The sequence below is a fragment of the Lasiodiplodia theobromae genome, assembly GCF_012971845.1.
Source record: "Lasiodiplodia theobromae strain AM2As chromosome Unknown scaffold_43, whole genome shotgun sequence".
NCBI classification, from domain to species: Eukaryota; Fungi; Ascomycota; class Dothideomycetes; order Botryosphaeriales; family Botryosphaeriaceae; genus Lasiodiplodia; species Lasiodiplodia theobromae.
The window spans coordinates 643-137,014 of record NW_023336523.1 but is presented as its reverse complement, the minus strand read 5'-3'; the positions used below and the strand labels follow the sequence as shown (position 1 = coordinate 137,014).

The following is a 136,372-nucleotide window of genomic DNA, read 5'->3' as shown; positions in this document are numbered from 1 at the left end:
TGTACCCATTGTCCATATCCAGCAACACCCGTGAATACTCGGTCTAAAGGGCGGTAGAGGCGTCTTACTGTGCGACAGAGGTGACGTCAGGAAGCCCGATCACCTTCTTGAACGCCTTCCGCTTCGGGGTCAGCCCTTTTGGAGCCTCTTTGCCAAGTTGGTGGAGCATGTAGGTTAGCTGTGCAGCGGCAAGCTCGTCGATCTCAGCCAAAGTGCGCGGGAAGTCGGGTATGGCCTTGTATGTCTGGAGCGAGTGCAGTGCGGCGATTTTGGTGTAGGGTGGCGCAGTAGCGAGCTTGCTGTTCAGGGAGCGGGCTCTGTTGTTGAGGCATCTGAGCGTGCGGGTTAGTAAGAAGATGTGAAGCGGATTGCGGCGGACCTACACGACAATCCGGTGGGCGGAACTCTCGCGGGCCTTGTTGGTTGGAATGAATGGTGGCGAACGGACGAAGCCGGCATCCGTCTCCTCGCGGATCATGCGAGCCCTGATGGAAAAGCGTTCGAGTCCATCCAAATGGTGCTGGAGACGGACAATAGCGGCTGGACCGCGCGCGCCGTGAAAGATTTGGCAGGGTATGTTTGGGATCCTAAAATTGCAGCTTTGGAAGAATCTGCGTCGGTCAGGCCTGGGTGGACCGGCGTTGTCACGCGTGCCTATCGTCATGTTGGTGGTGAGGTTGCGCAAGGAAGATCGGGCGTGGAGTTGGGGTGATGTTATGCCTGGAGCAGAAGGGGAAGAGCGGACGCGCTAGTCCTAAAGTGGCTAGATGGGTGTTGATGGCACCTGCCCGTGTTGTACTCACTCTTCGTCCTTCTCGATTCTGAAGCGCATGCGTCACCCTCGTAGGTTGCCTGCACCGCTCGGTCGTACGATGGGGTACGCATTTCGAGGTCCAAATCAGGAAACATGCGAAAGCAGACACCAAGCACCAACATGGTCGGCTAGCGAGATATTCCATCATCATACACGGCTCCGGGGAGCAGATGCGGGAAACCAGCGCGGGAACTGAAGCTACCGACACGCAGCAGATCGGCTAAGACCTTCTGGCTGCGTCAGCACTGGAACATGTCGCGAAAATAACCTTGAAGGCGTAGAAGTCCAGCTGCGGGGACGCCGCGCACATTGCATATTGCCACAAGCAACAACATAGTGTAAATAAGAGTCCGACCATGACACACATAGCACCACCGCTCCGCCGCGTCGCGCCATTGCTTGACCGCCGGGAGAAGCTCCGTGTGCCGATTTGGTCGAATGAAACACACTACACGGACATCAATGTTGGAGGAAACCATCGATAATATATGCTTTAGACCTAGTCACGAAGAGAAGGAATTCCTTGACCCTATGTTTCATCTCCGCGTGCGACCTGTGTGATCCACTGCGTGCTCCTCACTTTTCAAGCTGCGCGCAAATCAGCATCTCACTTGAGAACAGAAAGACAATGAGAGCGTGCCCTCAAGTATCCGCATTAAGCTCTCAGTCGACATCGGTGACCTTCCCGGAAGTTTCCCGCTTCCGCCCCAACGTTCTGAGAGGAGTAATCTCGAGGTGGCGGAGCAATTCATCTAAGTGAGAAGCGCACGAGGTGTTGATCGCCTTCAAGCCTTTCAGAAAGTTCAAAATCATTTTGTAAGGTTCAAATGAATGTAATCCTTAACGCCGATTGCCAACATAGTGATTGTTTGCCAGTTTAGCTGTTTTCCAGTTTGTCACCGCGGTTGCCGAAGCTGTGTTTGTTCGTGAGAAGTCAAAGAAAACGTGTATGAGAGCACCTTACCGGACCTTCTGTTTGCGTACCCGTTCTCCTATGGTGTTCGTGATCTTGGTGATGAACTCCTGAGTGAAGGGAAGTTGAGAGCCTACGATTTCGATCGTAGCTTCGATGACATCTTTGTCTTGCTTGGCGTGATCGATAGCGATGGTGAGGTCAGTGGCAGCTTAGGCGATGAAGGAAGCATTTTCGATGAGCTCGGTGCAGGCCTGGGCGATAAGTGCGCTGCCTTCCTCGAAGCAGCTTGCAATGTCGGTAGTGGCATCAACCATGGCAGTGATATCCGGGAGCTTATCGTGCTGGTCTTCGACTTCGGTGGAACGCTCGTTAGCGCCATGTGGAAGATCGATCTCCATTTCAACGGTGAGAGAGTGAGGAGTCGCGAGTTATCGGAGCTACGGCGGTGTCTTGGGTGAGGATTCAGACTTGAGGAGTTGATTTAGTTCCATAGTTGCTTTCCAAAGCTTCAACTAACAACCTGCTCGAGAATTCACTGAGCTTAAGAACTCCACCTGTTCTGAAACGGCCTAGAGCCTCTCTCCCTGGAAAGCTGGAGGAAATAATCGGACGTACTCAAAAAAGTATGTTACACTACATTCACCCCCACAGCAGAGCATCCGCTACACGCATTTAAGAGTGCCCTGATATTGTGTGACATCCTGCTTTTTGGTATGCATGCCATCGACATGCCTTTCTGCGAAAATGTCTTCCAAAACTTGCTTCCTGTCCGCTCCATTTCTTGGCATTCATAAGTTGTGTGTGCTGATATATTTCCTCACGCGACCGTTGGGCTCAATTCCCACATCTTTTTGTCTTGTTGAAGTCTGGGGATGGTGGTGGTTGCGGAGGGGGCCTGACAACTTTTTTTCGCCGCACGGCGTTCCTTTGACCCATACATACAGAGTGGTAGAGTAGGTTTCGTGAGAACCGTCTCACTTCACTGTCAACGTGCCTCACACCCGGCATTCAATCGTTCACCGTCACTTCGGAGTTGGAGCGACCGACGCAGAAGAAAAAGATTAATTGACATAAAGATGTGGAAATAGACGGCGAAAATGATTTACCGAAGCACGATGAGCATCCTAAGAGGGAGCTCGACACACTGCTCAAAGAGCGGACTCATTAGAATAATAACCACCACCTCTACTAGCACCAGTGAGACTACTAGTAAGTGTCAAGGCTGATATAAGTAGATAAGGCTATACGGAGGTACTACGCTACCTCACAGCCTATGCCTATGCTGGAGTAGACTTTCAACCAATGGTTCCTACTCCTGATCTACGATAGATAGGGTACATATATTCTATCATACTATGACCCTGCATTCCTTGTTTTCCCTTTCCCATTTCTTCCAACACAGGCCGTCTTGGGTGGTATGATTGTTCATGCCTCGTGGTAGCTGCTCAGATTGAATATCCAACTGTGAATGGTACAATGCGATTCCTATGAAAATTAAAATCTTATAACTGCTTATCTCTCACTACTATGGCACCCATATCTTTAAATAAAGCATTCATTGCTGACCTTCCAACACTACATAGGCACCTGGCGGCATTTTTCCCACATCTCGTGCCAGCGCACCGCACTCTGTCTGCTTTGATGAAGTGACATATCGGGCAAATGATTGTCAGCCCACAGGCAACGCGGGTCTCTGATTCGGCCAAGTAACTGGGTCAAGCGTGAAGTGACTGCAAAGATCGGCGGGAATGCTAATGGTCTACTTCGTTTCTACGCACAGAAGTCAGATGCGACAGAAAGTGGAGAAGCGGGCGCCATACCGTATGCAGCATCTGGAAGAGTCAGCTTTGGAATATACTTGTCAGAGTCGAGGGTGAGAGGCTTCAGTCGGGTTTTGGGTGGTGCATCGGCGCCGCTGCTTGTGTCATGCTGACCGACGAGGTCTTTCTGGCTCTGCTGAAGTAGAGATAGGTTTTGCATGACTTCCTTCTCTGTGGGCTTTGTGGAACAGTAGTTGCAAGAAGATTTTGGAAAAGACGAACTCATGATCGCTGGCTTGCTCGGACTTGTAGCCTTGCGGTTTATATGGAGAAAGAATTAGTCCTGCGTTTGTTTAAGTCATGACAGCTTTAAAAGCACGATCATCGATAAGAGTTCTGTGGATTGACAGCGTGGTGGTGGATGGAAGAGAACGTCTGTCTGTAGGCTTGTCGAGCGAGCGCATAAGCTTGGCAGCACAGACCTGGAAACGCGGAATCTTTGGCAGTTGTGTGACTCTTAGATTATCCTGAAGCTGGCCAAGTGTGTGTTCTCTGTGCGGGGTCTCCCATGCAGCCAGCCGGATCCGTTGTGGTGCACGTCATTTTGAGAGGTGACACCGCTTCTGCGGGAGAGTAGAAGCTGCATATGCAACAATACGCGCAATTTTCCAATCAGAGGTGCTTTTATTTCAGCCAGGGCTGAAGGGGCAAATGATGGGAAGAGGCGGTGTATCAATCAAGTCACGCAGTGCTTTGCCGCGCAAATCTGTGGCAAATATGCTGAAGCTGAGTAGTATCTTAGAGGAATTATTGTGCGAAGCCTTTCCAGGAAAGGTAAGGACTGGGCTGGATTGCGTCACAAGCTACTAAAAGATCAACTTTGCAGTCAGAGGCAATTAGATAGCCGTTTATTCCAGTTGTGATCCATAAGCTACTGCGCAGCCCCTCAACTCTCAGCCATGCATGCAAATTGCCTCTTGACGATCAGATAAGTCACAAACCTATATCGCCGCCATTGATTGGTAAAATGGAAGAAATACCTGTTTTTACAACCGCGATCTATTGCTTCTAGCGTCTGAGAAACATCACCTTTACGAATCCAGTCCCCATGAAACCGGAAATAAGCTGCTGTGGAAACACAACCTTTACGTCTACTACACTTAGAGCCGATCAATGCCCTTAAAATTTCACCGGGATGATACAAGGGGTACAGCAGACGGGGCGATTTTATGCAGAGCATGGAAGAGGCGGTCATAATGGCAGGAAAGCTGCTGTCATTAGCGGAATGGATGGAAAAGATAAGGATAGCGTAGTATGGTTATGCTTAGTGGAACGTACTCAAGGCGAAAGTTACAATGCTCGCAGTCGTCGCAGTCCTTCCGGAGTGTGCCGTTTATCAGGCTGGTGCAATGGCAAATCGGGTAGACGGCACAACTCTCCGCAGTGCCTATTATTAAGATTGAGTACTCAATATTGACCACTGCGTGAGGTCAAATATGCAGGCACTGTGGCAAATATGGGGAGGGCGACTTCTTGTACAGAGGGGTGCTGCAGCCGATAGCTGGCGCGAAGAATAGCAGGACTCTAGAACATAGCGTAACTATGCCCCAGCTGTGCCTTGGAAAAATTAACAGATGTGAGTAGTTGAAGCTATCGTCCGGACGGGAATGTCGAATTAAAAAGTCTACATACACGTCCGGACGATAGCTTCAGCTACCCGTGACATGAGCAAAAAGCAAATTCACGCTAGCCATCGGCCGCGAGAGGGGGCTGTAGAGGATTATGCCGGCGGCGCAGTTTTGCATCACGCGTTTCAACGAGGCATGCTAACAACCCGGCCCAACCATGGCCAGCTTGCTTATTCCCGGAGAAAATTGCCCTGAAAATGGCTGGTCATACATTTCCAGCTTTATGCATGACTGCCGGCTTTTACGTGCAACGGCGGCTGACGAAGAAAGCGCGCATATCGATGTGTGTGTTGAAAAAGTCTCTAAGACGAGGGACTGTCAACGAGCACGCATGTGGGACAGCACATGTTACTGATGCTGCACAAGGTACAATAGGCCAGAGGGCTGCGCTAGTAGATAGACGATGCTGGTGGAGACAGCGTAGGTGAGGAGCTGAAATGTCTCGAGGCAGCTGGGGAAAGGCTTGAGTGACTTGCTAACTAGTGAGCGGCATCGCCAGCTTCCTGGATGGCTTTCACTACGTCAGAATACCGGTCCTGATTTCAATGCTCCCGAAATCATCGCCTGCTCCCTCAAAACGAACTCCAGCGCAATTGCCACCTGTTTCTGCGGCGCACCAGAATAGTTCCTCAAATTTAGCCTCCCGCCCTGCACCGTGATATGTCTATGACCGCAATCATGATGAATCTATGATATGATCAACGATTTATGCGCTGGAATTGATCATTCCATCTAGAAGGGTCCCGTAGTTTGAAAACAATGTTTGCTCAGATATTCCCTGCTGCAACAACAATACACTCGGGATTTTTCCGCGCGACAAATGGAGCTGACACACATATAATGCTAAATATTCTAACACACTATCTTAAAGTGCCATTTTCCGAATCGTGTGGGATAATTGGTAGAGCATCGCGAACGAGTTGGTCTCCGTAGGGGGGTTTGCCACCGCTGACACGACCTTCTCATTTGGAAGTGCACTGTTGTAGTTTTCAAGTGGAGAATATCACGGCGTCTTACAAGCACATGCAATTTGACAAGCGACCAATCAAGCGGCTTGCACCGCTGCAACATGGAAAACTTAGCGTCTTGATTGCAAGTGCTTTGCTAAGCAGAATCAAGACTAAAGTCCTGACAGGCAAAATATATATCGCCAGCAAAAGCACTCAGAACGTTGCATATAGTCGTTGCGTGTCATTATACAACAACCTTTTCTTCAGGCCATTTGACATCCATAGAAGGGACAAATGGGTGAGGAAACTTAATGAAGAACGTAGGAAAGGTATGTGGCAAGGTGTGCTCTTGGGAGATGGATTTGAGAATCATCAAGAGACCTCATCATTCTCTTGGGTCGGTGATAATTTTGTAGCTCCTGAGAACTAACCAATCCAGCCTGCCATCAAGGCAAGGGAAACAATCACGACCGGAGTAAGTGCGGGAAGTCCACCCGCTAACTGTGTTAAGCATCTAAGATCACGCGGCGGATCATTCTGCGCCGTATTTAATCCCGTGGACCCGGCGGTTCTGACCACGACCTCTTCATCCTCATCACCCTCCACCGCCACATCCGACGCGATACGCCTTCTATTTTCGTGTTTGCGCCAACATCCAAATCCCGCCAACCTACACACGAGACTGGTCGCCATGCCGTCCAAGAAGAAAACAGTTCCGAAATTGCAGGCCGCCGACAGCTTCCTTGCTGAGAAAGCCCAGCTCGAGAAGGACCTAGCCAAGCTGGAGGAGGAGATCCGTGCCGACGAAGAAGAACTGCGAAAGGGCAAGGAATACTTGAAGGCGCTGATCATGGAGTACTACCAGCGCTTCGGTATGCAGGCAGTCCTGTAAGTTCTCCACTTATGGTGTCCTCACGCGTTGAACCGTTTATCATTTCCACTAACACGCATGCAGCCGCCTGGACCCCGAACTCTACCTTGACATTTTCCAGCCTGCCTTTGGCACGTTTGGTGATCCTGTGACGGTCGTCCACCTGGTTCAGAACAACAACAACCGAAGCCACTCCATCTACAACCTTCTTCGAGACGCAATGAAGGGCAACCCCAATCCCTAGAGGGAAGGAAGCACACAACTGGTACAAAGTGGCTTGACTATAAAGCCAATGGTTGTGGAAGTTTCAGCAGGGCTATTGTAGTGTGATATACTCACCTGCTCACATAGGCCGATATTCAAGAATTGGCTCTCCCAACTTCGACCTGCTGTTGTTACTCTTGGTCCGTTTGTCCACTGCCCGTGCTAGTTGGAGCTATCCCACAAAGACAATAACGTTCTTCCACCATCATAATGCAAGAGGTTTTGCATGGGAAACATGAACAACACGAGCGTAGTGATAGACATATGCAAGCAGTCATTCCGCTATCTTAGCACCTAATTCTTATCTACATCGACCGACATACTAACCACACTTCCTTTACCTCACTTGAAATTGTTCAGCCAGCCTTTACCGAAGCTATATTATCGTCATTCAAAGACAAAGTTTTACTCTCCGATGTGCAGATTGCGCCTCCTGGGTGCTCTCAGATCACACCAAGCTACCCTTACCATCATAACCACCGAAAAATTAATATTCCACTCCGCTAGTTCTCCTCAGCACTGTCCGGTTGTCATTAGGGTCTTGTATTCACCTTCCTCGACCCAACGAGCCAGCCATGTTTTTCTTACGGCAATTTTCCATCACACCTCCCAACTTTCCTCCACCTTTCAACTAGCATTATCAGCTCCTCTATTGCACGCTCCTCTTATTTTGTACACTATAGAAAGCCACCACCTGGAGCGAGATTCGCCAACACCCCATCAGCTCCTCCAAGGAGCTCAACATCTTCGATGGTCTAGTGGTGATGATTTCCGCTTGTCAAAGCATCTGCTCTAGCAAGCGCGGGAGACCGGGGTTCGATTCCCCGTCGGAGAGACTCTTCTTTTGCTCCGCTGTCGTCTGTATAGACTGCTCGGGCGTGGTGTTGATGATTTTTTTTTTGGAGGCGTTTTGGTCAGGGCGCTGGACGGTCCGGGCGTGGACCGTGCGTTGAGCCCACAAACCCACACGCTTCTCTGCTTTTTTGACCGTAAGGTACAGCCGAGAAAGAGGCTGGTCCTATTGATGCGGTTGGATAGTGGTCAGGTGTGAGTGAGGGTTGGGAGGCGGCGAATGAGTGGCGGGCGGGTTTCAGCGAAATCTCTATCACCCAGGAAGTTTTGGAGCCTGGCATATGCCCACAGTCTAGAGACCGAGACAGGTAGGTGAGAATGAAATTGGCATTCACCAGGTCACTGCATTGTTTCGGTCTGGTGATCACCGTCAGCGGCGGAAGAACCCATTTAATTAGCGTGCAAAATTTCTCCGCGATAGAAAGTGACAAGCAAGTCACAGGATTTAGCAGTCAGAAATCTGTGTCAACATCCTGTACGGATAAGGTGACACCAAATCAGATGTGCGATCAGAGCGTTGTTCATAAACTCAATCACTCATGAGTACATTGATCTTGTTTCTTTGCTGATGGCGTTCACATGAAATAGAACCCTAAGATTATTTTGAGTAATTGGGAATCTTCAAAACGCATTGTTAAGTCTCTGCAGTCTACCAAGTGTTAAGAGAAACCTCGACTTATGCCGGTGCCAAAGCAAATACACTGCGTATGAAGGGGCTGTCGGTAGTCTTTATGTTTTGCTCGCTACAAAAAGGGTGTTGCAGTATGCCACGGGAGAAGAGCGGAGTACATAGATCTTCTTCGAATATTCTACTATAAACTAAGTTCCGGTAACACAATATGCGCACATCGCGTCTAAATTGGCAACATGGCAGCATGAGGTATGGTAAGAAATTTCACTGAGTAAATGATCCAGGTGACAGAGGTCTTTTACAAATTTCTTTTGAAGTTACTCGTTCTATTCTGTCGCATAAGACGATTGTAATGGATGAGACTACTGTATCTGCCGTTTCTTTTTTACCAGTTTTCATCAAAATAGCTTCGGTATTTTGTTTTTCACTCCTTAACTTACAGCTTAGTCGACGCTTCGAATTGAGCAAAGAAAGAAAAGCTACTTCCACTACTATAGCCGCTAAAGCTATTGTACCGGGGGAGGTTGGTCGGGAGGAAGGATTACCGAGGGCGTTCCGGGCCGGATAGTACCGGTCCGACGGAGCATCACAGAAGATGCATGTATTTAAGTCGGGAGGGTTAGTTTATTAGTCGGTATGCAATCTTTTCCACTCTTTCAACCATAGTAACCCGCGGAAGGAGGGCTGCTAGAGTAGTCCCTCAATAGGAACAAGAAATTCCTGAGCAGGAAGACTACGGAGTATAACAGGGAGCTTGTGTAGTATCACCACAGCTACACTATAACGCCCTCTACAATGTGCTGGTCTGAAGGTCTCCGAAGGATGGCATGTTTAGCCACGGATTTCCATCTACCAAACACTGCGGCCAGATGACTATTCATGTTCCTGATATAAACCCAGCTGCGTCGGAGACCACGACACACCACAGCTGCTTTAAAGCCGTTTCATCTTCTTTATAATGGGAGATCCTGCTCCATATTGACCTGGTTCCTCGTTAAAAACTGGGTCGATGTGGGGATTTTCGTGGTACGCTTAAGATCGATCTTTAATTCTCCAAGCGCGCCTAGAGAAAGCTTCTGTGAAAAAGAATAAGAACATGTATGGGTAGTTGGAGCTATAATCCGGATGTAAATGTAGAATTAATAATTATACATCCGCGTCCGGACGATAGCTTCAGTTACCCATGATATGAGCAAAAACAAAATTACGCTGGTCTTCGGCTGTGATATCCCTCTGTATGCATGAGTCGGTGGTATCGGGCACCGAAGGAACGCCGTGCGGCGAAAAAAAAGTTCTCAGGCCCCCTCCGCAGCCACCACCATCCCCAGACTTCAACAAAACAAAAAGATGTGGGAATTGAGCCCAACGCGGGGGTCGAACCCGCAGCCTTGAGATAGCACTCTAGAGAGTGTTTAAGAGTCTCACGCTCTACCGATTGAGCTAGCCGGGCAGCTGAATCAAGAAGTGAAGATGTTCTTGAGCTGATTGATGACACTTGAAATTTCTGACCCCATTATATAGTGTATACTCTTTCAAAGTACCCCAATACCACTAGAAGCCACTCTCAAAGACCCTAGAGCATTTTCAAGAGGATCTGGGGTATGTGGGTAGAACAGGAGAATTTTTCGTCGGCCAATTTCCCCTTCGGGAAAAGCTCGGAAATTGTCGGATCTGCAGAAAGACAACGAATGGATGGGCTCTACACTAGTAAAGTCAAGATGTAGCACTGATCTCTCTGTTTTCTATTTTACGACAGAGTTGTCATTGTCACTTACTCTTGATGATGCCAATCTCTCTCTCAGGCTCCTGCTAACTTCAAAAGTAGATATTTTAATATGCAGTTACCAGGCCTGTTGCGGAACTCAATGTGTTTGAACTCATGGATTAACCCTCTGAGGGTTGTTGAGGAGAAGACTATTTACATGGATCCGAAACACACGCTTTACCCCATTTGTACAATATTCCACATTGGTCTATTTACTGAACGCTTTCGACTTCAAACACAATGTTCTTCTTCTAACCTCTTCCGTATGCGTGATATATTGGGCTACGCCATACTCTCCATATCCGGGCATAGAATCGACACCGTGTAGCGCAATGTTCTGCAAAGGAAGTCTATCGGCCTGGCAAGAGGGATCCCATCCCAATTTCTGCTTTTTCCTTCTTCCCCTTCTTCCCCCGCCCTGTTCTGGAAACATGTCATTCCGGCGGAGCTGGAGCTTTTGTCCGGATACAAATGTCCAAATGTTTAATGAACATTTGTGTCCGGAAATTAGCTTCAACTACGTAGAAATGCATCAATTAAGCGTTGAGTTCCCATCAGGAAACAGTACGCAATACAAGTTGCTCAACATCGGTCAACAAAGGGAAATTAAGACCGAGAGCCGGAGATGATCTTGGTTATTTTGACGGGATTCTCCTCCATACATTTTGTGCTACTCTACCAGCCTCAGAAATGTTCGAGGTAGAATGATCATAATCTATCTCTCTCGTAAACTCGTTCCCTTCACTCATGTATGGCTTCCCGGCATTTCGGAACCTCACATCGTTTGAAGCAACGCTCGCTGATTTCACGGAGGGTGACTCGTTTCGGTGGAGGAACTGGTAGCTCATGGTACCATGGGAACTTCCACACGGAACAGGATGTTCATTACGGCACGGAGCAACGCCCTTATCCTTCGTCCTTCGAGCTCTTGGTTTTCGCAACATGTTCTGTGAAAAGAAGTTGACGAGGCTTACACTGAGCCTGTATGGTCACTAGGGCTTGAACCATCTTATCCTGCTTTGGACACCACCTCAAGGAATATCAGGCCCACTCTCCTTTCGTGATGTTAATATGGACATGCATATAACGGATATGGCTTTCTCCAAAATCACAGAGCTCGACATCATGGTCGGCGAGAATTTCTGTGGCTTGGGATCAGTTCTCAGTGCAGCGAAACGTTTAGTTCATCTCAGGATCTGCTCTTCATGCTCTAGGATCAACATTCTAAATCAGATCCCAATGACCATGCAATGGCCAAAGCTTGAGAGATTGGAATTTGTCGGGATCAAATGTCAAGAGAGTACGATGATCCAGAGATTTCAAACTCTCGCACCACGCCTGAAGGTGACGGGATCTCCTTTATAAAATGCAAATTACCTTGAAAAGAGGACTCATGGATGGATGGCGAGCGTGAAATGAAGGTCTTTGAGTTTGCGCGCATGGAACAAATGGGGAAAATACCAAATTTACATTTTCGTCCACACGATAGCTTTAACTATCCACGATGTAAGACATTTGTTCCTTTTCCTTTTTTTTTATGATACGCAGCATCCGTCGGTAGTTGAAGCACAACCGTTGTCATCCTCGCCTATCTAAAACAATACCTTAAACACGCTTGAGACAGCTTGTAAATTATTTGGTGGCTTCCGACTGAAGCGCGATGCGGTGGGGCTACGTCGGCGGTCTACTTAATTTCTGTGTTTGTTAACACCTACAATGACACCTGAGGTTAGTATTTTGGTACAGGATGGTATTATGAAACTAAGAAATTCAGTCGCACTTGAACCAGTAGCGTGATTTCTCTGGTGAGACAAGTCTGGAAATGCGAAGTGATTGGTGCTTCGCACAATGGTTGGCCGTCTGATAAGTCCGCAGGCTGGTGACGGTGACGTAAGATGAGAGTTTGAGACCGCAATGGAGCGTGCACCTTGGCATTTCTGGTGCACGGACAGGGTCTCGATATCTTCCGCTTCCCTGGGTCTTCTCAGCCGAAACCACTTCAATGCTTCTTCGTCGTCCTCATCATGTCCCCACCTCAACCCCTCGCCACAATCATGGCTGAACCACAGATTCACGTACGCGCCCGGAACCGTGATTCAGAGCAAGCGACTGGCATAGAAACCATCTCTACGAATCCGCTGCACGAGGCGAACTTCCGTCATCCTGCCTTTCCCGCCTCGACGAACCGCCTCATCACTTTGCCGGCGCTCGATCATCCCGATGGCGGCATCCACCACGGCACTGCTCACACCGCGTGCGCAATCATTGCTGGCAACCGATTTGATGGCTATTTCGCTACCTCCCCTGACGGCCCGCCAATTGTCTCCTCGCCGGACACGATCCTGACTGGCTCCGACTATTTCTTTTGCGTTCCTGGTCCTGATGACCACGACGGCTCCCAGCCATACAATTACCCGGTTGTGCAGAACTTTCGTGAATGGTGCTTCCCGCATCACAAGGTTCCGCTCACTTGGTTAGCCTGCTGCGCCCCAAAAGTCGACTACGAACCCACCACCCCATCCGACTTCTCCGACACGGCCTACCTCCGCAACGGCAGCTGCCCTATGAGCGGATCCACCGATGATTGCAGAATCGCCCATGTGTGTCTTCTAAGCATGTATTGGGATTGGTTCCCGTCGAACAAAATGGAACAATACAGCTTCAACAACGACCCTGACCTTGAGTACCACAACACCGAGGATCCAGCCAACCTGCTGCATCTCCGTGCTGACCTCCGTACGAGCTTTCAAGATCGGAGCTTCGCATTCGTCCCCAAGGCCGGCCGGATGGTCGTCCAGCTACTTACTCCAGATGAAGAGCTCGTGTCTCAGTACCACAACGTTCCGCTTTTGGAGCCACACGGAGTGGCTCCGCAGTATCTCCTGGCGCGCTTCGCACAATGCATTCTACCTGCCGTTTCGGACTTCTTGTGTATGGGCGTGCCTAGGCGCGTTCTGGAGAACAACATAGGCTTGGGGCCATTTCGATCGTGGACTCACACTCTAAGCTCAGAAGGATCAACGAGGACCCGGTTATGGTATGAGTGGTGTGACATGCGGATGGAAGACATTGATGACGACGACTACGAAGAGGACGAGGACGAAGACGGTGACTGAGAGGGGGAAGGCGATAGGTAGTGGTGTGTCATCATCGCCTGATAGTCGATTCTTGACATCGCTTCCTAGACAACGATGGGCTAGCACTTGTATCCGAGATCATGTCTGAATTTGAACTATATAGAAAGAGAAACAAACGATGGGCTCTGCACTAGTAAAAGAGGTTATATTGACAAGGACAGGGTTTGTAGACACTCGATTAACCTATGAAAGGTCACATGGCCACCACGTCCTTGATCAGGCAGGTCTGGTGATATGAGTTCATTGCAGTTTTATCTATCTCTCTCGTAAACTTGTTCCCTTCACGTTCATCTATGGCTGCAAGGCGACGATGAGCTCACACATCCCTGAAATACAGGCCCTGATCCTCCCTTGCCTTACGCTCCCCGTCTTCTATGAAGACCTGTGCATCCTCCAGATGATCCAAAAGGCCCCTTCCCTGCGCCTTATAGTCCAGAGCCTGTTCCCGCCAATACGTGGCATCGTCTGCCCTACGCTTTGTCTCATATTCTTTATCTTCGATCAGGATCTGAGCATCTTCCAACTGGCCCAAAACATCCCTTCCCTGTGCTTCGTAGTCACTAGCCTGGCCCTTCCAGTACTTGACATCCTCATCGGTCGCCAGCATGCGACGCTTGGTCTCGATCTCGCGGGCACGCAAGGCGGCAATCTCAGCATCCCTGTTGGCAAGGTCGCTCCTCAGTCCAGCTGCTTCGCCGTTCCTGATGCGCTCAGCGGCAAGCTGGGCATTGGCAGTAGAGAGCTCTTCCGCAAGGTCGTTGGTCCTCAGGCGGGAGGCGTGGAGTTCGTTGTCCCGACGGCGGTTATTGTTGGCGCTCAAAGCGGCGATCTCCGCATCGAGCTCTTGCATCTGGCGGGATCGGCTGGAGGCGCGCTGGCTGCGTAGCGCGTCCATCTCACGGTCCATGGCCTCGATCCTGGATTGCTTGTAGGACGAGTAGGCCGACGTGGCGCTGGCGGTGCGGTGGTGGTAGCTCGGCGAGGAACTGGTGGGAGGAGGACGGTGGTACTGGTCGCGGCTTCTGTTAAAGTCGATCCGCTGCCTCTCATGGGTGGAGCATAGGTCGGCACCGCTCGGGCGGGAGTTGGAGCATCGGAGTCCCTCTCTGCTGATGGCTCGACACTGGCGTGCGGGACCGTTGCCCATGTTCATGTCAATTGAGAGTCTGAAGTGGGACATGGTGGATGATTGGGAACTTCTGAGTTGGTAATCTTCTAGAGGAGGTTGGCCACTGTATGCTTGCTGTGACACCGAAGTGGTTGGTGGATGTAAAGGGAAGAAAGCCATATCAGCTGAAATAGCTCCACAGATATAGGGCCCATATTCAGTGAATGACGATGTAGAGCTTCGTGTTACAACTTTCGTCCCCAAAACTAACACCTCTGGTGTTATCACCCATCACTATTCGTGTGATTGAGAATCCATAATAGGATTCCATAATCCCCGCTTTCGCTTTGAATATATATAGTAAAGAACACGCAGAATAATCCGTAAGCTATCTGTGGGTAGCGTAGAATATATACGCGCCTTTAGCTAACAAACAGCAAACAACAATTGAAGAGAGGCGAATACCGTGGAATCCACCAGATACTCTGCCAATAAAAGATCTAGTCCATGATAAATGATGTCATTCGAATCCCATCACACCCAGGATAAGCTCGGCACAACTGAGTAGAAGAGAATTATATGTGCCTAATGGATCCCAAACCGCTCTTACCGGGGCCCTTCCTCCCGTTGCGCCCTCTTTGGTCACCTCTTCTGAGTTTATGGCTTTCATAACATTGATCGCCGGCAGAATCCATCAATAAATTTATCATTACGATCAATCCACCGTAAGGAAGCCCCTATACGCGCACAGAAAAGTGATAGGACGCCACAGAAAGGGCCAAAATAAACCGGGGATTAATGTCCTCGACGTTACCTCCACCCGGACTTGAATTTATGTTGTGATCTTATGGAATTATTTGACTGCTATTTTGGAATTTCATTCATCGGTGATTGGGTACAAATCTCCTATGATGGATCTTGAATTCCGCGCTCTAATACAAGTATACACGGATCTTGTATCGTGAGCATTAATGATGCATAATGCTAAACGTTATCGGACATTCAAATCTTCGAACATGGGAAATGCACATTAGACACGACAATCCTCGCTGGACCGCCAATGTCCAACTTGCAGCTTGACACTCGACCGATAACACGTTCAAAGGCTGCAGAGGTTTGTATGAATCTCAACTTCCATTTCATGACCATCTTCTATTAACTACATTGAAGTCGCCCTTCGCGACCTGTACAATCGAATCCAGTTGTCCAAAGCTCTCAAGTTAACCTGTTCGATGAGCCGCGCATCGCTATGTGAAGAGCGCAACGCTGTTTTGGTGCTTCGATGGAAGAATCGTGTCAGGCTATGGGTGACTCAAGGAGCCCGAGCCTCCAGCAGCAGGAATGGTAGAAGTAGAACAATCAGCACAAGCCACCAGCCCAAAGAGATGGGGTCGTATGACCAGGCATCTGCGCTACTAACAGCTCCACTCTCGTTCTGACTGCGAACACTCAGATCGCCCCTCTCTTCCTTGTCGCACTCCATGTCGGCTCGGCCGTCATCCTCATCATCCATCTTGCCAGTCCAGTCATCCGCTGATGCAGCCGTCTGAATGTGGTCTGAAGCACCCATGGCTGTGATTGTGGACACCATCTCCGCCAACCTGCGCTCGGCATCCTCCGCTCTGCGATTCGCGGCATCTAGGTGGCCTTCGAGGATGCTGATCGTGCTACGCGTTGTGTCGAGCTCGGCGTCGATCTCTGTCGCTTGGCACTGGGCCTTTTGGGCCCTATCCTCTGCATTATCCAGTTGACCTTCGAGTGTGGTGATCCTATCGTGTACGGCATGACGATCGCTGGCCATCTTCTCAAGAGCGTTGTCCAGCTGCACTCGCAGGCTATCCTTCTCGGCTTCCGAAGCAAGAGCTTTCTCGCGCGCTGCTGTGAGGCTTCCGGTCTGGCGATGATATCCCTCCGTCCAGGTGCGAATCTCCTTCTGCATCCTGTCCTGCGTAGCCTTAGCTGCGGAAATCTCTGCGTCGCGACCTGCCAGTGTATCTCTCAGCTTGTGCATCGTGTTCTCGTGTTCGTGGATCGTGGACGCTTGCACCGCCGCCTGGTTGCGCATTGCGATTGCCTGAAGCTGGTACTCCCGGGCGCTGGAGGCATTGATGGCGTTCTGTGCCCGTACATCAATGATTTCTCGCTGCTGGTCCCCGATGATCACGTCCCTCTCGACCTGCTGCCAGAGCAAAGTCGTTACCTGCGCATCAAGGACCCCGATACGCTCCGAATCCGCGCCGAGGGGAAGATAGGCTCCGTGGCCGGCTGTAGTGGGGTGAATAATCGGCTCGTTTGCCGGCTGGTGTAAGCCGCAATATCCGCTAGGGCTGATACTTGGGACCCTGCATTGGGTTCCATCTGGGAAGAAGGCCCGGCACTGGCGTGGAGGCCAAACCATTCTTGGAGGCATTCTTCGCTTGGTTGAGGAAAATTCTTCTGAGTATGTGACTGGTCGCTCGTGAAAGGTTGTTGTGGAGGCAACGAAGAAGAACAGAAATTAGGGTCGGTTATGTAGAGCATGATTCAGTCACTGTCCACGCACAATACGCCGCCAAGGCTGGAACGTCCAGGTGTTATTGGGAAAGATGTGTTATGAACACATCAGTAGCATATCCCAATGATCAACTCCAACTGATCTCCGTCTGAAAGCTGTCTTTAAATCCATTTCGCACAGCGCCTTTTCAAAGTGCTGCCTGTTCAACGCAGCTACCTATCACTCTTTGAGATATCCCATCAAGGCTTCCAACAGCTGTTTTCCACTCGTTTTCGGGTACACTGCCGAAGATGTCAAACCCACACTGAGCGGTTCTAAGGCACTCAACCGAATGAGGCTTCAATGGCAGAACTATATACTCCAGGTCAATCTGCATCACTATCACTTCTCTCAGAAACACATCCACTGCGCCGATATCGTTGGGTGGGAAACGTCAAACGCTTTCATTTGTGACTGTAACGAACGCCAGGACACTCTCACACAGTGCACGCTTAATCACCACGTCCACCAATTAGTGCCAGAAGAGCCTACTAGTGCTGACCAAGCCATACTGTATGTCGACATAATCTTTGACCACTGAGGTCCGAAGCATGCTGTGGCGGGGATGACTAGAGATGCATGGATGATGTGAACGGTCACTACTTTGGGACTAGTCTCTCCATAATGCTAGTAGCGCTAGTAACAGTGCCGAGAGGTATTACGGCTCAAACTACGGTGGGAGTGACCATGCCTGACTACGATTTCTAATAATATCAACAGCAGAAAAAGAAAAGACGTGACGATTATGGATATTTGCAAAACTGATACCATGGCTGCCTCGTGTTTTGATTAATCTGCAACCATGCGATATCTCTTTGTTATATTCATGTCTCAGGCGTGGATATTGTTGTGTGTGATGCGGGTGTTGCCATGCCATGCAACACGGCTGCCTGCGACAACAATTTGCTTGTCTCGCCGAACTGAATCACAACGCTCCGGCGTTTGTTCTCCATTTACTACTTATATCTATGCTTGCCAACTTCCTTTGCACATTCTGCGTTCCTACATTGGCCTCGGCATGAACAGGTCTTGAGCGGTCTAGACATTTTGACGACTTTGGCTGGCACGATCTCCGCATGGGCAACTTGCACGGCAAAGCCCCTCTGTCTTACCCTCGTTCCTCTATCACCGACATCTCTCTCTGATATCATTCCTTCTAGACCTTCGCCAATCGCACTAGAGCACAACTTCCAGCCATCTTTCCTATGACGTCCAATACCATCTCCCCTGCCTCCCGCTGTAGTTCTCCTGCGAGGAACTCTAATGATGAAATATACGATGAAGCTCAAGCGGAAGCTCCAATCTATGCTTCTCCAATCGAGGCCCACCCGTTTGGCCACCACAGGGCTGTCCGTTTCATCTCTCAAAAGCCCTACAACCTTGAACCCTCCTACCTACTCCCTGATTTGCACTCCTCTTCGACTTCGACCTTTTCCCCGCCAGGGGTAGCTTTAAATAGCTACGGAGACGGCAGGAGAAATGACTACACCACTAATAGCATATCTATACAACACGCTTTCAGCCCTAGGGACACAAACACCGAAGAAAATCATGCCGGTATGAGGTTCCGCTTGGGCGAGCGCAGGGTCGGCGGCCAGGCACCTACGCCAGCGGCACTGGTCCCTCCTTTCCAGATGGATAATCACGGGCGGGCTCCCCAGGCAACGAGCGGGTGCAACATGCGGGTTGGCATCACACACAGCCGTCGGCGCTCTGAGCCTGAACCTACGAGAGACTGGTGGAAGGCAGCTGGAGAAAAATGGCTCACTGACGAGGGTATACACCATGACACCGCTGGGACAAAGGCGTACGATGACTCGCCACAGCTCCGCCGTCGCGGGAGGCATACTGATTTGCATATGCGCTACGATTTGTGTGGGGGAGGGGCGCGCCGCCATAGTGTCGCAGAGTGGGTCCAAAGGTACGATCAGCGCACTTGCAAAGACTCGTGGGTCATAATTGATGGGTCTTTCGTACAGTGTCCAGCAAATTCAGGCCGAAGTTCCGCTGCACAATACTCCTGACGACGGGTACGAGATTCCTCTCAACAGCTCCATCCGGATCCCCTTCAATTACAAAGATGAACCGCTCACTTCCACGCCCCATGCGAACGTCAACACTAGTGCACGTGGAAACCGCGCTTTGGTCACTATAGAGCAATTTTGCAAAGAGCCGACCGATGGCAAGCGGTATATGGACACTTCAATGGAGGATATCGATTCCGCAGTAACATCCTTACGCAGGCAGCTATGCGAGCACGATGAGGAGATACGTCAGTTGCGTAGAGAGATCGCACACATGCGGGACCAGCACAAGTTGCAAATTGCCCGCTTGCAAGGGCAGACGCAGGGACAAACTCAGACGATAGCCCACCTGCAAGGGCAGTCGAACCAGATCACTGCGTCTGTCATGCGTAATCAAGCTATATGAGCTGGTTCTGAGACAGGCAATGATGATAGCTGGATGGCTATGGAGAGTATCGTGGAAGCTGACCAAGAACCTTGAAACGGCCAATATCATTGTAAACAATGTCAGTGTTACATATTGCGACCCACAGACTAGGCACCGGCCTTTGTTTGTGGGCCCCGCTTGATTCCTAGCAACGAAAGTCCCGGCTGACATCCCACATAGTAGTACCTATCCCCCACCGCTACGGGTCAGCAAGCATCACTAGTTGCTGGAGCGGACAGTAATTTTCATCTACTGAAATTGCGTCAGAAACTGTATATACTGCAGATTGTTCAGGTTTACCCTGGCATTGTCTGCATACAACTTATAACAAAACGGCAAAACAACTATATTCATTCTACACTCTAACACCCAGGAGGAGGTTTTCGAAGATCAGTGTTGATATACAATGTCAGTTTGAGAGTCTTCATTAACTGCTGTTCGAAAGACTATGGAGGGCAGAAAAAGATTCGCAAACCGAGACCTACGACTCTCTTAAGCCCCCAACAACCAAGATGAGCAACACGATTCGAGCCTATGCCCACCGTTCGGAGTTCATCAAGGACATCCTGAGGCGCGCTGGAGACACTGTCGAGGCGGACAAGCTTGAGGACCTTGGAGGAGCACACGACTGGACACCAGCGTTGCCCCGCGGGTTAGATGTGCCATCGGAGCATAAGAACTGCCCAATCTGCAATGAGAATATCGAGCCGACAGACTTGGTGGCACGCATGTGTCCCGAATCGAACGACAAGCATTTCTTCCATTGGAATTGCATGATGGAATGGCTGGGCACCTGGTGTGACCGACGCATGGAGTTCCAACGTACATGCCCTTGCTGTCGCACCGAGATGTTCACGTTGTCTGAACCGAGCAGGATAAGCCAGGAGGAGAGAAGGTTGCGATGGAGGGTGGACGACCGCATGGACGTCTTGAACTCTTTTTATCGCATCCATACCTCATACCGGTCTGCGGAATGGCCCTTCAACATCCCAGTCATCGATGTGCCGGGTGTCACCCTCCGCTACCATCGTCAGAGATATCACACTCTGAGGGAATACTGGCTTGCGATCGCCATGGGCTTGATTGGTAGCAGGAGCAAGGTCATGAAGCTTCGGACCATGATCTTCATGTACGACGATGCGATGCACCTTGATCGAATTCTCGCCCGCGTCGAAGCCCTCATGGACTTCATGACTGGTGACAATCTCGAGGCTTACCCGGTCGCTGAGCACCCCATGGCCTAAGTGGCTGCCACTTCGAGAGACTCCATAGAGCAGATATTGATCAAAGAGAATAAGATGCCTTCAAATACAATTATACTTGTTATACGTGAACAAAAGTCATAAGACAGACGGTGCACCAATCAGATAAGTCCTATCCATTGCAACAAACCTTGAGATTTACGCTTCAACGACATATCTTTCGTTCTAATGGATGGTGAAAGTCTCATGGAGGATGTTAAGTACGTACTGCTTACCATGAAACGAGCAATATTTGCAAAGTTGAAGGCCCTGCTGACAGACCTTAGAGTCAATCTGCTGAAGGATAGCCTCATGTACGGCAGTGAGCTGCTACACGAGCATGGTCGCCCGGCATCAACCGTCGCAGGAAGAGATCGCAATATTACACTACAAAGGGCGGTTTTGAACTCAGGTGGTAACGACTCACAGAAGCTGTACACATTGTCGATCAAAGATCCAACTATAGAACTCCCTAGAGTTCATCTCGGCAGCTCTCGGCCGTTTGCAGACTTTAGTTTGGCATTAGATGCGCACAGGAAGGCGACAAGCTTCAGCTTCAATGATTGTTGCTTGGACACGGAGCTCTTCGGGAGGACTAGGGACCCCTCGATGTGTCTGGCACACATTGTGGTCGCACTTATCCAGTGTCATGCCATGACTGATGGTGAGGCTTTGACTTTCAGCGGAAGTCGGCAAATACTTGGTTGAAAAGAAATATCTGGCATTGTTCCGAAAGTCTGTGTTATGAAGAACACAATACATCTTGTGATAAGACCATATTGTGGCTGTGAACAAACAGAGCTCTAGTTGAGACTACATGCTGCGTTGTAGTAAGACAAGGTCAGCAGCTACTGTGCAAGTGCGGACTCTATCATAAATAACGGAATGCTCACAATACTAGTCCTTTGACATGGACAAGCCCAGGTGTTCATTGTTTAGAAGTTGCGCCGAATCCGGATGCTTGGCTCTCCCCGGCCAACGCAACGAACTTCTTTGATCGCGTTTGAATTTAATGCAACATAGAATGGACGAACTGCAGCCTAAGATCCTAAATCGAATAATGCCAGAATTTTATTAAAGCTCAATGAACGTCATGGCATCGCGAAATACCCTGACGCCGGACAACCCTGTGGAATTTCTGCACGACATACAACGGCGGAGGGCAGGAAGGACCCGCAAAGGCAGATTGGCGAGCTCTTACACTTGGCACTCGGACAACATAAGCAACGGAGCAACAGCTCTGTGTCCCGAACTCACCTGGCCACGATCCGACGACGATCTCGCGATTCCGCATGAGTCTTCATATAAGCGTAGTCGGCACTACTCACACTTATACAGTCCCCATGGTGAGCTCAACACATCCTGAATTTCAAAACAGTTGATAGTGACAGCGACTAGGGAGAATGTACAATATCGATCATGCAGCCAAGAAGAGAAAGCGGGAAAAGCGAGACCGCAACGATACTTTTGAGGGTCTCGAGATCATTTCCACTGTGCTCTGGCGAGCTCTGAGATGGGCAATTGCCATATGTTTCTGTCTTTATATCTCGTCGACCCTCCTCATTGATGATGCCCCACAGAGAGACACTCGGATCTGCGGCTCAAACGTCTTGACTACTCCTCTGCAGCTTTTAGGATATTGCCTGCCTGGGCAGAGTCATGAGGAAAAGGTCCACATCATACAGTCCCAACCCAGTGATAGTAAGCACCCAATCACGACACTGAGTTCCGATCTTACGATCTCGAGAGGCCCCCCGTCACCCAAAACCTCCGGTCAGTCTCAATCGTCTACCTCTCTCACCTCTTCGCCACTAGGCAAATTTCGCAACTACCTTGCCTATCTTCACGATCAAGCAGCCGATGCGAATGACCAGAGGGACTCCGTCCATGACAGTAAAACGGGCATTAGCGAAGTCTCCACTTTGGTCAGGAAGAGTAACTTGACAGACGAGGAAGGCATCATCTACCTGTCTATTCAAACAATTGATGACATTGTCAATCCTATAAGCGAGTAAGGCCTGATGATCCAGTATGAAACATGGAAACTGAGCTAACCTGTTCTTTCTTCTCTTTTAGCTTGCTCCAGAAATCGTTTGACATTGTACAGAAAATGGTCGACAGCGTCAATTTGTCCAACAAGCCAGCCCTCCAAAAATGGGCTTCCATGCGGCAGAACACAACGGAGAAGGGAATCTCGCCGGATAACTCTTTCACCTCTGCAGAACGGGAAGTAGCCATGGACGAAATTCGCCTCTTTATCAAGAAAATTTTGTTAGAAACGCCTCATCTGATTGCTTTCTTGGAAAGTATGGAAAAGGACCTCGGTGTGCTACAGAAGCAGTGTGAAGTTATCACAGAGCTGAATATGAAGGAGGGTCACGATAATGGGCAGCACAGCATGGCGCTTCCAGCGATGGTCAAGATGTTACCCCAGGTGGTGGGCAGATGGGTTCTCCCGTCGCGGGTGCTTCTCCTGATGCAACTCGCACAGTTGCTGGAAAAAGTCGAAAAGTTCCAAACATCGGCCACGGATATCACGATCAGATCTTTACGAGCAACGCGAGATATAGATACCGCTATCAGGGAGGCTGAGAAGCAGTACGGGCGCTTCGGGCTGAAGGATATTGAGGCTCTTGACGAGGCTGTTATTGTTCTCACCCAGTTCAATAAGTCAGCATGACAGATCCAGGAAGCTCAAGGAGGTTCAGACCTGTGATAGTACACCAAATATCTCTACCGTAGTGGAAATATTTGCCTTTTTCTGATCAGCATGTTCGATCTTTCCAGTGCCCGCTAAAATCGGCAAGGTGAAGCTTATGCTAAGAACTATGTCATGTGAGACTACTCATAATCGACTCACTAAGCGGATTGGGTCAAGTCAAGATCCAAAATGCGCCCCGGCGACAGGAACGCGACGCCTCCGTCTAAGCAACGCAACCTTCCCCAATCCCAGAATCATAGGTTCTAAGAATCTCCGCAAACGTTCTCCCATTATTCCATCACATTTTGTATCATCGTCGTCATGTCCGGCTTTGTCCCAAGATCTCTTTGTCTCGCAGATTCCAGATATCCGAGCAGACATCCCAAAATGTGCCTGCACTTCAAAGCGCAGCGGCGGATCTGATCTTCCCTATGGCCCCTGTGTGAGCGCACTGATGTGAAGGGTCTCGGGTGTCAGAAATGCGACAACACCACTCACACACTCGCGCCCTGCAGCTCGGCCACCGCGTTGCCGAGCTTCTCGCAGTATTCGTGGTGCTCGGCGGGACTGTAGGTGGAATGGCAGTTGGTGACGATGTCTCCGAGCGCGTCTTGGATTCTTAGGGTTATTAGGAATATGCTGTTACACCCAGAGAGGTCAAAATCGCCCAGAGCTTACAGGTCCGGACATTTGTCCCGTAGACCCAGTGCGCATTGTTAAATGACGATAGAAGCCAGTTGATCTTGTAGCACAAAGATTAAGCGAGATTCCGACTTGAGCGATCACATCCTCGTAAATAGCATGGCACAACTCGAAGCGGACTGTGCGCGGGCGACAGGGGGGCAGTCTCCGCACTGCTTTCCGAGATCTGGCCCTCGTAAAGGTGCTCGGGTATTGGAAAGGGAATTCACGATGTCCACTAACGCAAGATAGAAATTGTGCATGTAAATACGACAGGATGGAGCACGTTTCCTTGGCAATATTGGCGGATTTTGCATGGGTGGCGAGTAAGCGGCAGGCGCGCGAGCTGTTGCAGTCGCGAACCTCCCCAGGATGACGAAGCTTGTCAGACTAGGCGATAATTCTGTTATGGGTGGCGATGGATGGGGACAAATCAGCAAGGCTGGAGTAAGTAATAAGTGAGCATCAGCGGGGCTTCAAAAACGATAGCGGGCAGACTGATGGGCGGGGCGGCGAAACAACTGGCCTGTCTCAGGGCAAACATCTGGTTGGGCGCAGGGGCATCGGATACATGCCCTCATCGGCAACTGTGTTGCCACAGCTGCGACATCCCTGCTCTGTTTACGATCGTCGCAGCCATGCGGAGAATTTTGTTTATTGCATCCGGTCAACAGCAGAGAATAGTTATTCCCGGCGAAATGTGACAGAGTCGAAGTGATCGCGATAATCTCGGGCTGAGTGAGGCAGCTTGATAAGCACGCTGTTCCCGCTCCGTCCCGCTGTCTAGCCCGCCCGCTCGCCAGCCACACACGTGACTGTGTGATCTGGAGCAATGATCCGCATCTTACTACTTCTGCGAGGCCAGCGAAGGCGAATGCGAGGAGTAGGAAGACGCCCAGGCCTTTTTCCATTCTATCTCACAGCTGAGGACTATGACATGACGTAGAAAAAAGGCGCGCGCAGTGGAGCCCACCAGCCGGGCCGGGCCGTACCTAGCGACCGGTCGACACGAGGAGCGTCTCCACCTACTTCCTCCCCACCTCACCGGCGAGCACCATGATTTCATTCGACCTCAACTCCATCGGCATCTCCGCGCCATGCCTCTACCGGTGACGCCCAGGCCGTCTCACCGGTGGCCTCTCCCGGCCGCGACGTGACCGCTCAGCTGCAGCTTCCCGTCGGCTACATGCCTGCCGCCACCACCCGCGTGCCGGCAGGGTGCAAAAAAACCTTTTCCCACAGCCCCCCCATCCATCCTTTTCTTTTCCCAGTCCGATGGACCGTCAGGCCCCCATCGAGCCTCCGCGGAGCCTCCGCATTCCAAATCCAGCCCGCGAAACCACAGCAGCCCAGCGCCGCTACGAGCAAGCACAGCACCACCTCCACGCCGACCTACCCCGGTCGAATTTTGGGCCTCAGTCCTCCCAACCCGCCGCGGTGCGCCGGCCCTTGGTCCCAGTACGTCTCACTTTTTTCCTCCCACCCTGCCCCCGGTATCTCCGTTGAGCCGCATGTAACCGAACGGAACAAAAAAGAAAAGCATGATCCCGTCATGATCGCCGGCAGGGTTGTGGGATGATACACTATACTATACTTTTCCGCTCTTCTCTCGCTAACTGCATGGCAGCCTATCCCGACCCCCGGGTCCGCCCCCGATCATCCAGCGGAAGTGTCTCCGCCGAACACCATGACGACAACAACCTTCCGCTTGGACGGTTTCACGGGCATGTTCCTCCTGCGGCTTATGCAAGAGAAGCCCGGCGGCCCCGGTCCGCCTGACCACCTGCGCGGCGAACTCGCCGGCGAGGCCATCGAGGCGAAGGTCTTGATGCCGCACGTCGGGTCGGACCGGGCGGCTGTGACGGTGGAACACGGCGGAAACATCACTACTTCTACTCCCCAGCCGGCAAGGACGGAGAAGCGGAGACGGGACGATGAAAGAGGGAAGGCGCCATCTGCTGCTGGACGGAAGATGGTGCGCTTTGCGTGAGAGAGAGCGGCGATTGCGAAACGCCGCTGATGTCATTGCTGATTCCCCCCATGCGCCGGATGTCTCATTGCGTAACATGTCTGGTGGTGCCGGCGCTTGAGAAAGGGGGGAGGGCTTGGGACAGAGCTACGGGAAGGAGGCTCGTAGTAGCAGCAGCAGCTGAATGCGGAAAGTCGCTAGCGTTGTCATCTTCTGCGTGTCCTGTACCACAGATGGTTGGCGGCTGTCTGACCAGCCTTGCAGCGTTCCTTGCGCAGATGCAAGACCGTTGCAGCGTCGGTTCCTACTTTCCGACGTGCTAGAGTTATTTCCTCCGAGAGGCGGCTGCCCCAAAAAACACCTCGGGGCAGACCACTTCCACCAAATACGCTATCGGCACTCCCTCTTGCCATCCTGCGCGTATGTTTTATCAATTCCTATTTCCGTGGAAGCACTATTTGTGACAGGTCACAGGGCCCCAGAAACAAGGGATAGATATTCCTTGTATTTCTCTTTCCCCCCCTTTCATCTGCGACTTACATCCGACTAGGCCAAAACGCCGTGTCAATGCGCGATCTGCTGCAGGAACATTGGACACAGCCTTTCATTCTCGTCTCGCATATCTCCCCCAACCACAGTGCCGGGAGCCTTGCTGCAACCGATCGAGATAGCGCGTATCCATTGGTCCCTCGGGAGATGCAGCAAACGTTACACCAAACTACAATACATGATGGTTCATCTGAGATACGTGTCCGTAACATGATTTCCTAGAAGGTTTTCGGAGGCATTTGTCAATTGAAGAAGAAGAAGAAGAAGAAGCAAAATCCAGTCATGAGGAACGGCATATGCGTGGCGGGGAAAGAATAAGTCATGCCAGCAGTAGATTTCGTTCTTGAGGGTCGACTGGTTTCCTTGCCTGGATTTTGATTGGCTTTCTCCCTTCGAGATATAAAGTTTGAGAGAACCTGACGTGGTAATCTCCTCGCCATCCGTGTTTCGTTGTAGCGAACACTAAGGCTTTTCAGAGCTGCTGATAAGCCGGTGCCCGGTGGCATATACCCCTTGGAAAGTGGACCCGGTCGCACGGCTCCAGTTTCCCCAAAAAGGCTGGATCGATAATGTCGGATTGTGGGCTGCTGGTGTATTTGTGAAAGCTCCATCAGCCGCCATACCTAGACAGGTACCGAGCGACGACACCCAACTTACAAAGTTGCTTTTGTATTTAGCAAGCATGCTGATTCAATATCGCTAAGGGGAAGTAGGAGAGAACGGATCGAAAGTAACATGATAACATAAGGAAAAGTGACTATTGATGCCTTATACCGATATTTTTGGGCAAAGCAGACTGATATATATGTTTCGCGAACTGACCGTGTCGACGGACAGCAGGACTGCTATTGGTGGGAGATAAGCTGAACTCAATCGATAGGATGATGTCACTATCTATTGGAAAGTACGTGGGTCAAAAATGTTACCCGTCCCTGCATAGCCTTTGAAGCAGTACAAAAAGGATACACACCATCACAAGTATCAGCATGCCAAAAATTTTGCTAATGCAAAACCCACGATTTATTTCTTTTCTTGGTCCATACTAGCCCTCTCTGCTTAAAACATCAACCCCATAGAAGGAAGGGAACATCACTATCACCGAACTATATTTGCCGCGATAAGGGACTTGCGGTCCCGATCTCCTTCCACAATACGACGTCTGTCCCAGTTTTAGCCGTATCGGGTGCTAGGTTATGGTGTTTTCAAGTGGATGTAGCATTCACAATATGATCTCGAAAAGCGAAAAGTCAAAGGTGGTTATCTGTTGTTCCCTTTCCCTTCATCGCCTTCTGCCCGACTGACATCAAATTTCATTAAAGTGCCTCGCCGATGCGCGATCTGCTGCAGGACCATTGGACGCGGCCTTTCGTTTCCCCCCTATGCATCCCTAACGAACCACACTGCCGGGAACCCCGTCGCTTCCAATGCAGATAACGCCTTTCTATTGATCCTGTGTGTGCTGAGCCAAACGCTGTACGACCTGCAGGCGTTCGTGCTTCTTGCTCTACGACATCTATCGGGTGAACTACACTTACCGCGTTTTGTAGAAAACTTTCTGTTTTTCATATTTTTATTCATCGCAGTATGGACTAACCAAGCTACCTATAGCACTTTAGCCGTAGTTATCCACTCTGGTGCAAATTCAAATACACACAATCATTCGTAAGTTTCCAGTTACGTAACATAGAGCAAACATATTGGCTACTACACAAATGACTATACGCCTACGTGAAGATCAAATTGACAACTTTGTACACTTCAACCAATCGGACGATACCAAACTGCAAAGGACAGAAAAAGATCAAACCCATTCTTCTCTCGCTCCACGCTGAATTTGATCAGATTCGCAGATCATCCATCTTCGTATGAGCCAGGTGAGCAAACGTATTTGTCAACGCCTTCCCCTCCGGTATCAGTCGGCCTTCGATGTCACTAACACAGCTGGAGCTGTGTCTTGTATTGCCCCAGCAGTGTATCTCATTTATCCAATTGATGTAATCCATAATTCCAGTCCTCGTGTCAAGATCGCCTGAGTGGACTCGTCGCATGCTACACCCAGACCAAGCGCTGGTAGAATAACGAGATACACCGATTTGGTTGTGTGGCCGCATGCACCACACTTCGTATTTGACGCCAGCGAGCAGAAGCCCATAATGCCTCACGTCTGAAAATCTTTCTCTGCTGAGAGGTGTTCCGGCCATCCGTAGAGACCTCGCCCTGAGCGTCCAGCGATTATACAGGGCTGTGGAAGCGGCAGCTGCAATCTGTTGTCGACCCTTGCTACTGCCTTTATTGTCCCTCTTGACCTCAATTGTGAGATATGGGCACAGTGAGCGGCGAAAGCGTACTGATGCGAGTGACGTTAACTTTCCACTAATCTCCGGACGGAAGCCACCAGTCCATATCCAGTAAGAACAATCGGGCTGCACGTTGAAGTTGAACGAAAGGTCCACCGGCATATCTTTGTGAACAACTGGAGGCATTTCCCAGACGCCACCATCTTGTGGCCGGAAGCTCTCTTCTCGCATTCGAACAGGAAGCCATCGTGGCGGGCTGCTTGGTTTAGGCTGTAACTCCCTCCGAGGCTCGCTCTTAAGCAGATACTTGACGGCATCATCTACCCACTCGGGCTCACAAAGGGCTTTTGGGACCGACTGATGCATCTCAGAGTAGTTGTTGTGAATCGCCTGTATGACATCTGATGTAGGACTGATCCAGACCGTCGATGAGTGTAACCCTTTGAAGTCTGTGTAATGCTTCTGGACGTCTGACCCTTGTGGTGGCTCTATGCTTTTGAAGTGGTCAAAAGCCGATTCTGTCTTGGACTCGTCCATATCGATGTGGATTCCCCTGGGGTTTAAGACATAACTGATGAAATTCCTCGTCCCGAGTGCTGTTCGCCTGGGGCCTTGCAGTGCGTCGTTTGCAGAGGTAAAATTTACTATCTGCGAGAAGAGTGTTCTGATGTCTTCCGAGGGTGGCATAGCTTGAATAGCCATGTTTCCAGGTTGTATTGGCTCAGTTGGCTCCGTCTGTAGTTCTATTTGTCGTAGTGATTCCGATTTTTCAGAGGTTCCAACATATGTCCCTGCGTTTGGGGGCTCATCTGATGTCCAGGCCTTGAACAACGGATTTTTGAGTGTTTCTGGGGCGTTTGAACCATCGTGATGTCCTTCGCGGCTTGTTCCCTTCTCCTCAGTCTTCTCAATGGTGCCCTTCTTTCCCAATAATGATTTCGGAGGGAGTTCCTTCATTGAACGTTCTTCAACCTCTTCTACATCTTCTTCGACACCTTCTTTGGCGTGCCTTCCAGGGGCACATTCAACACCGCCTCTGCAACTCTCTCTTACATTCCTATCCTCATCTCTGATTTCGTCATCTTCGTCAGTGGTTTCCAAGTCGTCTTCAGCAGCCCCTTTGATCTCTTCTCCAGTCTCTTGCACGACTACTTTTAGACACTGCTCGGCTTCTTCCTCAACTTTTTTGTCGGCTTCTCCATCGACGTCTTCCCCGACTATTTCGTCCACATCCACTTTAGATTCTTCTACTTCTCCGTCGACACTTTCCTTGAGTTCTTGGACATTTTCCTCTAGTTGTTCCAGACCTTCATCAACCTCGTGTTCTTCCATATATTCATCGGCATGTTCCTCGTCTTTTTCCAAATCTCCTTCCATATGCTCTTCGATGTCTTCTAAACCTTTGTCAACTTCTTCATCCACATCATCTCTGACTTCTTCGTCAACATCTTTCTCGACCTCTTTAGCTTCGTCTGCAACATTCCATTCAATCTGATCGGCTTTCTCCAGGTTTCCAACTTCTTGAACATCTTTCTCATGGTCTGTCGTCACTTTAGCCGTGTAGGAATCATCTACCCCATCTTTTGCGTCATCACTCTCTTCGACACTCTCCCCAATTTCTCCAACAATGTTGATCTCCTTGCGCGCTTTTACGCCATTTTCAACTTCTTCAACGTCTCGAAGATGTCGAGCTCTTTTGTCAGTCTGCGCAACGTCCCCAGCATCACCTTTCTTTCCCTGCTGGTCTGAATTTTCTTGGGGATCTTCAGTGTCACAGCCCGTACCACGGTCATCCTTTCTCGGGTACATTCCTAGAAAGTATGTCGTGACCGTTGGCGTTCTTCCTGAATGATGGCTGATGTGCTGGCTTGGTTTTTGATTGTCTACTCTCTTACCAAACAGAAAGTTCCAAAGCATTTGACATGGCAGTCTCTTCGCACTTCGCATTTCTTTGTAGCGAGCAATGAATCTGCGGATGACAGCATGAAAACCGGTTTCTGATGGCTTACGCTCCCCGGATAGTTGTATGGGCCGTCTGACGCTTTTTCTGTGAGCAGGAACAGATCGATATTGTCGGCTTCCGGGCCACTGGTTCACCAGGCGATAAACTATCAGCTGTTGTTCCTTGATCAATTCTTAGGTGTCAACGCCGGAACTTACAAGACTTCTGTTGTATCTCGCAAACATGTTGAGGCAGTGACCTTAGTAAGCTCCGGGAAGAGGGTAGGTAGAGCGGGACAGCAAGAGATGCGATACAGTAGTGAATATTCTCGCGAAAGTAATCCCAGAGGGTAACAAATTCATGTTGTCTTATATGCATGGTTTGAAAGAAATGATAGGGCTATTTTTGAGGTTAGATAGGGTTGATAGCGGCGGGCCACTGGAGATTGGAATGTGCGCGAACAAGAAAGAAAAATGTTAGCCATCCGCGCCTCGCGCTGGATTGCAGTACACAATCAGTGTTGATTCAGTTGTATTACAGTAGCACATGATCTAGTCGACGGAGACTTGTAATACCTCCTTACTCAGAAGCAATCGATTCATATCATGAATAACCCATCACATGTCCTACTCAACGCTTTACGTCATAATATCCAATAATTCTAGAACAATCATCCTAAAAGAGCCTTATGGCGGGTGTTTCCTCTCTCGAAATTCTGGACACAATCGGCGGTATTAATGCAAGGGCTATCACCTCTCATATGCTAAGATAGCGGCGTTTTTTGGGCCGATAGCTAACGGTAACAAAGGTCAATACTGAGTAAGTTGGAATTTTGAAATGTGGCTGAGGTTAAGCTGGACGTATGAGTGGTAGCGGGGAGGTTGGGGTGCTTGTCCCCTCGGCCTACAGAGCTGCATGTACCCACCTGCCACCAGGATCTCCACATACTTTTCAAATGTCTGTAGTACCAGATTACCGCCCCGAAGTCTTCCAAAGCTAAAAGAATTCTTTGGCGTGCGAATGACGCTGCTGTACATACATATCGTAGAACCAAATTTTTCTTTTACCGGCTTATGATCACGATAGTGCAAATATGACCTTGAGATGATCGCCGATTGCCCCGAATCACAGCAAGGTCATCCGATCCAAGTATGCATGAGAATTTCAAGGGGATCTGAAATGACCACCACGAGTATCATTCCATACATCCTTACGAGTAACTCACGATATCTGCATACATTCCTACTGTTCCTTCATAGTTTTGTAATGATAATCTTTGCTCTTCACCGATAACATGCCCAGCCTCTCCATAAAATGCGCTAGAAGAGGCTATCCCATGGCACACTCCCGTAAAAAGTTGGAGGCGTATTTAAAGCAATCCATCCGCCATCCACTGATGAAAACTACATGTTATACAATACTTCCAGAAATCAACATCACCTGGCTTAATTCATTGAATTCAAGTAAACCGAAGCAGCATTCAACCGACGAAGTAATGTGGAAAACACCTACCAAATCTCCGTATCTGGCATTGGGAGACAAGCTGGCTGACGCAAGATGGAAATTTATTGCGCAAGGTAGCAATAATTGTCAGTGGCCACTGTCTCAGCGCAGATATTTCACGAATGATTGCTCCAGACAAGCAACGGAAGAATTAGAACAAGGACTACTTTACCCTCCCTCTTTACCTGTATTCATAGCCGACAATCCCGCTGAAGCGGTCGACAACCACGATCGCATATCGGGCCAGCAAGCGTCTCCTCTCATAGTGTATGCAGACGGGAGCAGAATCAGGAAGAGGCTTGGCGCAGCCGCGATTATGCCTGCTCTGGGCAAATACTCGCAGGCTTACCTCGACACAGACCCTGGACTGAAAGTACGAGCAGCTGAGCTTATGGGCATCTGGATGGCAATCGATATGGCTCTCGAAACCAAGGCCCCAGAAGTTGTCGTCTTCAGCGATTGTCAGATGGCACTCCGCTCCATTCGTAAACAGAAACATGAAACAGGCTGCTACATCACGGATACATTCAGAAAGGCTATGCACGAAGTTCATCGGGTTGGACTGGGAGTTCAGTTACACTGGATTCCGGCTCACAAAGGAATCGCCGGTAACGAAAGCGCCCACTGGCTTGCGCATGAAGCAGCAAAGTCTGGAGTGTAAGCTGTCAGAAGTCTTCGGGATAGCAAAAGATAACAATATACAGTGTATGCCGCCCGAGATAGACACCAAGTACTCTGTAACGCTTCGCGCACCAGATACGATTCCTTAAGCTCCCGTTTCAAGGCTTCGGCAAAGCAACCTCTATTTCACCAATAATTCGTCTCTTGCGATTCAGCCAGCTATCATACTTAGCAATTCACTGGGACTCCTATTGCAGTTGAACTGCATCTTTTCACGATGGCAGCGCATACATAGCTGTGTCTGGCAACATCAGTCCGATGATTCAACGTAGCAGGCAGGAAGTGAGCAGAGTGGGATTGCACTCGGGAGAAACAAAGACGATGACAAAGATAGGACAAAGAAGGGATGTTTCGACGCATTTGGAAAGGGTGAAATGTCATTACTGTCTTCATTGTTCGCTTTTACCTCTCTTTTGTTCCTTGAGCCAAGGCGGCGGAATCAATTAAAAGTGGAATAGACCCAAACTCATGACATGACACAGCTTTGAAATCCATTGTTTTCATATAAATCAATGCGTAGAGATGTGTCGCTCTGTACATGACGGAGAGTCCGGCCTTGTTCCATTTTCACAGAGCGCAAAAAATCATTGAACAAGATTAACGCCCGCACGGCTTACCCTGCGATAGCGAGACTTTCAGAACAGGACAACGGAATCACTGAATGCACAAACCCAATAAATGGAAGCCAGCTTTGACGATTTGGTCGAGTCGGTTCGAAGCCTAGCAGAACGAGTGGAGGATATTTCCGAGACATGCGAGAACATCTTTGGCCGCAAGCAAGACTTCATTGAAGAATACAGGCGCCGAAACGAGCACTTACAAAAAGCTCATGCACAAAGCGAGGAAACCATCAGCACCCAGGCGGGAGAGATTACTGAACTCGCCAAAGCCCTTGAGTACGTGTTGATGACGGACAACTTGGAACAAGAAGATATTAAGGGACCAGGGGTGGAAATCATGCTACTGAGAAGGGCCCACGCACTGGAAAGCGAGGTCAAAAAACTGAGAACACAACTCCGCGGCATGGGAGCCCAACGGTACCATGCTGAAGCGCAAGCCGCAGCAATCGAGGCACAAAACACTACCAAGCTCTCCTTTCTGAGACCTCCCTCTGAATCTTCGGGCAGAACGGATTCCAGCCGCAGCATTTACCCTGATACCGGTGATGATGACGACGGAGGACGGCCAGAATCGGCGAAGCCGGAGGAGGAGGATCCGAGTGTACAGGATAGAATTGCCGACTACATCGAGGAGGGCGTCAATCGGGCATTAGAGAGCCTGGAGTCGATGGAGGGATCGGAGGAATTTGAAGATGACGACACGGACGACAGAAATGACAGTGTCGGGTCTACCTTTTGAATGTGATCTCTTTGCCCTTTACTTTTTATCATTCGAATACACGTACCAGTGGAATTTTTGGAAGGTTGTGTGATCATGGTATATACTAGTATGGGTAGTTGAAGCTATCGTTTGGATGTATATGTAGAGTTTTTAATCCGACATTCTCTTCCGGATGATAGCTTCAACTACCCATGTGCTGTTTAATACTGGTGCTTTAATTTAGCAAGGGTCGAGAAGCTACGAGAGAAAAGGCATTGAAGCAGAGCAAACGTATGCAACGCGACGATAAATGGACAAATATGGGGAGCTGGAGCGATCGTCCGGACGCAAGTGTCATAATTCTGTTCATACAAATGCGTCCGGATGATCGCTCCAGCTCCCCACAGGTGTTCGACTTACCTCATTCTTGGCAATTCAAGTTCATGTACTTCACTGATTGGCTATGTACTCTGGGAACTGTGCCGAAAGACTGACTGCATCGTCCCAAGCTAAGGTGGGATCCAGGACGGAGATGGCAGATCGACTTTCTTACGAGAGTTTTTCTGGGGTGCATGTCAAGCTTGTAAAATGTCAGAGTACATGTCACAGATGCAGCCATCGGTATATCACTAAAGTCGCAGTGACGAAGCATGACTATCAAGACAGATGCTATTTCATTGAAGTGACTGGCTTTTAATCGTGACTGGTGAACCGAGAAATTCCAAGCAGTATAGAAACAAGTGACGACGCCGATGACCGTGAAAACTCAATTGCTACGCAAGTATTATAGACATTATTTGTTACAATGAGAGTGGAAATGATGGCTGTATGGTGAAAAGGTAAAGAAGGCGGTTGCCTGAAGCAACTTTTTTCAACAAGCAAAGAACAACAATAATGAAACACAGAACCAATGCCTGCTAAGTGACAGTACCAAAGGGAAAAAGGAAAAACAAGAAAAGAGAAAGATTGAGTGGGCAGCGACCGGTATCCCCTTACACTGCTCTCACAGGCAGTTGACTCATCTGGCTTCCATAGCTCGAAGACCTCGATCCATGCATGACGACATGGTTACTCACCTTCCTCAACGCACTCGCCCTCTTCGCCCTACCAGCAACCGCACCATCAAACAGGCCGACACCACCCTCCTTCGCGCCATCATACCCCACCGCCGTCAACGAAAACGTCTCAGGCGCCTTCCACCCAGCGCCCGTCTTCGCATCCACCTTCATCGACCACTTCTCGACGGGCGCCATCTTCCTCTCACCCCAAGCGCGCTGGCCGCCATACTTCTGCGACAACTCCCCAAACAGCTCGCGGAAGCGGCCCGCATCCACACCAGCGCCGTTCCACCCACCAGCAGCAGCGATGCAGCGCTGGGCGCCCTCCAACTGCGCCAGGGCCGCCTTGGCACTCTCATCCGCGCTGCCGCTCACACCATCCTCCCCATCCTCCTTCGCACCAACACCATTCGCCAACCTCGTCAACGCATGCTCATGCAGCTGCACGGCCTCCGAATGCCTACCACGCGTGGTATACAAACTCGACAACAACATCGTAAACTGCAGCGTCGCGACGTCCAACGGCCCATACACGCGATGAAGGTTGTACCTGATATCCTCGGCGAGGTGAATCGCATCGTCGACCCGTCCCTGCGCGGCCCTCGTCTCCGTCAACCTCAACCCAATCGCGAGCACCAACTGCGTCGACCACGTGCGATGCACCGTCCTGTCGTGCCACAGCGCAGCCAACACGTGCTCGAGCACCTCGTAGCTGCGCTGCTCGTCGCCGAGCACGACGACGATCTCGTTGAGCTCGGTCACCGCCATGTCGGTCAGCGAGATGCCGAGCGCGGCGCAGGCTTCGAGCGCGTGGCGCAGCAGCGCGCGGCTGAGATCCAGGCAGCGCGCGTACAGCGCCGCGTCGGCTTGCTTGCAGCTGTTTTTCTCGGTGCCGCGGCCCGCCAGGTACAGGCAGAGGCGCGCGACGGCGTGCACGACGGCGCCCGAGGCGAAGCCGCCGACCAGGGCGACGTAGCGCTGGACCAGGGCGGCGAGGGCGAGGGCGTTGGCGTAGCGCGCGGCGTTGGCGTATTCGCGGACCGTGTTGACGGCGTGCTCGATGATGGTGATGGAGATTTGGGTCGAGTTGGATTCCTCGGAGTCTTCGTCGGTGTCGGCCATGTTGGAGAGGAAGATGGAGAAGAAGGCTTCGAGGGTGGTGCGGTGCGTCTGCTTGTCGACGACGGTCGTCGTCGACTCGACCGACATGTGCTCGGCGAACTTGGCGAACAGCTCCTCCTCGACGCGCTTGGCCTCTTCCGTGCGCTCCGACTCGAGCAGGAAGGTGCGCAGCCGCACGCCGCGGGCGAGGATGGTGGTGATGTGCATCGACGTCGATGTCTTGGTTGACGACGACAGCGCCTCGAAGTAGGCCGAGTACAAGAAGATCTCGGAGCGGATGTCGGCCATGGCGGCGCTGAACGACTTGCGCCCGACGGCCGTCTCCTCGAAGGCGGCCAGGAAGACGGCCAGGCTGCTCTCGGAGCGCTTCGTCTCGCGCAGCTGCTGGAAGATGGAGGCGCGCAGCTCCTTGGAGACCGACGCCGCCTCGGCCTTGAAGCCGTGCGCGACGTACGTCTGCGCCAGGCTGCGCGCCGCCTCGAACACGCGCTCCGAGCTGCGCTCGCTCTTGAAGATCTCGAGGACCGACGAGCGCAGGGTCGAGACGGCCTTGGAGGTGCTCTCGGAAGTGTTCTGCCGCTTGTAGCTTCTGACCAGCTCGCGGGTTGCCGTCAGGCTCTCCGACGAGGAGGCGCCGTACTCGGCGCGCGTCGAGGCCAGCTGCTCTTCGTGGAGGGACACGGCGCGCGAGGACGACGTCTCCTTGGACGAGTATATATGGGCGAGCTTGTTGCGGGCGACGGACGAGACGGTGGTCGTCGTCGTCGTCGTCCTGGAGGTGGTAGAGGTGGTCTGGCTGGTGGACTGCGAGCTGTTCGACCTGGTCGTCGTCATGCTGGTCTTGCTGCTCTGCTTGAGCGCCTCTTCGTACAGACGAATCGCCTCCTCGCGGTGAGTCTCGCTGCGCTCGCACAGCTCGGCCAGCTGCAGCGTGGCGCGCACGGTGCGCTCGTGCTTCTCGCCGTACAGCGTCTTGCACGTGGCCGTGTACTCGACGGCGACCTGCCGCAGCGCCTCGTACTCCTCCTTCTTGCCGGTCGACAGCTTCTCGAGCACGAAGCGGTAGCGCTCGTACACAACCTCGACCCACTCGCGCAGATCGAAGTCCTTGGCGTGCGTGGTGACGGTGAGCCACAGGGCGGCGTAGACGCTGCGGGCCTCGCCCCACGCGTGGTCCTGCTCGTACAGCTCGCACAGCGTGAGGCTGGGCTCGACGCCCTTGCGCAGGATGCAGCCCTCCTCGTGCTTGAAGGCGAGGTGGATGTGGCGGAAGGCCTCGACGGCGTCCTTGCGGCGGCCGAGCTTGCGGGCCAGCGTGCCGTACTCGATGAACATTTCGATGGTGGTAGAATGCGCCTTGCCGAGGCGTTGGTGCAGGTGCAGGCACAGGTCGTGGTAGTAGGTGACGGCGGCGTCGAAGCGGTAGATGCGCTTGTGGTACTCGATGACGGCGCGGGCCTTGCGCACCACCCACTCGTGGTGGCTGCTGTTCTTGGACGAGCGAAGCAGCAGCGTGCGGAAGACGTTGCGGTAGATGGTCTCGGACCGCTCGATCTGCAGCTGCTGGAAGCAGCACTCGGCCAGGCTCATGGCCACCTCGATCATCTCCTCGGAATGCTCCTGCACGCTGGACTCGCGCGTCTCGATCGAGGCCCACGTCTTGCTGAGGATCTGCGAGTAGGTCGTGGCCGCCTCGTGGTACTGCTCCTTCTTGTAGTAGCTGGACGACAGCGCCATGCCCGTCTTGATGACCGACGACGACATGGACTTGTTGGATGACGACATGGTCAGCGACGACTGGAACACCTCGCGCAGCGTCGACTCGTCCTCGGTCGTCAGCGTCGAGAAGTTGGACGTCGACATGGTCGTCGTCTCCGTCTTGGTCGTGATCTCCTCGCTGACCGTCTCGGCGAGCTCCGTGGCCACCTCTTCCGACATGGACGAGGACTCGGTGGAGGACGACGACTTGGTCTGCTCCCACAGCCGCGAGTAGATGGAGCGGGCCATGCTGAACGACTTCAGGGACTTGAACTCCTGGGCGATGGCCTTGACGCGCTTGAACACGGACGAGCTCTCCTGGCGCGACTCCTCGGTGGTGTTCACGACCTCCGAGTACACACCGCGCATGACGGCCTCGGCCTCCTCGGTGCGCTGGTGGCGCCGCAGGAAGCGCGAGTACTCGACAGCGATGTCGACCTTGGTCTCGATGGACGTCGACGACGACTTGCTGCTGGTCATGACGCTCTTCCAGTAGCTGACCAGCACCTCCTCGGCCTTCGCCACCTCCTTGCGCTCCTCGTACATGGACACCAGGTTCATCGTCGACTTCACGCGCCTCTCGTCGTTCACCGACAACGTCTTGCAAACATAAGCATGGTAGTCCCTGACAATCTCGAGCACCGTGTCATGGCGATTGGTCGCCTTCAGATGCTGCACGAGCGTGTTGTACACGGCCGTCGTCTCCTCATGGAAGTAGCCGTAGCGCTCGATGCTGACGTTGTACAGATCGCGGTACAACGACACGGCTCTGTCCGTCTCAGAAATCGACACGTAGAGCTCGGCCAGCGTCTTGGTGTAGCGGATGGTGCGCTCGTGCGACACGCCGCCGGTGCGCTTGTGCGTCGCGATCAGATACTGCAGCATTTCCTCCTTCCGCGTCACCACCTCGGTGCGCTTCTTGACCGTCAACGTGTCAGTAGCCATGACGAAGGCGTGGGCGCACTCGAGCGCCACGGTCGTGTCCGACGACGAGATGGTCCGGCTGATCTGCCACGCCTCGTACGCGAGCGACGTGACCTCGGTGCGCCGCGTCTGCGTGTAGTGCTGGATCAGGAAGACCATGCTCTGCAGCGTCGCCGTGGCGTGCATGCCGAGGATGGCCTTGCGCATCTCGAACGCGACACGCTGGTTCGTCTCGCGCTCGACGCTGACGGTGCCCCAGCCGAAGCACGCGCCCTCGAGCACAGCGAGCAGCGTCGAGCTGGGCCAGCACTTGCGGAGGCGGACATCGATCTCCGTGGTCTTCTGCTCAGTGCTGTAGAAGCGTGAGACGCGGAAGTGGTCGACCCAGTACCGCGTCGCGTACTCGAGCAGCGCGTGGCTGTCGAAGTACGTGCGCGCCTCGTAGGGGCGGGCCGGGCGCCAGGCGACGTCCGTGTCCTCGTGGACGTAGTGCTTGACGTACGCTAGCAGCCGGAGCGTCAGCGACGACTGCGCCTTCTTGACGTCGAACTTGAACTTGTCCGTCTGGAACTCGACCAGGTGCGGCCGGAAGCTGGGGTGCTTGAGGCAGACGTGGCCCTCAACAATATCAACGAGCGGGCCCACGGCGTGCCGGATGGTCTCGGTGACGTCGTCGTAGCGCACGCTGATGGTGTGGTTCTTCGTGTCGATTTCCAGCAGCTGCTTGATCTCCGTGACGGCCAGCGGCCGGTGCGCGGCGAGGATCCAGGAGAGGATGGCACGCGTCTCGGCGTCGGCCAGCTGCAGCTCGTTGACGTGGTGGTCGACGAAGTGCTCGATGCTCTTCGGTGCGCGCGCGAGCCACTGCATGAAGCCCGAGGGCGTGCGCTCGTGCTTGAGGCATTGGAAGGCGCAGTCGGCCCAGAGGAAGGAGCCGTGCGATTTTTCGGCAATCTTCTGCGCAATCTCCTTCTTGTCGGTGATGTTCATGCCTGACATGCGGTCGTTCTCGTCCATGCGGGACTCGATGAGCAGCTGGATGTCGTGGAGGATGTTCTTTTCACTGATGGAGAGGTGCTGTGTCTTCGATGGCGCGGGCTTCTGGAGAGGTCGGCTGAGGACGATGACCTTGGAATGCCTGTCCGCAGCGGCAACAAAGTGGAGATGATCCAAGACGGCGTGCTGGTCGCCTGTGATTTGATCAAGGCCATCGACGACAATCATCAGCTTGGAGTGCGAAGCCACGTGGGCAAGACCCTCCCAGAGGACCTTCTCAACTGCTGCAGCAGGGCTGCCATTGGATGCCATGTCCATTGCTCGCCGAGCGCTGGAAATGAGAACTTCATCGCCAATATTCCTGTTGAGCGTCTGCATGAAGAGGTCCTTCACGAGGCTGAGTGCGGAAGTGGTCTCGGGGATGTCAGTCCAGACGCGATAGAAGACGACATCGTACTGATCCGACTCCATTGAGCCGCGCAGAGACTCGACAATCCAGTCGGAAAGCATCGTCTTTCCGCAGCCGCTGGGTCCGGTGATCAGCAGCATCTTGTTGTTCCTGATCACGAAGTCGTTCAGGTGGTAGTTGAACCATTCACAAGTGAATTCTGCCCTCTCGCTGCCGAGAGAATGCCTGCCCATCATGAGCTTCTGGACAGATCTATCGGCAGGCTCAAGGAAGCTGCGAATGTCGTGGAAGTTGTCCGTCTCCGCTGATCGTTGTCAGTAATCACGAGATACATGCGGGGATTGATCAAGTACCTTCCGAGATGCTCTTCATGTGGACAGACCACAAAGCATCAGCCACGTGATCCCGATGCTGGTAATACGCGTTGATGTAGACATTAAATTGATCATTGAAATCTTCCATGTCAATCCGCTGGTCGCCTGTCAAGTACGTGAGCAGTCAAGGTAAGCAAATGGCGAGTGACAAATTACCTTGGCTCTTGCCGACGTAGTGCATGCTGATGGCGCAAGTCAGCTCCATGAGGTCAGAATACGCGTGGGCCAGCCCACGGCGAATCTCGGAAGTGGCAGTCAAGAGCAGTTCTTGACGAAGCAACAGCGTGATCGACATCCCCAGACGGTTGAGGACGCTGAAGACCTTGGTGAGGACCTTGATGTGCCGAGGTCCCATCTCCAACAGCGCCAGAACACTGTTCCAGATCATCCTGGACGCGTCTTCGCTGTGGAGCATGAACGTGTGCACGATGTGATGGAAGCCGTAGACGTAGGTACAGAATCCTTCGGCCCAGCGGAGGACTTTGTCCCACTTGCTGCCGCTGTGCGGCATGAATCGCAAGCGTTGGTCAGCAACGGCATCGAGGAAATCTTCGAAGCTGCTGATGTTGTCGAGGAACATGTCTGAGGATCCTCCAAACCGTACCTGATGTGGCAAAGTTAGCATTGCTCCGACCTGTGGATGGGCGTGGCAATACCCTCATTGATTGAGTCATCCGAATAGTCCTCTCCCGGAGGATGCTCGTCTTCGTCGTACTTGAAGTAGGGGAATGAAGGACTGGACTGGAAGATCCATATCCATTGGAGCGGCCAATGCCATTGTATCCATTGGTGCCATTGGATTCATGGTAGCCATTGCTACTGGTGAAGCTGTCTCGCTTCTCGGCAGTCTGTATTTTGGAGGTGGAAGCAGAGCTCGACCGGGTCGACTGTACTTCCGGTGCGGCCATGTCGACGTTCGTGGGAGGAAGAGACGTGGTAGAGGGGAGCGATTGGTTTGAGGTGACTGCGGTTGCTTTTGTGGAGCTTCTGAGTATAAATTGAGTGTTTGGTTCGGTTTCACGTGTTGACAGATAACTTACGCAACGGTCTCCTTCGGTTCCACAGTCCGTGGTTGGAGCGGAGGTTCAGGGTGCAAGCTACGGGTAGGGTCGGAGGAGCAGCAAGAGGCTGATTTCTTAAACCACTTCTTTATCTTACCCATGCCCTCGTTGAAGCTGGAAGGAAGGGCAATTAAGTATGGCGAGTAGCGGCAAACCACATTTTTCAGCTCCCGGCGCTGGCATGTCATTCAGCACGGCCACTGCATGCAACCGACGAGAAGGGAAAATGGATCGATGGCCATCGCGAGAAACGGCGCATCCGTGGGAATGCCCGATGGCGGATGTTACGCGACAGCCACTGGCCAGGGTGTGAAGGGATGCTGCAGCTACGCGACGTGCCTGGTCAAAAGCAGGGGCTTGGCTGAAGCCCGCAACTTCTTCGCTCAGATGTGGATAGCGCGCTTCTGCTATAGTGGGGTCTCAGCAAATGACGCACTTGCACTACGTATTGCGGCGAAACCGATTCCAGCAACGCTTATCTCCGACTCGTCGCTGCAGGGGCTAGTGTGACCCGTGCTAATTGTCGATCATAGGTACCATTGCCTATATGCGGAAGTCATGTTTGCATGCAAACAACTTATCTAAGCAAATTTGGTACGCTACGCCTCGCTACCCCGCATCTCCACCAGCCACTCCAAGTCCCTGGTGATAACACAGTTCTCGGAGTCAAGATGATTCCAACTGTGAATGTGATCAGACGGGCCGCCGCTGGCACGGCTATGTTGAAGCTACGACACACGATGAAGTAGTCACGCCTTGTTGAGATTTCCCCATCGCTTGATCGGAACCAGACTGTCGGAGTGGATTCCGCCTCCGCCACCCCTTGCTGACATTTAGGAGCAGGCCATCCGTTCTCAACACGTTGTAATTGGGGAACGCAGGGGGATTTACGGACCCATGTCCGATTCTCATCTCGACAGGTACTGCACCCTTTCTTTTCTTCGGGGCGCGCGATGGATCGTGTTGATTGCCGTGCATGCGTGAGGTTTTAATGCTCAGGTGTGTGGTAGGGACCACCCATTGTAGCATGCAGATTCCCTGCGATTGGCTGCAGCTCATTTTTTCAGGGTCGCCGTTCTGGTGGTACACGAGCGCCACCTAAAACGCGTGGAACGTCGATCAGATGCGTAACTCACACCACCCGGCGCTTCCGGGACGGGCTAACAGGGTCCTGAGCATTTGGGAGAGCGCATGCTTCGTTCACTGGACCCTTCATTTACCTCGGCTGGTGCTTTGTCCTACACCGGGTTGGCATTAGGCATGCGGTGATTCGCGGTGGAATTCTAAGTTCTTCTTCAGGCTGTCAAACCTCATCACGTCCGCGATAGGTAGTCTTTCAAATCTCTCTCTAGCCATTGATTGCTGCCCAACCACCATTGACAGGTAAGAGTCAAAAGAGCCACCCGTTCCAAGTGGTGCTACTTCCTATAGGAGATACGTCGTGTAACGCCAATACATCACCTCGCACGAGAACGTTTACCGTCAGCGCCGTGGCTCTCTCGACACGTCATCTACTGGTCAGTAGGCAATTTGACTCTTACCCCAGTGTACGATTGATTGCATGCATACCTGAATGTGGGGACTGTGCACAACATACTGCCGGATTCCGGTAGCTAGTCTCATCGTAGTCGCCCACATGGCACGCATGCAAGGTTTCTTTAGGGACCGGTGAAAGATCTTCCTGGACAAATTCATTCCAACTAACGCGCACGAGGCAGTCGATGATGCTCTCCATCTCTGTAAACACCCTGGACCCCCTCCGCAGCCGCAGCTGAAAGATCTTGCGTTGAAGTTCCTTTTTCGGCCACCACAATTTGGATGATCCCATTTGGGTCACGGTTCAGCCAGCCTCAAGACGGGAGACTCGCCACGCTTTCCCACCGTAGCACCGGGCCCTAACCGCGCGCTCCACAACCCGCCGTACCACCTGTATCAATGCGGCGGCACCCAGCCACCTCCAGCGGTTTTCTGGTAACACTGCCTGCCGGGGCCCGAGCCATTTTAAAGTTTGCGACAGCTTGCCTTGGTCGAATCGTCTCCAACTCATTGGCCGTGCCCCCGCTTTCCCCACGCTGCAACGGCATGCTTATCGATGTAGTGTTGCACTCGAAAACTCACCGGTAGAATTATGTAGCCCTCCTGTTTCTTGCTGGTGCGAGTTGAGAGAATCCCGCGGCGGAGGGAGAGCGCTTCGACAGGGAACATCAAACTCACACCCGAATGCCATTCCGGGACCGGAAGCAGCCCCTCGCACGCCTCCCATGGTCCAGACGGAAATGACAGGGACGGGTGGGGCAGTGATTCTCGGAACCCAAAGTACCTGAGCGAACACGATGGAGCCTCAGCCGAAACTAGTACGGATCGTAGCCGGCGCTAGTGTGAAGCTACGTGCCGTGATCAGCACTAATTGTCAGCCACCACATAAGCATAAGTGTGTTGCTACAGGGATGCCTACAACAGACGGCTTCGACGACGCCAAGACACCCGCCCAGCCTTGACCACAACCCATCACTCCCGCACTCCAAATCCTTCCGCCAGTGTTCGCATTTTTGGCCAACTTTGCGATTGGCTGCGGTTCTGTGTAGACAGATCACGTATCCGGTCTTCCCGCGTCGCTTCGCTTCGCAAAGGCTGGCTGGCTCAGCTGAGCCACCAGGACGCCGATGGGATGGGAATACGAATCAATTGATCAGTTCAGCTCGACCACCTGGCAAATCCGTCTATGGCGCCATGCAGCTAGCCACTTTCGGAAGGCAAGGCATTTTACCCCATCTTTTGTCAACTTTCTGAGAATATCTGAACGGCCGGACACGTGCTGAGTGGTCTTGCCCCCCTCAGTTTCAATAATCCCAGCCCTAATTTTAGTCGAAAAGCGGAAACCCACCCTCTACCGGCTAAACCCAACCACCCACCACAACCTACTTGCAGAGATCTAGATTTTGGCTTCGTTGAAGGTCTACGGCGCTGAAAAAAAAATATTGATTTTAATGAAGGGGTAGGTTTAGCTAGCAAAGGTTGGGCTTCGGCTTTTCCACTAAAATTGAGGTCAAAGTCTAGCAATTACCGTATAAAAGATTGATCCTCAGTTAAAGTCATTTGACATTCAGGAACGAGAGCTTTGAGTCATGTCTCAGCACCACGCGGATTTACCTCATGCACGTCATACCACTCCGCAGGGTCAATGTCAATGCCGAACCTGCACCTCTCTCCGCTCCCCCCATTCGTCATTGCCGCTGCTCCACCATCACATGCTGAATTTATCGTCTTCCAATAGGCCCAATCGCTTGAGCTCTTTTTCAGTGCGCCGCTGAGAGCCGGGAGCAATGACCTTCTCATCCAACATTGACGATCCGGCCAATAAGCTCGCCACTGCTGCGATATTATGAGGATTCGTCGGCAACACGTGCCTCGTACTACCAAGCGTGAAGGTGGCTGATGTGCTGAGTCCCATTACTGCCAGCAACGCCTGCAAAGCGCACGTGTATCCACCATTCTGATTTAGCCAAAGTTTGTTTCGTAAGCGAGCTGCCCCGCTCAAAACACTTGCGTTCTTTGTGAGGTGGTTCCAGATCATGAGTTATTTGCGTACGGCGCAAGCAGCTCCTACTGATGTTAGGAATTTCAACGGTTGTGGCAAGCCTATGTGATGATTCGTTGAGTCATGGGGTGAACGTGCGGGCCTCCGACAGATTGGCTCAATAAGCGCGTCAACGGTTTCCAGATACGGCTTGCAGCGCATGACAAGTGGCTTCCAGGTGCTGTTCATCTGGCAACAATTTCTGGCAACGACGAAGCATTCTGGGCAATGATCGATGTCTCAGTCTCTGTCATAATTGCTACAAAATTGACACAAAGGCAAACAACACTGATATTGAAATGGGTCTGGACTCCGACAGAAAGCAGGGCTGACTATTACCCGAGGGTGCCAAGGAAAAGGATGAGTATCAGAGAGCCTTGTGATGGTAACACCAAAGCCACCACTAACCGCTGGCCTGAGACCGGTCTGCTCAAGGAGGCTTGCAGACGCAAGGCTGTACTGTGGCGAAGTTGTTGACATGTTGTAATTTTAGATATCCCAAGGAATTGGTTTTGCTCAGCCATGTTGGCGCGTGGCTTTGTGGCTGGTAAGGACGAGTCTAGCCAGCAGGGTATGTTACACAAATACGGTTGTGGACCGCCATCTAAAAGAACTGGCATCTTAAGACTGTCGTGATGGGAGATTATACCTGCAGTAATTTTCACAAGAAAATTCAGCTTTCAATAAATTCTTTGCGATGATCACTCAGAAGATAGACCATGCTGCGTGATAGCACAAGCAGGGGCACGGTCTGGCCCCCGCCCGGCGGCTCAGCCAGCCTTCCCCCGCCTTAGCTGCATATTGAGGCTGAAAGACGGCACAGCATATGGCCAATAAGCCATACCTACCGATAGGGCCTAATGCAGGGCTGCATTTGAGAAAACTCTCAACTAAAACGGTGGATGCCATCCATACTCAGGGGCTCTGGCAGGACACGCGACTACAGATAGCAGAAGTAGTCTCCCTTCACAACATGTCTTTTATGCACCTTTTTCTGGCCTGGAGATATGGAAGGAGCGCAGGTTCTGTGTCATCCTTCTTTCATAGCAGAGAGGCCGTTGGAAAACGTTGAATACAATGCGGTTTAGCCCGATGTTCATCCGTTGTGAGTATCTGCTTTGCTTGGCTTTAGCGTAGCATAAAAATCCATCAGTATTGGGTGATGTTCAAGGTCCGAGTGCATTCCAACTTAATCATGAGAAACGCCCGAAGCGCCAAAATCGTGAAAGTATAGAGCTATTCAACGCGAAGCAGTTCGTGAAGCCTTACATATTCCATCATGCCTTCGTCACAGCGAAAACAGGAGTCTGGATCATTCCCGTTTCAGCAAAATACTGCTCCCAATGCTTGACAAGCCGCTCCACCACCTCTGGCTCCGCTCCGCTCCTGTCATGCAACTCTCCCGGATCCGCCTCGACGTCGTACAGCTCCCAGTCATCTTTACCTCTCGGCGCATTCATCCAGATAGCCTTCCACTTGCCCTCGCGAATCGCCCGCTGCCCGAACAGCTCCCACCCATGCACATGCACGTCCTCGCCATGCACCGACGTGCCCTGCAGGTCGCCTGAGTTGAGGTGCTGCACCCACGACTTGCCACGCGGCGGGTGCACCTTGCGTCCGCGGAAGGTGTCGCCCGGGTGTTTCACGCCGGCGAGGTCGAGGATGGTTGGCAGGATGTCCATGACCGTCGTGAAGGAGTGCGAGATCTTGCCTTCTTGGTCTGCGGCACCAGCGGCGAACTTCGGATAGCGGATCAGGCAGGGGCAGTTGATGCCGCCTTCGGTGATCCAACACTTGAAGCCACGCGCTGGCGCTGTTGCGGCGCATGCCCACCGCGGCCCTACACGTCTCCGTGTTAGCATTGCAGGCTGATTTGTGGGATGGGGTGGTTTGACTTACCGTACCAGACGAAAGACGTCTTGTCGCCGATGTTTTCGTAGCTATTGTTGTAGTACCGGTCAATCACTCCGGCCATGGTTCGCGGACCACCCATGAGCTTCCTTCCGTTAGCGAATTTTTCAAAACTTTAGAATTTGATTACATACCGGTAGAGCCTCGAGGGCAACGCCTTCCGCGCCGTTGTCAGACATGAAGAGAACGAAAGTGTTGTCAAGCTCTCCAGTTGATTCCAAGTAATCAACGACACGCCCGACGTGCTCATCAATGAGTTGAACCATGGCGGCAAAGGTCTCCATCTTTCTTGCAGACTCTTTCCTCTCTTGGTCAGTCAGCTCAGTCCATGGCTTGCCAATGTTGCCAGACGGCGGTGCTGGCTCCACGCCTGGGCGGACAAGTCCGAGAGAGATCAGGCGTTCAAGCCGCTGCTTAGCGAGCTCGTCGGGACCATTGTCATACATTCCAGCTGCATACATTGTAAGCTATGAGATACTTGGAAGGTAGTCAACGAGAAGACTTACCGTACTGATCAATCACCTCCTTAGGGGCTTGTAGAGGCCAGTGCGGCGCTGTGAAAGGCAGGTAAGCGAAGAATGACTGGTCCTTCTCGTCAGGAGTGCGTTTCTCGAAGAAGTCGAGCAGCCTATCCGTGAAGTACTTGGTGGAGTAAAAGTCGGACGGCAGGTCCTTTTGTCTGTCGATGAACTTGTCGCCGTCCATCCAGTGCTCATCGGTGTTGAGGCAGGGGATCTTGATTTCATTGGCGTCGAGCTGAGGCTCGTAGCCGTAGTGGTTACCCGAACCCGGCAGGAAGCTGAAGCTTTTCTTGAAGCCACGAGAGCAGGGTGCAAGTTCCTTCGTCAAGCCCAAGTGCCTGCAATACGGGTCAGTTGTAGCCCTATTTTCATTATCAATGTGTAGTCAAAGCACCCACCATTTTCCCGACATGATGGTCAAGTATCCAGCATCTTCCAGAAGTTCTGAAAGCGCTGCAACACGCCAGTTCAAGTAGCCCTCGTACCCAGGCACTCCTTTGAAGACGTCAGGAAATGCTGCCATGTGCTCCATCATCTGTCCAAGCCCGGCAATGTGGTTGTCCGTCCCGGAGAACAGCATCGACCTGGTTGGCGAACAGGCAGAAGCAGTGTGAAAGTTGCTCAGGCGGATGCCATCTTTTGCCAGCTTCTCGAGAGTTGGCGTTTTGATCTCTCCGCCGAATGGTGAGATGTCACTGTACCCGAGGTCATCGGCAACAATGACCAGAAAATTTGGCCTTTTCGTAGAGCTTGATGGAGCCATGGTCAGGATTCCTGTGTAAAATTGAGTAGAAGAGCACTGGTGCCAGATCTGGAGATTGCGACGCTTGGCCACGCAATAAGTACCGCAGTCGCATCGGATGAGATAAGTTCTGTCCGACGTTGAGAGCCGGTGAAGAGCCGGTAAAGAGCCGTTACGGAGGGAGTGATGGTCGGTCGAGCTGCGTCACGCGAACACCCTTGTCAATCACGCAATGGACCTAATTCGCTACCTACATTTTCTACTCCATAAAATCTACATCACGCATACGAGTTTTGCGACGACACCCGATACACGAAGCATTCTTCTTCCGAACATAAGCCTTCGTGAGAGGAAATGTGCCGGACAGAATGCGGGGAAGCGATCTTGAAAGCCGATGATAGCGGGGTAGTTTCGATACCCGGGGTTCAAGCGACGTGGCTTTCCCGCGCAAGGCAGTCCCACTCTAATTCTGTGCATCAACACGCGGAGCACTACTCTTGTATGTGGCAGAACATCGGCCATCTGTGTGAAACACTGACTTGAGCGGACCAGTGATAGGATGACTTTTCATGACCCACATGGGTGAAGGAAACCAATCCGACCCTGCTCTGTGGAAGATAACCGTGGGAGAGTGTGCTTCGGGCAAGGCGCCTACGCCGTGGCTTTGCTTCGCTCGGCTGGTGGTTACGGTGGGGATCAATCTCGACACACTGAGGACGTGACCAACCCCTCACCCAAATCAAATTGCAAATCGCACATAAAGAGGACGTTCGCTGTCTCAAGCTGCTGAATCCTCGTGGTCATCACTTATCTACGCTTTTATCGGGCTTTAGGTGCAACCATGGGCGACACAAACTCTGTCAAAGCGCAGCTTTGGGGCAGAATGAAGGAGTTCACTCCATTGGTGGCTTTTGGAACTTTGTTGGTCTCTCTTATCATCGTCCTTTGATGCTCTTCTGACTTATGTGGGTAGCTATACGAGTATCGCCATGTTCAACTACGGATACGATGTGAGTTCAGCCCAACGTTGATATACTCAACCCCAGCTTACCAAGATCAGGTTGGTGTTTTCAGTGGTCTTCAAGCCATGGAACGTATGTTTTCTTCACCCGATCGTACCTACCAATCTCACCGACAAGACAGCATTCGAGAAGAGGTTCGGTACCTGCACTCCACAGGGGAAATGTGCACTGCCGTCCTACTTGTCCTCCATCATGAACTCAACACCATTCCTCGGAAAGCTCATCGTAAGTATGATTTGCATGCTGCGAATATTGTTTGACGGACATGGGCTTGAGAGGCTGACACGAGGAAGGGATGCTGGTTGGGCGTGCCAATCGCAGAGAGGCTAGGCAGGAAGAAGGCCATGCTAATCATTGCACTCGTGTCTCTTGTGTAAGTACTACAACCTCTCAGTATCGCAGTTACATGACTGACAGAAAGATAGCGCAGTGTCTCTGCAGATTTCAGCCACAACTGCCGCCCAGTTTACTGTTGGCCGCATCCTGGCATTTGGCATGACGGGTATCTGTGTCATCTCGATCCCAGCATACATGGCTGAGATTGCGCCGCCTAGCCTTCGTGGCCTAATCTCCTCGCAATTGCAGATTCAAATCGTCTTCTCGCAACTAGTTGCGAGTGGCATCAACTACGGCACAGCAAACATACCAAACAACAATAGCTGGCGCATTCCAGTCCGTAGGTTACACTGTTCCCATTGCAAAATGGATCATGCTGATATTTAGTAGTAATCCAATTCGTCATGCCTGTCTTTCTGCTTACCTTGCTCCCTATCTTAGTAGAATCACCACGTTGGTCAGTCCCCCCAATGAAGTCAAAGCAGCAAGATTCTGACAGTAACAGGCTCATTTCTCGAGGGCGACAGGAGGACGCTATGCAAGCACTCCAGAAGCTACGAAAGAAGGATACATCAGTCGAGTCCCTTCAACTCGAGATAGACATGCTCTCCAGCTTCAAGGAGAACGAAGAGAAAGGATCTTGGCGAGAGGTCTTCCAGGGCACAAACAGGGTAAGTTCAGACCCTCGAGTCCCCAAACACCTCTCCGAGCCCCCACCGTACTAACACGTCCATCCCAGCGCCGCACCTTCATCGTCACCATCGCCATGATCGGCCAACAAATAACCGGCCAGTCCTTCGCCTCCCAATACAGCACCATCTTCTACACCCAACAAGGCTTCACCAACGCCTTCGCCCTCTCCCTCATCTCCACCGCCGTCTCCTTCGCCGGCGTCCTCATCAGCGGCTTCTTCGTCGACGGCCTCGGACGACGACCCCTTCTGATCGGCGGTGGCCTCTCGCAAGCCTTCTGGCTCTTCCTGCTCGGCGGCATGGGCACAATCGCCGATCCCACCCAGGCGCAGAAGCACACGCTCGTCGCGTCGCTGATGCTCTTTGGCGTGTCGTACGGGCTGTCGTGGGCGTCGCTGTCATACGTAATCCTTGCCGAGGCTGCCTCCCGCCGCGTCGTCGAGAAGACCAACATGCTGGCCATCTCGCTGTCCGTCGTGACGGCATTTGTCGTATCGTTCACCGTCCCGTATCTGGTCAATGACGGTTATGCGGGGTTGGGTGCGAGGGTCGGATTTGTGTATGGAGCTTTGGCACTGCTGATGGCGGCGTTGGCGTGGCTGTTTGTGCCGGAGATGAAGGGGCTGGAGCTTGAGCAGTTGGATCGGCTGTTTGAGGCACGCACGCCGACCAGGTCTTTTGGGAAGGTGGAGTTGGAGCGGCTGGGCGGTGAGCAGGACAAAGTTGGAGCGGAGCAGCTGTAGTGATGCTATCTCGTCCTCTCATTTCTTTTCTTTTCTGTTCTGTTTTCAGCTGGTTCAGAAATATCTTTGGGACGAAGACTTCCTAGAATGACATGCAAGAGCCTCTATGGCGGTTGTTTGTTGGGTGTAAGGAAATATGATTCTCTCAACGATGACCCACAGTTATACCCTTTAACCAATTGAGAGAAAAGTCACACTTGTTTGCCACTGGTTTGTTTACCATTTCTACAGCACTTTTATCTATGCATAATCCACAGAAAATTCCGTTAATAATGATCCCGCAGTTGTAAAAGAGATAAGTGTAGAATGCAAGAACATGCTCAATTCGGAGCTCAGCGATCTCGGTGTTATTGTTCAGGCGCTACGTGCTGGAGATAAAGGCTCCTTTTCCCAGTGCACCATGTAGTGTGCTGCAGAATTCATAGCTATTTAGACATATTGGGCATGGTGAATAGTTTTTGGAAAGATTCGAGTAGGGCTTCAACTCAATCAAAGTTTAATATCTCCAGTCCCAGATGTTTTTGTTCCACTGGCCGTTCAGCTATGCGGCCTGCACTTTGGTACCCAGAACGTGCATCACTAGTCTGATCTGGAACATGTATTAAGCAAGTGCATTTAATTTTGAGAAAAAATAAGTCTCGGTGGAATACGATTGCCAATTCAAATCTCCAGAACTTCTGACAATGCACATTCAGCGCTTCTCATTGACAGGACTAGAACTTCACTATGCGTCGGACACCCTCCTCTTTATCGGCTTCACATTCAACGCTTCAACTGTCTAGCACTCCCAGACTCCTCTAATTTTCAATTGTCGCGCAGTGCCGCAGCGACATAGCATGCACCTCTTCGTCGTCTGCATCATTGGTCCTGAGAGCAGTCATACACATGCGTGCAGATGATGCTGGCAGTAATCTCTCCACACATCCTCGACCGTAAATTTTGCGCCGCCAGCCGCATGCAAAGCCCGGAGATATCCTGCCACAAGCCTTCGTTCATGCACACGACGGTCCTCAATCGTCAACGCCTTCACGAGAAAATACGCCACATCGTGCGTGATGGACCCATCATTAGGGCATTGGAAGCCAAAAAAACTCCGGCTCACCCGCACGCGTGACAAATTTATTCCCGATATACGGATCTCCGTGCATCATGCAGCGCAAGCGGTGTCCGCGGCGCGCCAAAGCGTCTCGAACGCCTTCACCGCGCTCGCAGTCCACGACCTGCCACATCGAGAACTGCTCGGGCAGCCACATGAAGTGGACCGGGCGTGCGCGCCCCACGTGCGACTGGGACATCTTCCAGCTCCAGATAAAAATGATTTTTGGAAGAAATCGCGTTTACCGTTACATCGTCCATGACAAGAATAGCCAGTGGATAATCATGTTACAGGAAGAAGAATTAGTCAGATTGAGAATATAGATTTCAGGACCCTTTATGAAACGCGGCTGGAAATTGTCTTGTAACTGTCGCGGCGGAAGACGGCGATTCGCCTAACCGGCACACCGCTTATTGGACTCGATTCATGACTGAGTAACTAAGCCGTTTACTGCATGGCTTTCCGCACGGAAGCAATAAGTAGTGTTTCTTACATGAGTCGGCGCTGACCCACAAGCGGGAAATGATCCGGCACGACTGAGCCGACGGGGGAAGTGCACACAATACCATTCGTCGGACTTGCAAAACTTGGATACTGCACTGCAGACAACTGTGACACTATTTAATCGGAATCTCCGATCGTTACTCATAGCCCGAGGAGAAATGCACTAACCGTCTTCAAAATGAGGAATCTCGGCCAGTCTCCGCTCTGTAGGGCTCAATGATAGGTTACACGATTATCTAAGAGGTCTCAAGTATTTCAAGGAAACTAAGATTGGAGCTTAGGATACGTATAGTTAAGAGATTATTTTTGAAGACAGTCAAGAGCAGACGATCTTATGATATAATATCACAACAAATGGCTTGGACGAGCCGCATCGGTCCCAGATGGAGGAATCTGCGTCCCTCACTCGCAGACTGCCAGTGTTGGTAGTTGTGACAGGCATTGCGTTAGGGGTATATTGAATGCTCTGTTGTTGGTGGCTTAATAAAGCGGTCTCCTTATTCTAGATCGTCTTCGCGGGTACCCTCCAGTAGCTAATACGACTACTAGAGAAGCTATTAAGTTCTTAAGAGCTATCTGTTCCTAATTGCAAGGCCTTCTATGCCTTTAGCTTGTCGAGAGGTCAGAGAATTGAGCAAATAAGGCCAGATGGTATGGTAGTAAGGCATTCAAACAGATATGCGATTTCTCGGCTGATCCGATCAATGCTTGTGAATCAAACGTTGGGAGGGTAAACGATCGGGCGGTACGCTGGCATGCGCCGGGCCGGGCCGAAAACCGGGGGGTTATTTCAGGAAGTACTGTGTAAGAAATAGATAGGCAGCGGAACGTGCCAATTAGGCTTTAAGCTTGTGTGCACGGGACCCGGCTTTAGAACACGTTCGAGCCCTTCCGGGCCAGATAATCAAGACATCTCCGTAGTGTTCCGGCGTACCCGGGCCAAAAATTTAGGGGGTAATTACCAAACCCAACCATCGTCGGCCAAACCCAACTATGACCGGCCAAACCCAACTTTCCACCAAAATCCACCATCTTTCAGCTGTACTAAAAACTTCAATGTTATTAAAATCTAAGTTTTTTTCCTCGTTCCTGCAGCAATAGCTAAACCTATAGATATCTATTATAATGAAAAATTGATATTTTATAAGAGAATGCAGACCCATACGGACTAAGAGTTAGGTCTAGCCAGCGATAGTTGAGTTTGGTAACTACCTATTCCAAAAATCAAGTCAAACGCTTTCGCACATGGCAAAGAGACAAAGCGAGTGACAACTGAAAGTACTGACTGCTTTATTTTCTGTTCGTCGAGAGGAATCTTTTCCGCAGAAATTTGAATGCATTCCAAGTTTGACATCCACTTCCAGTAGGAACGATAGTTGTGGTAGCCCAAGGGTGTCAACGAGCCCGATCTCCTACGGGGAACGACTTTGGTGTTCAAGTGTGCAAGATTTCGGCGTGTTTGAGAAGAGAATCTGTCATCAGGTCATTCTAGAGCGGCGGCCTGACCCTGCATTAGGGTAAAAGCCATTGCGAGCTCTGAAAGATACAACTTAAGGCAGTATTACAAGATCAACTCGTGGCCGCATTCGAGTCATTAGAGCTTGAAATTGATCCGTGCATACGGACAGTAACTAAGCGAACGAATAGAACCCCACATCGCCGAGTGTTTACGAACTCAGAAAACTTTAAGCTATACAAGATGCAAGTCATGAATGTTTCAAGCGAGGCTTTGGCGGCTCGGCCAAACGGTTTCCGGGATCCATGGTCCCGCGCCCCGGGCATTCTGCTATTTCGATTGGTAGGGACTAAATCGGCGGGTTAACCTTCAGTCATGGCACAACCAGAACCAAGAAGTCTTCGGCATCCCTTTCCGTTAGGGTGTAACGATGATCACGCATTCAATCTTGGCATTGATCTGGAAGATCTCAGGCAAAATGCCCCTGCATGAGGTGCCCTGCATTTCGAATTTATACTTAAGTCCCAGCTGTGGCCGTTTTGAAAGAGCAACTGTCTACATTCATTCTTTGAAACATGCGTCACTCGTTCATAATTCCTAGCCTTCTCGGCTCAGCGCTTGCTTTGACGGCACCGCCGGAAGGAGCCATCACTGTAGGCGGCTCTGATGGCCAATTCCAGACCATCCAGGAGGCTGTCGACTCCCTGGCCAACTCGACCTCCCCGCAAGACATCTTCGTCTGGTCCGGCGTCTACGAGGAACAGGTCTTCGTGTCCAAGCACGCTGGGCCGATCAATATCTATGGCTACTCGGAGAACGACAGCTCCTACGAGGCCAACACCGTGACCATCACCTCGGGCCTCAGCCAAGCCTTCAACCTGAGCAACGACCTGACGGCAACGCTGCGTGCGCACTCGCCTAACTTCAACGTCTACAACCTCAACATTGCCAACACGTACGGCGAGGGCAGCCAGGCCGTGGCAGTCTCCGCACAGGCCACAAACCAGGGCTACTACGGCTGCAAGCTCACCGGCTACCAAGACACACTGCTGGCGCACGTCGGCAAACACTATTTCGCCAACACTTACATCGAGGGTAAGTCTACCCATCCATCCATCCATCCATCCATAGCATCTGAAACTTTTCCCACCTTCCGAATGTGAACCCCCGCTGACACAGAACATCTAGGCGCCACCGACTTCATCTTCGGCATGCGCTCCGGCGCCTGGTTCGAGAACTGCGCGCTGCGCGTCCCCGAACCCATCGGCGGCACGGGCTGGGTTACGGCAAGCGGGCGGCAGCTGGCCGACGACGGGTGGTACGTGATCAACGGGGGCAGCGTGGCGGGCGTTGAGGGTGCCAACGTGACCGCCGGCGTGTACTATCTGGGGCGGCCGTGGCGCAGCTTCGCGCGCGTCGTCTTCCAGGGCGTCTACCTCAGTGAGGTCATCAACCCGGCCGGCTGGGCCATCTGGTCGAAGAGCCAGAACAACACCGAGAACGTCACGTTTGCCGAGTATGGGAATACGGGACCTGGCGCGTGGAATGATGCAACCAGGGCGGAGTTTTCGGAGCAGCTGAGTGCGCCGGTGAAGATTGAGGAGGTTTTGGGGGCAAACTACACGCTTTGGGTGGATCCGAAGTTCTTGTAAATGAGACGGGAGGGCTGGTGAGATAATTTTCACTGAAGATACATGCGGATATCTTGGTCTTGGACAAGATCTGGCACCACGATTGCTATAGAGAGATAGGATATTTTCTCTATACCTCATAGAATCTCTTATCACTGTTAATATATCATATGAAGCACGCCCTACATCAAAGCCAACAGACTTTATTAAAGCACCCGGCCAGGTGTTGTACCGGTCATCGATTGCGGGAAAAATATTGTAGGAATCATCATCTGCATCACGAATGAGCTTCTGAATGTAGTACTTAGGCATGGGTCAGACCTTTTCGTATGTGTACTGAGCGCACTAAGTAATCCTAGAATTTAAAATTGCTGCCGAACTGATGGCCTTTGTGACGCTTGTCGGAGTCGGTGAAGTCATCATTTCTGTTGCTCTTCCATAACTCCAACGCTTACAGCCTTGATGGCGTTGGAAATATTGTCTGTAGTGTATAGAAAGTGCGTGTTTTATAATTAGTTGGCTAACTTCTGCGAGAATAGAAGGTCTATGGAAGCCCAAGTCTCTCTTTTGCACATTAGCGGGAAGCACTTGGCTTGAATTTAGATGCCATTGGTCCAGTTGAGTATCAATACATTTCCCACGCTTAAGAATCAAGATTGGACAGGAAGTAGCTTGACCTAAACGCATACGGTCACCGTTTGCCCCAGTTGCCGACAGCACAAATAAAGATAGCAGCGCCATAGGCCTAGAGAACAGCAAATCGAATTTCTGGGGCTATCGGAGCCACTAGAGATCCATTTCTGAGAACCCCCCTTGCTTCTCACGTCGCCAGCTCTGCCAGTAACTACTATCTAGTAGAGAAATTTGCTCATGGGGGAACGGCCGAAGCAGAAAAGGCGCTTTCGAAATTTCACGCGCGAACTCCAAGGTGTCACCCCAGTAGTATGTTTGCTTTGTCTTCTTCTCCTACCGAAAAGGCCATGCCGGGCGTGGAAATTTGGGCGTTAAATTCGACACTTTATGGAACCTTGACATTGTCAAGATGCACATTCTTCGGTATTTAAATATTAAAATGTGCCCTGGAAAGGCTGATTCTATGGGTGACTGACAGCTTCAGCAACCAATTCTCTCCATGACGCCGCTACTACCCGGCATCTATGCTATTACACAATATGAATATCTCAATTACATCACAGTCGACTTTCAATATTTTAACGATAGTTTCCACCTGAAGGTCGACCCTGGAATGTCTACTCAGGTCCAAACTCCTGCAAAGTCCCCTTGTAACCCCGCAGGGCGTCCTGCTCAGTTTGCCGGCTGCTCATTTGCATTGTATCACACACTGCATGGCCTTTACCGATCGGAAGACAGTGAAGCCGATATGGACAAGATATGGCAGGCGAACCGGATATTAAATTTACCCAGAGGGGAAAAAGATTGAAATGGCTATTTCTCACTATCCGACTTCTGAAGCTGATCGAAGAACACTGATAGACACAGCTGTGCATTTACCCGATTAGCCGGTCAAGCTCGGACTATTGTAGAGTCACATCGGATTTAGAGGGAATGTAGAGCTGAAATACTCCGATATGCACCTCGTTGGGCCCAGAACGTCATCACAATGGCCTCGCCACCAACCTCAAGCGCCAAAGATCAAGATCTTCAGGAACCGTTTTCTCGGCGCGGCACGGGCATGACCCCATGAGAACTGCCGCTCTCGTTGACAACCGTCTATTAGCTTGAGGCGGCGTATAAAAATCCCCTTCCATCTTCCCTCAGTCAGGTAGTCCTTGGCTGTGACTGGTGATGTCTGCCTTCGCTGCTGATCTCAGCGCTGACACTGTTACTGTCACGGTTAGAGACGGCGTAAACATCGTCACGCGCACCGGATTTAAGTCAAGAAGCCAATGATGAAGGCCGAGCCGGATCTCTGAGATGCATTTCCCCACAAAAGCATAGGCTGAGGCCTTCCGCGCTGGCACCAGAGTGGCTCCTGCAGGGGCCTTCCCGTCCCGTCTCAGCCATAGTCTGACGCTAGTAGACGCAGGAAAAATAATCGTGCAACAGCCCAACCTTGGCTGGAAACTCGTCAAGGAAATACGTCTTTTTCTCATGTCATGCAGGGCCTTGTTCACGATCTTTACAGAAGCGCATGAAGGAACTAATGGCAATAAAAACATTTTCAAGCCGAGTTCAGGCACACAGGTAAGACTTTTCTCTATAAATCATGCTTTCAGGGCGTCATTACGATGGAACGTGGCTGACGCCACAGGGCCAAGCTTTTTCTAAAATCTGTCAGCAGCCTTCGATCTGCATCCAGAACCCTTCTCCCCTGACTAACACGGAAGTTTCTTTGCAACTGCCGACGCATCTCGGCAGTCAGCCAAGGAGAACACAAGCCGCTGGAAAACCGCCTGCTTGACTCACAGCGAAGTATAAATCTTCATTCGCCACCTAGGGGTACTGAACACACCTATCCTCTCCGTCTGATGAAACCAAGCAATCTATTCGAAGGCGGTGCATGTGAAGCGGAGTTCCTTCGTGATTCGAATGGCGTCTTGAGGAAGACTGGTTGCGATGGGGCACTCGTACTCGGATACGCGCTGATCATCAGCCGAAGGCTCGGAAAATTGAGCGATTGCTCCAACCAACAACATCACCGCTGGATGTGCCTCCGAGGCGAGCGGGATAACCAGCCACAGAGATAGGATTGCAGATTTACTATACCCCTTTTGGATAAAGAAACAGGACACGCATCGACGCGATGTCTCCATTTTGAACTAGCACAAGCTCTTAGCGCCGCGTCGTACCTTTCACTAAGGCCGGAGCTAGCTTGAATAGGAAAGATAATCTTCTTAGCGGACGGAACTCCCGTCTCCAGTGCAGCTACTTGCGTTCGCATGAGGCTCCAGTCCTGCAAAAGAGTACTTCTCCAACGGCCCAAGTTTCCACTAACGTATCAAGGGTCCAATCGGACATTTCGGGCAGCTAGCGGAAAAGTCTATGCATCCTTTCGGCAGACGCGTGCTGGCAGCCAAGTTCCTTTGGGCTAGTCATCTGTCAACTGAGATTCGGTTGAGGATATGCCGATACCAGGTGCCTTCAGCCCCTGCATGGCTCTAGAGGTACTCTACATCAAATATTTATATGCGATGGGGCTGTTTCTGCTCAAATATCCTTAACCTTGTTTCGCGCCAGGGCGCTCTGAACAGCTCGAATATGACCCTCACCCTCGAAGGTCCAGGTCTCACTCTGGCCCTTGTATCAATCATTCTCCTCGTTCTATCATGGGTAACCGTTGTTGGGCGTTTGATTGTGCGACGAACAATCAATGCAGTTGGAACAGATGACTGGTTTATGGTTGCCGGGCTGGTAAGCCTACCCACCATCCGCCATACCTACTTCATAGCCTATGTACTGACGGAAAGCGTAGATACTGTACACCCTCGCATGTCAGGCAACCACATCCGCTGCATACAATGGTGTTGGGGCACGCGCTGAACGACTAAATGAGTTCTATGACAGACAAGGACGCAAGGTAGGTCGACATTCCGTGTTTCCCTCAACACTAATCTCACTGATTTGCTCTACAGTGGTTTATGTTCTTCCAGCTGTTCTATGTCGCCAGCACCGTGCCCATAAAATGTTCTATTTGCGTTGCCTTACTCCGCATTACGACCGCCAAGAGATATATCTGGTCTCTCTACGCTATAATGTTCCTCAGCTGTATCGCTGCCCTTACCACCGACATTGCCGTGCTAGCTTGGTGCAAGCCTATCTCGGCCACTTGGGATAAGCGAACAGGTAGCTGTGCCGATGCCAGCATCATCACAAACGTCTCCTACTTCATCTCCACCATCTCGATTATAACCGACTTCTCCTGCGCCATTCTTCCAGTCTTCATTCTGTCGAGTGTCCAACTCCACCTCCGCATAAAAGCTTCGGTTGCCATCATCCTCGCACTCGGCGTCGTGTAAGTCCACTCATTCTCCTCTTTTCAGCATAAACAGAAACCGAAAAAGGTCAATCCGCATCAGCGAGAAATGCTAACGGGAATCGTCCAAAACAGCGCCAGCACAGCCACGCTCGTACGCCTCCGCTACCTTTTCAGCTACAACAACCCGACAGACTACCTCTACAACATCGCCAACATCGCCATCTGGTCCATCGTCGAGTCCGGCATAGGCTTGATCGCCGGCTCACTGCCTGCGCTGCGCCCGCTGCTCAGATACGTGCCTTTCCTCGGCGGCGATAGCGGCGCCGGCTCCAGCGACCGCACCAGGTCCAGGGCGTTGTCGGGCGCCCTGACCTTCCGCCGCAGCCGAAACAAGCTCGACACGCCGCACACCGGCGCCGAAGCCGGAGGATCGACGACGTGTGAGGCGGGGAAGCGCAGCTGGCTGGAGTTGAGTGATGCTGAGAGCCAGAAGTATATACTCAAGGAGAGCCATGTGGCTGTGACGAATGTGGCGGTGGCGGATATCGAGGCCAGTGACAAACGTGCTTCGAGGCAGGATACTACTGGGCATTTTGATAGATCAAGGTTTGATGAGTGAATGTAGATGTAGAATAGACATGTATTACAATGTAGATTTATTCCACGTCACCAAAAGGTATTCGTTCATACAAAATTCAGCAAATGCAAGCGTATACTCTGGTGTAACTCTATCCATCTGACGTGACGCGGCACCCCAACCCTCCTTGAGGAGCCGGGATGGTTGCAGGGCTGCTCATTGGACAGCCACCAACTCATACGATATGTGAGCTTTTCGCGATCAGCGGCTGGTGGGCGGCTTGCGGAGCGTCGAGATCCGATGCAAGAAGACCCGCAATTGGCGACAAGACTAACCCTCAACACGAATTCTGAAACATCCATTGCATTCTATGAAACTAAGAAGGCAAATACTGCACATGTTTCTGTTTGCTGCCCGGCATATCCGATTTTCAGTTGCAAGGCAAAAAGAAAAATAAGCGAGTGCGTCCTGTGCCAAAATCCCCACATGTGTATGCTGTCCCAAACAATGTAGGCCATCTCGAGAGCTTGTCCAGCTTCAGTTCCTCACTGGCGATGCAGTAGCAACCCCTTCACTACTCATTCATCTACCTACAGTTACAGAAGCTGACATCCAAATGGGCACTGTCTCCGTCATAGTTCCAGTCGTACTAATCAATGACCGAAGAGAATGTATCAGTCTTTATCCATTGGAGAACATTGAATGATGCCTACTTACCAGTCCACCGTCTTTCTTGCCGTAGCACTGGTTGATGATGTTCTCGAAACCGTCCCAGCACGACTGCTGGTCGTGGAAGCGGCCATTTAGGTTGACGGTGGCCCAGCCCCAATTGAATACATTGCTGTTCTTCCATTTGTCCGTGTTGCACAGCTCCTCGCGTGCCCTCCACATCTGGTCTTTGCTCTCGCACTGTCCGCAGCCGCCGTTCTTGTAGCAATCTGCCGCCATGGCGAAGGACGCTGAGGACACCAGGCCCAGAGCCGTGGTGAGAAGGGACAGGTTGAAGTGCATGGTAGTCGTTTGAATAGACTCTTGGGATAGTAATCAGTGTGAGGGTAGCTTGAGGGTTTCGAAGATGTAAGATGGCCTGATTGCTATTGTTGCTCTCGGGGTGCGCAGCTTATATATTCATTCCGACTTGTCCCACGGATTATCGCGCAGCCGAAGATTGCCACTTTGCTAAATGCAAGCTGCGAGTAGTGCTCTAATCGAGCAATTGGAAGAAGGTTGGACAGGTATATGTTGGATGTGGCGCACGTAGTTGCCTTGATTCTACTAACGTGTCAGCACGAGAAATGAAAATCATCTGATAATGTTTTCTTCCGATTTGCCAAGAGTGCATGATTGCCCTTAAGCTGTGTGGAGGCTGGGATTTCAGCTGCGGGGTAGTTCGTATTTGCATAGCTAGCACATGGTGTTGGCCAAACGTATGCGCCATTGTCTCAGCCTTGCGTCTTTTAGCTTCAATTCTGCTTACTTCACACTTGATCCCCTATTATCTCACAACGTGTTGCATGCACTCATTGGTACACTGCAAGTTCCAATGTACAGCGGAATCTTGGCATATCGCTGGCTCGCCTCCGATGTCATCGCCGCCCATATGCCCCCACCGGGTGCCCCGCCGTGTGGCTGTTTCCCCTCATCGATTGCATTTCGAACTGCATCCCTTCGCCCACCTTAGAAGGTTTGACTCTATCTACTCTAGTCGGGTGAACTGCTGGAGATGGAAGGACAAGATACGTAGAGGGTTTAATTTTGAAGTAGCTTCTAAAGTCTATTAGCGAACTCGATCTTCCACCTAAGGGCCTTCGGGCCTATGGTGCGGAGTTCGTTTGCACTCCACCACCTTCCTCGCTGGGGTAGAGGGGGAAAATTCCTGAAAAGGGGTTTTATAGAGGTGCCGCTTGCAATGTCGAGCGGCGAGTCCTTGACTTTTTGATAGTTCATAACTTTTTGCTATCCTGAAGTTTAGACGGCCGGGGAATTGCAGAATACAGAGTTGAACACACGTTTTGAAATTGAGAAAAATATTATCAGGGACCGTGGCAATCCTATTATATCCTCAGGCTACAACTATGAGATCGCGAAAGTCACGTGCAGCCCCTGAGTGGTGCAGATGAGAAATTCAAACCGTGTGTCCGGGGCTTGAACAACTTGATTGGGAGAGAAGCATTAAGATTAAAGTCGGTACGGGATGCTACTCGGTTCTATATACATATGTACAGGGGGTAATCAATGACGTCTCGCCATTTAGAGAGCGACAGAGAACTGGCCGGTCTGCGTGCAGACCTTGTCGTTGACACCATTGCCTCCAGCGCGGCAGTTGATGGGGACCTTGCCCGAGGCCTGGGCAGCATCACTAGTCAAATCGTCAGTACCTTATAGACTTCTTGAAGCATTTGCGGGTGAACATACGTGTTGACACCGTCGAAGAAGGTCAGAGTGTACTCCGAGTTGGAGCCGGACGCGTGCCAGGCGTAGTCGAGGCCAGGGCAAGCAATCTGGCGAGAGCCGAGAGCATTGCCAGAGGCAGAGCACTTGACACCAAGAGCGGTGAAACTGACAGACTGAAGGCCCTCGTTGTCACGGATGGTCTGCGGAGAAAGTCAGTAGGAAAGAGACGAAGGGCGAGAGGGAATTAGACGCACCGTGTCAGTGACCACAATGGTCCTGATGGCAGAGACGGAGGAGGCCAGGAAGGCAGCGGCAACGAAGAACTTCATTTTGGCGGTTGGTTTGAAAGTATTGTTGTGTTTGTGAGGATGGAAGATGGTGTGATGATGAGACTCAGAGAAACATCGTTGGACGCACTTATATACCTGCTATCCAATTCCCCTTTTTTTTTTTTAACTCGCTCAGAAACTCCTTCGTGCAACGTGGTGTGGTTCAAGTGTAGGATACGAGGGATAGACAGCTGCATTACCCACCGGGTCTATGTCGGTGGGCTCTGGGTGATGGAGTCGCCGTGATTGTTGGGCGATCGGCATTGTTGATGTCGAGAGTTACGAACTTCTGTGGGCTGCCTCACAGCTCTATCAGGGAGCTTCCACCACGGAAAGGTCAGAGTAGAAACAGCGGTACAGTGCTGCCAATCATGAACGCTCATGATCTGGCTTGGCTGACAGAAATAGCACCGGTCAAGCCGAAAGCCTGGTCTTTCCGCCGGCTGGGCCTTTTGCAGAGCAGCCGATCACATCTACAAGGCTGAGAATACGATTTTCGAGGCAACATAAGGCTGAAGGGGAAGTTAATTTCTCAAAGAACTTATACCGAGCTCGTTATTCGTTAAAGGCTCTCTAATCCCTCTCTGATGATTGAATAGGGTCTACCCACAACAGGGTTCCTCACTGCCAGCCGCGCTTAAATGTCCTGAGCGACCCACTTACCTCGTATATGAGGTGTGTCGTGATTTCCATAACCAATGATATTCTGGCATTCGTTGGTGGTGTGGCTAGGCAAGGACCCACAGCTGCGGTGTCATTGAGGCTCCAACAACCTGTAGCCAATCAACACTAATTCCGCCCACGAACTAGAGGGCTTATGCTCAGTATATGTTCGATTTGTGGCGCGGGCATTTGACTGTGGAGCCGAAGCTTGTTTTCTAAGGAAAATCATGGTGAAAATCTTGATCTCTCGGATAGAACACGAGCTTCGCGAACACACAATGGAAGTTTTGGCCCGAGATATTTGCACATGAATGGAAATTCATTCCGGTCATACATGAGAGGGAACTTTTGCCGCTGCGAGGTAGTGACCACAATGAGAATTTCGCTTTGTCATACTATCCCCCTATCCACAGAAGCCTGCCGGTGATAACACCATTGTGGGTCAAAATGAGGAGCCACCCTTCACATCTGCTTAAATGCATTGATTGTGAACGGCCATAAGCTTGCTCCATCGTATTCTGCTTGCCCATGGCATGTGTCTCACGTTTGCATTTTCATCAACCCCTGGTCTGCACTTACGGTCCGGGAACTTATGTGTTTGATGAATCACCTTTTAGTTTATGCGCCTCTACGAAAGAAGATACGAGTGCTTTCATGAGCATGTGCGGTTTTAGAGCCCACATAAGAACTGTAATGTAGGGCATTCAGTTGTGCATGCGTAGTAGATGAATTAAGGGGTAAGTAAACGGCACTTCGTGAAGTATCATCTATAAATGAAGATGTATTATGGCCTTGACGCGAAGTGTTTGATGTCATTCAGAAAATTTTCAGAGCGGTTCATGAAGTCCCAAAACCTCGCCGGAAGTTTGTGCACTCTACAAACTGAACATGTTAGTGTGCAATAGGCTTTCGGGTTCAAGCGGCTGTACTCCGGTGGCCTAGGTTGTACTTATCAAGGGTGCCCCCAACGTTCCTAAGAGGTGGAGCCAGCTGCACAACGGCCTTGGCATTATCAGTATGTACGGGACCGGCTTCACGCTCGGATGTGACTTGGAATCAGGGGCAGCGATGAACTGTCACTGGTGGAACACAGCCCATCCACAGCTTCCTCCCGATTGTTGCTGCTTATACTAGTCACCTTCAATGGAGGGTCAATTGTCCCATTTACTACTTCAGCCTTGGCTGGTCATTCTACTAATTTCGAGACGTGGCTACCACACAAACCTCTTTCCAGAGCAACCTCAAATAACATGTCCAAGCCAGCCCACCCGACTCCCCCTCCGCCTAAAGCCTCGGGTTGACCCAGAACTCAACACCCTGTGTGAAGAAGCTGCCGCCCAGTTTCCCATTCTCACCACCCGTATTACACCCATCAATAACACGGCGGAACAACTTCCCGCAATCTGGGCCAAGGATCCCTACAACCACGTTGTCGGTATGAACCTTTACCATCAGATCCACCGCAAGTTTGTGTTTCGGAATTTCCATCGTAAACTCCAACGGGTGATCTATGTCGGCCTGCGCGCCGTTGTGGGTGGAGCAGAATACATTGACTGCGGTGATAAGGTCCGCGCGGTCGGTCTTGCGGCCGAGTTTGTGGCACCAGAGAGATTCTTCGGATGCCAGGCCATTGCTTTCTGCAGACGAAAGCAAGTTGCCGAGGAGCTGGTTGTGTATGGGTGCTGCAAGAGTTGAAGCGAACAGTAAGGTGGCCTGGATGACATTGAAGAGGGTGTTTGCGCGCATTTTGTCTCGAGAACTTGCGAGATTTTCGGGAGGCTGGAAGTCTGTAACGCTGGAATGCAGGGTGAAAGTGAGGGATAATAGATGGCAAGAGGAGTCTTATATATTCGTGACTGAAGCCAGGCAAGAGTCCAATCGGCAACTTGGAGAGGGTTGGTACGTTTTCCCATGGAACCAATGCAGGGCGCTTCGTCGAACTTTGGACTGCTCTATTGGCCACGTACCTATGCCCACCAATCCAGCTACGTCAAAATAAAGATCTATTTAAATATGTACATCCACGATATTACTCCAGGAAACGTTATGGAGACACTGATAATCCCACTGCAAACGTAGTATAAATTTGTGATAGGTAGTCTTGTCGCCGCCTTTTTGACCACGTACCATTGTAGGAATAACAAGCAATTCTGCGGACAATCGGTAAAGTTTAAATGATGGTGAGAGTGAAAACATTTGGGACGTAGAAGGCCTCGGCAACTGAAGATGAGGCAAGCAAGGACATTGGGTTACTCATGATGTCCGCTTTGATATACTGGTCATGGTGCAGAGTTTGGGAAGCGTATGCTTGGTAGCGTACACTTGTCATTGCCGTTAAGACAGCCCTTCAATACATGCAATATCGGTTCAGAGACAACAGGCCAACAATGTTTTAAGGCAATCACCAATGATGCCATTTTACTACGTAAGGGTGCTGACGTGAATCATTTTGACAGTCCTGAACTGCACCGCTGTATTTTGCTCAAATTGACCTCTGTATAGTATCGCCGATGATCGGAGAGCATGGCCCACCGATCTCGGCGGTTAAACCCGGCATTATGAAACTGACATGGATCAATACCCCGCACGTCATCTACAGTCTTCTCACACGTTATATTTGTACACTACGCACGTCACAGGCCACAGTCTACCCAGGAAACCAACATACAAAAAAAAAAACAAGAAACCCAAAAAAAGAATCCAAAAACGATGCTCATCCTCACCGAACCCGACGTCTCCTCCATCCTCCGCAACCTCACCCCGGCGCACGCCACCCTCCTCCTCTCCGCCCTCTCCACTGCTCTCGCCGCCTTCACCAAGGAAAAGCAACAACAAGATGGCCACCCGCCACTGATCCACCAACCCCAGCGCACCGCCATCACCACGCAGCCGGCCCGCGACACGACGCTCATCATGCCCGTCTCCAACACGACGACCGCCACCTCCGTCAAGGTCGTCACGCTGCCCAGCTCCGGGCCGGTCAAGGGCTCCATCTCCATCTTCGCGCCGGACGGCGCGCTCAAGGGCGTCCTCAACGCGGCCGAGGTGACGGCGTTCCGCACGGCGCTGGCCACCATGACGCTGCTGACGCGCTGGCAACGCCCGGGCAGCAGCAAGCGCGAGGTGCGCAACCTCGTCGTGTTCGGCGCGGGGAGGCAGGTCGAGTGGCACGTGCGGCTGGCGCTGAAGTTTGCAGGTGAAGGTGGCGGCGGCGTCAGGCGCGTGTCGATTTTCAACCGCGGCGCGGCGCGGCTGCGCGAGCTGGAGGCGGGCGTGCTGGCGGAGCTGCGCGGGGCGTTTCCGGGCGTCGTGTTCGAGACGACGGCGCTGGAGACGGCGGGGGAAGAGGCGTACGGGTCCACGATGCGGGGCAGGTTGGGTGAGGCGGACGCGGTGTTCGGCTGCACGCCGTCGACGGAGCCGTTGTTCAAGGCGAAGGATCTGTTGGGGAGCGGTGAAAGGCCAAGGTTCATGTCGCTGATTGGGTCCTACAAGCCTGAGATGCAGGAGATCGATACGGAGACGCTGCGGGCTGCGGCGAAGATTTGGGTCGATTCGAAGGAGGAGTGTTTGATTGAGTCGGGCGAGCTGATTAGGGCGGGGACGAAGGAGGAGGAGTTGACGGAGGTGGGCGAGCTGTTTCTGCAGGGTGACAATTCGAGGGTGGAGGAGGAGGGGTTGACGCTGTTCAAATGCGTGGGATTCGGGCTGATGGATTTAATTATTGGGGACAAGCTGCTGGAGTTGGCGGGGCAATTAGGAAAGGGGGTTACCGTGGACGGATTCTGAGAATGGAGGGCAAAGGAAGATACTTGTGGAAGAAAAATGGGAATACGATTCTCTCCTGTCGACTTCAGAGCTTAGGCCGGCCACTACGTCCTTCAGCAATCAGGTCCCTGACACGGCTCGCCATGCCGAACGCGTACACATAACCCAGCGAACCGCCTCCATACGCATGCACTACGTCTCCCTCCCGTTCCACCCTAATGCCACCACGACGCCCAGGTCGGAATCCGACGATGTCCTTTACATCACGCTCGACGTCAACCCAGTCAAACGCGTTCCCTGTAATGCGGTTCACCCGCCGCAGAATATCCTTCTTGAGCCCTTGGTCCACCGTCGTGTCGTTGGAGACCTGGCTCACGCCGCCTAGAATGACGCCGCCGGCCGAGATGCGCGGGATGGCGTACGTATACTCGGAGCCCTGCAGAATCGCCACCTGCTTGTAGTCGCATTTAACGAACATTGTTTGGCCGCGAACACCCATGACATCGTCGTCATTTGCCAGTTCTCGAGCACCCAAGCCGGACGCGTTGACGAGGATGCGGGCCCGGGTCAGGGCACGCAGCTCGTCCAGCGAGGAGATGGTGGCCTGGATGAAGTCGACCCCCAAGGACCGCAGACGGGCTACGAGCCAGGGCAGAAAGTCATTCGGGTTGACGGTGAAGCCGATGTAGCGGAAGCCGATCTTGGCGGTGGCGGGCAGGGAGGAGGTAGGAAGGAATTGAAAGTCGGGATAGAGGTTGCGGTACCAGATGGGTGCGTTGTGGGCGCGGTCATCATAGTACTCGGTGATGGGAGTGGGCTTGGATCGGGAATGGTCAGTTTGAGCATCCCCATGGCGAATACGGTCGGATTCTCACCTTGATGCCCGCTGCGGGATCCTGTCGAGAAAGTTTCTCATAGAAGCGAAGGGAGTCGCGCTGCAGTTTCTCGTCGCTGTCGGGATGCGGCGCGAGCAACGCACCTGCCCTGATACGGGAGTCAGCCACTGCGAACCATAGCCATGCAATCAATTACCGGAGTAAAACCGTTGATGGTAGGATCTGGGGTAAACAAACCATGGGCTTGACCAATTCGTGGACATGTCCCCCGGTAGCTCTCTGGCCACGACCGTGACCGTGTATCCCGCCTCCACTAGTAACAGTGCGCACGCTAAACCAACAACCCCACCGCCAACTATCCCGACATCGGGTGACATTCGGGTCATGCCTTGCGTTCTCAGTTTCTACGAGTCTGAGAAGACAGTGGTATAAAACAGTTGGGAAAATTCGCCAATGGTACTACTACTTCTGCAATCTCGGATGTGTTTGAAAATATCAAGTGGCTTATGTGACAAGTACACAGAGGAGGAGTTGATTCTACTATGGCGTTATGAATGCGACCATTTTTGAGCAGGCTGCCTGAAACTGGCAGTGCGAATGGTTTTGGGTAGGTCCGATCGCGGAGGCCGACACTAACCGTTGGCGTGGAGAAAAGATTCGTAGTGAATGATCGGATCTCGGAGATAAGATACTTGATCGTATCAACAGACCGTTCGAGGGTCAAATCGAGACATATACTCCAACTCTTTACATCATCAGATCCTTCCGATCTTCTAGTCGCGCCAGACTGCGGGTGCGTTGGGGATAACAGCTCTGAGACTACGAAATGACGTGTCATGTGGCAGGCAATAACGAAGAAATTTCGGCATCCTGGAGGTTGGTTCAAAAGAGGAATACAAATTCCGCTCTCTCGTCCGCGGGGAGGCTTGGCAGGGACTTTGGAGATCTGCCCCACACTCCCAGCCCGCTCGCAACCAATGGCACGAGTGGGGTTGGAAGTCAAATAAGCATGATTGGTACCGCCAAATTATTTTGCGAATGAGCAGGCGAACAACGTTTGAGGCCTCATCTTGTACATGTAAAGGAAAAACCAAACACTTGTGCTATACTCTAAGATAACGCCGGCGATGTAATTCTTGATCACGGCAAATAGTCACAATTTTTCTATTCTACGCAAAGCTAGCTCTTTCAGTCGCTGTCCTCTTGAACAGCAGATGACAGGCGAATAATCTCTCCGCCGACTCTTCTATTGTCTATCGAACTTCACGTTATCTCATTATTAGTTTTCAATAAAATCAGAAAACGATCAGAGCAACCGTGAAGTAAGATTGCCCACGTCTGTACAGTCTGTGCAAGTGAAAGTATATAACACTTCTACAGCACGTTACGATCCTTATAATCGTTGAACCTGATATTGATGTAGCTGAAAAAATGAAATTATTAATGCAATTGGCTTCGTCTACCCGTGTAACGCGGGGATGTGGGGAAAGGAGCAGGAGTGCAAGAGTCAGCCATACCCATAGCGTTATGCCACCACGCCGAATCTCGGAGCACATGAACGGCAATGAGGAGGGGATTCACTAAGTCGAACCACTTGTAAAAAGAGTATCAGCTGATATTATGCTTCCGACCTCGGGATCAACATGTCTTTTTGACCCGGGCGCATTCATTATCCAAAATAGGCTTAGCTTATTCACTTCATCCGCTTCAAGCCGCCATCAAGTATTCACAGCTAAGGTAGAATCGTTCGGCGCCGTTGATTCGGATTACGGTGGTATTCTTGTTTAATCTGAACAACTAGTGCGTAAGAGCTAATAACATAGTGTATTTTGTCAATGTCGCAAATGGACATGATCATCTGTCGTGTGTCGAACATCATCTGGACTTTGCAAGTACTAATTTCACATGACTACCTTTCTATGACCCAACTAAATACAACCCATCTTCTAAATACTACGTCATCTCCAATGCATTCTTCGCTTCCTTTTCTCTATCTTTGCGGTTCGTTTCCAGGTTAAAACAAAAAAAAATATCAACGCCAATTGAATGATCATATAGCCATCTGAGCCATGGCATCAGCACCATCAAATACGATACAGAATCTCATCAACCCGATCAGACCTGCCTCGTCCACCTGACATGCCTCTCATAAAGCTGTTGAACGGTTTCCTGATTCTGTCGCATCCCATCCAACTGCAGTTCCTCGAGCTTGGCGCTCCACCCGTCTCCCAGCGATCGGTACCTATACGGCTTCCGCTGCATCCACACTGCCCAAGCATTGACAATCTCGACCGCAAGTCTCGCATCGAACCGGAACCATTCTCTGTAGTTACGGTTCTTGCACAGCGGATCTTCGTTGAAGGGTGCGAGATGGCAATGGATAATCCTCTCGACGCGATCCGCGTTCTCCAGGTCTCTGACCGCGTGGATAATCACCAGGTCGTTCAACCCGCTTTGCGCCTTGATCTGTTTGCAACGGTTGATCGGCAGATCCGCCGTGATGCCGATCTTGACCAGACCAGGGCGGTCGGTCGACCGCAGCACGTAGATGTTGGCCGTTGACTTCTTCTTCTGCGGGCCCACCGGCTGCAGCAGCAAATTGCACAGGTTTTCCTCGACCTGGCGCGCCGCTTCGTCGGGAATGACGGGGGAATCGGCGTCAAAGACCAACTCAGTGGGGCCGATATAGCCATCTTCAACATCTTGAGGCTGTTTCGCTGGGCTCGTACCGAGGTTCATGGAGTCGAGGTTTGCCGCTAGGTCCTCATCGGTTGAACCTGATCCAGGGCTGCTTTGCACTGCATTCGCAGATGATCGGCGTAGACTGCTGCGAGGGCTGCGCGCAGGCTTCTTGCGGTTGCTTGGAGGTGGCGACTCTGATGAAGGTGTCTCGGAAATCTGAATCGACGGAGTGGCCTCGCCTCCTTGTGTCGATCGCTGCTTGCTTTTACGTGCAGAAGACTTCTGATCTTGTGGCGGTATCGGAGGGTCAGAGCTGGGAGATTCGTTTGATGGAAGAGTTTCGGTGGCAGAGTTGGAAGAGTTCGCTTTGCGGCCGTTTGGAGACTTGGCGGGGGTTTTTGGAGAGGTATTGAGGGATTCTGATGCTTCCTCTGTTTCGTCGTTGTCCGATCGCCCCACAGTAAGTTCTGAGACGTCAGATTGGGAATCCGAATACCCATCTGATTCTCCATCCTCTGTAGCCTCGTAGTCTTGCTGTGACCATTGCCCCGGCTCTTCCTCGTCGTACACAGACTCGGGAGCGATGTGCTTTTGCCACAAACTGTGGTAAAGATCAAGCCAAAACCAATGCGAGTGGTCTTTGCAGAGTAGAAGATGGATGAGGGGGCGAATCTTGCTCTGCTGTGAAGACCCTTCGTCGTCTTCGCAGTAATCGTCATCTTCATCGAAGCTTTCGTCTTCGTCTACGAAGCCTTCATCATCCTCGCCATCTGTTGATTCCATCTCTTCACTGTGATCCGTTTCGAGATCAATGCCGATGATGCTTCGAGCAGTGGCCACCTTGTCTTTGCTCACTTCGCTGCTACACCTCCCTGTCGCCACGTCATATGCAATGCACCGGAATCCACGCTGGGAATCCAACAGCTGTTTCTTCGCATCATCATACTGAACCAGAGAGTCGAGTGGACGCATAGAATCTCTACGCGGCCCAGTCTGGTCCTTTGCGCCCGAGGACTTTTGGCTTGGTGTAGCTGTGAATGCGTGGACCAGAGGACCCATTTGCTCCTTTGCCTTCCTGTGCTTCGTGCAGAGAAGTACTGCAGCCAGCTGCGTGGCGTCATCTTGGCTGAACGGTGGATCCATTTGGCGGACAGTTTCCAGAAGCGTCTTGAGGTAGCGCATCCGAATTTTGTAGAGCTCTTCGCATCGGTGATCGGCGTTGTCTTCAATGGCGTGGCATCTGAGTTCGTCGCCATATTTCAATCCTCGGACCAGGTTGAGAATCGTCCCCAAGGGAGGAGCCAGTTGCGGTGGAAATGAGATTGAAGACATATCGTTTGCAGTAACGCGGGTATTTGATAGGGTGGATGATATGTCGAGAAGATGAGGTAGTGTGGGATTCAGGGTCAGCGTGAAAGCTTAAAAGAAAACAACGAAGAGAACGTTGCTCCAGGAAGCCGTCTGCGCTCCCCTTAAGGATGCAGCTCGCCTTGCTGAAAGCTGCTACAATGCGGTGCATGGTTCCCCGAACACGTTGTCAACACCCCCTGCAGGTCTCCACGGTGGTGCATATTTCGGGCGAAATAGTGGCACAATTGCCACGAAGCGTAGCAATAGTCGCATGATTATCAGCAGGCACCCTTAGCAATGAGCTTCGAAACATCTAAATTTTCTCAAGCTGAAGGCGTCGAAGGAAGTCAGAGCGACGGAATTCAAATCGTCGTTCCTGCTTCTGATCCTCAGTTTATCAGATTCTAGACCTTAACACCAGCATTGCGCTACCCCGCAAGTAATGCTGTCTGGAACCCACTGACACGTCGTCAGCCACACTTTGCCCCACTGGGCCTTTCGGTCTGGCCACAAATGCGTTCGGTGCAAGCCGCACACAACGCCAGCAGCGGTCAGACAAGTCACTAGCCTGCTACGCCGCCACCGAAGTTCCACACATATCCAAGACGACCGGTCTGAAATTTCTTCCACGTTTCTCCTCGCGATGGCAGTAGGATGAATGACGTGGCATGTTTTGGATCGAGGTTCGGCGGTATTTGCGGCTGATCGGCAGCCCACTTCAACCCCTGTCGGGTCCAATGTGGCTCTGATTCTTAGACGGTTTCACGGTTCACCAGGCTTAAGAGCTCATAAAATTTCAGGAAATACGATTGAAAGCTATCATAAGCGAGCGCATACCTTTTTTATTTGACTCAAAATCTGTACGTAGAAGTGCACAGCTGCCACAAGCAACTTCCGCCTCGACTATAAACCTGCAATGGGATTCAGGATCATACAAAGCATTGCGAAGCAGTTTGGCGCAGCATGCTTCCCTGCTACTCAAACTGGAAGCCTAGAAACCCCCCACTGAAAAACTCCTCCATGTTGGGAAAGGTAGCATCACCATGGGTTTCGTAGCCCGCTGAGGTGCCGTCAGGCCAGAAATGTACGGAATCTCTACCAGCTACGGTATTCCCACTAGTATCGACAGCGGTAGCGCCATCCGAAGCCGGATGTAGAGAATAACTCCTGTTATTCTCTTTGGTAGACGTCTTCTCGGAAGTTAAACCCAGAGCTTCGTCGTTCGCAGGACCACTGCTCAGCCTCGTCATCAGCCGCTGTTTCGCCATGGTTGCGAATTTGATCACCGCCGACTTTCCGGGAGCTTTGCTGAGCCAGTCTTCAAGCCGCGAAACGAGATGCAAGCTGTGCTTGTCCTGCGGGTCCGAGTGCAGCTCTCCGTAATGAGCGAGGATAAGCGCGCTGTAGCCGAGGCAGAGACACCTGTTGGACATAATGCCGTTTTTCAGGAAGTGCGGCATTTGGAGGAATGTTTCGAGGATTGAGCGCGCGTGCATCAGACTACGGGCTCTGAGGCTTAGAAGCGCTGCCTTCGGGTTGGTCTTGTCGGAATGCTGGGTCCGCGAAGGCACGGGGGCGTCGTTGCCAAGCGGGCTATTTGACAGGAATGCTGCCGACCGTAGATCATCTCCCAAGTCCTCGAGCCATTTGGTCGTCAGAATGAGGCACGCAGAGGAGTAGCCGATCTTAAGAAAAGATGATGTAGGGAGTGCTAGTGGAAAGTGAGCTCGTGTTGCACATGAAGGCCCCGGGAAAGTTCTCGCTCACACAAAAGATAATTCCACTTCTGCTTCCATTCCGCAAATTCCTCATCCTCCGAGTGCAAAGAGGGTCGCTCATTCATTTTCTGCAGCACACTTTCGTACAGCGCTATCTCTGCCAGGATTAAGCTGTCCTCGAGGGTCCCGTCGTAGAAGTTGAGTATGATATTGCAATGTTTGAGGTAAGAAGTTGGAATCGTTGAAGGCCGTCCGGTAGTGGCTGCCCAACTGTACTCGAGTTAGTGAAATTCTGTGAATGCTAATTGGAACATTACTGGAGATGATAAAGGCAAATGTGTGACCATAAACGGACTGCTGCTGTGTCCTCCACTGTGGGTTCGCCGTTTTTGATATTAGCTACAATCTTAGAGAAACTGATGCTCAGCATCGCTTTTTGGGCGGCATAACCGGTCAGCATCCAGCCGTCGATGTACTCTATCCCACTCTAAGCCATGAATTGTTAGCTATAATCGGTTTGGCTGGGGTGTTGATCTTACTCTGACAGGGTTGAACAAACCTTCGTTCATTAGAAGGATGGCTTGAATGTCTTCCGCAGTGGACACGTTGGACAGCAATATTTCCCCAAGGTATCTCCGTGCTCTTTCATATATTTCCTCATGCAGTGGAGTGCCTACAAGGGTGCTCCTGTATGGAATTGTGCGAAGGCAGCAAACGTGGTAGAGAAAAGGAGCCTTGGCCTGAAGTTCGTTTCTGAGTGCCAGGTCTCTTGTTTCTCGTGCCAAAAATGGAGATTGTTCAAAGCTGTATCACTTATTAGTATGTATGTACCCAGGGTAAATATACTGGCCTACATGTGCTTGAATTCCTCTTGGGTTATCTGATCGAGTAGACCCATCCCATTACTGTCGGTGCCCACGACGTTAGGGATCCGCCTGGAACCACCAACGCTGCGGAAGCCGATTTCACGTAGGACAACGATAGGAGCTGAGTGAACAGCATGGTCAGCAGGATGTGATACATGACCCTGGCTGGGTCCATCCAGTACGGGAGAAGTAGCCGTAAAGTTCTGCACAGTTGGGTAAGCGCCTTCGCGATTATGAATGCGACGTATTTCCTGTGAGATCGATTCCAACAAGGTCTTCAACTCTGTCACAGCTTCCTCATTGGCCCGGAGTCTATCATCAACATCCTGTTAGTATACATCCCCCTTATACTTGTCCATGGATACTAGCCTGTCTTCAATGGATTCAGAGTTATCATTGGTTGGAGCTTGATCAGAACGTTGCGGACCATCACCATTGGAACAGACTATTCTACAGCAGGTCAGTTGCTGATACGAGTGGCCTCAAAAGCAGAACGGTACGTGAAACCAGTGCAGGTTCAACAAACCTCAACGTCTGACAACGACGACAGCCTTTTGCATTGACGTCGTAATCGCATCTGCACTTTAGTCTCTGACACGATTCACAAGAAAACACTCTTCGTCGGCGCTTCGTGCTGACGTTCCCGTTGTCAGCCGTGTGGGTAGGGCTGTGGCGCTTACGCGCTGACGACTCCGAAGGGCCCGAAGAGCCGAGATTCGGATGTGTGCTTGCGTCCTTGTTGCAGTTCATACTCAATAGATGCGTCCGTCGGTGGCCGTCCGGGTGTGGTGAAGACTTGAGGGGTGCATGTGGCAAGATTTGCCGCTAAGGGCGGAATCCCGCCGGACTCCGACGTGTTCCGGCGGACTTCGACGGCCTTACGCAACTGGCTATAGCGCCTGTAGTTTTTGTGCATGCCATACGACATCCCTCCACTTTTGATGTGGGGGGTTCAGTGTTCACGAATTTAAAGCTGGTTGCAGGCGAAATCCTCACACTTGCCGCTGCCCCGTCTGTATCTATTCCATGTTGCATTTGTTCAATCCTGCCTCTGGGTAGTTGATCCATTGGCATATTAATCTTCAGGATGGGCCACGAAGAAAATGGTGGACTTTCTTTCTCAATCGAATGCCAATCACCACATGAACCAAGTGGAGAGACAAAAGAACTTGGGACTCTCACCGATGAAGGGCCAACACCTTCTCGCAGCAAAGCCAGGATCTTTCTGATCTTGATAGGTCTGTACGTGAGTAAAACGCTGTTAATAAACTCTGCACAACCTACTCATCTTTTCCAGTTGTCCATGTTTGTCACCGCTTTGGAACAAACTATCATATCTACCGCCATACCAACGATTACATCCCAACTGCATTCGGCCTCGGGTTACACATGGATCGGTGGAGCCTACCTCCTCTCCAAGGCAGCGGTGATGCCCATCTGGGCCAAGCTATCCGACATCTGGGGACGGAAGCCGATCATGCTGGCCAGTCTTTTGTTGTTTTTTGTCAGTAGTATCGTCTGCGCCGTCGCCCACACAATGACGATCCTTATCCTCGGCCGGGCCATCCAAGGCATCGGTGGCGGGGGGCTCCAACAACTGACCATAATCATCATCACGGACATATTCAGCCTCCGCCAGCGCAGCCTCTACCTCGCGCTTGTCGAAGTAATGTGGGCCGTCGCAGGTGGCATCGGGCCGGTCCTGGGCGGCCTTCTCGCCTCCTCCTCCTGGCGCTGGATCTTCTGGCTCAACCTCCCGATAACCGGCGTGGCCTTCCTCCTCACCATTTTCTTCCTCGACGTACACAACCCGCGCACGCCCCTCGTCATCGGCCTCCTCGCCATCGACTGGCTCGGCATCGTCTCCATCCTCGGCTTCACGCTGCTCCTCCTCCTGGGCCTCAACCTGGGCGGCGTCACCTACCCGTGGTCCTCTCCCACCGTCATCTGCCTCCTAGCCTTTAGCCCCCTCTTCCTCGCCCTCTTCATCCTCACCGAGCACAAACACGCCGCGCACCCCATCATCCCCCTCCACCTCCTCTTCGGCGCCACCGCCTCCGCCCGCTCCAACGCCGCCGCCTACACCACCGTCTTCGCCCACGGCGTCGTCCTGCTCGGCCTGGAATACTACATCCCGCTGTACCTGCAATCCGCGCGCGCCCTGTCGCCCGCGCGCTCCGGCCTACTAACCCTCCCCCTCGTCCTCACCAACGCCCTGACCGCCGTCGCCTGCGGCGTGCTCATCCACCGGACAGGCGCGTACCTCTCCATCCTCCGCGGCGGCGCCGCGGTCATGACTTTGGGCGCGGGATTACTCACTACCCTCAACGCCACCACATCGACAGGACTTTCGTCAGCCTCCAGGTCCTCGTCGGCGCCGGCGTCGGCGCATGCCTGCAGCCGCCGGAGCTGGCGGTGCAGGCGCGCGTGCCGCAGGACGCCGTCGCGGCGGCGATGGCCGCGCTGGGCTTCGTGCGCAACGTCGCGACGGCGCTGAGCGTGGTCGGCGGCGGCGCGGCGTTTGCGAACGGCATGGCGGCGCGGGAGGGGCCGCTGGTGCGGGCCGGGGTGGATGCAGGGGCGGCGAGGGAGCTGGCGGGTGCGGAGGCGGCGGCCGCGAATGTGGAGAGGGTGGGAGAGCTGTTGCGGGGGGAAGCGAGGTTGCAAGGGGTTGTGCGGGAGGCGTATGCGGGCGCGTTGAGGAATGTGTGGATTTTATATGCGTGCGTGGCGGGGGTGACTGTTGTGGCGACGCTGTTTGTGGAGAGGAGCGTGTTGAGCGATGAGCATACCGAGACCAAAACGGGAATTCGGAGCGAAGAGCGCGCGGGGAAAGGCGAAAATGGATGAGAAAATAATATTGTACGTGTTATAGGGCATTGAGTTGTCGGTGTCACGAATGCGAGAGTCGTGATTGGTGAGGATTAGGATATAATTTGTTAATCTTAATCTGATGATGATTCACGCTAATCTTCCCCATCTCAGACCTCAACAGTCATGAGCACAAGGTTCTAGAAGACAGCTCGAGCCATCAAAACTTGCAATTGGCAAGTAGAAGCGGAACATGTACGTGAAAGTAAGGCACATCACCGTGCGCAGCACCAACCTTGACCGCCCTGAAACATCACCACAAGAAACTCATTGGTGCCTCAACCACCCGCCGCGCGTTCCTCAAAAGTTGGATGCAGCCTGCTTCGTCACACCTCCGCTGACCTTCACATCCTTGGTAATGATGGTCGCGCCACTGACGCCCGTCACCTTGATGGCCACCGTATCCGTCCCAAAGCCCGACGAGTTCTCAAAGTAGTTGTACTCGGTCCTCGTGGTATCCTTCCACGTGCTGCCGCCATCCGTGCTGACCTGCAGGCTCTTGACCCTCTCGTTCGCATTCATGACCTGCATGCTGAACCAGTACGCGCTCGTGCCCTCCTTGTTCTTGAGCGTAATCGGCGTCGTGATGCCGCACTTGACGTAGTCCCAGGTCACGGGGATGATGCCCTCGGTCGCGGTGCCCAGATTCAAGAACGCGTCCTGGAACAGATCGAGGTGGTTGGTGCCGCAGCCCGGGCATTGGTCGACCACCATGGCCGTGAGGCTGGTGGTGCCCCGCGTGACCTTCACGCAGGCGCCGCAGTTGCCTGCCGTCGCCCAGTTGGAGTCGGACAGCGCGGTGCCGTAGATGCCGGACGGGAGGGTGTAGCCACTGAAGGAGCACATGCCGCCGTTCAGGTTGCCGCCGTAGAAGGTGGCCTCGCCGCTGTTGGAGCGGCGGGCGAGCGGGTTGGGCGAAGTGCCGGGGATGGGGTTGGCGAGGACGGTGTGGCTGAGGAGGGTGGCGGCGACAGCGCCAATGGTGGGGGTGTTGACCTTCATGATGATTCAGGGAGAGACAAATGTGGAGGTTTTTTGAGTTTTGGAGGAAACTGTAAAGCCAGCCGGCTGGCGAAGAAACGAGTGGATAGAGAAGGCAGCGCAATGGCAGTGACTGAGGATGTTCTCGTGTAGGGATGAAGCGGTTTTGTAGTGCCTGGTGCCATTAGGAAAATTGCGTCCTTCACCGGCGTGACGAGCCGTCGGCCCTGAACGCGGCCATGGCGGCGCGGACAGGCAGCGGAGTGGCTGACGGTCTGGACCGACATTGGGTGCTTCTCTTGTGACTTGAGACTGGTATAGCGCAGTGGCTTGTCATGCTTTGATTGCCAGTGGAGCTGTGTGCAACGAAGTGGAGATCATCCGCGCAGAACCGACCAAAACTGCACGTCTGGTGTTGAATCGTGCAGCGGAGATACAGCCGGGTGGGGGCGGTTGAAGCGCCATGGACCGTTGGCGCAGAAAAAGCCCTGTAGGTGGTGGCACTTTTCCGGGGCTCGAGTCGGTACTAGAATGGACTCCTCTTGGGCTGATTGGCCGCATGGCTATGAGGCGCGTTGGTGACGTTGGCGTTCTGCGCGGTGGAACGAGTGTTGAAACGCGCCGGTGCAGCTCCCGAACTGCCGGCGTTGCAAACCTCACTTGCGTGACGTCGCTACAATCCTCTGCCTTCGCCTCTCCAACCTTTTCATAGGCTACGTTCTGCCACATCTGGTGATTGTAAACTTGCTCGTTTCTTCTTCTGCCGCAGCGTTTCCCAGGAAGGCGGCACAGCACTTGAGGGTGCAGCTGAAACAGCCGGTTAACTATAGGCTTTATCTACCTAAATGAACTAAACAATAAACTATAAGAAAAGGAACGCATCTCCCAACACCACTCTGCTTTTGGCTGCTCGCCACCAACTCTCGACAGCAATATGCAATCTGACTTGCATCTCAGTAATAAGAGGTGTTGTTATTATCAGTGCACAACTTGGTAATTCAGGAGATTCCCGTTCTTTCCAGCCGAGGTGTCGCTGACAACGCACGGATGCCAGTGGTACGTTGGTCTCTCGAAAATGGTGCGCATGAGAGCGGAAAGTGTTTCCGAGCGCAACGCGAGCGCAACGTTCTCGACTGGCGAGTTTCACACGTGTTGCAAGGATCCGCGCAAGCGATGTACGGCGATGATCAGCGTGAACCTCGGATTCATCTTTGCATCTCTGCTCCTGCCGGAAGGAGCTGGTGGGGACTTTTAAAGTTTCTGCAACTCCAGAACGGCGATCATAACAAAAAACAAGCCTAATGTTGCTTGATTGGGGAATCCACTCGAGTCAAGCCCATCAAACTAAAATTTCACGGTCGACTGGAAGCCGGCCAGCCCTTCGACTGGACTCGCTTATCGGGCGGGATTCGCGGCAGACGCGAAAAGGCGCACCGACCAGCAAAAACAAAACAAAACGTACAACAGCCGGGATTCCCCAATGGTCACCCACTTGAGTACTAATCGGCCGGTTCGCAGCTTAAGTACGGCTGAGCGGACGGGAAGCCCTGCATTCTGCGACCTATGGTCGTACGTGGTGGTGGAGGTTGTGAACAATGTTCAAGTATCCCAGCGGACAGGCAGTCGCCTGGCTGTCGACTGGCAATTCTAGACCGCCAATTACACAGCCAATTGATACTGAGACTCCGGACGCCGTAATTACTCGGTAATACCGCGCAGATTGCGAAAGCTGTGCCATCGGGCGCGGTATACCATAGTAGAAAGAGATGACTAAAGCACACGTACCTTGAATACCAAATCAAGGCAAATGCAATTTCACAGCCAAGACTGTACGACCCTCATTTTACATACACGTATCTCTCCGAAGCACAAGACCAACTCCATCGCCAGTCCATTCTTTGAGCACGAACCTACCACCAGGCGCTGTAATGCAGCTTCAAACTCCCCTCCGTCTTCCTCTCAGCTTCCCACCTCTCCACCCCGACCCTGTACACTCCCACACTACACCCCAAACACCGCATTCGGCCTCCCTCCGCCCGCTATTTTTTTTTTTTGAAAATTCTACTGCGTTGTATGTATAGACGCCGCTGTAAAGAATTTGCTTTAGAGGACCAATCCGCCTGGTGGCATTGGCCGCAGCGGCACCACGAATTCTCCAATAGGAAGAGTTAAACTCCAATTTTACACCCAAGGTGCCTGTGAAAATACCTCATGAGAAGCACTTTGAAGCAATTGGGGCCCAGTATTTTCTCACCTTCGTAAAAGTCGTTTCATGGAAAGCGTAGTAGAGCCGGGCGGACGGGAAGCCCTGTATTCTGCGACCCATGGTCGTACGTGGTTGCCAGCTTTTCTGCAAAACATTACATTTTGAAAAACCCAGCCTTGCATAATTGTTGTGCTAACGAAGCATGTTGCAGCTGCGCCTTTTCCCAAGGCCGAAATCCACCAATGAACAGACTAGGATGAAGCGCTTAGAAATCTGTTGTCAGCAGTGACGTGTCAAGACGTGTGGGGCTAAGAATAGTAGAGCATTTCCTCAGCTACGCAGGTAGGCTTAAAAATTCAGGCTGGGTAGTAGAAGAATTACTTGTGTTATTGATCTCCCCAAATGCTCTAATTAAATGTCTCTTCCTCAATTATTGAAGAGGTGTGGCGGTAGAGCCGTAAACAGGTATTTCCTTTCAAACGCATTCGGGTTCTCAGAACCGCTGAGTCTTTCTTCACCCAAACAGTTCATCTCGCCCTTCCTCGCTATTGACGGAATAGACTGAGATTCCCAATGGCGCACTTCCACGGCCTCCGTGCGATCTGTAGCATCCCCCTGAGTTCGCTTAGAGACTCCAGATTTCTGCCAGCTCCTACAGCCGCCACTCCAAAACGTTTCCGGTTCCTGGACTGCAAAGCATTACTTGACCAACAGTTGCTGCAGATTTTCGAGACTATGGAGCTTAAAGATCTACCCTACTCCGCAGTATCGTACGTCTGGCGTGGTAATGAGCCCGAGGACTCGAACCAAGAAGACATATCGTTCCACGTGGAAGGCACAATAAGAGACAACGACAAGCCCGAAGACAAACCTGATCCCATACACACCAGTGTCCTTCAACACGCTTGCGCAGCATCTATTCAACAGGATTGCCCCTTTCTTTGGCTCGACCGGCTGTGTATATTACAGAGCAGCAAGGAAGACAAAAGATGGCAAATAAAGAATATGTACGACATCTACAAGAGCTGCAAGACCTGCATAGTCTTGCCGGGCGGCGTCCAGTGCATAGTGCCCCTCGAAACACCGACCGCCTGGATCCATCGCTCTTGGACGCTCCAAGAAAGTCTTGCGCCGCAGCGGACCCTTGTGCTGTTTGCATGGAGCAGCGGTTCTGGCGAAATCCTGGCTGGCGACGAGCACGACGAGATCGTAGAGGTCGTCCCCGGCTATAGCGCTGTGTGTAGTCTCTCCGGCATGGTCAACGCCTGCGCGGTGGGGCACCTCGAGTTCCAGCGGCGCCCATCAAACTGGGATCAAGGCGGCAGCGAAGAAGTATGCAGAATTCTCGGATACAAGTCTCCCAACGTCCTCTCCCTCGGAGCGGCGCTGAATGATACGCTCGCCAGCGACCCAGATGCGCACTACAGCTCGATATGGCAGTGTGCGCTTATGCGCACGTCGTCAAGACCGGTCGACATGGTGCTTAGCATCATGGGCGTCTTCGGCGTTGCGCTGGATCCAAACGCCTTTCATGCGGATGATCGCTTAAGCGCGACGGTGGCTTTGGCGCGGGCCATCCTTGAAAGGGGTGGCAGAGCCTGTTGGCTTGGAATCTCGCTCACGCTGCCTTTGTCGCGAGAGATACCGACGTTTCCCGTGTTTCCAGAGACGACTGTGCAGGGGAAGGCGATGGTGGATACGGACGTTGGGAAAAGAGAGGTAGCGGAGATGATGGAAGGTTGTTACCCAAACAGCCTTGGGCTGAAGATGGCTCTCCCTGGAGGGAGTATGGATGAGTTGGGAACCTTTACTACGACATTAAAGTTCGCACGTGCGGTGCCCGTCCAGGCCTCGGATGCTGGAGGTGTACTGTCAGGCTACACAACCAGCACGCCAAGCCCTCCTACCAAGCCCAAATCCATACTACTCAGCCTGATGCAAGGTAAAGAGGTCCGTGGAGAGTCTTTATGTCAGGGAAACTGCTATGTGTTCTCCTCTGCTCCGGCGCATCAAGCTCAGATGAATCAGCAATCTTATTCGTCTTCGGATGTCGAAGAAAGGATCCTTGCTAGAACTGGAGATGGGAAGCTTTTCAGTCTCTCTGAAGAAGGAGATCAATCTTCTGAAGGTGCAGGCCCTAGACTGTTTGCCCTCATATTTGGGTGGTTCAACGAATATTATCCCGGCGCGTCCATGGCGAGCAACAGAAATAACATAAGGGGAATGTTGATCAGGGAGGATGAACCCGACCAGTTCCACCTCGTGTGCTTTTTCACGCTTGATCAAAAATGGAGGAGTTGGGCGATGTCGTTGAATAGCCGCAAGTTTTGCATCGGCAGGCCGAGAACATAGATTTTGGGTATTTCAAAATCCCCTATTTATCTCTGCTAATGTCTCACCCCACTTCCATAGTCTCTCCTACCAAACACAAAATGAAACCTGGATACAGCCCGTCTGCACAGAGTGAGACTCCCCGCGCCCGCCGATGTAAAAAATGCTACCGCGTTGTATGTATAGACGCCGCTGTAAAGAATTTTCCTTAGAGGACAAGGGCTAGAGGTAGAAAAGCCGAGGGGGCTATGGTCAACGGTATCAAATCCGGGAAGTGAGCACACTTGCACAAAGTACATTGACGTCATACAAGCGACGCACCGTAGAAAGGCTATGATTGGATAGCGGGCCTGGAGCGCCCAGCATTTTGGCAAGACTTTTAAGAAGTGATTATCGCCAGTGCTGGCAGCCTGCTTGGTAAGCGCATAAAATACACTACTAGATTATGCACAAATAGTTAGCGCACCATTTGGGCCCAATCAGTGACATTTTCGAGCAGCCTCGCATCAGCCGCAGCTGTGCAAGGGAGGACGAAAGGGGAAAAAGCATGTTAGGCAGCCGGTTTATCCTTTATCCCTCACGTTAGCGATCTCGTCAGCGACCATTTTGGTGAGTATGGGGGATATCATTTGAGGATAGGTCTCGGATGTGGCGTTCGGGGTGGGGGCTAGCTTAGGGACTTGGGGACCCGATACTTGGCGTTTCAGCACAAATAGTAAGCATTCCTTCGGTCAGCATATTGAACACCTCAAATTCCTCTCGTAACACAAACTTCACCAGCCGAACAAACTCGCCATCGCCAACAATGGAATCCCAGTCTTCGTTCAGCAGTGAAGTCGACGAGGAAAAACCGTCTTTGAAGACGCGTTTTTCGAAGAGGTCATGGACATGGAGTTCAACAGAAGTGAGCAGTATATTGCCACTGAAAGGGAAGACGAAGTCCGGTTCGAAACTACAAGAGTTCCACAAGTGGAGAGTCAAGCGTGGCTGGGTTGGGTGGAAATTCAGCTTGAGGGCGGGTGTAATTGTGTCGGCGGCGGTGTTTCTCATCAACCTTGCAGCAACCATCCCCGGATTCACTATGCCGGGGCGTTTCGACCAAGGCACTGCTATTCTTCGAGAAGGGCCATGCTCAAAAGTACGGTGGACCAACATCACAGTACACCTTTACATGAACATTGCGAGTACGATGCTCCTTTCAGCAGCCAACTACGCCATGCAGTGTTTGTCTGCTCCAACAAGAAGCGACGTTGACAAAGCTCATGAGAAACATGTTTGGCTGGACATTGGCGTCCCGAGCTTCCGCAACGTACCCTACATCAGAAAGCGGAATATTGTACTCTGGACCTGCCTTGCTGCCACCTCACTGGTGCACCACTTGCTGTAAGTCAAGAAGTATCCTTTTTAAGCTTGCACTTACACAACAAATAGACTCAACGCTACCGTGTTTTTGACGATTGGGACCCGCTCATATGACGTCTACACGGTGCAACCCGGAACTTTTGTACGTTCCGGAACAAATGTCTCAGCATTTATCGAGCCAGATTCATGGATGCTGAATTTTCCCTACTACGACAACGTATTCTTGGGACCTGCAAAACCTACGAATGACACAACGTGGAAAAACACTACATTGACTTACCAGAACCGAGAAGAGTGCATGGACCTTTTCGCACAAGCTTTCGTAACCGACCGCCGGTTCGTGATCCTGGAGCTGGACGAACGGGCAGATCTACCGAGTACGCCATATCACAACCTGCACGCGGATGCCATGGCACCCATTTCTTCCAGTTCAAGCGGGCCCAATTGCCCTTCAGGTCCGGATCCGTGGATATGTGCGGAGCAGTCCAGAGCAGCGTGTGAGAGTCAATGCGATGGAGATTGCCACTACGACGCCCGGTCATGGACATGCAGCACCTCGAACACAGAGTTTTGCAGCTCGGAATGCGACATCTCCCGCCTCAAGCAACAAGACTCGTGGACCCCGTTCGCAGACTCGTGGAACGTGTCAGGCTGCTACAGCCAAAAAGAAGAAGAGTACTGCAAAGTCGAAATGGCCTCCCAGCTCGCCGCCATGGTCCTCGTCGTCACCCTCCTGCACTTCGTCTTCCTCTTCCTATCCCTCTACCACCTCAGCATCGCGCCACTCCTCTCCCTCGGCGACGCCATCAGCTCCTTCCTCCAGCGGCCCGATCCATCCACCCGCACCATCCCCTTCTCCCACCTCCTCGACGTCCTCCAAAACCGCCATCATCCATGGACCCACGATCCCAACCCACCATCACCACCACCTCCTCCCCCATGCCACCGCAAACTCAGCGCCACAACCCCCTCCCGCCGCCTCGCCTTCGCCTTCCTCCTAACCGCCATCCTCGGCCTGACGACCTCCGGCCTCGCCCTCGGCATCACGCGCGTCCAGCGGCGCGACCCCTCGCGCAACCCCTTCGCGACCGGCATCGGCGCCAGCGTCAACATCGACACGCTGATGCCCATTGCCGGCAGCACTGGCAGCACGGGTCCGTCCGCGACCATCTGGCGCGCGACGCTGCTCGCCAACGCCGGGCAGCCGCTGCTGTCGCTGCTGCATTGCGCCTACAATGCGCTGTTTACCGCGTTGTATCTGGGGACGGAGTGGGACGGCTTCGGAGAAAGCGGCAAAAAGGGCCTCCGCATCTCCAGCGTGCCGCGCGGCGCGCAGCGCGCCTCGCACTTCCTGCAGCTGCCGTGGCGCTACGGCGTGCCGCTGTCGGCCGCGTCGACGCTGCTGCACTGGCTCGCGTCGCAGAGCGTGTTTACCGTTAGCCTGGTCGACGGCGGGGATGCAGGCGAAGCCGGAGCCAGAGACGATGGCGGAAAGGAAACAGCAACAGCAGAACAATCAGACCGCTTCTTCGGCTGCGGCTTCTCCCCGCTCGCCATGGCGCTCCTGCTCGTCGCGCTGCTGGCCCTGCTCGCCTGCCTCCTCGCCGCCGCCCTGTCGCGCTTCAAGACCGGCATGCCCGTTGTCGGGTCGTGCAGCGCGGCTATCGCGGCAGCGTGTCGGCCGCACCCAAGGCGTGAGGAGGCTGTTGCGGTTTCTTGTGCGTCTCCTCCTTCGTGCAAGGGCTTGTCTGATAGCGCGACGGACTGTCCTGAAGAGGACATCTCGGCGTTGCCGTTGAGCTGGGGCGTCGTGGAGGAAGGAGCGGCTGATCGGGGCGGTGATGGCGGCGGCGAGGTGAGGTTTTGCGCGTTGACGGCGGATGATGAAGCTGTGGTGGAGCCTTGGATGAGGCCTGTGTCGTTCGCGGCTTGGCGGGAGCGGGCTTTGGAGGCGCTGGGGGAGCGGAACTTGGCCGGCGAGGGGAATGAGGGTGGTGGATCGGTGGGTGCATGATCTGTAAATATGTGCTGGAATAGATGAGACTACGAAGCGCATGGAAATCACTAGGCATAGTTACCGACGAGCAAAATTAACCGCGAGGTTCTAGAGGAAGTATGGGAATCACCGAAAGTGATGATGACGTATGCTTGGGCCTACGACATATCTGGTGCTACACAAATAAATAATTACACTGCTTTCATTACTCCGAATTCAAAGGCAGATAGAACCTGCACTGTTATGAAATTATAAAACAATATTTACAATCTGGGTCACGTCAGGAAAGATGAACTTTTCACGCCGTCTTTGCACACAACATCAGGAACAAGTAGAATATTGAGAAGCGCCCAGTAAACCAGGATTTTGTGATAATTTGAAAAAGCTTCCAATGAAATTTCTCCCCCCACCCAACATGCCGGTGCGGTGTGGTCACGAATGACGCAATAGTCTAAAAGTTAGCGGCATCACAGATAGCGGAGTCTTTCCGCTCAAAATTACCTATACGGGTAAGAAAAGCGAGCACATCCTAGCTCAACTGCGAGTGGCGAGGAATAACGACCTTTCCATATGCACATACATATCTCCGTCTGAGACCCCGTGAGGCTTATGCTGTCCAATTTTCTTTCGTCCTCGCTGAAGCGACCTGCATTAGACGGCTCTGTCAGAGTCCTCGATATCATTCAACGATTTTCCACAGTTGAAACATGGCAGCCGCGCAAACAAAGTCGTTCAACGTACGTGTGGACCCATCCACTACAATTACCGATGGAGATGAACCAGATACACAAATCAGCAAGAAAGCCCCCGAGCGTCATGGTTGGCTGCACTGGCACGACCCTGGTACTTCCAAAGCTGAAAAAAGGCTTATTTTCAAACTCGACTGGTTCCTACTGAGCTTTGGATGCCTTTGTTTCTTCATCAAGCAGCTGGATGGGAACAACATCTCCAATGCCTACGTTTCCGGCATGAAGGACGAGCTTGGATTTGGTCCAGGCAACGAGCTGAGCTGGATGAACACCTTTTTCAACATTGGCCAAATTGTCGGCGGCCCTTGGGTCAACCTGGTCATATCCGTTGTCCGTCCTCGATACTGGCTCACCTCCTGCCTCCTGATTTGGTCCATTTTCGTCCTGTTTCTTTACAAATGCAACACGGCAAAACAGTTTTATGCTTTGAGATTCTGCATTGGTCTCTTTGAGTCTGCCGCGTGGCCAGGAATCCAGTACGTGCTCGGATCGTGGTACAAGAAGTCGGAGCTGGCCCGGCGCAGCTCTCTATTCGTCATGTCCGGCGTACTCGGCCAGATGTTTTCAGGGTACCTGCAGTCCGCACTGTACAAAGGGATGCAAGGAAAAGGTGGCCTCTCTGCATGGCGTTGGCTTTTCATCTTCGATTTCCTGCTTAGCATTCCGGTTGTTATATATGGACTTGTGAGTCATCGTCGACCTCACTTCCTCATGTTGCTGACGACGCTTTTTCAGATTTTCTTTCCTGACACTCCCCAAACCACCCAAGCATTCTACCTCACCGAGTGGGAAAAGAAAAGGTCCATCGAGCGCATAGATTCGGAAGGCAGGTCGCCAGTGGGGAAGTTCGATTACACGGTCTTCCGAAGAATCTTCATGTCCTGGCAGCTCTACACGTTCTCTCTAGCGTAAAGTTCCAGCCGTATACCACGTACGAAACGACGACGCTAACCTACCATCCAGCTGGTTCCTATGGTCTTTCACAGCGGGCTCCTACATCATCCAATTCTTCCAGCTCTGGCTGAAAGCAGAACACTACCCCGTGACGCAGATCAACAACATCCCGACCGCCCTCGGAGCCGTCAACTTCTTCTTCATGATCTCGACCGGCATCGTCTCGGACAAGCTCGGCCGCCGCGGTCCGGTCGCGCTGGCCGTGGGCACGCTGCTCGCGCTGTGCTACGCCGTTTTCGTCGTCTGGCACGTCCCGTCCAAGCTGAAGATGGCCGCCTTCATCCTGTCGGGGTGCTACGGGTGCTTCTCCCCGCTGCTCGCCGGCTGGGCCAACAGCGTGTGCGGCGGCGACCAGCAGTTGCGGGCGTTCCTTCTCGGCTTCATGAACAGCTTCGGCAACGGGCTCGTCATCCCGTACCAGCAGTACGTCTTTCCGAGCTCGAAAGCGCCTCAGTTTGCTGGCACGCACGCGTGGACGTCGGGGCTGGTCTTCGTTGTTTTGTTGACGCTTGCGTGCGGGTTTGGGATTGATTTTGTTCAGGGCTTCTTTGAGAAAAGGAAGGACACTACTGGCGAAGATCACTCTGACGAAGCTTGAATCTGCGATGGAGGGCATGGAAGGAAGTGGGATTGCGAAGCTTAGAATTAAGAAATAAAATCTTGACGCTCCTATCTAAGTGAGGGGAACAAAATGCGTCTCTACTTTCTTTTGCTATAGCAATGCTTGCAATTACCATTGGGCCTGTTAGTTTAGGCCGCAGAATCTGGACTGAAAGGCACCCTGACTCTGAGAAAACCGTTCATAAGAATTCCATCCAATGAGCTCCACCAATTTCCCAGACATTGTCATCACCATTTGGATGCGTATCTTGGCTTGCTGAAGCCAACTGCGAAAGTCCAATGTCTAAGCCGCCAGTAGCGTCTTCGTCCCAGCCTTCCACGGAAAGATAGCAGCACATATCACCCATCGTGTCCTTTATCAACCTTGTTAGTTGATCCTTTACGACATCAACTATATTTTCGTCTCGATTCACGTCGCTGATGGAAGCAAAGGAGCATGCAGCGTCCATGAAGTGGCGCATAATATCCGCGGCGCGGTGGGCTTGGCGCCATTGCCCATCAAAAGCAGAGAGAATCTCGATACAGAGGGTGATCTCTTTCCAGGCTGGAAACGAAGATAATTCTCCAGCTCTGGTGTAGCACTCGATGAGTATGACACAGATAGGGAGCATACGGCAGAGAGTGACGCGGTTCAAGGGGAGTTGCGCTTGTTGTAGCAACACAGAATTGCATTGCAGGAACTTCTGGGTGAAGCAAAGAAGCTCGGTGTAATCAGAGCTCGTATTGGACGCGCAAGGGTAATAAATCAGAATAAGGAGGTGGTAATAGCGCGCATTCATCCAACAAAGAGAGTCGTGAATTGGTACATTATCCGGGTCGGGCGGGCAGATCAAACAGCCAGCACTGTACCAATTTTCCACTTGCAAACGCAACCGCGATGATAGTGCCTTTCTGTCAAGTGGGGGCAGAGAGTGTGTGTTGCTGGACGGTGGTAGGTGGATAGTAGACAGAATGTCATACTCAATTTGGCGAAGTTGGACAACGTGACGATTGACCTGCAGGCTCAAGGCGAACGTTGTGCGATCACAAGAAGCGAACTCATCAACGGTCAAGCTGGGGAGAGGTATGTTTGCATGCCTTGTATCCAGGAAGCAGGGTCGTCCGACCGATACAGCCACGATGCGGTCAAGGGTATATACACTCCAGTAGAGGCGGTGGCGTAATTCTGCAGCAACAGGAGACGCTTTCTCGAGGGTGTTGTTTCTGCGAGAAAGTCCGAGGAAGTGTGCTTGGCGTGCAATAACCGCGAGAAGGGAGCAGGTGGCCGGAGCATTGGGATCGAACAAGGAATACAAGGCGAGCAGCATGAGAGTCTGTAACGAGTCGAAAGATTCATTCGCCAGACAGGTTTGAACGATGACAGCGTAGGACACGTTGAACCTTGTCATGGAATGCTTGGGGAGCCGACCGGCGCGCTCCAGGGTGGTGCAGCCGATGGCCATTACCAAATACAGCGTTGTGGAGGCCCGATCGGCCATCAGTCGCGTACGGTCGATGAAGGGGTATGCTCGGTTGACGTGGTGGAAATAGGCGTCGACAAGGTCGACCATGCTTGATTCCTGATCGGGTAATCTTTGCTCATCGCCCAGTGCTTCATTGGCCTCATCATGGTTTTCATCTCCAACACCATCAGATTGGCCAGTTTCCGGCGCTGGCGCGATATGGCTGCAATTGGAGAGTTCAGAACCGGTTGGCAAAGACTCAATCTCGGGCACTTCTTGGGCGATATAGGCGTGCAACCAGCGAATCCTATCCTGGAGTGGGGAAGTAATGTCGACGGATAGCGAGCAATCCGTGCCTGCCCTTGCGCACAACTCGCACTGCGGTCGCGTTCTGCTACACCTTTTCTTCAGCTGCCGGCATCGCATGCATGAGGGCACCGTCTCCCTAGCCGGCTGTGTGCTGCTGACTGTTGACCCAAGCTTGCCCACTCGGAATCGGTGCATCGACATGTCGGCGATGATGGTAGTTGGATGCACTGCGCAGCTGCACTCAAAGGTGGGGATGGCGACATTGCGCGACCCCATCGCGATTGTCGGGCCCCACTTTCCTATCGCAGATGGCCACGATGACGCCATATCTCGCAGAGTCGGGGCATCGCCGACAGGAATTTCCTCATTCGACAAGCGTACCTCACTATATCAGTGCCGGAAACACTGTCTTTCTGCCGCTGGTTGCAAGTCTCACTGACAAAAATGAAGCCGGACATCAATATTGCCATAGGTATTTTCAGCATCCTTTTCTCGACCAAGTTACTGAGACTATATACAGACCGCGGTGGTACATTCTGCGATGTCATTGCCTCGAGCGATGGCCGAGATAGCTTGATATTCAAGCTGCTTTCGGTGGATCCGCAGAACTATCGCGACGCTCCCACTGAAGCCGTTCGCCGAGTCTTGGAAACCTTTGAGGGCCGCTCCATCCCACGTGGAGAACTCTTGGATGGCTCTCGCATAGGTACTCTTTTAGGCCCTCGCCATTCGAAACTGCCGTGCTAACAATCCAGCTTCTTGTCGCATTGGCACCACCGTTGCAACCAATGCTCTTCTGGAACAAAAAGGCGAGAGGTTCGCTCTGGCGACCACGAAAGGTTGGAACTGTGTCCCCTTCATACGCTTTTGCTGACTGATGGAAGGTTTCCGCGATATTTGCGTAATCGGTGATCAGACCCGTCCGAAGCTTTTCGCGTTGAATGTCAAGAAAGCAGAAGCTCTGCATCATGACGTCGTTGAGATAGACGAGAGAGTGACCGTTGAGGATTATGATCTGAATCCACTCCCCATGGATAAAGATGTCGAGCTCGTCGACCCGGACTTGGTTCGTACTGAGAGTGGCGAGATAGTCCGCATCCTCAAGCGCATCGATGAGGAACTGGTCCGGACGCAGCTCCGCGCCTTGAGAGAAAAGGGCTACACGTCGCTTGCCATTTCTCTCATGCACTCCTACCTCTTTCCCCATCACGAGAAGATTGTCGCTGCGTTGGCGCGGGAAGAAGGTTTCAGATACGTCACCACTTCGTTCGAAACTTACCCCACCATCAAATATCTACACAGGAGTACTTCGGTATGCTCAGAGGCATACCTTTACCCAATCGTCCGCAGTTACGTACAGGGCTTCCAGGCCGGGTTCAAGGTTCCCCCTCTGCGCGTAGATTTCATGTGCTCCGACGGAGGCTTGAAGCAAGCAGAAAAATACAAAGGCAACGAGGCTCTCCTCAGTGGCCCGGCTGGTGGCGTTGTCGGCGCAGCTCATACCTGCTTTGATTTTACCGAGGGGACTCCGGTGATTGGCTTCGACATGGTAATTGCGTCCAACCTCCATTCTATTACTGAACTAATGTGAGCCAGGGTGGCACCAGCACGGACGTTTCTCGCTACGACGGCAAGTACGACCACGTCTCTGAGGCCAGTATAGCAGGGAGAGTTATCAGAGCCCCGATGTTGAACATCGCAACCGTAGCTGCCGGGGGTGGCTCCATTCTCCATGCTCGTAATGGCTTGCTGGCTGTAGGACCAGAGGCAAGCTTCACGCCCCTTTCTTTAATTCAGTACTGACAATCTCTAGAGTGCTGGTGCCGACCCAGGGCCAGCTTGTTACAGAAAGGGAGGCCCGTTAACCGTCACCGACGCAAACTTGTTTCTGGGCCGTCTTGTTCCCTCCTCCTTTCCTGCCATATTTGGAAAAGGAGCCGACCAACCTTTGGATGCTGATATTGTGAAGGAAAAGTTTCAAGACCTCACCGTGTCCCTCAATAAGCAGTCTTCGAAGCAATATACTGCCGAAGAGGTTGCACTGGGCTTTCTTCGAGTTGCTAATACAACCATGAGCCGGCCGATCCGAAATATTACTGGTAAGCCGGATAGTTTCTTCCCTTAGGACGCGCTATTCACAGCTAGGTGCTAACATCTTTAAGAGGCCCGTGGATTCGCACCTGATCGACACAATCTCTGCAGCTTCGGTGGAGCTGGTGGCCGTAAGTTTGCTTCGTAACTTCGTGTATTGAAGAGCTACCAACGGAACAGAGCATGCATGTGCAATCGCGGAGAACCTGGGAATCAAGCAAGTCCTCATTCACAAGCACTCATCGTTGCTTTCTGCTTATGGAATCGCGCATGCTCAACTACAGTACGAGATTGTCGAGCCTTTCGTTGGCAGCTTCAAAGAATCGCTTCACATTCCTATTGACGCTAAGTTTGAAGCGCTAAAGGTAAAAGTCCGAGAAGAGCTGCTATCGCAGGGAGCTTTGGAATCCTCAATCACGTTTGAGAAATCTTTGAGCATGCGGTATTTCGGCACGGATACCAACATCTCGATTCCCGAACCAGATGATGCAAACTATGTCAAGGCTTTCGAAGCTGCCCACCTTAGAGAATTTGCCTTTCAGCTATCACGCGAAATCGTTGTCGAGGCGATTACGGTGCGAGGGATTGGCAGCTCGGGAGATGCATCACGCCGGGAGACCCCTTTCACCGAACTCGATCATGTGAAGCGAAATGGAGTCCAACTCAGGACGGCAAGCAGGCAAAAAGTGTTTACCGACGGATCTTGGATCAACGCCCCCATTCATAGGTTGACTCATGATCTTCATGGCGGCATAGCTGAGGTACATATACCGGCAGCTAAACAGGGACAAGCAATGCTGATGTACACTACAGGGCCCAGCACTCGTGATTGACGATACTCAGACGATCTTTGTGGAATCGAAATATCGCGCTTATTTTCTATCGAACTACGTCGTTCTCGAGAAGGAGGATTTCGATCTGGAGGCAAACATTTTATCCTTGGATCACGTTGATCCCATTCATCTATCGGTGTTCTCTCATCGCTTCATGTCGATAGCCGAGCAAATGGGCAACACACTGCAGAGAACTTCCATCTCTACCAGTATCAGGGAACGACTGGACTTCTCCTGTGCCATCTTTTCTCCTGAAGGCGACCTTGTTGCAAATGCACCACACATACCTATCCACCTGGGTAGCATGCAGTTTGCCATCAAGTACCAGCACCGTTTGTGGCATGGCAAGCTGGAACCCGGCGACGTACTTTTGACGAACCACCCCGAAGCCGGGGGCACGCATCTCCCGGATCTTACGGTTGTCACACCTGTCTTCACCAACGACGGTCAGCTCGCATTCTATGTTGCTTCTCGCGGCCACCATACCGACATCGGGGGCAAAGGCATTACTTCGATGATGCCGGATTCGAGAGAGCTCTGGGAAGAGGGGCTCAACGTCAAGTCCATGAAAATTGTGAGTGGCGGCGAGTTCCTCGAAAACGACGTCCGCAGTGCCTTTGAGCGCGCCGGTTCCTTTCCTGGATGCAGTCCCACCCGGCGAATACAAGACAACATATCAGATCTAAAGGCCATGATATCATCGAACCAGCGGGGAATCGTTCTCCTGCGGAAACTCTGCGACGAGTTCACGCTCCCGGTAGTCCACACGTACATGGCCGGCATCCAGGCCAACGCCGAGGCAGCCGTGCGAGCCTTCCTGATCCAGGTCGCACGAGAGCACCCGGACGGACTGAAGGCTGTAGACTGGTTTGACGACGGCACCCCCGTCGCGGTGACCATCACGATCGACGAGCAGACGGGCGACGCCGTCTACGACTTCGCCGGCACAGGGCCGCAGGTCTGGGGCAACTACAACTGCCCCGTATCCATCACCCACTCGGCCGTCATCTACACGCTCCGGTGCCTGATCGACCTGGACATCCCGCTAAACGAAGGCTGCCTGAAGCCCGTCGACATCCGGATCCCCAAGGGCTCGATCCTGCGCCCAGGCCCCAACGCCGCCATCTGCGGCAGCACGCCCGCCAGCCAGCGCATCATCGACGTCATCCTGCGCGCGTACGGCCGCGTCGCGGCGTTCCAGGGCTGCGCCAACAGCTTCGGGTGGGGCATGGGCGGCCGCAACCCGGACGGCAGCATCGCGCCCGGTTGGAATTACGGCGAGAGTCTGGGAGGCGGCACCGGGGCGGGGCCCACGTGGCACGGCGAGCACGTCGCGCAGTGCCATTCTACGAACACCAAGAACACTGATCCTGAGGTCATCGAGAAGCGCACGCCCGTCGTCGTGCGGCGATACGCCATCAATCACGGCACGGGGGGACGTGGACGCTTCAACGGGGGCGATGGCTGTGTGAGGGAGATTGAAGCGAGGACGACGCTCAAGTTCAGTATCTTGAGCGACCGACGTGTTTACAGGCCGTATGGTCTCGATGGCGGTGAGCCTGGGAGTGTTGGTAGGAATTTTGCGTTCAAGTGGAATGAGGACCACACGGCACTGGACAAAATCAATGTCGGCGGGAAAGCAGCCTTGATCTTGAACGCTGGGGAGATCATGCAGATCAAAACGCCTGGCGGAGGTGGATGGGGTACATGAAGCGAATGGTGTTGTATTACAAAGAATAAAACATTACTCGGACAACTTATCATACAGTTTCCCACGCCATTACTTGGCACCAAAAGCCCGCAAGGATACCATCGTCTCATCCTTGTTTACAGAAAGGCTCTCCGCAACCTGCAGCATGGACTCTCCGGCAGAGGTTCGGCGGTTTGGGTCAGCGCCCGCACAGATCAGGTACTCAACCATCTTGTAGTCGCCTCTGCGAACTGCGTTCCACAAAGGCGTGCCACTAAACGGAGGCTCGAGAGTGTCAGTATCCGGGTGAGCGCCCTTTTCGATGAGCCGAGTGACGGCTTCAAACTTTCCGTTGCTTGCTGCACGCGGGAGCAGCTGAAGCTCCTTCTCCCAAGAAAATGGCTCGGCGCCGTATCTGGATCCAGAAATTAGCTGAGATATCTGAGACGCTAGAGAGTTCTTACTTTTCGAGCAGCGGCACGAGATCGGGCCAAGAAGATGTAATGGCGTACTCCATGGGAAGGCCTTGGGACTCCTTGTTCGGATCGGCTCCATATTGAAGCAAGAGCTCTGTCATGGAATGGGCGGCTGCACGGCGCTCCACTAGCAGCGCAAGAGACAGGGGAGTACCACCGTGGGAACCGCATTGGTTTACATGGACGATTTCAGGCCAGCGTTCGAGAAAGAAACGCACAGTCTCGATAGATCCGTGGAGAATGGCGTCACCAATGGCGTCGAGGAGGTGAGATTTCGGGTAGGGATAATGCTCAAACATGTATTCGAGAATTGCCACGTGCCCCTCACGGGATGTATTGACAGGCAGAAGGGTACCCATAGGGGCTCCACGGGCAGCGTTCATGTACAGAAACTCGACGGATTTGTGGTCATGCGGATCCATGTCAGACCAGGACTGCGTTTCGCGGAGCTGAGCGGCAAGTTTGTCTTTATCCTTGATGAGGTCGGGTCCGGCGAGCATTTCTTTCACACGCTCGAAGTCGCCCTCTCCAGCGGCCTTGAATGCCTCTTTTTGGATCTCGGTGAAAACGATCATGGTGAAGATGGGGGATGACCGGAAGATCGGAGATGATTCCGTGGAGAAAATATCCAGATGCTGGTAAGTTGGCGAGTAATCGGAGTTTAGAGATAAACGATAAGGTGGAGAGGACCTAGGCGAGGGCGGCCTACTGTATGCTGGGGTGATGCCTATAAGCAAAAGGGGGTCATGCCACACGCATCAGCCCACGCCGCGGTAGGCTTAGTAAGCGCGCACTGGCGTTCTGAAGCTTCCCGAAGAAATGCCGTCATTGCCCAAGGCCGTCTTGGCCTTATAATCCTGTGCTATACGTAGCGGACGCTGGAAAACGGAAAGCAATATATAATAGAATCTCATTCGATATAGAAATGCGTATACCACGGTTGATAGCAGCGAAACAAACCTTTACATCTCTGTAAGCTGCAGCAACTGACCTGACCATGCAAGTCGAGGATCCTCCACGTGACTTTCATGTGACTTTGCTTCACACGCTAAATTGTCCGGTCCTTGGCAACGGTTTTGGGGGTCATAGATGTTGGTCAACAATCAGGGGTCGATCAATCTTTGCCGCCAGATTGATCTTCTCGTTTGTTCTTGACTTTTACCAATGGACCTCATTATGGAAGCTGGTATTCACACTCGGGGATACCCGATAAGCCTTTCCTATCCGGGTAAAGCTTGCGAGTGAGAGGTATATGCGGCCTTGATCCTTCTCTTGGTACTCTATAAATACCATCAACACCGTCAGCACTCACCTCCAACACCTTTGCATCATGTCTTCTCCAAAGACCGTTCTCATCACCGGCTGTAGCGACGGCGGCATTGGCCCCGCACTAGCCAAAGAGTTCCAGTCGCGCGGCTGCCACGTCTTCGCGACGGCGCGCAACCCCGCGAAGATGGAGTCGCTGCGGGACGTGCCCAACGTAACGCTTCTGCCGCTGGACGTCAGCTCGCCGGAGTCGATCAGCGCGGCAGTCGCGGCTATTTCGGCGCAGACGGGCGGCACGCTCGATTACCTTATCAACAATGCGGGCGCGCTGTACGTCACGCCCGTGCTCGACTTCGACATGCAGAAAGCCAAGGCCCTATTCGACGTCAACGTCTGGGGCGTCGCCGCCGTCACCCAGGCTTTCTCGCCGCTCCTCATCTCCACGAAGGGGTGCGTGGTTAATATTTCGTCGCTCGCCTCGATAATGTACGCGCCATACTACGGTAAGTGTGAACCATCAACGAATCGAAGCCGCATGGTCGACAATCCCCTCGTGTCTGACCGTCATTACTACCAGGTATCTATGCCGCCTCCAAGGCCGCCCTGAACTCGATAAGCGAGACGCTGCGCCTCGAGCTGCAGCCATTCGATGTCAGGGTCGTGACGGTCATTTCCGGCGCGGTCGAGAGCAAGGTCTTTCAGAACGGACCCCCACTCCAACTGCCCGAGAACTCATTCTACACCCCTGCCCAGAAGGAGATCGCCGAGCGCGCCGCTGGCAAGGACACCGAAAAGGTGACCCCGGTCAAGGTCGGCGACTACGCCCGCACCCTCGTCGGCGACATCCTCGGCGGTGCGCACGGCAAGGTCTACCGCGGAAGGTCGGCGACGCTTGTGAGCTTTCTGAGTGGGTGGATGCCGACGTTTCTCTTTGTGAGTTGCCCCGTTCCTTTACCTCCTTCCGCTGTTGGTGTTGATTGTCTATTGCAGGATTGGATTTCGAAGCTTGACACAGGCCTTGAAAAGATTGAGAAGCCGAAGCAACAGTAGAGTCTGACAGTACGGGTATTCGGTGAACATCGGCGTTGTATTACCTACTAGATGATATCATTTTCGCTTTAGATCAGCGGTCATACGCACGCGCAGACCCTGTGAGTTGTGGCCACGAATGATTTGTTTTATTCCTTTTCATTGCAAACAGTGTTTGATTCTCTACTATTGGTGAGAGCCTCAATAGATGATATGGCAGTAGACTACTTTTCCATTCCCCTGCGACGTATGTGCTTTGCATTCTTGACAGTGTGGTTCACTTTCTGGAATCCCCACGTAGTCGTTCGGTTGGCAGCGAATGCCATTTACCTGCTCCCCTACAGCGAAATTACGCGTGTAGCTTGCCAAATCGACCCTACGTAGCGAAGTTTATGAAGCATGTCGGTTACATACGCAGTTATGATCCCCATTCCTGAGAACAGGTTTCTGAGAGAGCAAAGAGCTCCAGGCTACGTCCGTAAGATAAAGTGCGAATTGATTTGGGAAGATGAGTAATCTAACAAACTATGAGGTGGTTGGAGATTGCTACATGGAAAAACTGTGTTTGGGAAATCGGCTGTCTAGGGTATGTACAGGGCTGAGAGGTTTATCGTGCAATAATGAAGAGTGAGAAAGGTTTCGAATCAGATACGCGGTAGGAAATGAGTGGAAACCACACCAGCAGCTCAAACGCTAAGTATCGACCTCCCGCTGTCCCAAGTAATTCTCTTCCGCACCGCAACCCTGAACCTTCTTCCTCCAGATTTCTGCAATTGCGAACCACCATAACTCAACACAGCCGTAGGCGCGAAAACGATCGCCTCACCCGTCTGTAGTTCCGAGATCTCTTGGAACAGGGCTTTGACGTCTTCAGCATCCGTAGCTATATGCCTCTTCAATACTTCGAGCCAGGCAGGACTGCTGAAGCGGTGGACAATGATCATGGAGCAGAGGTCAATCAATTGCGGCGAGACATAGGGCTCTTGAGTCGCAACCACGACTCGGAGGCCGAAATGTCTCTGCTGACGGATCATCGATAGAAGCTGGGAAGTCAGCTCCTTCGCTCCAGCTGTATTGTGCATGTACTGTGTAAAACTAGTCAGCCTTTGAAGAAGGGGTGTGACCATACGTAGGAAAGGTACCTTATGCGCTTCGTCGAGAACCACAAGCTTGCCTCGAGACTCCGTCGACTGCATGAATGTATTCATACCGATATTGAAGAGGAGGCACGCTGTGTTCTCATCCACAAATGGGCAGGAGAGGTCGATGATGGTGATTTGGCCGGGAACAAATCCGGTTTTAGCTGATTTTCCCGAGAGATCGATGAACTACTCAAGCAGTTCGAGGCGCTGGCTGAGGTACTGCCATTGGAGGTTGCTGAACTCTGTCCCCCCAAGGCGCTTGCGAAAAGTCTCGTAGCAAAACGGTCCAGAAGTTTTCGAACTCATTTGCCGCAGAATGTTCGTAATTTGATTGACGTAGAGCGGTGGAGAATCTGTATTCGACACCCCTATGAGCGCGAGCATCATACTTGCTGTCAGCTCTGCCGGCTGTATCAAAAAAGGCAGCACAGTCACACCAGGGATGGCTGTGTACTGGACTTTCATGCTCGGGTAGTTGGACGGGGAGACAAGGACTGTTACAGAAGGCCTGCTGATGTCGCCAGATAGTTCTTTGTTAAGGTTCGATAGGAACGCAAAATCACAAGGCCGAAAGCTCTGTGATGTGGTGTACTCTCCATAGTGCAGAATGAGAGTCGAGGCAGGAGACTGAAGAACACCTAACCTCTCGGCCTTGATCATGCAATTCTCTGTTGCAGTCAGAATCATTTAAGAGAGACTTCGTTGAGGATTGAACCCACCAGTAATACAAGAAGTGGTGTGAGATTTTCCACTCCCTTGGAGACCGCATACAAACGCAGAGAACGGAATGTTCGTATTCAGAAAGACCCTTCTGTCGATCATTGGTCCATCCGTGCCTGGCTCAGGAACGCGACTCCCAAACAGTGCGAACTGAGAAGTGTTGCCCGCTTGATCCTGTTGATATGCATCGGCAGAAAACAATACCGCACTGTCGAGTCTAGTAGACGGAACAGAATTGGATGATGCTTCATTTCTGCTGCTAAAGAGCAATGACTCTTGGATGGAAAGAGGAGGGATGCTCAGGGGAACACGCATCGTTGTCACCTCGGGTAAGGCGCTTGTCAGTGATTTGCAGAAATCTGTTACGTATTGTCAACAAAGACCTATTTGCGAGTACAAGTGTTCCTCTACCCTCAAACTTTGTGCCCTTCATCTGAGTCAGGGCAGTCTTTGCTGGTTGCTCCAACGGAGCTCCGGAACTTTTATTCGATCCTTCTTCGAGCGTAGAGGATCCCTGCGAGTGTGGTTTAGCTAGTGCTTGAGAGGATGATGTTGCCGTCGAGGGATTTGGCCTTGTCGCTTGCGGTTGCTGAACTAATGGATACCACCATTCAGCCCTGGTCATCATTAGCCATTGATAAAATGAGGAAGCAAATAGGCATAATCACAGATTTACTAGCTGTCTAATTCTGTTACCATCATTTGGCCTCTCTGAAATGAGTTGTCGCTTGAAGTCCCTTTTAGTTATCGATACGGAGGTCCTCCGTGCTTCAGCAATCTTTCCTTCAACCCATTGGTCGATTTCCATGATGAAGTTAGTGGTTTTTGACGTAGTTGACAGCACAAGTCTGATGGTCTCAAGAGCTTGCGGCTCTGTCAAGAATGCACTCCTACACCATTTATAGCAGTTCTTCGTTTGATCAGAACGCGAAGCGACAAGGCATTCCAATGTTTTGGAGCTTCAAGCCTAATTCTTTGTCAAGGGTAGCATGCGTAAGACGAACAAAGCCCTCTTACCTTTACAAAGCTGGTCAAATACCAAACATGTTTGCAGTCAACATTTATCTACTTGATATCAGTTGATGGCGCACCTCGTGGACGTTTTTCTTTTTTCAAAAACAAAACAAAATGAGAAGTGTGACAGTTTTTCTGCTTCTCTTTAAGTCAATGAATAGTATACTTTTGCGCTTGTAGTAGATATATCAAGAATTTGTTTGCGCGACATGGAAAAACTTCCTTTGAAAAGAATTTCTAAGAAACGGTGATATGGTTCAAGCATTATACTTCCTAAGCTATCGTATTTTAAGTATAAAAGAAATAAAACAAACAGTGTGGAAATACAATAGCATGAAGAGTAAGTTCGAGAAGTAGCGCAGGGGTCAGGGCTTGAGATTACAAACAGTATATGGAGGCGACGCCGGCTTTACCGATTCAAGGAACTAAGATCGTCTAGCAGATTTGTAATGGGCGTTCAATTCTTCAGCAAGCTACTCTGTCTAACGCCCATCATGATTTTTCTGCCAGATCTCCTCAATCAATGCATCTGGCAACATGGCCTGTCCTCCTTCCCGCTCGTACATGTCCAACTTCCACGACTGTCCTGAGCGGAACACCAACGCGAACCTTCTATTGCCCAAACGCCTGCTGTGCAAATCCGCTTTCTGAAAAATGCACTCCAACAATCCAGAAAACTCTGATATGCTATCCTGATTCTCCTGTACCCATTGTGACACCAGAGCGCTTGCATCCTCCTCGATGATACTGTCTTTCTTGAAAAGACCCAGATCGTGCCTACCGAAGACAAGATCGCTCATTCCTGATAGCCATAGTTGCGGTAGGACACGAAAGTAGGGCGTGCGAGAGTCACTCGCGCGTGACTTGATCTCCGAAATATGCTGACGAGACAGCTTTGCTCCATGTTGCACAACATGGAGGTCTTTGTCACCGTCGGAGCCCTCTCCTCCTCTCTTTGGCGAAACACATTCTGGCTCTTCGGTGGTTGCGTGTATCGTGGCGCCGCAGCTGCATCCTCGGATGAATTCCAGTCTGCACGCATCTGCTTCGTGCTGTACACAGAGCCTACAATTCCCCAGATCATAACTGACAACGCGATGATAGCTCGTGGCATCTTTCAAGAAGCAGCTATGGTTACGGATACACTCACGCTCAAAACCGCGACCAAAGCCTGAAAATAGAGAATCTGAACGGATGCCGTCGACAATGTAGCTGTAACGGCTCATGAAGAGAGTCGATCCGATAAGCTCAAGATCAATCCTCAATCCATCTGGGATGTGAGTCCCCTTGGTGCAGAAATCAAAAAGTGTTCGAATATTTCCTAACCCGGTGACGATATCAGTTGCCTTGATATTGAAGACTGGATCCATGATTTGAAGAGAGCGGATGAGCGGCTCAAAGCTGTATCGATAGGGTTCCGGCTTGTCTTCTTCTCTACAACCAGAGGTCTTTGCATCTTGTTTGAGATCCAGGTCGTGGTCTGGAAGCGAAAGAATCGGCGGTAGCCCTACGCGTTGATTAGCACATTTCTCCAACTTTGTATGCCTTGAATTACGGGGAACAGCAATGGTTGGACGCTTTGACGACATCCAGTTGTAGCTACATAGCTCTTTGAAACTACGAATTTCAATCTTGAAATTTTCGTTTCCTTCTAGAGGTTCTCCGCGTAGAGGGCGGTGGAAAGTCTCGACCATCTCCTTCACGCCTCGGAACAACAGGGAGTGTCTAGCGGCCTGAGCATCGGCATCGGCGAATGTGTGGTCATGGCGAAATCGACAAACGCTACCGTACCGACATGTTCCACTTGTTGTCCAAGACCTACAAGGGGTGATCCGCCCTTTTTGTAGGACTGCAAAGTCATCTGGGTCGTGGGAAAAAGAGCAGTTTTGGCCAGCACGTCACTGGCCATTACTGAAAAAGTGATTGCAAGGCCTTCCCATTGTATGTGCTATTGTGAAAAAGACGAAGGTATTGTCGTTAGCGCTATCGCGACCATCTGGGTGGTATTTAAATACTTTCAAAGTTTCGTGCTTCCTGGTTACAAACAGTATGGTGAATCAAAAAAGGGTTGTGAGTATTTTTCTGGAGCAGGCTAAGAGAAAATGTCCGAAATTGATTATCTATTTTTGGATATTTGCTAGAAATGCACGCCTACCCTTTACACTGCAATTATTAGCAATGTTGTAAAAACAACACGGTACTTCATTGTGTCGTGATATGTCTCTTTTTGCCCCACATTCCGTTTTCCTGTCGAAATCCACTCAACAGTCTACCTAAAAATATGGTAATAAACAAATTGAATTTTCAGTCAAGCACTGAAGCACCAAAAGACGAAATATGTAGGACTACGAAAACCATAAACCAATGATAGCTGAGTATCAATCAGATTCAAACGATTCAGAGCTTGTGACCATCCTGTTGTATATGGAGAGCCGTTACTGAGCAAAAGGGACAATGTTTCCACCCACCGCCGATCAGATGTTCCAACGCGTTGCCGCACTGCGCGGCTGTAATTTGTGGTGAAGTTTCTTCCTGAGCCAATGGTTCGTCGAAAATTGAATCAAGCTCGACCGGTGCCGCTGAATCCATCTCTAATACGGGAGGAGCAGGAGACATCCCAGACGGAGAAGAGTACTCCTTAGGTGGAGAATGATACGCATCAGGTGGAGCAAGGTATTCGTCAGGTACAGCAGGTTCATCGGGTGCAGGAGGGATCTCGTCAGGTTGAGCCTCTTCCCTGTCAGGATATCCAGAGTAGCTGGCCGGCTCATCTGGGTATGCCACCTCTTCAATACAACTCCTTTCACTCGTCGGTGGGTCTTCGGCTGCACAGTCGCTCCAGTGGGACTCTTCTGGCTGAGCATCACCACTCTCCTTGGGAAACACGCCATTCACCACTTCCTCAGCCGATTCAGTGCAGGGTTCATCATGCACAATTTCCTCTGCCTCCTCTCCGGGCACGTCGTATGCAGCGTCCACTCTTTCATTATCCCTCTCATCATGATACGAGTTGACTTCATCCGGATCATGACAAGAACCCGCGTCCGAGACAACACACGCCTCGTCAGCCAATGGACCATCGACCTGATCACAACTCGCGACTGACTCTCGCCAACCGTTTTCCTCTCCCTCTATAGATTTTTTCAGCTGCTCCCAACGATTCACCTCTTGTTTGAGTTCGGCAAAAATATTCACGATGGTCGCTACCAGCGCCCCCGCGAAGCGCGAATCGAACTCATCGCAAGAAACACAGCTCAAATCCTCCTCCAAAATGATCTTCTCCAGGTGCTCGCGCACCCAGCCGTCCCCCGCCAGCAGGTCCATGCACGCGTTCTCGACGTTCCGCAGCGCCCTGCCCGGCGGTACCGCCGCGCGCTGCCTCTCTGCCTCTTCTTTCGCCAGGTCCGCTAATCCCGGAAGATTGTACGCCGTCGCCGCGACGTAGGCGAGCAGGGCGCGATCGTGCTCCTTTGCTGCACCGTCGGCAGCGGAGATGTCGTCTGCAAGGCGCAATGTTTGGTATGTGCCAGTGTGGATGTAGTGCGCAAGGGTGTATGCAGCGTCCTTATCAACGAGATCAAGCTTGGCGATTGTGTCGCCGTCACGATCGGCGCATTTGGCTTCGATAGAGGGGGGGAGGAGGGCGCGGGGAACCTTCACGGCGGCGGTGGAAATGATACCGCAGATGAGAGCGGCGGTGGGGCCAGAGTAGGGACTGCGATGTCAGTTGATTGCTGTTTTGGGCCCGGCAGAGGCGGCTTACCAGTGTATAGGTTTGTTGTTTTCGGCTGAGCTGGGTGTCGCTTCATCGGTTTGGGGTGACAGCTCAGGAACCTCCTCCGGAGGTGAACATGGCTGCTCTTCGTAGATGGTATTACCGTTGGTTACGAGCGGTTCCTGGTCCTCGGCTGGGCATGCCGCGGAAATTGAAGTTCTAACCAGGGATTTTCTGCCTTTCTTTTTCGCCATGTGAGTCAAAACTTCAGAGGGTATGAATAGAGATGTTTGAGGTATTTTTCGAATGCGATGACTAGTTCTTCATTGAATTCAGGTGTTGGAGCTGGCTACTTTTGTGTGAGCTTTTAACTTTCGTACGATTTCACCACAGTCGCGAACTATTGGCCGACCAGCCCACTGATTTCATGCCACATTTTAGAGCTGCGTAGATTGCAGAGATTTCAATCGCATTGGCACCCTAAATTCTTGATTGGCGAATGATTAGACGGCGCGTGTACAGTCCTTGGCATCTGCACGGCATCTGCAGGTAGAGACAGAAGTTGCACGGCTTAGGGCGGGGTAAATGACCCTTTTCGGTAAATAATGCAAGGTCACTCCGGTTCACCGTCGCTTCCCGTAGTGCCTCGCACCATGTTGCTGATAGCGTAAGTCGTAGTCGCATTGATCGACTGATGATGTGCAGATACCTAACAAATCCCGTGCCTCGCTAAAGCCGTGCATCAAGGCAGTTCCGCGGGATGGTGAGATTACTGGTCCTGATTCTAGCATTTGGCTAGTGGAAAACTATAAGTGATCTGTCTAGTGCGCTTCCGATTCATCCTGCTTGCTTGGCTAGCTGGTGCGCGTCAAGTCGACCTGATAGGCAGCGCACAGATATTTCCTCTATCCCCCGGAGATAGATGTTTCCTACGGGAATGATACCCGATATACTGTTTTTGAAATTTATTTAGATGCTTGTGAGGCCCTGTAAATCGTAGACGGCAAGACCTCTCTACATGGCGGAATGTTCCTCGAGTCGCTCTCAGCGTTATACTCGCTCGCGTTTTCAACCAAAATTTCAATCACACCTTCAATAATAAACAGCGCAATCGCATCTCACATAGTATTTCTCCGTGTTTTTTTCCGAGACATATCATCTAGAATGTAGGAGCATTCATCGGGAAGTTTGTGCATAAGCCATTCAAAAAAAGGTGTGCCGAATGGAGATAGAGCACAGACACCTGCGCGGCCGAACACCACCGGCGCTATCACGAAAAAACTTTTCAGACCACTCCACACTACTTTTAACAAACGGTATGTTCCATAGAGGCAAAAAGAAGTGACCACACCAGGGGTCGAACCTGGAATCTCTTGATTCGTAGTCAAGCGCCTTGCCATTGGGCCATGCAGCCTGTACAGCACCTTACTGCCTCGAAACCTTGATTTTGAGGCTGTTGTGAGGGTGTTATCGGAAACCAACAACTCAGGAAAGAATAAATACTGATGACAAAATGAATATGGTAGTCACTGGCATGTGTTGGGATATCCATGGGAAAGAGAAGTGGTTAGAAATGTCTGGGTCTGAATAAGTACGGCAATGGATAAGGGCGGTATTAAAACTCTGGAATACCAAAAAAACAAAAATAAAATATTTTTCATTTCGGCTGAGATACACAATACAGTTTGCCTAATCTCTTTTATTGATAGAATCACATCTACCGAGTTGAACAGACGCTTGATTGAGGTGTCTAATTCCCGGAAATCCGTCTTCTGTTGTCTATTACCCAGGTCGGAACTGTTGACACCTGCACCAACGTCATCAAATTATGAACTTTCGATCTTGGTGTTCAGCGCTGCGAGCATCTCTGAGTTTCCATGTATTTTAACAAACTCGTCTAATTCGTACAAGGCATCAGTCTTCGAATGGTCAAGTATCCGGTAAAATAATGCAGTATTACGCTGCACCACAGACTCTTTAATGGCGCTGTCCGCCATCAGACGGCTTCTTTCCCTTGCAGACTCGCTCCACACAGTCCGTTCTACTCTTGCTTTGTTCGTGTCAAGTAAAGCATCTACCACTTCTCTGTGTCTTCTGCTTATCGCAAGATGTAGAGGTGTTGGTCCATCAGAGAAAGGGTTGATCGGCGCTCCTTGCTGGCTTATGATTGTCTCCACTGTGCGAAGGTCGCCGTCACGGGAAGCCTTGAGCAATTTCGTTGCCAATATCCAATCCTGATCACCCTCCTCAGGCTCCGTAGTAGCTTGGAGAAAGATGGCTTCTAGACATTCCAGGGAGCCGCATCTATAGAAGAATTGTCCAAGTGTCTCATGGTAAACTATGGTGTGTTTGCGATATCTGCCAGTGTTTAGCAGGAATGAACGAGTTTCTGGTGTACTTTTAAGTATTGCGTGCCGCGCCTCCGGGGAATGTAAGATGTCTCTCCCGTCGAAATGTTTTGTTGAAACGAGGAATCGTACAACTGCCAATCGGGAATGTTCAACAGCGGCGCCAAGATACTTGCTGGCGCGATTCATGTTAGGTGTAGGTTTCGCTATCTCACAAGCTTGATGGGTCAAAAACTGAAGGGCCATCGAATCGAGGTTGAGCGGCAAAGCTGTTCGGAAGATCATGTAAATATCGCTGTCCCTTATCTCCTCTGCGTGGGACAAAATCTCCTCTACGATATTCATATTGCGAAGTTCCAGGGCCTCTTTCACCAGCTTTGTTACGCATGGTTTGTTTCGCTGATCCTTTCCTTTCCTTGATGACAGAAGAACGATTCCAGAGCGTCGTAGAAGTTCTTTCAAGACATCGATATTACCCGTCTTGATGGCGGTATGAAGAGGACCTTGAGTTTTATCCTTCTTCCATATCTGATCCAGAGGAATTTCTCCGTCGAACTGTTCGAGCCACCATTGAAAAGCTTCGGTATTGCCTGATTCAATTTGCTGGCACAACTCAGAGGAGGATGGTGTTCCTTGCCACGGAAATGTCAATGCATCTGCTCCTTGAGAGTGTATTTCGGCCTCATGCTTCCGTAACCGGGCCTCATTCGGATACCCAATGAGAGCAGCTACGCAGCCGGAGTATCTGCATCGGTAGGGTCTCGTGTGTTCATTGACGTGTTTGTCTCGCTCAGGTGCAGTTGCATATCCCTCATGGAAATACTGACAGCTCAACACCGGGCATCGGAAAAGCTTGCAGCCGTATATTTCTTGAGCCCGTGATTTCATCATGGGGTTGCCCGCCAATTCTTCAATAAGCCGTTTGAAAGGAGATACTTGAGGTACAAGATGGCCGGTGTTATTGGCCAGAGGCTCGCCATGAATTTCGTCAAAATTGACGTCTTGCACCAAGCGCACGGTCTGAGCAAGTTGTTCGAAGAAGCTCTCATTTTTGAGAGGTTCAAGCGCTTTTTTCACAGATCTGTCTTGCATGGACTGATCTGCTACCACGGAATGATCCCGGTAAAAGGCTCCAAGAGCACCGGTAAGCTCTCTGAACGGTCCAGCTTGCTCTAGCTGTCGATCCTGCAAGATTCTGTTCAGGTGAATTATCCAACTTGGAAGCGCATACGTCATGAACGCGTATTGGCCTTCTAGAATGTATCCTCGCGCAGAGTCTTCCTCGAGACCCTCGTCAAATGCTGGTAAGCGGAGATAGTCGAGACAACGACACAGAAGCTTGAGCTCCTCCTCTGGAGCATTGATCACATTGCGCTCAAGGTATCTGTTAAGGGTAGTGATGTCAGTATACTGTTGTCTTTAACGGGACGAAAACTGGGGACCTACAGTTTGGCTGACAGGTGCACGAGGCGGATTTCCCCGTCATCGAAAATCTCCACGAGCGAACCACAAAGCCTTTTTGGGCCCTTACGGAGTTTGGCACCCTGCAAGTCAAAGGAATGATTTGACGGATTGTAGGCTATCGCTCCTTGGATCTCGTGCCATTTCAGGGGGCGAACAGCTGTAAGCAGCCAGCCAAGAAGCATCCGCGCCGCTGATCGCTCTGCCAGTCCGGATTCGTAGAGTACTCGCCTTATGATCCGTTCGTACCTAGATTTTCATCTGTTAGTAAATGTAAATTTGAACAGGTATGTAGGAGTACCAACACCTCATCTAGATCAAGGGGCATTGCTTCGATCTCTTCTTCCAGGCATCTCCAAGTCGTCTGCTCTTCGAGATATCTCATGACCAACGCTGCGAATACGAACATTCCTTGGTGTGCTGTTAGCTTACGACAACTGGTGCAGCATGGCATTTTCTCACCATCTGCTCGAGACGCTACTTTGTCTGCCATTTGCTTCGCTTTTTCTTCTGGATACTCAAGCTCCTCTTGGATTCTTTGGGCCCGGACATGACAAAAAGAATGAATGTCTGCACTGTTTTGCTCCCTGCCGATCGTGAAAGATGGGATGCCTTTCAGAAGATCACCAATGTCATTATCCTGCTGACTAAAGAAGCAGCAACGGAGCCTTCCGGGCACTGACTCGTTCATTCTGTCTGTCAAGGAGCGGAAGAACGCAGTAATAGGTCGTTTGGCAGTTTTTGGACATTCATCAAGACCATCCAGGATGAGAGATATGGAATCAAAAGCCCCGAGAGCAACTTCAGTCAGGCGTTGAGCAAGCTCGACATCTTCCAAAAAGCTTGATCCAGCTTTCGCGGCTTCTTCGAACAGGTAAGGGACCAACATGGACCTCATACACACTGCTTGGGCAAGTATGCCGCGAAGAATTGCTGTGAGTGAGTTTTTCTTTTCATCTCCGTATTTGTGAAAGAAGAACATTGTGTTTCCATCCCGTGTCTTTCGGCATTGGTCTATGATGAGTGACGCGAGGACAGTCTTGCCCGCGCCTGGTTTTCCATTGATCCAAAGTAGTGGCTGCAGTGGATACTTCGGATCTAGCCATCGCTTCATCAGGTCTTGTTGCAGCATCCACTGACCGCTGTTGGGAGTCTCGTATCGTATCGAGGCAGCAGCTCGATAGTCGGAGTTGCTGTCAGCCGCGGACAACCAGTTGGCGATGGCAATTCTTCGGTTCTGTTCAGCCTGTTGCTCGATTTTCTCAAACTCCATTTGTGTTCGCTGTCTATCCAGTTGATACTCTTGAAGATACGAAAGGTTTTGCTGTCTATCCAGTTGGTACTGTTGAAGATACAGAAGGTTTGATTGAGTCCCAAGCAACGACTTGTGGCGGCGGAGGTTGCTCAGTGTCGGCTCAAATTTGGTGCGAAATGTCTTCCAGGTCGCATGGAAAAGTTGTTTCCACACTTAAATCTAATTAGACATCTATCCTAAACGTGACTTTCTCGAGTCTTTTACTTACCTGGACTTTTGAAATATTTGATCGCAGAAGAGTGAAACTCCATGATGTCGATGTACACGTACTCGAGAGCGACATGCATCTGAGATTTATTGTTGAAAATCTGCTCAAACTGCGCAAGGAGGGGGATATTCTCCCCAATGTCCAGATAAGCGTCGAGGAGAGCACTGAAGGCATCGTGATATGTCCGTGCTGACTGTTGACATGTCCACTCATTAGAGATACATAATTGGATTTAACAGATTGAGATGCATACCAATAGGAGGAACTTGACCGGCCCCTGTTCAATAGTTAGCAACTAATGGAAACAATCAAATACTAGCAAGACGTTTTATTCCAAAAAAAAAAAAAAAAAACTTTGACATGTACATTGCAGTTCAGTAGATTTATCACGTGCGCGTATCAGCAGCACGCGATGAAAGATAGATAAAGATAATACCACGTACCCAGACAAAAGCAAGAAGATCTGCAGCATTCAAAAAGATTTGCACGACCTTATCGAACTGCTCCATAGCTTCCAAGAATGGAGCAATCCGTCTGAGATTGGTCATCCGCCGGGACTTCATCTGCTCTTCTTGTATATCGCAAATAAGGCCCTTAAGCTCATCCAGCGTGGTGAACTTGAAGCTTTCCGTCATGTCCGAGCCCAAATCATTCTTGAATTCTTTCAGGCATTGCTGAAAGCGAGGGCTTAGTGGAAGATGTGTGGTCGCCATAATTTTGGAGGTGCAAAGTGGTCGCAGTGGCCATTTTCGCGTGGGGTCAGACTTTTCAAGGCTGGAAGATAAGGCGCATGCACTCGAACTTCAGATGGGAACAGCGTCCGACCGGCGCAGCCTCGCCATTGCTGCCTGCGGTGATCGCTCACCGGCACTCCCCACCCACGAATGCCACCAATCAGACAATCGGTACACAACAGAAACGAATGCACGTATGACGTGTCCAAATACGGCGTTGAGATTCGAAAGATCGAGCCATAAAATAAAAATAATTAAAAAGTCGAAAGTGAGGGTACAAAGTCATGGAAGTAACAGGATGCCTTCTAGTAATAGTGATGTTAATTCTCATTATTTTTGGCCTTACTGTTAAGGAATGGCATAACAGGATTCTGCCTCTAGGATTCAATAAGAAAACGCACGCCGCCGTATTTTCCGACCCATGCCCAGCTGAAGGCGGGGGCTGTGTCTTGTCATCGATGCAATTCAGCCTTGCTGCGCCCGAGCTGCGCCTCACTTTCATTCAGAGCAAACATTTGAAATCGTTCCCCCCTCGTACCGTCCTAGAAGTGGCCATCTTTTGGCGCCTTATTGCGCAAAAGCTGTGATCGGTCATGTCTGGCGCTAAACGACAAGAGTATTCTTCGAGCACACAGACATGTAAACGACCGAGGTTGTTATCCCCTTTCGCCCAGGATGAGCCCAGCACGTTCTCGGCCCCTCAGCTACACTCAGAATATCTGCGTGTGTCTGCATCATCCATACGTAAGCTAGATTTTGATCGCCACGTGCCAGATGACTAACGCTCTGCAGCTGATGTTCGCTATGGAGGTTATCCAATCACACCGATATCCTATAATGGCGCAAGCCCTCCCAAATCTGGGATCCCAGCGGGCCCCTCAGTCGCACCACAAGACGTTCAGTACTTCTGCTTTGGGACTGTACGATCTATACTTCTAAGTTTGTAATGTAAAGCTTACTAACACAGTGCGCAGCTCTGTGAGATCAAGGCTCGAATACTCAAGGATCCATCAGCACTCGAGGAAGTCTATGTCCCTCCTACGAGCAACTACATGAAGCTCCAGATTATACACAAGAGAAACTATGTTTTGCAAGATTCCAATGGACTTGACCTCGCAGTCCTGAACCAGAAAACAACGGACGCCTTGCGTAGTCTCGATAGCTTGGGATCCATCAGTTACGAGGCTTACGTGGCATCACAGGACTGGAAATTGGGAATCAATACCGCGAAGAACGCCGCTGGAACTGCGGTGGTTGATATTGAAATCAATGTCCATGGCCCATCTACTAAAGCCGAAGAGGTGGGCCGGAGTTTGTCAAATGCACATCTTTTCTTACAGAGGCCTTCCGTCCTTGCCATCGGCGCAACCTATCAGAATCCACACGTCATACACTTTGCAGAGATTCAAGGGGCCAGTTTCGACCCCGCTATACCAAATGCACCAGAGCTAGTCGCCTCAAGTACAAGGAAGCTTGATATCCAGGATGTCCTCGGTGGTCTCGACCAGAGCGGAAACCTAAAATCAATCACTGTGGATGAACGATTAATCAGAACCAAGCTTCGTGAGTAAGTTATGCCGTTGGATCCACCAAATAAGCCTCTCTAACTTTTGAAAAGACACCAAAAGGAGGCAGTTGACTTCATCATTCGGCGTGAGGCGGCTGCAACGTCACTGGCCTTTTCTTTATGGAAGCCATGTCAAAACAACCCACAGCAGCATTGGTTCGTCACCCGTTCCTTTCATAAGGGCAGTATGATAACTTTTGTTTTCAGTTTCCGACATGTTGTGCTGGACATCAAGAAAGAGTACCCACCGAAAGAGAATTTTGGCGGTATCATTGCAGACGAGATGGGTTTGGGGAAAACGCTTTCGATGCTAGCGGCCATAACTGTTACAAACGAAGAAGCAAATAGCTTCGCCGGCAGCGTCGTTGGCGACTTAACGCAATCAAGAGCAAAAACGACACTCGTCATTGTCCCTTCAGCATGTGAGTAGTGATCTTGAGTGGTTCTCCACTCCACCTTTGACTTAATTTTGTGCTCACCCGATTACGCCAGTGATCCTACAAAACTGGATATCTGAGATAGAAAGGTAATATTTATTAGTCTGATTGTCTTACTCAATCACTGACGCAGCCAGGCACTGCACTCCAGGGACGTTCCGGTATCTGAAATATCATGGTGCTCGCCGCCCAACGGAGACTGCGGCAATTCTGGACAAAGATGTGGTGTTGACAACATACGAGACTTTGTCTGCGGACTTTGATAGAGGAGATAGCGTTCTGTACCGGCTCGCTTGGTTTCGCATTGTCCTCGACGAAGGTACGGAGTAAACCAGTTCCAGTAATGCGGTACCACTAACAACCTCTTCAGCACACTATATCTGCGGACAGCAAACAAGACGATTTTGCGCAGTTTCTGCTCTGCAGGCTCAGCACCGTTGGTGTCTGACTGGAACCCCAATTCAGAACCGCCTAGATGATTTATCTTCGCTCATCCGCTTCCTCAAGATCCCCTATCTTGACAATGCTTTCAGCTTCAAGAATCAGATTTCAAAGCCAATCGAACAAAATCAAGCCTATGGCTTAAAGAGGCTACGTTCACTGCTGAAAAGCATCTGCCTCAGGAGAACGGCTGAATTGCTTGCGGTACCTGAGCCAACGGCTTGTCTTCGGCGGCTTGATTTCACTGACTTTGAACGTGAAGCATACGAGGATGTGGCACAGGCACACAAGAAGGCTATGAATGAAGTGGTCAGCAAAAATAACAGCAAGAGAAACTCACAGCTGGGCTTATGTCAAGCAATCCTTCAGCTCAGGCGATTCTGCAACACAGGCTGTTCGACACGTGCACTTGCAGCGTCGCCAACGCATAATACTGAAGACGCTTTTGGCTGCCTACAACAAGTAGGAGAGGCCATCTGTGCATATTGCTCGAAAGAAATCAGCTCGTGTGGTTATACAGAAGACTCAGGATCTGGCAATTTTGCGGACTGCTCACATCTGCTCTGCCTTGAGTGCATCAAGCGTGTTCAACCGACAGGTACCATGGCCGAATTCAGATGCCCAATTTGTGGAGTTTGGTCCCATCACAGTTATACCGAACCGAGTATTCACCATGGGCTCTCTTTGCCTCACAATGGAGCGACCACTTTCAACACCAAGCTCGCTTCTTTGTACCGCGATGTTACAGAATATCAGGATTCGGATAAAGGGTAAAGCCTACATGCGCTATCTGCACTTTATTCTAGCGCTGACTTTTATTTCAAGCATCATTTTCACTGCATGGAGAGACACAATCACCGTCATTTCGTCGCTCTTCACTGCGACGAATATCTCTCACCGTATTGTAGAAGGTTCAATGTCGATTCCGGACAGAAAAAAGTCCCTCGAAAATTTCCAGTCTGATCCTTCATGCCGTGTTCTACTGATGACATTTGGGACAGGCTCTACAGGGTTAGTTGCTCTACACCATCTCTTTATTATTCTGCGCTAACTTCCGGATCATCAGTTTGAATCTCACGGCGGCGAGCAATATTCATATTGTAGAGCCGCAGTGGAACCCTTCTGTTGAGAGCCAGGCCATCGGTCGTGCCGTTCGAATGGGCCAAAAGAAACGCGTCACCGTCTTCAGGTACATCATGGCGAAAACTGTCGAAGATGTCAGACTCCCATTCCTACGATGCAAAAATGCACATAGCTGATTCTGGAACATAGTATATGGAAAATGTTCAGATGCGAAAGGCGGAATTGGCAAGCATAGGTTGGAATGGGGATAAGGAAAACGCAGCAAACGGAAAGCTAAAACTGATCGCAAAGATGGTCTTCGATCCGGATACATCAATGGGCTCCGAGGTAGCATAGATGAATCCTTTCTAGCATATGTTATGTAGGCTAAGGTGGTAGGCTGCATTAATTACAGAGTATTATGCCCTTGTCACGGCTGTCTGGTTACCACATCAGATATACCAGCCAAAAGTTCCTTCGTCACCTCATCATGAATGGTGCCAACCTAGATCGCATAGGTCGCCAACGACTGGTGCATGCAAAACCGTCAGGCCCGAGACATTCCGTCCCCTTTCATACAGCAGTCTTATAGCATCCTTGCTAAGAGGCGGTAACGACCAGCAGCGAGGTCCCTCGAAGCGGATAAGCGCGTCGAAAGCCGCGCTGTGGCAGCCTCCACCATGCCTTACGCCGCAGCGCAATGGAGTGGCGCCTGATTGTACTCGATCAGCTGCACGTTCGGGCTGACATAGTCGACGATCACATCCAGCAGGATAGCCTCGCTACCACGCTCGGAGTCGCAAGCCCAGCTCATGCGCTTCGTGTCGAGCTCTAACGCCGTCAACATTCCGTGGTACGTGTCACAGTACGGCGCTCCCCGCCGCCTGCCGCTTCGTGGAAAACTCTGCGCTCACACAGCCGCACCTGCATGGCGCGTACGACGTCCAGAAAGCCACTCTGGACAGTGACCACAACCGGACACTGCTCTTCCAAATATCGGGCAAGATCGAAATGTATTCAAACCATTTACTTGTCCGTCATAAAGCAAAAGATAATCCTAAAAACCCATCTGTCCCACCCTCCATGCAAAAAGTTCAGATCACTAACTACACTCGATCCCTAGTGGGATTATCAGGATCTTTGGAATCCGTCCTCGGTCATGAACCGCCCACTCAGAAGATGACCAAGATGCGTCTGCGAGAAGACATGACCTTTCCTCCGAATTCCAGTCAAAGCCTTGATGAACAAAATTGGACTTGTTTTGAAAGGTGATGAAACGGGCCAGGAAAGCCGTGTCCTTGCGTTTTCATCAACAAAACCGTCGCTCCCCACTAAAACCCCCTCTTCATTCATCGCGGCATCGACCAACACAGCCAAGAAATCAGTCACAGCCTTGTATGCTGAAAAGCCCTCAAAAAAGAGGCTTCCAGAAAACAAGCCAAGCTGGCCTGACACCACCGCATCCGGGTATTGCAATTGAGAAGAACCCGAAACTGTGTAAAATTTCAAATCATGGAATTGGCGCATCGCCTTGGACGTCTTTGCGGAGTAGATATGCAGACCAACTTGGGAAGCCTTTCGAATCTCGGGTAGGAGCGCGTTGGCCTCATACGGACTGATGATGAGAAGCAAGCCATTGTGAGATCTACTCGTAAGAATCCACTTGACGGGCCGAACGAAGTCATCCAAGGTTGAGCACGGTGCAAGGTCGACCGTGCGAGCGAAGTCGCTTGTTACGAGAAGAGTATCTGCCACAGCATCTGCACACAAATGCTGAAATGCAGAGGTTTGTGACAAGCTGTCGAATGCGCGTTGAAAAGGGCGTACAGAAGCATCGTCGAGGCGTCCAGTCTGGATGAACTTCCTCAGCGCGGGATCAATCTCGTGTGGAAGTGCCTTCGCCGGGGGAGGCCGCTGGAGCTCTCGTTCTTGCTCCACTTCATGTGCTATTTCTCTTTCCTGCTCTTCTTGGAGAGACCAGTCTCTGCTATGGCCCTCTTTGAATAGTTCCCATTCTGACAGTAAATGTTGAACGGTTGGGTCTTGGTGGGCCTTTTCGTCAGTGAGGCAGGAACGGAAAGCAGCTTGGCCAGAGCCTTCGCCGTACATCTCATATAGAGTACGGCCTTCAGGTTCTTCTAAGTGGGTGCAAAACTCAGTGATCTGGGACGGCTCCAAAGCAGACCCTTGTAGGTATTCTGCACAGAGGCGTTTTCGATGACTGTGCTCCAGTCCTTGCATGATCCAAAGCGGCTTGATGGAGCTCGTCGCACGGCATGTCTGATCAAAGCTCCAGCTAAGGACATCCCGTGAGTCCAAGTCGACTCCTGGCTCCTTTCCTGAAAGCGCCAGTATTTCTTGATGCACTTCTGGCGGGGCGAAGAAAACCAGAGACTGGTGGCACCCAAGCTTGCGCATTCTCATGCAGGCTAATTCTGGTCAGCAAATGGAAAGTGAATTAAATGATCTTGGAAATATACCTTGGACAAGACGGTCTTTCGTGGTCTTCGGCCCAAGCGTGACGGCAGCGCGGGCATATGTTGGCATCTTGATGTCCACTCCACGAGTGTGCACTTCGTCGAGATATATCAAACATTTCTCCAAGTTCCGGTGGAATGCAGAGCGGGACAGCTGTTCAACGAATCCGTGCCGATCTACTACGCGTAATTCATCTGCCTCGTTGAAGAAGACCGCAGCAGGGGAATCGGGAGAAAGTTGCAACCATTTTCTGGCCACGTCTTCGTTGCTCGCCTCGAGAACCTGAGCTCCGACGTCAATGAGAACTGTAATCGGAAGGGTTTGGGAGCACAATAGTGCGAGCAGTCCTTCGACACTGAGCTTCTTCCCGGACGTGTCCTTGGCCTGTACGTATTCGCGGTTTTCCCGTTGGAGCAGCATGTTAGCTACCATTGCGTTCGTGCGATGCAGTTGAGGCAGATCGTTCTGGCGAATTGACAGAGGTAAAAGAAACTTGTTGTCATTGGTACCGCTGAATCCAGTGGTTGCTTGCATCTCAGATGGAATGTCCCATGCCGACGTCGATAACTTCGCGGGGAATTCCTTTCCTTCGTGTGGAAAGACTACGGTCGTCATGAAGTAGTCTGCAGCAGACTTCGAGAATCGCAACTGTGGATATATGCTTTCTTCCCATGATCGTTCATCCTCGAGGTTAACTCCATGGAGGCTCTGGATGGAAATGTTGGGGCAATCTTGTGCCCATAATTGATACTCGCTGTCAGGGTCGGATTCACGGAAGAGGTGGCCGAATGCTTGCCGCAGTTGATCTGGAGTCAAGCCGCTGTAATAGTAGCTTAGACAGGTAAGCACAATAGCGACGTCCGGATGGCCGAACTCGGCGCTGATCGATGGAACTCCTTTAGCTCGATATGGCACTGCCATCATGCAGCGCGAGAGATCGAGGCCGTAGTTGACTAGCCAGCGCTTCTGCTGGAAGGCGAACAACAGAATGTTGTTGGCGATCAACCCGCGAAGTAGAAGTAGGATTTTCCAAATTGCAGAATTTGCAAACTCTTGCTCCACAAGTGCCAAGATGGGCTGGGAAACGGAACGGTCTCGAATGAACGCCACGACAGCCTGGCGCACACTGGCTGTGCAGTGCGAAAGGGAAAGGCCAAGGAGGTTCCCGCGCTGGATCTCGTCAACGACCCGGTCTAGTATCGTGGGGCCGATATCCGGGTTCAAAAACGTGATGATGGGGAAGCTGCGTCCTCGAAGGTCCACTTCGACATCTCGACAGCCCTCAGTTTGCAGGCGGCTGGCCTCACGTGCGAATAGTGCTAGAACCCTCTGAGTAATGACCCATCTTTCTGGCTGGCCGTCCATGATCCTCTGAGTGCCCATGGAGTATACCAGTTGAAAACGTGGGTCGAGGATAGCATCACTCTCATCAAGGACATCGCGGCATGTCACACCGAGCCACCTTTCCAGGCCCACCATTTCCCAGGCCAATTGGGGTTGGGTCTGAAGGCGTTCGCGGCCCATGAGCCGGAACGACATCATGTGCTCCGGAAGAGTGACCACAATGCATTGATCTCGCTGGCATTTCTCGAAATGCGCGCGGAGCTGAGAAAGTTCAGTTTCGTCGAGGCGGTTCTCTCGTGTGAATGGTGCGTGGAATATGCGGCGATCCACTAGACCACCGAGACGTTGGGAAAGTAAATCCAATGTCTGTTTTAGGAGGGGCTTGAGGACAACGAGCCTCCCCAAGTTCTTGCCGTCTGACAATGCGGTCATTACCATTGGAACAATAACAGAAGATTTCCCTTCCCCCATGTTGAGTTGCAGAACTGCGTTTTCTCCATGGTCCGGTTGGATCATCTTCTGTGCCACTTCAGCCTGGATCTCGCGAATAGTCAGATTGTTTTCGATTTCAATGAGAAGCCAGTCGGGAAAGTCGGTAGCACTCCATGATTGGTGTCCCGGCTCCTCGGCTTCTTTGTAGAAGCCCAGAACATCATTCCGATGACTGAAACTTAGTAGTCTTTCAAGTCTCTGGAGGGATGAAAGTAGCTCGCCCAAGGAGACGAGAAATTCTTTCCAAGGACCAGGCACTGATGCCCGCCGATGCGCAGACAGGCATGCAAGTAGTGACGCCGCATCGATGCGTGGCCACAGGCCTGCGTCGCGCAAAGACAGCTCTGAGACCGTCCTCGGGCTCAACGCCAGATTGAAAGAGCAGAGGGAGCCAGCAAACTGCTTTGTCAATGCTGCTTGGTGCGTAAGAAGCTCGTTGTTCGACAACGGAATTGTGCGGGGTGTTTCGGGGACATCCGCATCCTTGAGGGACTTAAGGCTAGCTTCCAGGTCTTCAGCATAAGCCTTGCGAGTAGCATCACTGTCATTCTTCATGCTGTGTATGGTCTCTTCCAGTTCTTCCAAGCCTGGCAAAGATTTCGCACATTGACGGGGCCGTCTTGCCTCAAGTGGTGCAGGAATGATCGGCGACTTTGGAGGAACCCTCGCATAGAGGAGGCTTGTCAAGTCGGGCGCTACAGCGATTGAAGTCTTGTGGTGGGTGAGCTGTAGCCTTGACACAGATACCAGTCGTGGTGTCTCTTCGCGTTTGCAGTGAATCTTCGAAAGTTCAGACTGCAAGTCGGAAATGTGCATCATGAACTTTCGATTGTCGTTCCACGCCGTAAAGAGGATCTCGCACTCCCTTTGAACCAAATACTCTTTCCCATGGAGGAGATGACCAGCTCGTAACACGGTAGGAGAATCACAGGGCCATTGGCTACAGATGTGATTGACGGCTGACTGTACTTCTTCGTTCCTTTCGTGGCGGAATTCTTTGAGCCTCAGATCCCAGAGGTCTTTCGATTCGTCGTAACGTCTTTTGGGATCTTCTATGTGCGCTAAGACCGTCTTTTGAATTTCGTTGCGATCGAGCCCCTCCCCTGAGGTGAGGTCGTACGAAGGTTTCAAAGGTCGGATATCCTTGAATTGCGGGGAGCATGCGATGGCCAGGAGGCTCCGTACTATTGGAAGGGAGCTATCCTGTTCGAAAACAACCATTGAGAACAAGCGCATGAGCCTATGTTGATCAACTTGTCGGTCACAGCCTCTACAGAGCTCATACAGTGAGCCCCATTTGTCCCCAATTGGAAACTCCAGGAGATCGTTACAAGTCAGTGTTGAGAAGTTCGGCGGTTCAGAGTAATTGGAAATTCGCCTCCATCTCCTCACCTTCCATTCAAGGTCTTGAACCACTTCATGCATCCGGGGCCATAGTCGAACCAAGGTAGCTACTTCGTACACGCGACGGGCTCCATCGCTATCGAGGTTGCCGTCTCTTGCATGGTACACACTGTCGGCCTTCTCTCTTACTCCCAAGTCCGTGTTGCGAACCGACGAGTTGCGATTCGATGCCCTTCGCAGAAGGTCCGAGTTTCCTCGATCTTTCAAAAGCGAAGCAGTATTCGGTCCTGGTTGTAGCATGCTGACCTGAGATGCATGGAGGACAATGTCTGCAACGAGAGTTTGGAAGTCCTCATGTTGCATTAGTTCACCAAGATCCGGATCCCATTCAATCGTTTGCATCTTCTTCAAATTCTTCGGATAGAAGTGCCGCGCAGGAGTTAGGGCTGCAATTTTTTTGAGCAACGGAACAGCCTCCTCGCTGATCGGAGTCGAAGTCCTCAGTGACTGTTCTCGTAGAATCCGCAAGGCCTCTTGAGTACCAGTGTAGCCAGTGAGTGGGTCAGGCACCACTGAGCTTGTTACAGCATGCAAATAGGCCAGATACAGCTGGCTGAGGAAACCCTGCTGATTCCGCAGACGCGCTAGTCTGGTATCCAGTTGATAGTGCATGAAAGACAGTTTCTGCGTGTGGCCAAGGACTATCTCAACCTGGCTGTGGCCGTCATGTTTATTGGTGGATAACTCGCCGTATGGTACAAGAACACTCCTTTCCTGAGTGTTTGGATGCAGATCCAGGTGTCGGAGCACGAGCTTGTTCCGCAATCCAATCAAGCATCCGATATCTTGGTCGGGATCCACAATTGCTCCAAGCTGTTTCGATTCCAAGCCGCCGGCCTGGTTCACGGTGAATGTTAACCGCATTCGAGGGATTTCGATGTCAACTCCAGCCGCATTGGAGGTGATGATGATGTGATCACGCCGTTCTAGGGTCTGAAGAATGTCAAGAATCGATCCAGCCAAACGGCTTTCCCGATCCAACAGTCGTCTATTGTCCATATCCATGTAAGGGCCGGCACTGTTGTGAAGATGGAGCCTCCAGGGCCTCTCAGGCGGATTCCAAGCAAACGCAAGCGGCCTGAATTCGATTTCACCACGTTGCAAATCCATCCAATGGACGAATTTCTCGCTGAGGCTCTCAGGCAGATCGGGCTTCAGGATCGTATGAGGTATGAGGCGGAGATGGGAATCCCCAATTTTGGCTTCGACGAGAAGTTCACCTTCCTCCATTGTCAGGTGCACCTGAAATGCTGTTAGCTCTTGATTTTCATTTGTTAAGATGGCTTACCTCGTGACCGTTGATCGGTTTGACTGACATATACTCCATCCGGCTCAGGTGGGACTGAGTAACGTTGAGTATACGCTGTTCAATAATTAGCACGTTACTGCGCATGGAGCTTTAGTAGTGAAACTTACCGAACCAAACAATCTAGCGTAAATTGGAGCACGCATATACTCCGGAGGGAGTCGACCAATACGTCTCCAATCCAACAAGAAGGTTCCGGACAAGATGTCGTAATGACAGGACTGACTGACGCTGTCCGACTTGACCACACGAGTGGAGAATAGCCACCTATTCTCTTTGCCAACCAAAAATTCCCAACCCGCGTTCAGGCCTTCCAGCCCATAGGCATTAGTGATTCCAGTGTTGACTCCATTCCCTGAAACCTTGATCAGCTCTCTGAGGCGAGCCTGAAGATTCCGTGACAACTTCTTGTCCAGGAGCATGGCCTGTTCAATTTCAACAGGAACATGTTGGTGCGCGGAATAATTATCGTTGAGATAGATGGAGGATTCCACAAAGCTTGCAACGTCACACTGGTCGGCCAGGACAAGATGCATGTTGCCATGGTCAGTATTGTACGTCATTCGACAAGTGAGCGCAGACATGTTGATGAAATTCCTCATTCTCTGGGTCGCGTCTTCGGTGGGACATTGGTCAATGTCGCCAGAAATCTCTCGGCACCAAGCGAGTGCTACGCTTCGTACTTCTCGCAGCATCTGAATGACTCGACTTGCTACTGAGGCGTGTGAGCTCAGAGTCAACGCTCGGAGGCCCAGTAAAGCAATTGTCGCAAGCCGGCTTTGTTCTTTCCAGTTCGAAGTGACATTGGAGAGATGGCTTTCCAAGAGGTCAACGAGCTGAGTGCAGAAGTCTAGATCCTCGAAATGTACGTGGGCTGCTCTGAGAATGGTATTTTCCACACTTGATCCTGCCTGTAGAGCTGCCTGTCGAAGAAGCACATGAACAGCTGGGGCGTTGAACGACAGATCCGCTGATCCAAGCTCTCGTATGATGTTTAGCCACTGGATCCGTTCGCCTGCCCTCAAGGAGGCGAATGCAAGAAATTCGTGAGCAGTTATCTCGGCAGTGGATCTGTGCTGGCTAGCCAATCCTTCATTTGGCATACGAGATGTGGTATCCACGAAATCTTGTAAGCTTGAGTACGGTCCGGTGGGCAGCAACGAAATGCAGTGTCGGTCAGCTTTTGGCGTACGGCTTTGGTCCCGCACCCAGCAACTGGTTTCCGTATCAATCAGTTCGTATCGTAGGCCATTATTAACTGAAATCGTTGCGAATTCGACCGGAAAACATTGGTTTCTGTAGTGCGACCGAAGAAAAGACTTTGTGTACGAGCCTAACGTAATTATCCGGCCTTGAGGGCAAGCATAAGTGCTCAAAGGGTCATATGCAAGAACTAGCTGGCGAATAGCATGACCGGATATGTGCTCGGAGCGTCCCAAGTACTGGATTATGAGCCATGTGGCATCACGCCAGGCCGAGAAGGCAGTGGGGCAATCCAGCTCGAAGGTGACTGCTTTTGCTTGTGTCTCGTCAGAGGGTAGTGGCCACTCATCCACGTCAATTCGCATATTCATAGCCTGGTTCGATGTCCGACATTTCTCGCAGGAGCCTGCGTGAATGGACTCTCCCCATCTACCAGTAAAGTACGAATGGCTCATCCTGGACTCGTCGCGCATGAGTCGTCGGTACTCTTCCGATCTTTCCGTCCATTCTGAGCGCTTGGTCTCTCTCCTTCTTCCGGCCTCTGCTTCGATTTCTTTCCTCATGCTTTGGTGGGCTTCGGATTGCGCGTAAAACTGGACGCAAAAAGACCTCGAAGACAGTTGGCCTAGGATGGGTGGGTTATTTGAGTCTGCTTCCCGCCAACGCGTTGCAAGATGGGTTTCAATGCGGTCCAAGATCTCCATCTGGCATCGGTGTGGAAGTAGAAGTGGGCTTCCAAACTCCATCGGAATCTCAGGAGGGAATTCCCGCATCAGAGGATGCACCTGCAGACAGAGGATATCTAGATTCCTCCAGATTTCCAAAATGGCCAGTATCATGACGGAAAGTGCCCGAGGATTTTCAGCGTACGTTTCACGAGCAAAGTCGAGGTAAGCGCGGAATTCGACAAGTAACGAGTCGCAATCTGCTGGGGTTCCTTCTCGGCTTTTTGTCCACGAATGGAGATCTTCCATAACCCAAGTCTCGAAGTCAGTAAGAAGTACCAGGTTCAGAACAGCATCTGCTGTTCGATTTAGGCGAGGCAAGCCATCTGCCTTGAATTCCAATCGAGGTCCGGCTTCCAAGTCGAGCTCAGGCAAGCGTGGCTTTTCAGTTTGACCACGCGTAACAGCATGAAGGTATTCGCGGCTCTTTTTCAAGTTGAGGATGCAGTCATCATCGGTTGCTTGTTGGGATATTTTGGGGATGGACAGTAATTGCTGCGTCTGAAACTCTGACCAGGAAGAGTCCAACCCGGCGCGAATTGCTGCCACGGCACCTTGGACGGCTTCCCCAACGTAGGGTAGCGCTTGATCGCCAAGTTTGGATAAACGCCGTGCAGTCTTCACAGCAGCGATCATTCGTACATCGGCCCCGGCATGTTCATGGACAACTTCCGTACAGATTCTGGCCATGAAGAATGCCATAAAGTTCTTGTACTGGCTTCGTCCTTGGTCTTCGGGAAAGGTGTGCGATAAGAGTATTTGCATGCTGACGCGAAGAACAAGCCAAAGCGGGGAGCGTCTCCAAGGCAGCCTGCTTTTGTCCCAGTTGACATCATCACGGACATGCTTGATAACTTCTGGGCCTTTGCAGGGTCCTCCCCAAGCACATAGCATGGGAATGAGTGCCTCAGTCACCAGCCTTGGATGGGCGGTTTCACGTTCCTCTGGCACGATGGAATTTGCCTTCTTAGTGGTCGGCATGGAGGATTCCACGTGCTCGTTGCTCATCTGGTGTAGCATCGTCGCTAACTCATCGGTGAAATATCTATCCTCGAGGATGTGGCTTCCGAAACTGATGGTCTGGCCAGGAAACCTCCAGATCAGGCGATCGGAGGATTGCATCACGTCTTCAGATACAGCTGAAGCCTCGAAGGCATGGACCAGGACATTTGCGGCATCTTCACGGAAGAGGAGAAGTCCCGAGTTCTGTGCTCGAACGAAAACGATCATAGCATCTACTGATGGTTAGCTCGACTTTGCAATAGTGATTAGAGATTGACTGACCACCAGGCTTGAGGTTCTTCAGATCCTTTTCCATGGCGGCTTTCGAGTCCAACGAGCCATTGGTCATGTCCCACAAACCACGCAGTGCATAGCATACTGGCCTCCATTTTTCACGAGCCTCGGGGGAAGACTTTGTGAGAAATAAATCCAGAGTCTTCGATAGTAAGTGCAACAGTAACTGCTCTCCGCTTCGTTCAATGTCCGTGTTTTCTTCCTGCTGGGGTAACTTCGCTGGCAAAATGACATGATTGATGAGAAATTCGAAATCGTTCCGGCTAGACTTCATGGTGATGATGGGATCAGTCCTTCAGCCGAGAAAAGTTGCAGAGGGCAGAGTGATGGCGGGGACCGCACAAATATGTATCCCAAAAAGCGGAGACCTGCTGAGGGTGTCGTGCCACGTCATGCATGGTGCAAACGAAGACAAAACCCGATCAAACTTTGGTGGGGAAAAGCTTGGAAGGCCTCTGAAGAGAGCAGTATGCATGGCTCGCTTGTCCCGCAATGATTTCGCCTCATTCTGCACTAGAATATTTGTCTGGTCCATTCTGATACTGGGGACCCTGTTTGCCTGATTCTGATTTCAGTACAAAGGCAGGCAAACATGTATTTCCGCTGCTTTGTTTGATGATGTAATTGAAACTTCCACTTTGCATGCACTGAACAGGTGCTGCTGAGCGGTACGATAGTGTAAGAGTGCAACTAGGCAGCAGTGCTGAGTTGGCTTGACCAATGCTGAAAAGAGCAGAGGCAGACAGGGTTGCGATACTTGCAGGCACGGTGATTGGAGGACATAACGCGACGCGTTGTATTGCATAGCGACGCGTCTGAGGTACGACCCGCTGGGCGCGACGCTGCATGGTGTGTTGGCATTGGTGGAATGGAGTCTGAGCGCGAAGGATCGGCGCGTCTTTGACGCGAACGGGCTCGGCTCATTATCCTGGAGCAGTTAGACCACTGGTTTGCTGACTCAGGTGCACGCCCCGTAATCTGCCGCGAGACCTTTGACGCTCCATCAGGCTTACAAGCCACCAGCGGCAAACAAAGAACCATCTTACTCGAATGTCCCTGAACGTCCATGGGAACTGAGGATACGAAATCATTTTCGGCGTGAATGTCACATCATGCCCGCTCGAGAGCCATGGGAAGTTTCCGCTCGTTCCGGCAGGCGGAGGCGGTGGTGTCGAAAATAGCAATCTCACCATAAAACAGTCGGCTATCTGTAGGCATTTAGAAACAGTACAAACTGTCCCTGGAGATCCGTGCCAAGAGCCAGCACGCGACGCGGGCGCATATTCTCCTGCTCTGAGCAAATCACTACACGTGACCCAGGATCATCAACATTGCGACTGGCCAGGTTGAAGTGACGTGCTTACTTTCACCAATATGTGAAACAGCACTGAGAACTTTGGCGCGTCAGAAGCACGGGAAAAAGCTTCCAAGAGACGCAAGAAGCTTATTCAAAGCTTGGCATGAAACACGTGCCAGACGTGGCTTACCTGGTGCAACGCGCTGTGTCTGCCATGCTATCTTATTTCAGCGCGATTGACATCGACACGTAGCTTCACTACTGCTCGAGGGATCTATAATAGAGTCTCACGCGCCGAGAAATATCTCCAGAACTCTCCCAATCGTGCGCAGTCAATGACGTAGATCAAGACACCGGATCGGTGCTTCAATAAGCCAATCACGTGATAAAGAGAGCAAAGAACATACACTCTCTCTCCCTCCTCCCATCTCTTGCAACCTACCCTCTTCAAAAATGGCGGAGTACGCTGCAGTCCCACACACTGAAGATGACGAGCATCTGCCTCGTCGCAAGCGGCGTTTCTCTCCCTCCTCACTCTTCTCCCGAGATCAGCTGGCAGAGTTCTCATCTGCGCCTGTCGCCATCGCTGCCGGCGTGCTACTCACAGCCGTCTCTATTTGGGTGCTCTACGCAATCTTCTCTGGAATCTCGGCTCACAGGCAGACCCTTCTTGGCGAGGAAATCAACAGTCTGGTACCCGAGTGTACGTATCTCACTTTCACCCACCATAAATTTGAAGGTTCCGACTTACGTTTTCTTCTCCAGTCCCAAGAGTCCCACGAGTCTTCTGGAACGACTCTTCGTATGGACCAGATGTCGACATCTCCACGCTCACGAAGAAAGACCGCGAGCGGGTGCTCGACAACTGGGCTGAATTGATACCTGGTAAGCGAAGCACAATTCCTTGACTCTGACCTCATGACATGGAACTTCAAACTAACACAAAATCATCCAGAGGGCGAAGGCTTCGTCCCCGTCGACGACCCCACAAAGTCCACACTGCCGCCCCCACTACAGAAGGACGACCCCTCCGCCCCGTACTACTACGCCATGTCCGTCTTCCACCAGATCCACTGCTTGGTACGTGCCCTTCCTCCTCCCCACCACATTTCCCCCCAATCACACCGCACACTGACACACACCTTCGCTCCGCAGGACTCCATCCTCCGCATGTTCCTCGACGCCGACCGCGGCGACCACCGGTCCCACTCGCACGCCGGCGACACGGCCCACGCCATGCACTGCTTCGACTACCTGCGCCAGGCCATCATGTGCTGCGGCGACACCGCCCTCGAGGGCGCCGACCCGTACACCATCGCGAAGGGCAAGGACACGCTTTCGTTTGGCACGTTTGGGATCGGGAGCACGCATATGTGCAAGGACTACGGCGCTATCTATGCGTATGCGAAGACGCATGCGAATCCGAGGTGGCTGGGGCGGGGCTCGGGTTAGGAGTGAGAGGTTTTTCTAGATTTTTCTGGTGGGTGTTTTGGCGTTGGGATGGGGGTGGGGTTTGTGTTCCTGGCGTCGGGGGCATGAATTTACGGCGGGCGCTACAAATCCTGCACATCTTGGGTAATCACCTGGACAGCTGTACTATACTTACATACTTACATGGCTTTTTTGAAACTAGCTAGGTTGAAGGCAGACGGTTTTGATAGCAACCCCAAAAAGTTCTGCGATCATTTATGGTCAGCTGGATTCAACGAACTTCTCACCGTGCGTTGTCACGGAATTTTTTTTGTTTTTTTTTTGTTAACCATGTGAGATACCTCTCTACTATTTAAATTTTCTCACATCGCTCAACTGACCAAAAGGCAAGTCAAGAGGTCTAAAGAGGGCACTAAGTGAATGTGTGCATAGTCACTACATGCTCCGAACACTGAAGATTTTCGATTGAAACATGAACACAGCCTTAGGCATTATTTCAGCGGATTGAACCCCTTACAATTATGTTCCCGTTTTCTCCTGCATCATCGAGCTCAGGTTTGTTGAAGATACTACTCAAAAAATTAGTATGGAGGTGCTTATTTGAAGATGGGCCTCTTACCTTCATGAGCCGCTCCCTCACGTTCAACGTCTCAGTAGCAGTGCCAGTATCGAACGACTGTTTGATCACCTTAGACTTCATCTCTTGTACCGAAATGACGTACTATGAGGTATCATATCAGCAGATTGGAAAGAAAACTGGGCACCATGGAACTCACTTCCTCGATGGAGTTCTTGACGACATAGCGTGTGGCAACTACGTCTCTCGTTTGCCCCATACGATGTACTCTGTCCAACGCCTGTTCCTCTGCCATCGGGCTCCACTGCGGCTCCATGAGGTGAACGCACGATGCTACTGTGAGGTCCAGCCTGTTCAGGTATCAAATCAGCTGAATCTAGCACGGATAAGGGTGGCGGAAATGGAATCACGGGGAGGGAGATATGATGATTGACTTGACGGTGCACTCACCCTACACCCGCACTCCCAATCGAGGCAAGCAGGATGCAGCAGTCCGGATCATTCCGGAAGCTTTCCAGTGCCGTACGTCTCTGCGAGTCTGATTTGCTGCCATCAATACGTTCGAAGCAGAGGTTGTTGGCGAAAAGGGCTTTGCCGATTTGGTCAAGCATTTTGGTCCAGCAGGAGAAGATGACACTGGAATAGTGTTAGTGCTGTATACGGCTCCTATTTCTACTTAACTAAGATGATGGAAGAGTAGAAGGCAAAAAGGTATCAAACGTGCAAGTGTGAAAAACGTACCTTTTGATTGGCGGGGATGCGCCGACATTCCTTTCGGCCTCTAGATTTTGGATGAGAGCTTTGACTTTGGAAGAAGGTTTGCACGGAACATCGACATCCATGGCCCCGGAGGAGTACGGGAATGGCGAAAGATTACCAGGTGTTCTATTGCCAGAGCAAATTTTGCAGGCTATATCCACCGCAGTGGTATTCTCTTGTTGTTTCTTCTCGCATCGACTGCAAAGCTGATGACCGCAATCGAGGAAAAGCTCGGATTTATCTAAGCTGCCACCTTTGCTTTTGACCATTTTCTTGCACAATGCACATGTCTGACTCGCATTCAAGAGCTCTTCCGTAAGTAATTTGTTGTCCATGGAGTCTTCGAACACTGCCAAAGCAGAGCGCGGGAGAAGGTCCGTACCGTGGTCGCAAAACTGTCGGAGCCGGAGGATTGTTTGAAATATGCAGGGCGTCGATTGTGCTTCAGATACCGTCGATGCTTCCAATATCATCTTGTAGCTGTTCTTGAGGATCTCGTACAGATTTCGCTCTTCCCCGTCCAGTATGATATCGTTTACTCGACTGTGACGTTGTGGAAGGTGCAACTGCCCAAACACAGAATCCTTGGTACGTCGGAGGGAAGTTGCTTGAACAAGTTTTCTCAGAGTTTCAAGCGCTTTCTCTGGTTCTTTCTTCAGCGAGTTGGATATATGAGCATTGAAGAAGGAAGGATCATGGAACGGAGCGACTCGGAGGAAAGTCAGTAGGGAGCCAAAATCTTCAACACGGTTGAACATGGGGCTTCCAGTGAGGCACCATCGATGCGTTGCTTGGAGCTTACGCATACACTGATGACGCCTTGAAGAAGCGTTCCGTATCACATGGGCTGTTTTAATGATTTTTTATCAGCTTGAGAATCATTTAAAATCTACAAAATTCCATCTTACCTTCGTCAAGAACAACACGGCTCCATTCCAGTGAGGCAATTCCTTTCATCTTTTTACTCGTCTGATTATCAGTCTTGCGATATTCAGCAACAAGAGTGTCGTACGTGGTCAGGACGATATCGAATTTTTTCAGAGCAGAAGCCGCCTTTCGTTTCCCTGCGCCATGGTAGATGTGGTAGCAAATTCTGCTGCCATGGATGTGGCTGAGCAGGGGACGTCAGTATCTATGGATAATTCAGGCGGTTGGCGGTTTCTACCTTTTTATTTGTTCCTCCCATGTTAGAAGCACTGGCTACAAATTTAGCATACAGTGACTGCCACAGTTGATTACTATAGACTCACAAGACATCGGGGTAACGATCAAGGTGCTGTTCCTTGGATTCGGATCTTGTTGCGGGATAGCAACATGTTCAACGTTATCCAGATAGGTTGTGATCAGGGCCAACATTGATAACGTCTTACCCAGCCCCATATCCTTTCATTTGTTAGCTTCTGAAATGAAGAAAAAGATGATCATTTATGAACCCGTGTACGTACATCTGCAAGCAGCCCACCAAGGCAAATTAGTGGTTTTTCGAATTGGAATGTGCCGGTGACAATGCTTTTGTATCTGGCTTGCGTTATCAGATTTGGTCCTTGATGAATGTATTCGCATTTCGTCGCACCGGAAAGAAATGTTTGGATCCGTAATCTGACTCCACATTGAGCCAAATTTGGCATCCTCCGTAATACCACTTTCCTTTTCAATCATCATTGCAAGCGCCTTGAGCTGATGCCTGTAGATTTTGGCATCAGTGATTCTGATTTAGAAGAGACATAACAAAAGGAAATTAAATGTGCTCACTCTTTCAAGGGCGTTTTCAGCCTTGAACTAGGCTTGACATTTTGATATGTGGCCGGGCCCTGAGCAGCGTTAAACACCTCGAGTACCTGATATTTGAAAGGGTCCTCATCCGAGAGCACAGTTGAGAAGATTGCATCTGACTCTACAAGCTGATGCGGAGTAGCCGTAGAAAAATCAGTTCCTGGACGGTGAAGATATTGGGGATTGAAATAAGGGACCGGTGTGTGAAACCCATGGGGAGGTTGAAGGTAGATACCTGCGCCTCCTAACACGGCACCAATTTTGACAGAGTCTTGGCGCAGTCCATGGAGAACGATGCAAATAGTACTACTCGGAACCTCTTTCTTTGCCGCCTTTGACACGAGCAGATATGCAGCCAGCGTAACTTGAAAGCTTTGGGTTAGCTTGATCAATGCGTGTGTTTCATCTCCGGACAAAACCCCGCCATAAACAGAGTTATGTTCGTTCCGGATAATTATGATACTCCCATTGACCTGCAGGTTGACGTTCATACGAGATTGACCAGTATACCCGAGCTCATCAAGACGCAGCCTGGGAGTATCGAGTTGAATCTGTGTCATTGTTACTATGCATTCGATAGCAGTATGGTTGTCTTACCATGCCAAAACATGTGTCATAAGCTGGTAAAATATCTTCCTCCTCCATGGCAGAGGGTGTTTGGGTGCTCGGAGTATCTGGAAAACATTCGGGTCAACCCTTCAGTTCAATAAAAAGCGCTTAATCAACCGTACTGTTGGTTGTATCAAGGTCGTCGATGAAAGACACTGCATGGCTCAGAGCTGAACCATCAAATCCCCCCTCTGCATGATCACCACTCCAGATCATAGTCTCCACTGCTCTTTCCCTGAAATCATGATCGGCCACCACTATTCGAGGTGTGTGTTGTATGGCTTGTGTCTCCTGTAAGTAGCTGCCGCCGGTAGTCGACCTGAATGGTGACAAATAATGCCCAGTGTCATGTTTAGGCAATATAAATGAGGGCTCTTCATTGTCTCCTATTTGTTCGAGGTCCAGTTGAAGTTCCAGAGGAGTCGATCTGGTAGGCTGCGGTGATGGATTTGGCGAGCAAGCTCGCTTCACCCCACTATGCAGATATTCTGCTCCTAATTGGTCGAATTGCTCCTGGTCTTCCAGAGCGGACCAGGGGCGTTTGATGCCAGATCGAGGGGAATCCATGATGTTGGTCTGGAGAGCCCCCAAAAGTGGGAGGGGAAGTATTTTCAGTCTGGAGAGACCGGGCTGAAAGCCTTAGTGCATTGAGCCTCGTTGGGGCTGTGTGCTTGTGCAGGCTGTGCCGATCGTCTCACTTGAATACGTGGCGAGGCGGACTTGCTGCGACTGGGGCATGATTTGCTGTCCCACGCACTGCGATGCGAAAGGGCTGACGTGCAGCTGGAGCCATTCCCATCTAAGCAAAAAACGCAGCCTCAGCTGAAAGCTGTGCTGATCGCTTGCATGCGGCCAAGCCCAATTCTGCCCCGCGTGCGCTTGCGCTTGCACAGCCTGATAGAGCTCAAAAAGACGCGCGAACCCATAACTCGCTCACCGCTGTTGTTTCGCAGTGCAACATCTTATCATTTGACTCACCAGCCCTGACACACTATCATGAACGATGGCTTCCTCTCCTTCCGCAGAGGCATTCGAGACTGCAAAAAAAGAATTTCTCCGCGAATCGGACCTTAGCGCAGGAATTGATCTCTCAAGTTTCACGACGATCCACGATGTATACGATACCACGGACAAAATTCAACAAGAGCAATCGAGCTCAAAGGCACTGCGCTACCTGCAGAGGATCCAGCCATATTTGACATGCATCAATCATTATGCGGCTGTTGTCGAGACCTTCGCGCAAACAAAACCGGAGTTCATCTCGCCGATATGGGTATGGATGTGGCTGGTGCCCCAAGAATTTCATGGTCCTGGCTAACGAAACAAAAGGGGAGCATCAAAGCCATCTTGTTGGTATGTAATGAACTCCTTAACTACAAGCAATTTTTCTAATCCACGAGAGTAATAGATTGCCAGCACTTACGTTAGAAGCTACGACAAAATTCTGGACGCCATGGAGCAACTTGGCAATGCCCTGCCGGAGTTTGACAAATACGCCGAAACCTTTTACCGTAGCGACCGGATCAAACAAGTGCTTGCTCTCTTCTACAAGGATATCCTCGACTTTCACTCTACAGTGCTCAAGTTTTTCAAGATCAAGAGTAAGTTTAATATCGCCTCGCAAGAAAGATACTTACCCAATGTTTCAGGTTGGAGGCTTGTTCTTGAGTCTTTGTGGCCAAAGTATCACGGAAAGTTGGAGGTCATTTTGCACAACATCGCGAAAAGCAAAGCCATGATGGACAGCGCGGTGACCTTGATGGACATCACTGAAGCTCATCAGGCCAGGATAGATGCCTACCAAAAGTACGAACGAGATTACGAATTCCAGCAAAGACAGGACTTCGAAGCTGCCAAGCAATCTTTGTCTCCGAATCTCTACTACAAAGAGCTGGAGAACGCGACAGAGCGCTGCTCCGTAGACTCCGGAAAACAGATACGAAAGCTGGACAAGTTCAAACTTTGGCTCGACCCAGCAAAACCCGACTCGCGGCTTCTATGGCTGCAAGGCATACCAGGAGCAGGTGAGTAAATTAGTGTACAAATGGGAAGAATGATACTTACATCTAAAAGGCAAAACTTGTTTGAGTTCCTTCATCATTTCCCAACTTCGAAACGAAAATAAGCCTGTGGCATTTCTCATGCTGAGCTACCACTTACGTTCTGAAGGCTCTCTCTTGAAATTACTCCATTCCATGATATTCCAACTAGCTATCATCAACAAGGATCTTAGACCGCTCGTATCCAATGCGTACAACGACAAGCTGGATCAGTTTTCAAGCTCTGTCGAGTTCTCCATGATGATGCTGCAAAGGCTCCTTCAGCAGTTGGGGCTGGCCTACATCATTGTTGATGGTTTGGATGAAATTGCGGAGATCAACAGGCCCCGTATACTTGGCGCGCTCCTTGAGTTACACGACGCACACGACGACCTCAAACTGTTGATCAGTAGTAGGGCTGAACAGGATATCCTCAGGATGCTCGAGTCAAGAGTAGACCCCATTCGTGTGCACAATGAGAATGGAGAAAGCATCAAAGAATACGTAGCCAAAAGGTCACATGCGTGGCTATCAACCTTGCCATTTAATCAAGACAAGAAGAACAGAATTAAGGCTCTGATGGGGAAGATCGCACCAAATGCACAAGGTAGCTATGTAGGACTCTATGACTGAGCTTTGAATGCTGATTAAAGACTAGGAATGTTTCTATATGCGAGACTGGTCTGTGGTAACCTGGAGTCTCAAGGTTCCCTGGCAAGAATTGAGAAAGAGGTGACGAATCTTCCCTCTGGTTTATACGAAGCGTTAGTAGTAGTCTGCTTTCTCTGCTTCGGTCCATCAGCACTGACTTCGCGTTAGGTATGATCGAGTCTTAAGACGGATAGAGGAAGATCTTCGTCCCCAAGAACGGGAGCAAGCGAGAGAAATACTTGAGTGGGTGAGCTGCTGTTGCAGCCCAATGTCGAACAGCGAGATACTTCTGGCATTGGAATGCCGTGGAGACCCTTCCCAAGGGTGCAGTGACCTGATCTTGAATATCTTTCAGAGATGTGGATCAATCATAGAAGAAGTTGACGGATTTGTTCATTTCGTACACTTCACTGCACGAGAGTACGTGGAAAGCCCTTCTTTACACACTGAAATCTAACGAATCTTAGGTACCTGTTCAGTCGCGAGAGTAAACGATATCTGAAGGAAGGTGAAGCACATGCTAGAATCGCAACTACATGCCTCCGCTATCTTGGATCAAGCTGTTTTGATCAAGATACCAACCTCAATGTGGTTAAGGAGAGGGTCCTCAACGGTGCCTATGTTCTGGAAAACTACGCTTGCTTATACTGGCTCGACCATGTTAAAAGAAGCGAAGGAACAGCTGCTGAAGAACTTGCTGGGACCATCCAAACATTCCTCGGCATTCGAAGTAACTCGTCCTTTCATGTGGACCGTCGCTCGCAACCACCTTCTGTGCCTGGGCTCGAGCGCTTCCAAAAAGCACATCCAAATCTCCACAAAGATCTCGTGGCCGTGAATGATTTTTGGTGTAGGAGGAAGCGAGAGTTTTGCTTCAAGGATGGTAAATGAAGACTACTCGAAGAGCCACACAGATCTTAAGCTGACGCATGTGCAGAACAAACACTCTTCGCGGCTGATCCTCTTACAACATCTGCCACCCAAATTGTCGTTCGAACCATATTCGAACAGTTGCTTTGCAACACCGAAAAACATATAACTGAGTGCAACTGCTCTACCCTTCAGGATTTATACGGTTCCAAATCCTATCGGTGTTCCAGACCCGGATGTGCTCGCTTCCGTGGGGGATTTGAAGCTCGCGCAGAGAGAGATCGGCACCTTCAAGTCCACAATCGGCCTTTTAAATGCAATGTCACCAACTGCGACTTTTCCATCTTGGGCTTTCAAAACGACATCCAGCTTCAGAGTCATTTGCACCGCTCTCATCAGAAGCACGTGGAAAAGACAACAGTCGCCAAAGCCGAACTCGCTGGGCGCGATGAGGTAAAATACATCCTTATCGATGCTATAAAGTCAGAGGACCAAGACTTGGTTCTCAGCTTTTATGATGAAGTTCAGAAGTCGAGAAATGTCTGTCTGAGAACATGTCTAGAGCAGCCGACGTCGCCCACAATGATGGAATTAATACTCGAGGTATGCCGACCATACAAGTACCCAACCAACGAAAACTTGTTCAGGAACCTTGCTCTCGAGCTTGCAAATCCTGAGTATTTGAATTTGTTGCTTCAGCATCACGTCGTCTCCAGAGAGTGTGACGGCATGTTCACCAAAGCCGCTCCGACGCGCTCCCCTGAAATGTTCCATTTCTTGGCAACTATTCAACCTGATTCTGAGCCAAAACGGTCCTTAATCACTGAAGATGACTTCTTCGAAAAATTCATTCCAATGGAGCCAGACATCATTGCCGAAGCTGCGGCTCTTGAATGTCTGGAGATTGTCAAGGACAAGCTCGACAAAGATTGCCTTGGTCATTGTCTCGTCTTTCTTGCTAAACGATGCCAAACACAATCTATAGCCATGTTCTGCCTGCAAAATGGCGCGGACGTAAATATTTCGTTACACGGCCAGAGCTCCACCTTCACTCCCCTTTGGTGCGCTTC

At 51.4% G+C, this 136,372-nt stretch overlaps 36 protein-coding genes across 36 annotated transcripts; 17 read left to right on the top strand and 19 right to left on the bottom strand.

Moving 5' to 3' along the window:
* Window positions 1–64: 64 nt before the first annotated feature.
* On the bottom strand, window positions 65–832 carry LTHEOB_10963 (uncharacterized protein; the record flags this gene model as incomplete). Its single annotated transcript, XM_035507666.1, has 3 exons — window positions 65–332; window positions 384–485; window positions 804–832. 3 exons carry the CDS (start codon window positions 830–832, stop codon window positions 65–67), a joined length of 399 nt encoding a protein of 132 aa, XP_035366894.1.
* A 5,987-nt stretch (window positions 833–6,819) lies between these two features.
* LTHEOB_10962 (ANK repeat and PH domain-containing protein) lies at window positions 6,820–7,243 on the top strand (the record flags this gene model as incomplete). Its single annotated transcript, XM_035507665.1, has 2 exons — window positions 6,820–7,016; window positions 7,084–7,243. 2 exons carry the CDS (start codon window positions 6,820–6,822, stop codon window positions 7,241–7,243), a joined length of 357 nt encoding a protein of 118 aa, XP_035366893.1.
* A 5,322-nt stretch (window positions 7,244–12,565) lies between these two features.
* On the top strand, window positions 12,566–13,627 carry LTHEOB_10961 (uncharacterized protein; the record flags this gene model as incomplete). Its single annotated transcript, XM_035507664.1, has 1 exon — window positions 12,566–13,627. One exon carries the CDS (start codon window positions 12,566–12,568, stop codon window positions 13,625–13,627), a length of 1,062 nt encoding a protein of 353 aa, XP_035366892.1.
* Window positions 13,628–13,964: 337 nt separating this feature from the next.
* On the bottom strand, window positions 13,965–14,828 carry LTHEOB_10960 (Myosin ii heavy chain; the record flags this gene model as incomplete). The annotated part of the gene is made up of 1 exon (XM_035507663.1): window positions 13,965–14,828. The coding sequence occupies one exon, from the start codon at window positions 14,826–14,828 to the stop codon at window positions 13,965–13,967; it is 864 nt and encodes a 287-aa protein (XP_035366891.1).
* Window positions 14,829–16,068: 1,240 nt separating this feature from the next.
* LTHEOB_10959 (Tropomyosin alpha-4 chain-like) lies at window positions 16,069–17,842 on the bottom strand (the record flags this gene model as incomplete). Its single annotated transcript, XM_035507661.1, has 2 exons — window positions 16,069–17,021; window positions 17,782–17,842. 2 exons carry the CDS (start codon window positions 17,840–17,842, stop codon window positions 16,069–16,071), a joined length of 1,014 nt encoding a protein of 337 aa, XP_035366890.1.
* Window positions 17,843–20,252: 2,410 nt separating this feature from the next.
* LTHEOB_10958 (uncharacterized protein) lies at window positions 20,253–20,984 on the top strand (the record flags this gene model as incomplete). The annotated part of the gene is made up of 1 exon (XM_035507660.1): window positions 20,253–20,984. One exon carries the CDS (start codon window positions 20,253–20,255, stop codon window positions 20,982–20,984), a length of 732 nt encoding a protein of 243 aa, XP_035366889.1.
* Window positions 20,985–25,638: 4,654 nt separating this feature from the next.
* On the top strand, window positions 25,639–26,353 carry LTHEOB_10957 (Helicase; the record flags this gene model as incomplete). The annotated part of the gene is made up of 2 exons (XM_035507659.1): window positions 25,639–25,821; window positions 25,991–26,353. The coding sequence occupies 2 exons, from the start codon at window positions 25,639–25,641 to the stop codon at window positions 26,351–26,353; spliced, it is 546 nt and encodes a 181-aa protein (XP_035366888.1).
* A 3,802-nt stretch (window positions 26,354–30,155) lies between these two features.
* On the bottom strand, window positions 30,156–30,987 carry LTHEOB_10956 (Midasin; the record flags this gene model as incomplete). The annotated part of the gene is made up of 2 exons (XM_035507658.1): window positions 30,156–30,176; window positions 30,232–30,987. The coding sequence occupies 2 exons, from the start codon at window positions 30,985–30,987 to the stop codon at window positions 30,156–30,158; spliced, it is 777 nt and encodes a 258-aa protein (XP_035366887.1).
* A 2,995-nt stretch (window positions 30,988–33,982) lies between these two features.
* On the top strand, window positions 33,983–34,663 carry LTHEOB_10955 (uncharacterized protein; the record flags this gene model as incomplete). Its single annotated transcript, XM_035507657.1, has 1 exon — window positions 33,983–34,663. One exon carries the CDS (start codon window positions 33,983–33,985, stop codon window positions 34,661–34,663), a length of 681 nt encoding a protein of 226 aa, XP_035366886.1.
* Window positions 34,664–35,616: 953 nt separating this feature from the next.
* LTHEOB_10954 (Nacht domain protein) lies at window positions 35,617–42,173 on the bottom strand (the record flags this gene model as incomplete). Its single annotated transcript, XM_035507656.1, has 4 exons — window positions 35,617–41,195; window positions 41,245–41,370; window positions 41,422–41,869; window positions 41,922–42,173. 4 exons carry the CDS (start codon window positions 42,171–42,173, stop codon window positions 35,617–35,619), a joined length of 6,405 nt encoding a protein of 2,134 aa, XP_035366885.1.
* Window positions 42,174–47,180: 5,007 nt separating this feature from the next.
* On the bottom strand, window positions 47,181–49,098 carry LTHEOB_10953 (Choline-sulfatase; the record flags this gene model as incomplete). Its single annotated transcript, XM_035507655.1, has 5 exons — window positions 47,181–47,743; window positions 47,803–47,899; window positions 47,949–48,265; window positions 48,321–48,673; window positions 48,734–49,098. The coding sequence occupies 5 exons, from the start codon at window positions 49,096–49,098 to the stop codon at window positions 47,181–47,183; spliced, it is 1,695 nt and encodes a 564-aa protein (XP_035366884.1).
* Window positions 49,099–49,918: 820 nt separating this feature from the next.
* Window positions 49,919–51,870, top strand: LTHEOB_10952 (Sugar transporter; the record flags this gene model as incomplete). The annotated part of the gene is made up of 9 exons (XM_035507654.1): window positions 49,919–49,998; window positions 50,051–50,087; window positions 50,138–50,171; window positions 50,221–50,324; window positions 50,393–50,472; window positions 50,525–50,775; window positions 50,826–50,892; window positions 50,941–51,106; window positions 51,175–51,870. 9 exons carry the CDS (start codon window positions 49,919–49,921, stop codon window positions 51,868–51,870), a joined length of 1,515 nt encoding a protein of 504 aa, XP_035366883.1.
* Window positions 51,871–55,501: 3,631 nt separating this feature from the next.
* LTHEOB_10951 (Carbohydrate esterase) lies at window positions 55,502–56,578 on the top strand (the record flags this gene model as incomplete). Its single annotated transcript, XM_035507653.1, has 2 exons — window positions 55,502–56,021; window positions 56,115–56,578. The coding sequence occupies 2 exons, from the start codon at window positions 55,502–55,504 to the stop codon at window positions 56,576–56,578; spliced, it is 984 nt and encodes a 327-aa protein (XP_035366882.1).
* A 3,198-nt stretch (window positions 56,579–59,776) lies between these two features.
* On the top strand, window positions 59,777–61,113 carry LTHEOB_10950 (Cation-transporting ATPAse 4; the record flags this gene model as incomplete). The annotated part of the gene is made up of 4 exons (XM_035507652.1): window positions 59,777–59,929; window positions 59,991–60,095; window positions 60,151–60,530; window positions 60,627–61,113. The coding sequence occupies 4 exons, from the start codon at window positions 59,777–59,779 to the stop codon at window positions 61,111–61,113; spliced, it is 1,125 nt and encodes a 374-aa protein (XP_035366881.1).
* Window positions 61,114–61,649: 536 nt separating this feature from the next.
* On the bottom strand, window positions 61,650–62,082 carry LTHEOB_10949 (Extracellular dipeptidyl-peptidase dpp4; the record flags this gene model as incomplete). The annotated part of the gene is made up of 2 exons (XM_035507650.1): window positions 61,650–61,661; window positions 61,789–62,082. 2 exons carry the CDS (start codon window positions 62,080–62,082, stop codon window positions 61,650–61,652), a joined length of 306 nt encoding a protein of 101 aa, XP_035366880.1.
* A 1,239-nt stretch (window positions 62,083–63,321) lies between these two features.
* On the bottom strand, window positions 63,322–63,794 carry LTHEOB_10948 (Major allergen alt; the record flags this gene model as incomplete). Its single annotated transcript, XM_035507649.1, has 3 exons — window positions 63,322–63,430; window positions 63,487–63,665; window positions 63,720–63,794. 3 exons carry the CDS (start codon window positions 63,792–63,794, stop codon window positions 63,322–63,324), a joined length of 363 nt encoding a protein of 120 aa, XP_035366879.1.
* A 1,947-nt stretch (window positions 63,795–65,741) lies between these two features.
* LTHEOB_10947 (NADH-ubiquinone oxidoreductase C3A11.07) lies at window positions 65,742–66,203 on the bottom strand (the record flags this gene model as incomplete). Its single annotated transcript, XM_035507648.1, has 1 exon — window positions 65,742–66,203. The coding sequence occupies one exon, from the start codon at window positions 66,201–66,203 to the stop codon at window positions 65,742–65,744; it is 462 nt and encodes a 153-aa protein (XP_035366878.1).
* Window positions 66,204–67,166: 963 nt separating this feature from the next.
* Window positions 67,167–68,246, top strand: LTHEOB_10946 (Proline utilization protein; the record flags this gene model as incomplete). The annotated part of the gene is made up of 1 exon (XM_035507647.1): window positions 67,167–68,246. The coding sequence occupies one exon, from the start codon at window positions 67,167–67,169 to the stop codon at window positions 68,244–68,246; it is 1,080 nt and encodes a 359-aa protein (XP_035366877.1).
* Window positions 68,247–68,310: 64 nt separating this feature from the next.
* Window positions 68,311–69,301, bottom strand: LTHEOB_10945 (FAD dependent oxidoreductase; the record flags this gene model as incomplete). Its single annotated transcript, XM_035507646.1, has 3 exons — window positions 68,311–69,042; window positions 69,101–69,209; window positions 69,258–69,301. 3 exons carry the CDS (start codon window positions 69,299–69,301, stop codon window positions 68,311–68,313), a joined length of 885 nt encoding a protein of 294 aa, XP_035366876.1.
* A 1,875-nt stretch (window positions 69,302–71,176) lies between these two features.
* Window positions 71,177–73,075, bottom strand: LTHEOB_10944 (Meiotically up-regulated protein; the record flags this gene model as incomplete). Its single annotated transcript, XM_035507645.1, has 1 exon — window positions 71,177–73,075. One exon carries the CDS (start codon window positions 73,073–73,075, stop codon window positions 71,177–71,179), a length of 1,899 nt encoding a protein of 632 aa, XP_035366875.1.
* A 992-nt stretch (window positions 73,076–74,067) lies between these two features.
* LTHEOB_10943 (C6 zinc finger domain containing protein) lies at window positions 74,068–75,380 on the bottom strand (the record flags this gene model as incomplete). Its single annotated transcript, XM_035507644.1, has 5 exons — window positions 74,068–74,153; window positions 74,211–74,804; window positions 74,861–75,081; window positions 75,129–75,298; window positions 75,351–75,380. 5 exons carry the CDS (start codon window positions 75,378–75,380, stop codon window positions 74,068–74,070), a joined length of 1,101 nt encoding a protein of 366 aa, XP_035366874.1.
* A 1,834-nt stretch (window positions 75,381–77,214) lies between these two features.
* LTHEOB_10942 (MFS transporter) lies at window positions 77,215–78,527 on the top strand (the record flags this gene model as incomplete). The annotated part of the gene is made up of 2 exons (XM_035507643.1): window positions 77,215–77,967; window positions 78,042–78,527. The coding sequence occupies 2 exons, from the start codon at window positions 77,215–77,217 to the stop codon at window positions 78,525–78,527; spliced, it is 1,239 nt and encodes a 412-aa protein (XP_035366873.1).
* Window positions 78,528–78,848: 321 nt separating this feature from the next.
* On the bottom strand, window positions 78,849–79,550 carry LTHEOB_10941 (Expansin-like protein 1; the record flags this gene model as incomplete). The annotated part of the gene is made up of 1 exon (XM_035507642.1): window positions 78,849–79,550. One exon carries the CDS (start codon window positions 79,548–79,550, stop codon window positions 78,849–78,851), a length of 702 nt encoding a protein of 233 aa, XP_035366872.1.
* A 5,321-nt stretch (window positions 79,551–84,871) lies between these two features.
* LTHEOB_10940 (uncharacterized protein) lies at window positions 84,872–87,442 on the top strand (the record flags this gene model as incomplete). The annotated part of the gene is made up of 4 exons (XM_035507641.1): window positions 84,872–85,449; window positions 85,498–85,570; window positions 85,712–85,805; window positions 85,995–87,442. 4 exons carry the CDS (start codon window positions 84,872–84,874, stop codon window positions 87,440–87,442), a joined length of 2,193 nt encoding a protein of 730 aa, XP_035366871.1.
* A 689-nt stretch (window positions 87,443–88,131) lies between these two features.
* LTHEOB_10939 (Allantoate permease) lies at window positions 88,132–89,725 on the top strand (the record flags this gene model as incomplete). Its single annotated transcript, XM_035507639.1, has 3 exons — window positions 88,132–88,857; window positions 88,909–89,081; window positions 89,137–89,725. The coding sequence occupies 3 exons, from the start codon at window positions 88,132–88,134 to the stop codon at window positions 89,723–89,725; spliced, it is 1,488 nt and encodes a 495-aa protein (XP_035366870.1).
* A 2,218-nt stretch (window positions 89,726–91,943) lies between these two features.
* LTHEOB_10938 (uncharacterized protein) lies at window positions 91,944–96,134 on the top strand (the record flags this gene model as incomplete). Its single annotated transcript, XM_035507638.1, has 10 exons — window positions 91,944–91,971; window positions 92,020–92,205; window positions 92,255–92,338; window positions 92,384–92,811; window positions 92,869–93,048; window positions 93,096–93,254; window positions 93,313–93,598; window positions 93,645–93,721; window positions 93,875–94,351; window positions 94,404–96,134. 10 exons carry the CDS (start codon window positions 91,944–91,946, stop codon window positions 96,132–96,134), a joined length of 3,636 nt encoding a protein of 1,211 aa, XP_035366869.1.
* A 69-nt stretch (window positions 96,135–96,203) lies between these two features.
* On the bottom strand, window positions 96,204–97,164 carry LTHEOB_10937 (Ankyrin repeat protein; the record flags this gene model as incomplete). Its single annotated transcript, XM_035507637.1, has 2 exons — window positions 96,204–96,528; window positions 96,578–97,164. The coding sequence occupies 2 exons, from the start codon at window positions 97,162–97,164 to the stop codon at window positions 96,204–96,206; spliced, it is 912 nt and encodes a 303-aa protein (XP_035366868.1).
* A 755-nt stretch (window positions 97,165–97,919) lies between these two features.
* Window positions 97,920–98,905, top strand: LTHEOB_10936 (Short-chain dehydrogenase/reductase SDR; the record flags this gene model as incomplete). Its single annotated transcript, XM_035507636.1, has 3 exons — window positions 97,920–98,358; window positions 98,433–98,788; window positions 98,846–98,905. The coding sequence occupies 3 exons, from the start codon at window positions 97,920–97,922 to the stop codon at window positions 98,903–98,905; spliced, it is 855 nt and encodes a 284-aa protein (XP_035366867.1).
* Window positions 98,906–102,556: 3,651 nt separating this feature from the next.
* LTHEOB_10935 (Swi snf family DNA-dependent ATPase ris1) lies at window positions 102,557–105,729 on the bottom strand (the record flags this gene model as incomplete). Its single annotated transcript, XM_035507635.1, has 5 exons — window positions 102,557–102,846; window positions 102,911–103,267; window positions 104,229–104,844; window positions 104,926–105,475; window positions 105,524–105,729. The coding sequence occupies 5 exons, from the start codon at window positions 105,727–105,729 to the stop codon at window positions 102,557–102,559; spliced, it is 2,019 nt and encodes a 672-aa protein (XP_035366866.1).
* A 3,266-nt stretch (window positions 105,730–108,995) lies between these two features.
* Window positions 108,996–111,520, bottom strand: LTHEOB_10934 (C2H2 domain containing protein; the record flags this gene model as incomplete). Its single annotated transcript, XM_035507634.1, has 8 exons — window positions 108,996–109,008; window positions 109,055–109,207; window positions 109,270–109,367; window positions 109,586–109,695; window positions 110,425–110,751; window positions 110,808–111,000; window positions 111,061–111,084; window positions 111,251–111,520. The coding sequence occupies 8 exons, from the start codon at window positions 111,518–111,520 to the stop codon at window positions 108,996–108,998; spliced, it is 1,188 nt and encodes a 395-aa protein (XP_035366865.1).
* Window positions 111,521–112,216: 696 nt separating this feature from the next.
* Window positions 112,217–113,875, top strand: LTHEOB_10933 (P-loop containing nucleoside triphosphate hydrolase; the record flags this gene model as incomplete). The annotated part of the gene is made up of 7 exons (XM_035507633.1): window positions 112,217–112,285; window positions 112,334–112,351; window positions 112,516–113,108; window positions 113,160–113,264; window positions 113,316–113,530; window positions 113,601–113,634; window positions 113,683–113,875. 7 exons carry the CDS (start codon window positions 112,217–112,219, stop codon window positions 113,873–113,875), a joined length of 1,227 nt encoding a protein of 408 aa, XP_035366864.1.
* A 2,906-nt stretch (window positions 113,876–116,781) lies between these two features.
* Window positions 116,782–122,674, bottom strand: LTHEOB_10932 (uncharacterized protein; the record flags this gene model as incomplete). The annotated part of the gene is made up of 6 exons (XM_035507632.1): window positions 116,782–116,808; window positions 116,876–117,477; window positions 117,529–120,602; window positions 120,825–122,008; window positions 122,055–122,129; window positions 122,183–122,674. 6 exons carry the CDS (start codon window positions 122,672–122,674, stop codon window positions 116,782–116,784), a joined length of 5,454 nt encoding a protein of 1,817 aa, XP_035366863.1.
* Window positions 122,675–124,047: 1,373 nt separating this feature from the next.
* LTHEOB_10931 (uncharacterized protein) lies at window positions 124,048–125,570 on the bottom strand (the record flags this gene model as incomplete). The annotated part of the gene is made up of 3 exons (XM_035507631.1): window positions 124,048–124,060; window positions 124,146–125,235; window positions 125,285–125,570. The coding sequence occupies 3 exons, from the start codon at window positions 125,568–125,570 to the stop codon at window positions 124,048–124,050; spliced, it is 1,389 nt and encodes a 462-aa protein (XP_035366862.1).
* Window positions 125,571–127,046: 1,476 nt separating this feature from the next.
* Window positions 127,047–128,045, top strand: LTHEOB_10930 (uncharacterized protein; the record flags this gene model as incomplete). The annotated part of the gene is made up of 4 exons (XM_035507630.1): window positions 127,047–127,296; window positions 127,359–127,478; window positions 127,549–127,673; window positions 127,749–128,045. 4 exons carry the CDS (start codon window positions 127,047–127,049, stop codon window positions 128,043–128,045), a joined length of 792 nt encoding a protein of 263 aa, XP_035366861.1.
* A 530-nt stretch (window positions 128,046–128,575) lies between these two features.
* Window positions 128,576–129,443, bottom strand: LTHEOB_10929 (uncharacterized protein; the record flags this gene model as incomplete). The annotated part of the gene is made up of 5 exons (XM_035507628.1): window positions 128,576–128,593; window positions 128,644–128,745; window positions 128,801–128,951; window positions 129,052–129,237; window positions 129,343–129,443. 5 exons carry the CDS (start codon window positions 129,441–129,443, stop codon window positions 128,576–128,578), a joined length of 558 nt encoding a protein of 185 aa, XP_035366860.1.
* Window positions 129,444–132,745: 3,302 nt separating this feature from the next.
* Window positions 132,746–134,617, top strand: LTHEOB_10928 (uncharacterized protein; the record flags this gene model as incomplete). The annotated part of the gene is made up of 6 exons (XM_035507627.1): window positions 132,746–133,015; window positions 133,072–133,095; window positions 133,151–133,343; window positions 133,392–133,766; window positions 133,954–134,388; window positions 134,601–134,617. The coding sequence occupies 6 exons, from the start codon at window positions 132,746–132,748 to the stop codon at window positions 134,615–134,617; spliced, it is 1,314 nt and encodes a 437-aa protein (XP_035366859.1).
* Window positions 134,618–136,372: the final 1,755 nt, after the last annotated feature.